Here is a 144,179-nt window from a genome sequence, read left to right as displayed (position 1 = left end):
AGAAATTCCACCTTTATCTTTCATTCCCAATAAAGTGGGTTATCCCAGGAACCGATTGATATCGGTTTTACTTACAGTCTTTCTTGAAGTTCAAGCATAAAAATATACTATAATTCCATAGCTCATTAAAGTACTTTTCTCAAAGTCGGTTTCATAAAACCATAGCTAGCCTGAGTTCTTTGGAAATACAAGATATTAGCTGTAATAGTTTTTTTTAATATTATAACTTTGATAACTCGTTATAGAACGCTTCCAGGTATCGTATTGAGATCAAGAGATAACTAGTATCGAATATAACGGATATAACAAGAGGTATTATAGGATTTAATACAAGATACATTGATAGTATTAATAGCTATAACATTAATGAGTTATATATTGCATCAACCTTATTAATCAACACATATACTCTACATTTAATAAGAATCAACTATGGTGAGAAATCCATGTATTGATACGTTATAGAGGTTTGTTTTATTTTAATCTTCATTACTATAATGAATCCTATAATATTGGTTAAGGTCTTATAAACGTACAATCTTGACGTTTAGCTTCGTAACAAAGGTGTAAAAAATATGAAAGTTCTATATGTTGACTTCTATAACTCTATCGGAACGTTTATTCGATAGCTCATATGAAGAATTCAAATCCGATCACCTCTTTTCAGCTACCGGGTACAGTTGATGTTTGTTGAACGTCATGTCTTTCTTAGTATTCGATATGCATGGTGGATATCTTTTGGGTGTTGATAACTCGGTTGGTTTTTATGACTATATTCGTACCATATAAACAGAATAAAAGAACAACTCAGTTATAGAGCTTTTTTAGAAAGTGATAAAGACATTCTTCTTGATTGATATGATACATAACATAGAGAACTCAATATAGACAAAAAAAAGGCAACAGTTTATGAACCATTAAACTTTCCATCTTAGCCGTAATACAAGAATATACCGGGATAGGTATTAATGCTATGATGATTAGAAAACCATAAACTATATGAGTTTTTTTTGCCTTCCAGCTTTATAAGACGTGTTGCCTATAAACATCATTATAGATTCATAGAGTCATCCGAAGGATAAAGGATAGTAGATCTTGGAATGCATCATTCTTCTCCATAGTTCTTGCCATAGAAAACAACTAGATCGATCTTTAAAATACCAGCTTTATAAGACGTGTTGCCTATAAACAAGAACATGATGAAGCCTGCGGTTAGAATCTTCATGTAAATGCTTGCACCGTTCTATAGGCTTAGTTCCATGAGAGTTTGTTTTCGGTCAATAATGCTCTTTTTTATAGTTCTCTAAAGCTTTATAAAACTATAGAACTCTTTTTATGAGCCAGCTTTTCTATAAGACGGGTTTATAAGACGTGTATTCCGGGCGAAGCTTATCAAGAACTTATATCCATTCATCTACCTTCGGATTTATGTTTAATGCTGTTTTCTTGTTGATGCCGTTCTATAGGTATTCTTCGTGCGATTTAATTCCTCTATCTTCTATTCCTGCATCTCAATAACTAAATTAGATGAAAGAACTTATATCCGTTCGAAGCAAGCCTTCATGTATTTTCTATGGCTTTCTTGTATATGATCTACAGGTTCATTATTTACTTGTCTATGTATAGATTCTTGTTGTTTTCAGAAGATTTGGAGTTATATGAGTTACTCTCTTTTATTTGTGAAGAAGCTGCCACCAGTTTATCTTTTAATGAAGCTATTTCAGAAGTTTATTTTGATAGGAGAGTCTTTTTTATCATGACCTGCTAAGTCTGTAACATCCAATGGTACAGTGTCTACCCAAATATCATCATTGTTTGGAATTGAGTCATATATGGGATCTCTTTTATTTCCAATTTGAATAAAAAGATTCACAAGTGTATCCTTTTTTGTGATGGTCAGTTTCGACCATTCGATTTTAAAGTTAGATGTATAAGGGGTTTTAATTGTTCTATTAATATCTTACAGAGGTGGTATCAACAAGAATACAGCCAGTAAACATCATACCCAACAGAATAACCCTATTATCGATCTTGAAAGAACATACAATGATACTAACTCATATGAAAACACGGAGAACGATACTTCCCGAAAAGAAAGACAAGAACTCAATTGTTTATGAACACCCCTTAAAGATACCTAAACCAAAGCATTCAACTCGAAGAAATGGCACTATCGAAGACCTAAACACAACAAGAAAAGAAGAAAAAACCTGGTTAATTATTTGACTCAGTTAAATAGCAGAGAAGGAATTAAAACAGTATAGCTTGTGTAAAGAAGACTAATATAATAAAGAATCCGGATTCATAGAACCCCATATAACAATATAGAACTCATAACATTGTAGAACTATAACTGCAGGACATCTCTTGGACATCAAAAACCAAAGCATTCCATAAACCCAAGAATACATCATTCCATAGAACTCATAACATCCGACCAAGAACTGTGTTAAACCCATGATAGGAAACAGCAGCATCAATATCCATAACAACTCATCGAATATAAGTTCGCGACATGCTTCATGATTTTTGAAACGGGAATCCTACAATCCGTTGATGCGGCTCATCCTAAGGTTACTTTATAAGGGCCATTACTGCAATCAGCGTAGGAAAAGTGCGGTTAGTTGAAGCATGATGCTTCTATGTATAGTTCTTGAATTCGTTTATCTTGCATCAATTCAGGGAATGCTTACGAAGAATCTGATATCGGGAAAACTTTCAAATAACAGGTGAGACCCTTTGTTCATAACTGCAAGAAGACCTATAACTGCAACAGGTGAGACCCATACAAGAACAGGTATTCATATACTCTTCGAGTCTTGATCTTCGATACCTAGAGGCTCTATAATGCATTGGAGTTCTTGCTCCGTTCTATCATATACCTTCTAATAGACTTCCTTAGTATGACTAGTATCCCGGATAGAAGGCTCTTTTTTTTTCAGGATACAAGAACTCTTTAAATAAAACAACTAGAACTCCCTGAAAGCTATAAGACGCTTTTCATAACAGGCAACAAGAACTATACCTTACCTATCTTCAATACGAGGATCGATCTTCGGATAGCTCTATAATGAATGGGTTGTATGTCTTGCACTTTATAACCCTTAGGATCATCCGTACAATGCAATGGGTAGTGCCTTAGTACGGCTCATAGGTTATCATAGTTCATGATGGTTCTTGCTGTCAGGATCCGTTGAAAGCAGCTCTCAATTGGTCCGTTTATTTAGCTTCTATTGATAACCACTTGTCATGAATAGCCTTAGTCCTAAATCAATAGGTGCTGGTACCTCGCTCTCTCTTATCAATTGGTTATAGGGTTCGTATATAAGATATAATAGTTCAGCCATCATTGGATCACTTATTCATCTATTGGGTATACCAAGACTCCGGATTCGATTCCTAGCTTTAGGAAAGCTCTATAATGATGTCTTAGGTTATAAATAGTTCTTCATAGGAGTTTTTTATCCTGTCATTCACGTGAGTTATAGATGTTGGAATCTTATAGATTCAATCCAGCCGCCTATTCTTGTTGAGATTATTCAAATGAAATGAAAAAAGGTAGCCGAAATAGGCTGGATTGATAGGATCTATACCCTGAACTCTTTCCAGAGCTGCTTAGTCCCATACATTAGGAGGATATCATACCAGAAACTGACATATGAACTCAAACAACAACTATAACTGCAACACCTAGCAAGAGGATAAATCCTAAGAACTCAAACAACAAGAATACCATTAGATTGAGGAACATCCGAAGGAACAGCCGAACTCATCCATAGAGCCTCAATCCGGAGGTATATGAGCTCCGAAGACTCCATGGTATCGAAGTTCTTGGTATCGAACGAAGAATCCAAGTGAGATGCTCGTATCAAAGCGAGGTATCGAAGCTAAAGGAATACGGAGTAGTGAGATAAGAGGTAATCCTCGTATTGAACTCTTAGGTATCGAAGATCCTGGTAATCCTCACAAAGTATACCGACTTATGAATAAGTGAATGCCAGTTATTATATCTTGATGGGAGTTCTACGATATAACCCTATAATTGATATAACCAATTGAAAGAGTTATATGAATGCCAGTTCTTGTTGTTATAGGTGGTTTGTTGTTAAAGAGCATTCCTTAGGTATCTATACTAGTCATACCATTAAAAGGCGTACTATTAGAAGTACTAAAGTGGTATAGAAAACGGAGCTAAACGGTGCAAAACGGACTTAGGGACCAATTGAGAGCTGCTTTCAATCAACAAGAACTATACATCGGACCACGGAAGGATATAAGAGCTGCAAGCCCTTAAACCCGATATCAGAGAACTATCATTCCATCATTGGTTTATATACCTAGCGTTATAGAGTTGGGACGGCTCGGTATTTAATGCTTCATCCTAAGGATGAAGCCGGTATTTGCAGTTCTTGATGCAGGTTATGGAGTTCTAGTATTCTTGTTGTTATATCTTGATGGGAGTTCTACGAACCCTTGATATAACCAAGAGAATTGAGACGTACCATTGATATAACCACGGAAGGATATAAGAGCTGACCAAGAGCTGACCAAGAGGATTCCTGCTTTCAACGAATTGGTTTTAGCTCCATGACAAGAACCCATGAACCTATGAGCCGTACGGATGATCCTAAGGGTTATAAAGTGAACGGCAACCTCAAGAAAACCTAAGCATTATAGAGCCTCCGGTATATGAATGCATGTTCTTGTATAGAGTTATGCTTTAATAGGTGAAAAGCGTCTTAGAAACGGGGGAACTCAGGGATATAGCTCAGGGAGTTCTTGTATAGTTGTTTGAGTTCTTGTATAGCCTTTTCTAAATAGGATATAGCTCAGGTATAAAGATGCTTGTATAGTTGTTTGAGTTCTTGTATGGATGTTATACGTTTGAGTTGTTGTTGATATCCTGATTCTTGTCATAGGTGATATCGTTATAGTCCTGATAGCTGCATCTTGTTATATGATGTCCTGATCTTCTATCGTTATAGGTGTTGTTATGGTTTGAGAGAGCCTTAAAAGGTACTCGAAGATCCTCCACGGATCCTGACGGCAAGAAACATATACCCATTATAGCAACACCGAGCCGTACTCCCAGTAGGTATATGCTATAATGCCAGTTCTTGCTGTCTTGATGTTGCATGCACCCGGAACCTTCCTTAAAGTTCACGGGAAAAACGGAAGATGCCGGCAAGACATACAACAGCATGCACTTTCCGCCGTACGGATGAAGCATGCTTAGGTCATAGTTCTTGGATACAGTTGTTAAGAGTTAATGCTTGGGTTATAAAGAGTTATATAGTTCTAAAGATGTTTAATAGGTTCTTGGTATCGACTTGTTATGAGTTAACCATTCTGGTTGTTTAATATGAGTTAACCTGTTATTCTGGTTGTTTAATAGGAGTTCTTGTCCTTCTATCGTTATAGTTGAAAGAGAGAGCCCGATGCATTAAATAAAGCTTTCCGTAGGCAACGATGGGTCTATAATGAACTCCGGTCTTTAATTCAAGAACATAGCCAGTGAAAGTTAATGTTGTTTGAAATTGCTTAGGAGTTCTCGTGGGAAAAAACCTCATTGTTCATGGCTTTGGTTCTTTGCAGACATGCTGTTTCTTGTCAAGTATAGTTGTGAGTTAATATTGAGTTATTGTCATATCCCGCCATATACGATTGAATCCATTTCATCATGGTAAAATACCTATTCATGGGGTTAGAATACGACGTTTGATCTGGGTATGGGTATCGTTATCCCAAATGAACAAGAAACAGTACTGTATTAGTCCTTATGATCGAGCGTTATTAACAGGTATTAAATAGGTAAAGAGACTCCTATACTTGAACTAAAGCAAACCCCAAAGAACCCCCAACATGAAACTATAGATATAGCAACAATAGATATAATAACATGAAAAATACAATGAAACAAAGGGACTATAGATATAATAGCAATAATAGCAACAATAATAGATAACAACAATAACTCATAACCATGATAACGAAGGAACTGTTAGTTTATGAAATATATGATCTGAAATAGAGAAATCATGCCCGTTTTTAAGGAAACAACTTATCTCAAACGAACCAGCCTGTACTTCTGTATGGGGCTTTCACGCTGGTTGGAACAAAGACACATTTTTGGTTGGGAATTCAAATGTGGCAGATAAAAATATATATTCTGCACAGCCCGATCAATAGTTCAAGTCACACACTCCCATAATCCATTTAATCTTACAAAAATTCACTTCAACTATGAGTGTCGAATAAAAAAAATAAATTTTCTTCACTCAATTCACTCAAAAAGGAATACCGTTGGATATATTATCTAAAATGTTAATTCCGGCTATAAGTCTTTTACATCAAAATAAAAAACTATTACTAAGTTGGGTATGCCATGATGCTCATGGGCAGCTTATCTCTAATTGGATTTCCTTTTCTAACAGGATTTTATTCCAAAGATGTGATCTTAGAGCTCGCTTACACTAAGTATACCATCAGTGGGAACTTTGCTTTCTGGTTGGGAAGTGTCTCTGTCCTTTTCACTTCTTATTACTCTTTTCGTTCACTTTTTCTAACATTTCTAGTACCAACTAATTCATTCGGGCGAGACATCTTACGATGTCATGATGCGCCCATTCCTATGGCCATTCCTTCAATACTTCTGGCTCTCGGGAGTCTCTTTGTAGGATACTTGGCCAAAGTGTGACCCGTTAGCCCATAATAGCTACAGAAATAGTAAGTAGCGGCTGTTGCTCAGTGTTAAAAAACAACCAACGTACGAGATCATGTATAGGTTCTTATCTATAGTTGAACCAGCATGAACAATAAAGACATATAAGACATATCATATGACTTTTATGAATCACTACAAAGAATACAATTATCTCACATTCTCTTTTATCTCACTGCGTTCGATACGTCATTATCTCACTAAAATCGAGCGTTCGATACCTCAATACCTTCGGTATAGAGTATCTTCGCATTTATCTCACTCCGTTATCTCACTGCGTTATCTTCGATACCTTGTCCGATTGAAAGATGAACTCATTAAAGAAACAGCTCTCTTTCATGTCAGCATAACTCACTGGTTTGTCTGGTTTCATGACCTTCGGGTTATGCATTAAATACCATAACCATACATAATCTAGATAAGAACAATATAGAAGAACTAATACCAATAGAGACAGAAAACAATAACAACATTGATATTTTTTCATTCCTGGCATCAACAAACACATGGCTAACATTAAATAAAGAATTATCTCTAGAACCAACCTTGACAAACTGGCATTCAAGAATAAAGGTTTGTTTTTCCATCCAATCCAACATTGAATTCATGACATGTAGTGATCCTACGGCTCTGTTGCTGGTTCATGTATCTGTCTAATGGTATCATGTATTGTATAGGGCAAGAATTGGGGATCGGATGCGGGCGAAACCAATTCCCGCTTGTGCTCAGAATTGCGAAATGAGATGTTGACTCCCAAAGACTCCCCCACAAATCTAGACCTCATCGTACTGTGCTCTCACTATGCAGGGTGTAGCTACGGAAAGCTTACATTTCTAGTTACGGTATTCGGAACCAACTGCTTTCACTCACACCTCCGGTGTGGAAAGAGCGGAACTCAGTTCATCTTTCAATCGGACAAGGTATCGAAGATAACGCAGTGAGATAACGGAGTGAGATAAATGCGAAGATACTCTATACCGAAGGTATTGAGGTATCGAACGCTCGATTTTAGTGAGATAATGACGTATCGAACGCAGTGAGATAAAAGAGAATGTGAGATAATTGTATTCTTTGTAGTGATTCATAAAAGTCATATGATATGTCTTATATGTCTTTATTGTATTCATTGAGTTATACTCTTTCTAGTTGTCGCCTTGTTAAGATGTCTCATATTATTGTATCATAATGGTCTTGTTGTTAGATCTGACTTTGTCTTATTGTATCATGGTCGGTCTTTCTTATTTTTAAGTTCTTGTATTATATTAGTTCTTTAATAAGAGAGCTGTCCCTTTATTCGTTGAATTCGGGATCATTATAGAGATCATCAGCATTGAAGGAAATACAATAAATACCTAAACCTTTAAAGCATGAAACCCTTAAATATAACTCGATGTGTATCGAAGACCGTATTTCTTGAATAATCTCTATATTTAAGAATTCGGAGGAATGGCCTATTGTTCTAAGACAAGACTCTATAGAAAATGGGAACTGAATTATCATGAATTGAATTCTTGAAATGAAAGAAATATTGGTCTATTGCTTTAATTCAAGGTTAATAGAAATATACATGAGCCAGGTGAGTTAATGAAATGCTGTTAATCTCACCTATCAGCTGCATTTGAATCGATAGTGTGGAATCCTCTAACTATTGCTAGAGAGCCTTTCAGTGAAGTTAACGCTAGATTTAATTGATACAATTCTTCTTTTTTCCGGTCCTCTCAATTTTGTTGTATTAACTCTTTCAATCAAGGTATAGCTCTATAAGATGGTATTTAATGCTATCGTATTCTTGTTGGTATTGAAATATTAATGCCGTTATAAGAGTAAAAAAAAAGAAAGAATAAGGCTATATATCTAGGTAGTCCTGTTAGGATGCTCTTTCCAGGAAGTTAATGCTATTAATGGTAATTCAAAGAGTCCAATCCGGTCTCTCACTGTGCATTAATGCTATATATCGAGTTAATCTTGTCAGGGTTAGTTAGAATATCAAGATATCGAGTTCTGGAATCAAGAAAGAAATGAAACAGGTAAGAAAAGATAAGGCAATGATATCCGGAGGGGAGGAATGGCCTATTGTTCTAAGACTCTAACTCTATATTGCTATGCATTTAATTATCTCCGTTACCTATACATTGCTATAGCTACGGATCGCTTATGATTGTTTGTTGTGAATGTACGTCTGGTTCTTTTCTTTATCTTTATTTAGAATGCCTGAAATAGGAATGGGTCTGTCGGTCTTTGAATGAAGATAGGCTTTGTTCTGATTTGTATTAGTTCTATAATGCTGCTATTAAATCAATGCAGTTAGTTATATTCATGTCATTTAAATGCAGCTGTCAATGGAATTCATGATGCCAGTCTATTAAAGAATGAACAACACGTCACAACAATGCAAAGAGTTAATAGAACAGTAATATACCAGTATTCCCAAAAAAGCGAACTTTTTTGTTATACAAAGGATTTCCTTCTTACTAATAGAATTTGGTTGCACATTTCCATTATGTACTGTCTATGGGAGCCGTTTTTGCTTTATTTGCAGGATTTTACTATTGGGTTGGTAAAATCTTTGGTCGGACATACCCTGAAACTTTAGGTCAAATCCATTTTTGGATCACTTTTTTCGGGGTTAATCTTACCTTCTTTCCCATGCATTTATTAGGGCTTTCGGGTATGCCACGTCGCATTCCAGATTATCCAGATGCTTACGCTGGATGGAACGCCCTTAGCAGTTTTGGCTCTTATATATCCGTAGTTGGGATTTGTTCTTTCTTCGTGGTCGTAACAATCACTTTAAGCAGTGGAAATAACTTCAAGGAAAGGTGCTCTGCAACATGTTCAACCACACTGGAATGGATGGTACAAAGTCCTCCAGCTTTTCATACTTTTGGAGAACTTCCAGCTATCAAGGAGACATCTCTGAAACTTGATTTTTATTCAGATGGAGGGGGGGGCCAGAAGTTCATTTCCATCATGAAAGGGGTTTTTTTTCCTAATGGTCCTTTTCCTTCTTTTATCCAATCCCTCCTTTGTGGAGTGTTCTGAAGGAGAGCCCAATTGGGATGAACTCTCTCCTCTGAACGAGGAGGGCCCGAGTGACGTAGTGGGCGGAAATGCTCGTGATCCACACTTGGATCGCGTGCATGATGCGGATGCGATACATCAACTACTGATGCGTCAAGAACGCCAAAATAGCGCGTTCCAAGCGCGCTTAGACCGTCTTCAATGCATTGAAGAGAGAACTTGGCCTCAGCGGCAAAATGAGTGGCACGCTCTACGAGATCGAGTCCTCCAGGTTTTCAATTCAAATGAATTTAGGGTGAATCCTTCAATAGCTTCTGAGGAACTAAAGGATTACTTTAATTCAGAGGAAAAGGATCTGGAGTCCATGCCAAATAAAAGGGCGGCCGCTCTTTTTCAAGAGTTCAGGGAACAATTGTCTCGACCGGAGAGTGAATTTTATAAGGAGCTCCGTAGGAGGCTCAAACGATCCTGACCTGAAGTTTACATACAAAGAGAATGTCTTAGGTGATGACAACTTAATCTCACTCCAGACATTCTTAAAAGAAAGTGCTGCCGCTGCCATGGTTGTTATTAATAATCTCAAGAAGGACAACCAAAGCCGCTAGACCATCATATTGATCATACAAGAGCTAGTACCAATCTCTATTCGACGTTGTCAACAAGAGCTTTCCGTAGCTCATAAACCATGAAGTATAAGCTTTTCATTGAGATAAAAAGACCCATGAACAACAGTTCTATAGACAAGGAGCAACAGAAGGTTATAGAATAACAGTATCGAAGTTGTATCAGGCATTGACTAAGAACTTGGAATATCTTCGAAGTTGTATCAAGGTATACTCGAATATAGAGAATATAGAGGCACCTATGAATTCGTAGATACTCGAGGCTTATGAGATGCTCGTAGAGCTATGTACGAAGAGGAATCAAAGATACTATCAGAAACTATATGAACCTTGGTATCGAAATTAAATTGATGAAATAACAAGTACATACCCCAAGAACGATGTTGTATATAATCCTAAGCATCTATGGTAGCGAAGATAGATTTTTCATAAACGTATCGAAGAGGTACCAATGATTAGAATCGGGAAGTGATACCAAACCTCTCTGATAGTATGGTCCCTCTCTCTCCGATACCTCTCTGATAGTATGAGTCTAGGCTCCATCTCTCTGAATCAATCCGTTCGACTCTTCTCGTATCCTCGAGCATCTCACTTCGTTCGATTCAAGCCTCGGTGCGAGGATCTTCCATTGTTCAATTGATACCTGTCTTTTAATTCCTTAAATATGCCGAGAGATTATTCAAGAATTCCCAGTGTTGTTATCTCTTCGAGAAAACCATAAGTAGAGTTTATCCAAAGAGACATGGCCTGTAGCAGTTCATACGCCGCTGTTCATGTAAAGGTATATAGGCGCCGTATTCCCTTTTATCTGCATCATTCAAATCATTCAATGTATTATGAGAGTCAAGAATAAGAAGCATAACAGAATTGAATAGCGCCTTCCCTGGCATAATCATTAAAGAAATCTAGAACTAAAGATACAGCTCTCTTTTTCTATTCATTCCCTAGCATTTCATGACCGGAGGGAGGTATCGAAGATCGATCCTCATACGAGGTTTGTACGAGAGGCACCAATCGAAGATCGAGGATACGAGAGGTATCGAAGCGTAGATACTGCTTTCTTGTTGATGCCATTGAATTCATGCCAGTTAAGTTATATGTAGTTATATGAATGAGTATTTGAGAGCTATTAATGATATCGAGCAACTTGGTGGTCTTTTTTTCTGATCACAGTAGAAATTATGTATCTACTTATAGTTTTTTTGCCCCTTCTCGGTAGTTCCATTGCAGGTTTTTCTCCCATTGAGTGGAACAACATTAAGTCCCAGTCATGAACTCATCATTGAATGATTCCCCGTAGGCTAGTCAATGCTTGCTAATCTATAATGATCTCTAATGCAGTTTAATGGGAGTCTCTTGATTGAATTCATGAATTCCTTATTGTATAGGAAAGGGGTTGTCCACTTGTGTTTCTAAAGAAATTTAAGAAGAATTGTGAAATATCTATAGTTCTATAGTTCTATCATGCTGTCATTATCTCCATATCAAAACGTAAGATCTTTAATGCCAGTATAGAAATGTGTTGCCATCATTCAATTCCTAACAGCCGGAAAGTGCACTTTCTTTCATCTTCGATGCCTCTGACAAGACGAGTGATCTTCGAGTGATTCCTTTTCATTATATATCGAACCATCGACCTAAAACCTAACTTCCATGCATGATATCTCATTCTTAATCCGTAGGAAGATTAATGCAAGTTCATGTCAATTCTGGAGTGGAGTTATTTCTGTAATTAATACAAAAACCCGGGACCAAAGCATCTCCGACATTGATGTTGCAGTTCGGTCTTTACTTAACAACAAAGAACTTCATAACTACATTGGCAACATTCGGGTCTCAATCTATAACTCCAATTCATTCAATCTAACTACTAATTCTGTACTTCTCAATAACAATTCCAAAGCATTGACGACTTATTGATGCCACGTTGCTACTCTGGTATTCATTTAAGACTCATGAATTCGGACCACTGTATTGAAAACAAAGGTTTCGGTAATTATTTCTATCAATAAAACAGCAATTAATTCCAAATATCAATACTTAACTGCATAGGCAACAACCCAATCTCAATCTATAACTCATAACTCCACTGCAACAATGTGGTATCAAAGTCTCGAAACAGTGGTGCCAAACTCCAATCTATAACAATAACTCCGAACTGCATTACATAAATCAAATCTCAATTTCAAACTCATAACTACAGTGGCATTACTTCAATCGAAACATTTGTATCAAGACTCTGCAACAATACACCGGACCTTGCCTTCGGCTCTATCCGGCATCTGTTTCGTAGTGAAGTTGTGCACTGATTTCTTTATTAATTACTTACTAAAAGCAGCACAAAGACCCAATTTCCAACTACAATGCGGCACCACTTCCCAACAACTGTCAATTTGTTTATTTCTTAGTGAATTGGCACCGATTGATTGAATGATTACTAACAAATAGCGGGACTTCTATCGAAACATTGGTGCCAATCTGTCTTTTTAATACCCGAATTTGGCACCTTTCTATTACTGTTTCGACATCCGAAAAAACGGACTTCGATCTCAAAAAAACGTATTCGTAAAATTTTTTGGAAAAATAAAGGATATTGGGCAGCATTCAAAGCTTAAGAAAAAAAGGAATTGTTCTGGACTATTGATGATTCATAGACTTTCTAGAAATTGATGTGATTTCATTGAATGTACGTCTGGTATAGAACTCTTTATTTAGTACGAGAAAGGCGGTCGGCTGTTAACTGACTGGCCGTAGGTTCGAATCCTACTTGGGGAGATTTGATTCATTCCGAATTAAAGAATTCGGAATGAAAGGGGGGTTAACTTTGACCATTAAGAGTGGGTAACCCGTTCTCTGTGTCTTTGTTTCTATTGCATTCTATCTCATCGTATCACATTCTGTTCTGCGATATTTGAGAATCACCCCCATCTATCTGAATAATTGGTCTCAACTCGGGAGGAAGCACAGGTAATAGCCATAAAACCATCCACTCTGGTTCTATATTTGTTCGAATAAAATGTTTAGCTAATTCTATACGTCTAACCAAAAAATCTTGTCTTCTTCCAACTTTTCGATCCTCCCATTCATTACCTGTGGGGCCTTCTTCCCCCAATTCTTTCCATTCCCAATAATGTGCGACCATTAACAGGGTTAAAGCTAAACCGTTTGAAGTCCAGATATAAGCACGGTACTCTTTCTACTATATAGCTTAATACGGAAATGGTTTCAAAACAAAGGGTAGGAATTTCAATGTAAGGTAATGAACCATTTTCCTGAGTTATTCATTACCTTACGATATTCATGCATACAGATTGAAATGCATATATTCGTTAATCAATACTTCAATAAGAGTTGTTATTAATACCTTTGCATGATCAATCCGTAGGCAAGTTCATGGAAAGAATTCACAGACGATTTGAGTTGTTATTCAATACCGAAATCAAGACGAATAAGAACCCAATAAACACAAGAAGAAAGACAGATAGAAAGACTCAGAAGAAACCAGTCATTCAACCGGCACATACTCTTATTAAATTAAAGACTCGTATCTACAACTCCTATGTTCGAAGAAAACTGTTGTATAATTAAACCACTCTAGAAGTAAGAAAGACAACAACTCAATAAGTGCACTAGTCCGGTATGACATCAAATAGACAGACTCTCTTTCTCCTGTAGATAAGAGCAACGAGGGGAGTTTCCATGACTCCGTTTCTATGACTCCGTTGCTTTTTCCGTGTCCGTTACCGCAGGCCTTGTGATCTTAACCTAGTGCAAAACCCCTAAAAATGCAAAAAATCAGCATGCATTCCAAATATGTATGATTGATATCACTATCAACACAGAACTATCTATGATCGAAACTATATTAAATACAAATGTATTGTGATAAGCCGCGTGGCTTTCTTTTTATGCTTGTTTTTACTGTGCTACAGTTCGCCTTTCTGATCTATCTCCTGGGAGCCTTGTTGATCCATCGATCAGATCGCAAGGCACTCGAGAGGATTGCTATAGAAAAACGAGTAGATCTTGAGTTCAAATATTCATGGAAAGGAGTTTTTCTCAAGATCAGTCACCCACCGTTCTAATTTATCGATAAAAAAGGAAAACCAGCCCCCGTCCTAAGAATAGGAGATTAAGGCAGTTTCAGTTACTTTTTGTATTTTAAACTTCTCATGTCCGCAATTGGTATTCGAGTTGTTGGTCTGAGGGTGGAAAAGCGCGGTAAGGGGGAGGGCGGCGCCCCTTGCTTTAAAAGAAAAGGAAGGAGGAGAAGAAGACGAGATAACATAGAATCGTAAATCAAAAAAGAAAACGTATACTATAAAAATAATTTTTTTTATGAATAAAACAAATTAGAAGGAGCGAAATTAATTGGTGCAGGAGCCGCTACAATAGCCTTAGCCGGAGCTGCTGTGGGAATTGGAAATGTCTTTAGTTCTTTAATTCATTCTGTGGCGCGAAATCCATCATTGGCAAAACAGTTGTTTGGTTACGCAATCTTAGGCTTTGCCTTAACAGAGGCAATTGCTTTATTCGCCTTAATGATGGCTTTTCTAATCTTATTTGTATTTTGATCTTTCTCTATTTGAGAGAGACTTTCAAACTGAATCTAAAGGTTCTTTCAGAAGTGAAAGAATATAACCAGCAATTGGGAGTACCCATTTCCACCTCATTTGGGTGGGGTACGCCTAGAGGCGCACGAAAGGAAAGGGAGGTAAGGAAGGAAGAGAAGGAGTAAAGTTTTCCCGCGTGGGTGGAAAAATTCCATCGTCGTAAGGGTTAGGCCTTGGTCAATCAATGGCAGTGAGTTGATTTTCCAAGGGAGGCGGCCCCCTCACATCCGGTTCAGGTCAGGTACAAACAACCAAGCATAAGAGGTCTTGATCAGAGCCTAACACCTGTCTCCTTCAATCTCAACATCTGTTCGTTGTTCCCCCTGGCCTGGATTCGATTCTCAGAAAAAGAGTAACCTTCTCTTTTTTACCAGCTCTCTCTTGCATCTCCAGAGTTCCCTTTCGGAACTCATACAAAAACCCTCGTCTTCGTCGTCTTTGCTGCTTTTGACTTCCCTGCCCTTGCGAGTGGGTAAGCCCCTGCTTGCAGAAATGAATGGATCAGACGAGCGGGATAAGTAAGAAATAAGGGAAAACAGCATTTGAGGAATAAGACGGATCCCTACTCTACAGGCTTGTTACTAGAGCGTATAACTTTGATTACTTCAACAGCTAACAAGCTTACACTCGGCTCACCTGCGAGTCCCTTTTCTCCAACAAAACAACAAAAAGGTTTGGAAATAGGTGCAGACCCCGGGCTAAGAACCTTCCTTCTCAGCGAGCAACTAGTTCCATTTAGGTTAGGGGTTTCTCCTTAAGTTTGAAAGCGGGACATAAGACAGTTAGCAACAAGGGGGGAACTCACAACTAGCTACTAGGAAATAAAAGCTCCATCTCCAAGTTTCACTCAGGCGGATCGGGCGATCTAATTCAATTAGACCTTCTAGATAACCAAAATCATAATAGAAAGAAAAGTAGCTCACGTAGGTAGGAATTAATAGAGTAGTGATCCAGTCAAGATATCTAGCACTGGGGAGTTGATAAAACTATGGTTCACCTGGAAAGCGTAGTAGTGAGCCAGGCTAGGTATAGTAGCTCAAAGATAGTATTCGCGGATAAGCTTCATGAACAAGAGAGTCTCGACTCAAAGAAGTAGTCCATTCAGTCAGGATCAAGATTGTGTGAGAGAAAGGGCTTATCAATTGCACGGCTTGGGCAAAAGATTCAATCCTGCTACTCCCTTCACTTCTTCTATCACTTTCGGTTCACGACTTAAATCGTAGGTAGGGGAGGAGATGGATTCGTTTGCTTGTTGAGTGCGGTTTGCGCAGTTTAGTGTGGCCTCCCTTTCGTCATTGGTAGAGAGATTAAGTCATTACATTGGTAGATAGATTAGGTACTTACTGGAAGGCAGAAGAAGGGAAAAGATCTATCTCTTGGGCAAAGCCTTCTTCTTTCATACCATAGCGGTGCCACCCTGTCTGTGTTAGGAAAAGAAGATGGATGAACTTGTTTGTGCCCCTATGCTCTCTCTTGTCCGCCTTTTAGGTTGTTGCGCCTTATTCACCTCAAAGAGGTAATTTCCAGTCTTAGTTATAGCAGTAGGAATGTGATCTTTGCCTTATCCGGATCTATCTACACTGTCTCAGCTCGTGCAAAGCGGTAACTATCTGAAGGAAGGGTACAGAGTTGATCCTCGCACCGAACTCTAAGCGCGAACCTTCTTCGGTCTCTTCAGCGGCGGGGAGCTTTCTCTCTTAAAGATGGTATTCGTTGCGCTTTCCTCTGACAGTTCAAACGAGGGCGCCCTAGCTAGTTCAAGTTCTCCCAATTGAAACTCGTACCCGGGAAGGAAACATAACATCATCTTCTTCAGTGGTCAAAGACGGGTCAGCAGCAGAACCCGGTTCAGCGGCACAATGAAACTAAGCAAGCAATAGCGGACGGGCAACAAAAAGTGGTTCAGCTTAAGCATCTGACCTCTTGATATGATCTATGCTATGAATCTTTCACTTTCTTAAAGAAAGGCATTTTGAACACAGTTTGAAAGAGCAGGCTTGATACACTTTTTCACCCTAGCTAGGTAGAGTGAAGATGGAATTTATTTTGACTCCCACTCCTAGCGTGCTAAGCCGTAATCTGCTTTTGAAGAAGATCATTCGGTATACTAGACTGATCTTTTTGATATCAAGGAAGATTCATGCGAGAAGGAAAACGGATGCGCGTTAGCTAACAATCCGTTTCTTTTACGACATGGTTTGTGTGAAGCAACTTAGGAGTGAAAAGCATCGTTAGCTGCTTACTTGCCCTCCTAGATTGTTTAATGGATCAATAAACAATTGGGCGGAGTCTGAGTCTTGTGTTAAACATAGGAACAAACTCATTCTTCTCACAGAACAGCCAGAGGTGGATAGGATTCGTATTATGCTGTAGAATTACCGAGTTTCTTAAAAAAAAAGGAATGGGTATGTGACATCGCTACTATAGAGGAAGGACAACGATCGATAGCTTCCAGCCATAGAGAAAACAAGCCTTACAAGGAGCTCGATGTTCTTTTTCTAACAGTGAAGTGGAATTTTAGCTTTGCTGGATTTCCCACCAAAGAACCTTCACTTCATCCCTAGTCTTAGAGCTAAAGCTAAAAGGAAGTCCTCTAACTAATCAAAGGAGAAGGCGGAGTTGTCTTCATGATAAAATGATTGGTTAATTACTAAATGCTTGAACTCTTGATCTAATAATGAACTATTGGCATTTGGCCTTTGATACTTGGTATAGATGTGGAATGTGAGGTCTTGTCAGGAGAGGGAGCCGAGTTAGAGTTGATAAGAGCGCACCAACTCCCGGGAGGAAGAATGGGAAGCTACGAAGACAAAGTTGACCCTACCATTAGCCCAGACCTCTTTAGTAATGGAAGCCCTTTCGCTTAAGGCTTGGAGTTTTCCTGCTGGATAGCGCATTCCCTATTATACCCTTTAAGTCAGACACCAGAGCTAGAGTTCAGCGGAAGGAAAAGGAAGCGGCGCTTCGAAAAGAAAGCCCAGAACCTGGAACCAAAGTAAGGGCAGCTAGCCACAAAGAGTTGAAAACCACTTGACTGTTAAGGAGTTGACAAAAGTTCCAAGTCAGACATTGCAGCCAGTTCCGTGTGCTTAAGAAAGAAATGGCGATTCATAATCCAAGAGGTCCGCTCGTGTGGTTCCTTAAACATAAGTTTGACTGGGGAAGGGGAAGCCTAGCTAGGAAGGAGTTTTGTTTGCAGAGAATAGTTTTACTAGAATTGTAATCAGTCCTTAAGCCCAAAGAAGATTATAAAGCGCTTTCCCGGGCTTAGCTTCAAATGAATATTACGAGACAGCAGCATCAGAGTCGGCGACAGCAGTGGCACTTGGGACTTTCTTTCAAAATAAAAATGTGCTCCGGGTGGAAAGGGCACTAGGCAGTCACTGAAGAATTCTCCTAAGAAAAAAGCAACTTTAGCACTTTAAGGAATAAAAATTATTTGAAATAAATCTACGCTTGTTGAAGGTTTTTTTTGTAAATAAACCAAGCCCTTCTGTCGTGTATCCCCGATTAATGCAACCTCAAATGCTTCAATTGTTGATTATAGAGTATTGAGATTGAAGTTTGGAGCCACTGTTGTTGATATTTGGGTTAGAGTATTGAGACAGAGAGACCGAAATTGTTGCTAATTGGTCTGTAATTAACTAAGAATTGATGCATGAAAGAAATACGAGCTATACCTCTTTCCGGCCGTTCGGAACACAATGATGGCATTGAATTGGACCAAGCCTACGGAGATATCATGCCAAGTAAGTAATATCAATGTATCGGTCTGGTACCCAGATAAAGAGCCGTGTGATGGTTTGTTTTCTTGTTCTTTTCATTGTATTCTCATTTTAAAAATGGCAATTTCAAGACGCAGCAACCACAGTTATTCAAAAGATCAGATTCAGATCAGCAAACATCTGTCTGTTTCTGTTTATTCTTTCCTGGCAACACATTTAATTTCTTTCTATAATACATCTTAAATACTTGTTGATATAACTGGCTAACATTAAAGAACAATAAAGAAAAAGATTCCCGATGGAATGGCGAAGAATTTTTTATAATGAGAGGAGCTACCTATGTGAGTCTGGAAAGAAATGCTTTTCGAAGAAAGTCCCTGAACCCATTTAAAACGTAAGATCTTTAATGCCAGTATATCAATGCCATCAGTCTGTTTCGAACAGCCGGAAAGTCTTCTTTTTTTCTTTCCCGGTATCTAATAACCTTGACAAGAATCATCTCCTGATATTAGAACAAGATAAGATCATTAAAGAAATAGACCAAGATACAGCATTATTCATGAAGCCGTAGGATAGATATGTCTATTCATGTCATTGAATGTTAGTTATATCAATGAAATCAATACCATTATACGAGTTCCTTTTCATACCTGCACCCACCATCTATTCGAGAGCGATGCCGAATTCATAATGAGTGAGCCGAAGATCAGATTAACAGCATAACTTCAGATGGCGGAACAAAAGAATACAAGCCAGAATAGAATTCTGAATACCATGGTATCGAATCCGGTATCGAAGATAAAATAAATCGAAGCAAACAAATATAGATACTCGTACAGAGCCATAGAGGGACAACAAGTATGAGCCGAATTCACCGAATAAAGAAAGAACAGCTTTAATGCGTTATTTAAATCTTTAATTAAAGGGAACGAAGAAACGTAGGAAAGGTACAGAAGATACCAATAACAATAAGAGAGCCGGAGCTTGAAAGAGACGAAAGAGGAGTCTATTTACTATAATGCTTGTCGAGTTAATCAATGTTGTTATGAATACAAGCGAAATGATACCATCAATGAAATAAGACCCGTTATAGGTTGGAGCCGGGTAATATCAATGCAGTTTCTTAGAGATTCTTTCATAACCAAGGAATGTCTGAATATACGAGTGATCTTCCCATGCTTTTCTCTCCGCTTCTCGAAGCTTCTTCGTATCTACGCTTATCGAAGATAACCTCGTGACGACGAACGAGTCTCTTCGAGACCTTTTTTCTTGCAGATCCGTAGCTACATTAATTAAAGATGAATGTAAGTTAATGTCATGGCCAGTCTATCTAATGGTTCTACAATTGTTTGTTCTTATCTGGTTCATTCATATCAATGGTCTTCGGTACTCTATAATGGTGTCAGGGAGCAGATGATGGTTTGGCCTACGAGTAGTTCTTCTCAGCCTCCTTACGCGTTGGTTTGTTAGTTCATCGTTCGCTTATGCCGTAGATCAAGTTCTTGTTCTTCTTACTGAGAAACCAACGTTTCACGAAGAATATGGATCTCCACATGATGTCCAGAAAACGCTAAGCTCTATATGTTTAGATGAAACTAATTCTAATTGATTGTTCACTAATTTTAATTAAATATATCATATGCCACATATTATAGATGAAGCTCATTAATTTTTAATTGTTCATATGACTTAGTTATTCAACATTAAGCTAACTAATTCTAATAAATTTGTATATTTATGTTATAGATTAAAATAATTCTAATTAATTGCTCTCCAGTCTTAATTAAACATATCATATGACATATTATAGATGAAACTCATTAATTTTAATTGCTTACTAATTTAAATTTTTCTATATTTGACTCTAATGCTCAGTAGAACCACTAGTAATATTGACATACTGATTAGTAAATTAGCTCAAATGCTCAGTAGAATCACTAGTAATATTGATCTACTGACCAATAGATTAATTCTAATGCTCAATAGAACCACTAGTAATATTGATCTACTGACCAATAGATTAGCTCTCATTACCGCTCAGCAGAATCGTGCATTTCTATAGAAACGTTAATGCCTTCAAAATGCATTCTCAAGGACTTGTTCATCACATTAGTTGCTAATAATAATAAGTATCAAGAAACACTCTCTTCATCCATGGACTTCACACTCTCTTCGTCCGTGGACTCTTCATCATTCTCTTCATTTTGTTATTGTTGTTGTTTTTCGCTTCTATAATGGATCGGCGAAAACTCAAACTCATTGGAGTACCTAAAAAACACAACCAAGACACAAATTCTGATTTATCTCCCTACATGAACTTTGATTTTTTTTTTTCCTAACCTTCTCTACAGCTAAAGCATTTTACATTGGGAAAATGACACAAATATACCCTGTGTTTTAGTGAAATGTCGAGTTTAACCTTTGGTTTTCAAAAATGTCGAGTTCATACCCTCTGTTTAACTGAAATGACGAAATTATACCCTCTGTTTAACTAAAATGACGCAATTATACCCTCAAATAGACAACAGCACCACGAATCTTCTTTTATTGAATTTTCATTGACGTTGACTATAATATTTATATATAAACACCAATTAACTTTATTCATTCACGCCATATATGTAATTTATTTAAGGATAATTTACAAGAATCCCCCCTGAACTATTACTCGATTAACGAAGTGCATCCTCAACTCGAATTTTCATCAAAAATTACTCTGAACTCCTATATGTGTTCACTTTTGCCCCTTCTGTCAAAGTTTATCAGTTATCATCCATGAGTTTCACACGTTTTAGGCACGTGAACTCACCATTTAAGCATGTTTTAGTCAGGTGACACATCAGTTGAGGTTATAATTGTAATTTCAATTAATTACTTTGTTTAAATTTTATTTTGTTTATTAAATGAGTTAACATTTTAATAAATATTAAATACAGATAGATATATGGATCTATTTCTTGTCCCTTCTCTTCCACTTCTCAGCCGCCATTACTGTCGCCAAGAAGAAAAGGGTTTGGAGATACCAGAGTTCTCAAACATTTGATCGGAACTCCCCGATGTCGGCTCTTCCTTCTCCGACATATTGAGATATTATCCGAACAAGAATATTTGATTTTTGGATCGTGGGCAATTGAGGGATCTGAGATTACAGGTGCTGTGGGTGACTGAACCATTGCCGGAGAAGCCGTCCATCTCGGTGAGGAGCTGGTTGATGGTCTGCTCGTGCTCGTCGTTGCCGCCGCCCATGCCGGCCCCGCGCTGGCGGCCGACGGCGTCGATCTCGTCGATGAAGACGATGCAGGGGGGGCTTCTCGAAGAGGTCCCGAACCCTGGAAGCACCGACGCCCACGAAGAGCTCGACGAACTCCGATGCCGCGCACGAGAAGAAGGGATATTCTGAATAATCAGCCACCGGATCAAACTCGAGACCAAGGGATCTGGAGCGGGGGCTGGGCAAGGACGGCGAGTCTCACAGGACTGGTTCGCGCAGAGGCCGGGGTTGCGTTGGATCTGGTGCGCGAGCAGAGGCGGAGAACCCGGATCTGGAGCGGGGGCTAGGCAAGCGAAAAACGAGGAGGGACCGGCGAGCTGAGAGATCGGTCGCGAGACCCGGGCGAAGGGCAAGGAGGCGCCGGCGAGCCTGGAGAGCAGTCGCGCGCGAAGAAAGGGGCGCCGCCGTCGCCGAGGTTGGAGAGAATCGGCGCGCACACCAGCCCGTGGAACTCAGATCCACTTTTTTTGTTTTTTTATTTTATTTCTTAAATAAAATAGAGATTTGATTTAGATTTGAATTAATAATAATAATAAAAAAATTGAAATAATAGAGGGTATTTTGATAATTTCATATAATTAAAGTCACATATGACATCCACGTCATAAAATTGTTAACGGAGTTAGTAAAAATTTGACGGAAGGGGCAAAAGTGAACACATATAGGAGTTCAGAGTAATTTTTTATGAAAATCCGAGTTGAGGGTGCACTTCGTTAATCGAGTAAGAGTTCAGGGGGTATTCTTGTAAATTATCCTTTATTTAAAAACTAAAAAATAAACAACAGTATCTTAGTCGTGAAAAACACAAAAAGATGCAAATGGGTAAAAATCGACAGTTGATAGTCATCAAAATCACAAATTCGAACATATAATCAAAGATTTATAGTTGCAATTCGAACACAGAATGAAATAATCTATTGAGATATATGAATTTTATTATTTAATTTCAATTTAAGGCTAATTTTATTTCAAAATTGGGAATTTGAAAATTAGGGTACTGGTTTCGATTTGATTCGGTTTTTCTTATATAAGAGTTAATATTAATGAAAGGGAGATTTGTGATACTGTTATCCATTTCAGGGTATAATTGCGTCATTTTAGTTAAACAGATGGTATAATTTCGTCATTTTAGTTAAACAGAATGTATGAACTCGACATTTTTGAAAACCAAAGGTTAAACTCGACATTTCACTAAAACACAGGGTATATATGTGTTATTTTCCCTTTTAAATTTCTGGTTATCAAAAACAAAATTGATTTGTCAAGAATTTGCAAACTAACTCGAACAAAGATACTATAAACGAAGCAGCCAAAGAGATTGTTTATTATGTTGTTTTAATATGTCATAATACATGAGAATGAGAACCACAGAGAACCACGAACTTGCCCAGCTAAGCTTGAGCATATGAAAAGTAGATTTGCTCTAATGACCGTTAGAGCTGAATATGCTTCTAATCATTAGAGTTTCTCTACTCATCAATAGAGTTACCGAGTAGTTTTTTTCACATTTTTTTTAAGTTTTATATGACTCTACTGTAGAGTAGATCTACTCTAATGACCTTTAGAGCTGAATACTCTACCGATCATTAGAGTTAATCTACTCGTCAGTAGATTTACCGAATAATTGTTTTCACATCAAGTTTTTACCTCAAACTCTACTGACGAGTAGAGAAACTCTAATGATCAGTTGAGTATTAAGTTCTAATGGTCATGGAGCAAATCTACACTGTAATAGAGTCATATAAAAAGTTGGTCATATCAAACTCGACGAAAGATTTAGCAGACATTCCAAAAAAGGTGAAAGTTTTCCAAAGATCGCTTGATGATTATTTTTAAAAAAAATAATAGTAATTCGTTCAAATCAAATATTAGCCTCTAATCCAAAATAGGTCTTCTTTACGTCATTAAATTCGAATAAAAAACCAAGTGGTTTCAATCGTGATCTATGACTCTGTATATGCATAAACAAGAGAAAGAAACAAAATTTGAATTGAATATCGAGAGAGTAATTCTGAGTTCAACAAAAAACAACATTGACATGGATACCCAATTTCTTCACCACCACTGTTATATATAAAAATAAAAGAAATAAAAAAACAGACCATTGGAGTGGAGAGAAAACCAGAGGTTGGAGACCACGGCGGAGAGAGAATCAGCATTTGGAGACGAGAAAACCAGGGCGAGAGAAGAGAGAGAACCGTTTAGAGGGAGAGAATGGTTTTTTTTTCTCGCGTTGGTCGTATGGGTTGGGGTTTGCTCGCATATCAGCGTGGGAGAATGAGAGGAGAAGAAGAACAAACGCTGGTTTGGGGGATATTTGTTTTCTAATTTTTATTTTATTTTTCTGATGTGGGATGGACCATGGTTTCAAATGTCGACGAAACTCGTCGATTTCCGGCAAAACAATTGCCGCCGGAAGGTCTCGGGCCGACGAAAGCTGTTTTTTTCGTTTCGTCGTCGTTTTTCGTTTTTTGTCGTTTTTCGTCGTATGTCGTTTTTCTTTTTTGTGTCTTTTTTTTTTGCTGTCGTTTTTTTTTTCTATCGTTTTTTACTGTCGTTTTAAAAAAAATTATAAAAAAATTTATATACATTAATACCATACATTTATAAAATATTATATATATATATATATACAATTTTCTATGAAAAAAGATTATATACATAATGTATTTTCTTTATATATGTTTAAAAATTGAAAAATATATGTATGTATTACATGTATATATTTTAAATATATTTTATCACATTTTTTCCGTTCGGTTTTCCATTGGTTTGTCGGTTTTCCATGGAAAACGGTATTTGAAAACGGCAAATCGAATGCTCTTTTCCACATTTTTTCCGTTCGATTTTTCATCGATTTGTCGATTCTCCGTAAATTAGGAGGCTCGAAACGGCAACGAAAACGGAATTTCGAATCTTGGACTGAACAAATAAATAAAAAAGAAAACGAAAATTAAAAGAGGTAGAGTTAAAAACAAACTTGTTATAAATACAGCTAAATTTTTCATTAAAAATTAGTTGTGTTTGAAATGTACGGTTTGACATTCCAAATATAAATAAAAATATGGAGGGTGACAAATAGTTTAGAAATAATAATAATAATAGAGATTTGCACCAAAGTCACTTATTATGAACAAAATTGCATCTATGTCACCACCAAAAAACGTGTTGCAAGTATGTCACTCTTATTTATTATTAGACCAAAATACCCTTAAAGTAGAACCAGAGTTAAATATTTACAAAACAAAAGTAGACTAGAAGAAGAAAGTAGAACCACAGTTAAATATTTACAAAACAAAAGTAGACTAGAAGAAGAAAGTAGAACCACAACTAAATATTTACAAAACAAAAGTAGACTAGAAGAAGAAAGTAGAACCGCAGTTAAATATTTACAAAACAAAAGTAGACTAGAAGAAGAAATCGATAATCTGAAGTGCCTCGACTTTGTTGGACTACTTCTCAGCACCGTTCTCCGTCGCGGCCGCCTTGCATGCTCGCTTCGCTGCCGTAAAACACACACCTACTTCTTCAATGTGTATTACTTGTTTGACGCGTATTACCTGTTCGACGAAATGTCAAAGCCAAAAACACGATATTTTTTTTCGCCCCAAGTTTAGGGATTGTTTTCCAATGGAGTGTTGTTGTGTTAGGGTTCCGATGATCGGAAAGAAGAGAGATCGGTCCGAATACGCTGGCGATTTCCCGAGCGGCTTAGCTCTGGTCGTTTTCAGCCCCGTTCCGGCCACCAAATCCACCGTCCTCTCGTCGCCATCGCTTCTGTCCCCCTCCGACCTCGATCCTGCCGGAAACCGCCTCTGCTGCCTCCGCTTCCCCGACGCCGACTTCGACTCCTTCGTCCTCTTCTTCCCTGTCGGAACGAACTCCCACCACCTCGGCTTCCTCACCGTCCCCGGCGCCGGCGGCGTCCGATCCCTCGTCTGCTCCGGCGAGCAACATCACCAGATCCAAAGAATCTCAGCGATCCCGAACTCCGGCGAAGGCGGCGATGGTGAGTTCGTCAGCTTCGTCATGGTCGAACCATGTACTCCGTGGACTGGTTCTCCGTCGAGCCCGGTCCGAATCTCCGCCGGCGAAGATGAACACCGGGAGAGATCGGAGCACGGCGGCTTCGAGGCCACCGCAGGAAGGCTAGTTCTGTGATTCCGGCGAGGGTTACGGCGACGGTGACCTCGTCGGAGTGGCGATCGGCGCGGTGGTCGGAGCTTGAGCTAGAGAGATTAGGATTTGAGAGATAATTTGATGAGAGATAATTTGGGTGTGGATATGGATTATTGTTATATATAAAATAGAAGGGTAATTAAGACATTGTATAGGTGATAAATATGCAAAAAAAAAAAAAAAAAAAAACACGAATGCAATTTAGACTCATTTGTGATACAAATGAAATAATGTACTGTTGTTGTGACTTCAACAGCAAATTTCTTCAACAGCAAATTTCAACTACTAATAATAATGATAATAATAATAATGACACACTATGGAGCTGAAAACTAAAACAAAATTAGGACCCAAATTGCAAGACCCAGAAAAGAAACACAAGAAACACATATGGCAAACACATACAGATGGCATCAAAATTTGTTCTATAAATTTCTCATTTGATGTTTTATTTCAGCATTTTAAAAAAATACTGCAAAAACCATACCAATGTCAATTATGTGATCCTGGCTTCATGCTACCCTAAATCTAATCAACCCAGATTTGAAAGAAAAAAATAAGAACAGCAAAAAAAAAAAAAAAAAAACTTACACCAACAAACAAGATCATCCTAATAATCAAACATTAGGATCAAAAATTAAAAATTATAGCACCCTTTCCAGGGTAAGGCTGATCTTTAAAGTCCCTTTCTTTGGTCTTCACATCGCCCACGACCTCTGTCTCCTTCTCCTTCGCTCCTCCTTCGATTTTCTTCGGCTTCTTTGGCAATAGTTTGCGAGCCTCGACTTTCATTTTCTTGAACTCGTCGGAGAGCTTGGCCTCGTCCTCCGGCGAGAAGAAGAGCGCCTCAGTGCTTCCGAGCTCTTCGTACAGCCTCTCGATTTTGGCCTTCCAAAGGAGACCCATCTCCGTGTCCATCTTCCGGTACGGAGTCCTCAAAAGGTACTCGTCGATTCCCCCAAATTTGTCGATCGTTCGCAGGGCGTGCGTGGTGACTTTGACCCTTATGTGTCTGTCGAGGACGTAGCTGAACAGCCTCTTTTGCTGTACGTTCGGCTTCCATGTCCTCTTCGATCTATAAATAGAGCACAAACAAAAAAAGAATGAGCTTGATGTCGGTGACACGAATCGATTTTCTCATACAGAAAACAGAGAAAGAAAACGTCAAGATAGTTTTGAGTCCGCGTGTAACTTATGTGAAATTCATATCCCATGCATTCAACTCAAACTGCGAATCATTGACGAGAAAGTTGCAGTGTGAAAAATAAGCTTCTCTGTTCTCTACTCTTAACCACTCGATACGCAAAAGGATTAACGGATATGACCTAGTGGTCTTCACATGGGAATTTGTATTCGTACAATATCATCCAAGTTCTAAACACGCAGTACAAGAAGATCTATTGAGTGAGAACTTGGAAATTTCAGACAGAAACACATTCACAAACAAGAAACTCTGTGCAAAACACTGCAATGGAGACACACTCTAAAAATCTAGACCCAGATCTAAAACAGGACACATCGATGTGGCCATTGATTCCGAGATCGCTGTGATCCCTAAAAAGGCAGACCATCAAGATTTGAAGGGAAGGCTAATTGATGAAATGAAACGGCTTGGGAAATGTGGCCATTTCTTTCTTTCTTTCTTTATCTAATTCAGGTCTGGGAAGCTCAAATATCGAATGCTTTTCATGGGCACTATTTCCACACACTAAATCAAAAGATGAATCTATAAAGCTCTATGTACAACTCTGCAATTCTGATATGCTTCTTAAATCAATATCAGTTCTAAACAGCCAATTTTCCAGTCAGAGAGCACAGTTCGGCAGAAGAGAAACAAAAAGCTCAGAGCTTTAAATAATCAAGAGCCAAAAGTACTATCATAAAAAATAAATTTCTCTTGGATCCTTAATCAAAGCAAATTGAACTGAAACCCTAAAAAGAGAAATGAGAGAGAGAGAGAGAGAGAGAGAGAACTTGTTGCCACCGTCTTCGCTGACGCGGTTGTTGAAGCGGATGTGCTTTCCGGCGAAAAGGCCTCGCTTGGCACGATTCATGACGATATTCGAATTTGGGATGTTTTTCAACAGAACCTCTTTCAATGCTGGTTTCATGTTCTGCTCTCCTCCCAACTTCTTCGCCATGGTCTTCAACATTTGTCTCCCTCGAGAAGACATCCTCTCTCTGTCTCTCTATCTGATATCGCTTATCGGAAAGTGAACTGTTCGCGCCTGAAAAAACCTAGCTAGGGCTTCAAAGTCAGAGGAGAATAGAGAATTGTGAGAATCTGAAGTAAAGAAGAAGACGAAGATACAAAGTCGAAAATGCCACAGATTTACTAGTAGTTTCTTTGGTTAATTTGTATCTATTCCTTAGTTTTTTTTTAATTTAAAAAAAAAATCCTTAATTTTAGACTGGAGAAAGAACAAAAAAAGTCTAAAATTAAAATTAAGGAATATATAGATATGATGTTTTAGTAATGTTTCCTCTATAGATTCTCAATAATGTCATATTTATCTCCTAAACATTGTTTATTACTCAATTATCATACAAGTCTTTTATAACACATATTCGTAACATATATATATATATATATATATATATACAATTTTCATCAAAAGAGTGTCAGGTGAGTCGTGACTCTCTCTAATAGTTTTTCTTTTCTCATTTTTCATGCTCTTTCTCTCTCTCAAGCGAGCGAATTACCACCACGAGAATATATATTGACAAATTTTTTTACTAGGCGTTTAGGTCCCGTGTTCTAAACTCTCTATCCAACCTTATTCTTATATGTTTTATTTCTTCATTTTTCAACAATTTTCTCACATTCTTATATCATTTGTTTTATAATTTTATGTACTTGCCTCTTTTAATTGTCTTTAAGAGTTTCTTTCTAACTTTTTTATATATATTAGTCCATTATTTTCATAACTTGTTTTTATATGCTTGTTGTGATTTTTACGCACATGTAAGCGCATATATCGCACAAGTAGTAAAGTGTATACGAATTAAGGGTATCGATCCCACGAGAAAAACGTTTAATTAATTGACAAGACTAACTAACACGAATTGAACTTGAGGTTTGCAGTGATTGCGACAAATTCAAACAATAAAATAAAAGTAATTAAAAGTAGAGTTGTTGACAATGATGAGAATGAAAGAACTCTAGTCTCACAAGTTATTTTTATGGTTTGGATTCTTGCTCCATCATAAATGATGGTAACAGTCCCGTGAAGGACATTGCTTTCATTATATTGTTCAATAATAGCGAGATTCTTATAAAGATGCTCCCATTAAATTCAATGAATAGTCGTGGCTAGAATCCTTTAAAGGATGCTCCCACTCAATAATATGATTCTAGTTAGGACTGTAACCCGAGACCGACAAACCGAAGAAACCGGCCAGCCAAACCACCCCGCTGACTCAATGAAGTCGACCCGTAAAGACCCGACCATTTTCGGTTCTCCCCAAACCGAACCGTGGGTGTTAGTCGGTCAGGTTCGGTTCTTGCCCCCTGACCAACGGGTCGCACCGACCCAAACCGCAGTTGAATCCCTAAATTTTCTTAACCTAATGTTTCCAACTTTCTAGTCCATTCACTCCATTGTACGACTACGACTTTTTGTGGTTAAATCACATCTTTGTTTCTCACTCAAAGATTTTGAAATCAAATCAGAGTCCACCGTACACCTCCGACCCCCGACGCCCAAATCGGATAAACGATTTTCAATCGAAACCGTAAACCAAATCAGGTTAGAACTTTGATAATTTTTCCCTGTTTTAGTGCATTTTTTTAACAAAGGTGTTTTTTTTTTATCGTTGTTCTGAAATATGATTACGAGAGAATTCAATGGATAAGTATTATGTTTTTTATCCCTAATTTTTTTCTTTTTTAGAAGCTTGCGACTATCACAGAGTTAGGTTTATTTTCGGTTTCAAAACCAGAAACTTGTGACTATAAATAGTATGCCTTGTAAGTGTTTGATGAATGTCCAAAATCAGAAAATTGTCCCATTTTGTCTCTGTTTTTTTCTTTCTTTTCCATGGAAAATTACAAATATTGTGTTGTGTGTGTTTGCCTTGTTCAGTCTCTGTGCAGTAATCTTGAGACGAATACCAACAACATTTATTGTTCTTATTAAGTTATTATTGTTCTGAAATCTGACGTGAGATGTATTTTTTTTATGTTCTGAATATTTTCAATAATACATTATATCAGAATAACTAAGAACATTTTAAGTACAAAATGTAAAAAATAACTTTCAACGTACAACTTAAAAAGAATTTTTTTTAATGTTTCGCGGATATTGGACTCTTGTCCTCTCACCGAGGTCATTTTATAATAAGAAAATAGTGCCATTTAAACTAATTCATTGAGAGCACTTACTGATAGAAGTTTAAACCAAGGATTAAAATGCTATTTTCGTTGCCATTTCGAGCTTCCTGATTTACGGAAAATCGTCATGCCGATGGAAAATCGAACGGAAAAATTGTGGTAAAGGGCAAATGAAATGCCGTTTTCAAATGCCGTTTTCGATGGAAAACCGAACGAAAATAATGTGGCGAAAAACACACACACACACACACACACACACACACATATATATATATATATATATATATATATATATATATATATATATATATATATATATATGTATATGTAAATGTAGTTCAAATTTAAAACACTTCAAATCATATATATCTAGAATAAATGTTCCTGAAACCAAATTGTTCATGAAATAAATATGTTTTGCAAACATATAATTTGAATAGAAAATTAAATGTATCAATAGAATCCCGAAGGACGTCCCAGTTGGATAAAACTCGGTTGGTTTTCTTGAAGCTCGCAATATTGAGACCAAGTGAAATTCCCCTGGTACGATTGTCGAAAGTTTTGAACATGCCTGTCGTAATAAGCTTGATCGTACCCCACCGCTTCACTTATTAGTGGACATCTTGGTGCACATGCTATAACTTGCTCGGCACCGAACCGATCTACGCGTACACTGAACGTGACGTCCACGTCCTTGCGGATTCACCTGTGGTTGTGGCACTCCTATTGGATTAGGATAACGGTAAGAAGGACAAGTATACGAAATGTCACTCTGTGTGTCTGACTTAGTGAATGACATTGTGTCGAATTGAGACATCAAATGGTCGACGCCGTATTCACTACCAGATGACATGTACACTCCATATCCTTGTTGGAAGTCACCGCCGTAATCACTACCAAAAGACATATAATGCGCGGGCGCTCTCTGTGTTCCACCACCGTAATACGATCCGGTCTCAAAGTCAAAGTACTCTCCAGGTCTGTTAAACATATAATATATTACTTTCCATATTTAGCATACGTACATTGTTTGAGAACTCCGACATGAATAAATGCGAATACACTAACCTGTCAGATCTTTGACGTCGTGACCTGTGATCAGAATCTTGCGTGACTTGATAACCTTGGTCCCTAGTCCACAGATTGTAAGGTTGGCCACCACCACTACCACCACCAATGTCTTGACTAGCTGGATAACCGCCAGTCACCACCGCCTCCGTCATCATCACCGTCGTTAGGACCAAGTCCATCGTCTGATGATCCATGCGAACTATGACCGACTTCTTTGCTCAATACGGTGTCCACATCAACACCTTTCACCCGGGCCTGTGAGGCGACGCGTGGGGCGAGGTTCCGGTCTTCATCGTCGAGGTGAACTGGGCGGATCCATTGTAGGAGTTCATCATCGTCAACGTTGTCAAATTAAAACTGCTACTTCAAAATTCAAATACACGAGTCTTACCAACTGCCACGGCTTCATTGATCATGTGTCGAAAGTGCGGCGACTTCACTTTGTTCGTTGGCATGTTCTCGTGGATGACGTAGCTGCTAACGGCTAGTCCTAGACGTTGCTTCAATTTAGGATTTGTGATTTCCGGAATAGTAGGTTGTCGTCCACTATCTGCCCGAAAATGAGGAGGTGGTGGTGAAATCCCGGAACCCCCACCAGGGGCCAGATGTCTAAGCATCCGGCTGTGTCTCTTGACGGCTTCTTTTAAGAGCTTGCATTATATCACGTTCGTATTGTTGGTCGGGGTCCAGCTCGTCTACAGTTTCATCAAGGATATCTTTGCTTTTCTTCTTTAGGAGAGTCGCCGCTTGTAATGCTAACATCTCTTGCGTACTTCTGCAGGACAACTCGGACATTTCTTCACATTTTTTTCGGATCGTTTCCACTTAAGCATAACTTTATCCGTGTGATCCCCCCCCCCCCCCCCCCCCCCCTCGTAACGTGCCCACAATAATTGCATGTGAAGTGGTTCGGGTTTGTTGCAGCTGGGGTGCAATGCTTACGAACTCCTTCCTCGCTCGTCTTTGATATACCTGCACATTGAATTCAAAATTTCAATCCATGTTCAACTTGTCAAAAAATTCTAATCAAATAATTTCATTTCAATTCAAAATGTAACAATTTCAAATCGTAATCAAACTAATTTCATTTCAATATCTCAACAAATTCATTTAAGCATGTCAATAAATTCTATTCAAACTAATTTCATTTCAAATCAAAATGTAACAATTTCAAATCGTAATCAAACTAATTTCATTTCAATATGTCAACAAGTTTATTTAAACATGTCAAAAAATTCTAATCAAACTAATTTCATTTCAATTCAAAATGTAACAATTTCAAATCCTAATCAAACTAATTTCATTTCAATATGTCAACAAATTTATTTAAACATGTCAAAAAATTCTAATCAAACTAATTTCGTTTCAATTCAAAATGTAACAATTTCAAATCCTAATCAAACTAATTTATTTCAATATGTCAACAAATTTATTTAAACATGTCAATAAATTTTATTCAAACTAATTTCATTTCAATTCAAAATGTAACAATTTCAAATCCTACTCTAACTAATTTCAATTCAATATATCAACTAATTAACACAACATATATGAACACCAATTCAAAACAAAATCAAACTACGTCAATTTAACACAACATATATGAACACCAATTCAAAACAAAATCAAACTACATCAATTTAATGAACACCAATTCAAAACAAAAGTATATGTAATTTAAAATTTAAAGACATAACCTTACTTAAATAACAGAAATAAAAAGTTGAAAATCTTTTTTTTTTTTTTTTGTCGCCGGAAAAAATGGTGGTTTCGCCAGAAAAATAGTGGTTCGCCGAAACGTCTCCAAAAAATCTGGAAAAAATATATATGATAGATCATCACATTACAAACAACATTCATGAAGAGGATTATATGAAAAAAAAAAAAATCAAACCACCAAGTAAAATGAAGATCTAAATTCTGGAAATTATGGTTTCAAAACGAAAAGGAAATTCCTTAAATACGATTGATTTTCGCCGAATAAGTGCTGAATTTGAATTGGGACGAAGTGAAAATGTGGAAAGTCGCCGATTACGCTGGGAATTTGTCGGCAAGTACTTCGTCTTCTTTGTTGTATTTGCAGTGGCCGAAACTTTTTTTTTTCTTTCGTATTTTCTCCCTATATTCTTTGACAATCGAGGAATAGATGCTGCTTTTATACTCAAACTACAGCGAAATCATTCGGTCGTTTGTCATGGAAACGGCATGTCGTTTCGCCGAATTTCCACCGACAAAAAATGACGAAACGACCCAAAAGCTTGTCGCCGGCCGCTGACTCACCGGCAACGAATTTCCCGGCGAAATTCTTAGAAATTCGTCGAATTTTTAATCCTTGGTTTAAACATAGTAAAAAAATCTTATTCAAGACAAATATGTACAAATAAATGTTACAATTAATTTGTTTGTACTTAACTTTTTCATATAAAATATAAATGCCGACAAATTGATCAACATTTAAAATCGCAAGTAAGTCAGTATAGGATCAAATTTTATAATCACACATATGTGGGGGGCGGCGATACGCTAGGTCTTGAAGTCTTGGCACCCGGACTTTAGCGCCGAGAGCAAAGAATGCTTGGCGTCTTAGTGCTGAGTGGAGGCATGGCGAGGAATAAAGGTATGGCGTCTCCACTTGATAGTTTTTGACTCGTGACCTTGTTCTTAGTTGGTTCCAGCTATGTGAGCCCGACTCGTGATTTTCTCCTTTGAGCTAAGACTAAGAATGTGTGCACCCAGCCTGGTGTTCCTAGACTTTTTGTGTCGTCTTTTTTTTTTTTTTTTACGACAACTTTTTGAGTTGTCTTTCCATGATGGAGCTCATAATTGGAGGGCATCCCAAAACTATTAGAACTCAAAGTGAGGTTTGAGTTCCAACTGCGTGAACCCGACTTGTGACTTTTTTCTTCGAGCTAAGACTAAGAATTTGTGCCCCCAGCCCGGTGCTCTTGGACTTTTGTATCGTTTTTTTTACCGTAACTTCGTGTCGTCTTTTTATGATGGAATTCATAACTTTTTGTGTCTCTTTCTATGATGAAATTCATGATTGGAGGGCATCACAAAATTATGGGAACTCAAATTGAGGTTACAAGGTCAGCAATATTTTTGTCGAATACAAGATATGTATCGTTCACAACTTATTAAAAAAGTGAACATTTTTTTTCTAGGACAACCAAAAAATTGTACTAAAAAGTGCGCATCCAGGGAATCGAACCCTGGTCAGTACCGTGGGAGGGTACTATGATACCACTACACCAGATGCGCTTTCTGTTAGCTGCATAGATAAAAGATTATAAAAAAAACAAATAGTCAAAGTAAAATGTGCTCCATAAAGTTAGCTAAACAAAACTATTAAATTCACCAATAATAGAAATATGAGGGGTTAATTTTTAATGTTAATTTAAGGATATGATAGAAGTTTTATAGGCGCTTTAGATATTTTTCTGATAAATATCAGTATAGAACCATCATTTTACAGTCCTTTTGTTTATAAATATTAATAAAGAAAAAGAAAACAAGAAGTTCTTCAAAAAAAAAAAAAAAAAAACAAGAAGTTATTATGTTAAAACTTAAAAATATAAACCAACTTCTTATAACGGCATTGAGCTAAAATTATTAACCCTACCCATCTAAGTTGCAGTTTCCAGATTCTGTCGAGGGATTTTATTGTCGTTTCACCATATGGGACTGTCTCTTAAAACTCTGTATTGCTGTCGTAGATCATAGTGTTGCCCTACTTGCTTTCAGGCCCAGCCCATCACGCTACCAAATCCTAGCCGCTGGAAAAAACAAAGAAGCTGAATCACAGCCGTTGGATTATCATAGCTCATTCCTATATATTTGCTGAAGATCCTGCAGAGCCATACATGTTCATTTCCGCTTGATTGCTCTTAGCTCTCTCTTCTCTGCTTTCTTTTAGATAATTAGCATATTTCTTTACGCGTTGTACGTTTCAATGCTTTATTAGCGTATGAGGTTTTTGGATGTTGATCAGATGATGAGTATGGATGTCAATTCTCACGACGGTCGTCTGAGATGTGTTCGTTGATGCTAAAATATCCTTAGTCTGATGATTCATCTTCTTTGACTTTGTTTTATATAGCTGAGAGATTTTAGATATATGTAGTGTTCGTCTTTTATCCTTTAGATCGAAGGTATATATTCGTTAACTTATTGTGTTATTTAGAAATTTGATTAGGCACCATGAGGAATATTACCCGAATGTGAGATCGAAAGATCTCTGATTTTCTCAAGCTTTTTAAACAAAGTCCTTTTCATTCTGAGTGCCCTAATTCACACAAACACATTCCAACGAAAGCTAAAATCTTATTTATCTGGCGATGTTTATCTGTGTGAAGAAATCAAAATTAGAATTACGCCCAATGTAAGACTTGGAATAGTAGACGTCCGATGCAACAGGAAAGTGAGGGCTTTATTGAGTTTCAGAAGGACTAAATTTCGGATTGAGCGAGATGAAATAGCGCGTATATCCTAAAGGAATTTACAATATGAAATAAATGGGATTAGGACATGTTTATTTGACTAAAAAAAATTAAACCATAACTGGCACAAAACTTCCACGAATGGGTAGATCTGAATCATCCGATGCTGTAGGAGCAATAATAGGGTTGAATAATCCTTGTATACAAGTTTATGTATCGACAGAAAGAAGAAGATAACATAAGATAACCTGTTTTCTCGTTTATGAATTAATCGTTACTTAACAGTGAGGATTCAGCTGTGTGACAACATGCCTCTTTCGACTGTTCAGTCTGAATGGGAAGCCCTGACCCGAATGAGTATCAACTAATAATTATTGTATGCACTTTGCTTTTTTGTATAGTTTCCATTGGTTTCGAAAGTCGTTTACAACAAATAAACTAGTAGATCGTTGGAGTTGATCTAATCTAATAGCGGCAGTTAGCCAGTCTGAATCATTGTTAGATACCCACGTGATCATATCAGAGCGGTATCTTAGTTAACAAGTCAACAATTTAATTTGATTTCTCTATGAACTTTATACAGAGAATCACGGGTAGGGTAAGATAGTGCACGAGACAAGTTATTTTCTGTCCGAGAGAAATCTAAGAAACTCCTAGTGCGAATCGAGAAAGGATTTTGAGCTTGAGTGCTGTAAACTCTTTGTGGTCTTCAATTTTTTGCTTAAATCGTTTCACATATTTTTAGATTAGTTTTGCTTGCGTTACAAGTCACAGATTTTTGGTTTGACATGCTAAAACACAAGTACACAACAGAATTCCGGAAAATATTACCAAAATAAAACTGAGTCCAAAAAGCACGCCCATATCAAAATTGAAAAAGCCGTATAAGTTGATTAAGCAATGAAAAACAAACATATGAAGGGTGGTCATAAATTGCTGAAAACATTACCCGGATTAAGCCATTTAATATATAATATATATAAATGAAATAATATCAATGGTATTGATAACATTAATTTTAGATGTATGTTAATTACTTTATAATAATTTTATATTATCTGTTTAATATACAGTTGAATGATTTTTCAGAGGCAATTGTTTTTAGTATTATTATTTTTCAGTCGAATTGATTTTATGCAATGATCGAAATATCGTTATCATTCCGGGACTCAGATTTTACTGGTATCCGAAGGTTAGTCAAAGAAATACCACGGACTTCTGAAAAGGAAAAAGAAAACTCTACCGTTGAAAATACTGTTACCATTGAGAAACACCGTCAAATAGCGTATTTACCGGACTATAGTAGATAAATATTTTTAAAAAAAATTCATGTATAACATAGGATAAAAATGAAAAAGTCTACAATAATAGTTCAACAAAAATCTAAGACAAACTTAATGACATAGTTCAATACAAAGTACAAAATCAAAATAATGATAATATTCATGTTAAAAATCAACTAGTTATACATAAAATTTCGTATTCTACCACTAATTTAACAAAAAAACCCAAAAACACATTCAAATCTAAACCCTATTTTCGGATGTAATAAAAAAAATTGGATACAAACTCTAATTAAACACAATAATGAAGTTAGAAACTAAGAATTTGAACTAAATCATAAAAAACTAACGACAAATTTCGTGAAAACGCTAAATATCATAAGATTTTAATAATTGCCGGTATTTAACTACTTACCGGTAAGTTTCCGATGGAATGCGTGAGAATTTGCCTAAAGACAACCGGAAAGTGGAAGGATTCCTCGAAAATGCCAGAAATCGGAATGGTTTCCTCGGAATCCAAGGAAAATTCCGATTTTGTACATATCGGTATCGAGACTCTAAAAAAACGGATTCCAGTCCGATTTTCGACCAGAATCCGCGGAATTTCAAATATGTGATTTTCAAATGCTCATTTAAAATAGCAATCAGAATGGTATACTAAACACATTATCTAAGTTCATTGAAGAATTTAAATTATCTTTACCAAACAAATTTATGATTTAAAAAAAAAAAAAAATTCACTCATTAGATAAACAATTGCAATAAATTTTTTTTAGGAGACTTGTTGATATGAGATTCTCATCAAACAATCAATGAACTCTCAGAACTCTTAGATGAAAGCTTAATTTAAATTTAATGGTTTATGTTTGTCGGTGAGATTTGAATAAACGATATAAGAAATAATATGCAAAACAACAATGATATGAATGCTTTAGTGTCATTAAAATTTAAATTGCTATTTATAATGCTAAGAATGATATGGTGAGTGTTAGGAATATTGCCCACTAGAAGATGATGATTACTAAATAAGATAAGAAGTTACATTATTAGCATCATATGATTAGTGGGTTGAGGTATGATAAAATTCAGAATCAATAACTATCATCCATAGTCTCCATATCAAACTGAATCGCATGTTGGGCATCCGAGATTTGGCGGTGAACTAAAACTTGGTCGATGACTGATATGCGCCTGGAAAGCCTTATCTAAAGTCATATATGTGGAACATGAGTGAGGGTTAATCACTCGTGGGAGCATTATACACTTGCAGAAGGTGTACAACCTGAACAGACTTTGGTTTGGATAGATGCGTCGTTTAAGGACCGTTACGATGCACTAGCCGAGACCGCTTATGATGGTCACAGTGACACTTGATCTAATATCTTGAAGTAATCATGGACTTCTAGATCATGTTACCGGCTTCTTTGAATCACCACGTTAAAGGCTAGTAAGACGCTGATCAAATAGGTGTCTTGAGAAGTCGGGACATGATTGTAGAAGAAAGTGTTTTACAGATACGGAATCCAGCCTTCCTGTGAAATCCCAAATTTTAAGCTTTATTAAAAAGCTAAAATTTTGGTGTTCGAGTGACGCTAGTATATATATATATATTGTTTTTTTTATAAAGTAGTAGTGAATGATTTTAGTTATGTGGTAGTTTTGATGCTTTAGTTTTTATGTGTGTTTTGGTGTGTTTTTGAATTTTAATATACTCTTTAAAATACAAATTATGGATATATATATTGTATATAAATTATATATTATAACTAAGTTATGTATATATATGTTATATATATAGTATATGATTATAGAGAAAATGGTGGCAAAAATACCCAAAGTTTGAACATATTTGCATTTTCTTACCTATTGTTTAAAACCTGCGGGCAAAATACCTAAGGTTATATTTCATCAACTCCGTTACTACCTGTGGCGTTAAATTGGATGGGTATTACAGATGTCATCATCTGTGATTTAGTTGACAATTAAGTAATGAAAAAGTAATGAAAAACCATTGATATAACGAATAAAAAAAAGAAAAACAAATTAAATACATTTTGCCCGCAGGTTTTAAAGCTCCTCCGCGTTGTTCCCCAGTTCAAACGACGACGACCTCCTCATCATCATCCCTCGCGGCTCCTCTCCTCCGTTCACACACCAATCCGAGGAACCCCATTTCGGGTTCGACCACGGACTCACAGGAGAGCCAACGATGTGGTGCTGGTTGTTGGTGTTGGATCCGCCGAGGTCTCTGGAGCTGAGGGTCCGCAGGTGCTTGTCACGCGCCGCCAGACGGGCGGCCATTGGGGAGATGGGCTCGAGGCTCCTCGGAGACATCCTCCCCGGGGACAGGGGCAGGCCGCCTGCGAAGAGGAGGGGATGATGGTCGGCCGTGTTGATGGGCTTCAGCATGCTCTGCTGCTACTGGAACTGGTTCATCAGAGCCGACTTGTGAGTGGGAGAGAACGTCGACGCCGCCGCCACCAGATAGGAGTCTGCCGCCGCCGCAAACAGGTCTTCGCGGCGCCGCGAGTAGCACCCCAGCTCGTTCATCAGCTGCTGCTGGGCGTCGAACTCCAGCAGCATGTTGAGGTCGTCGGGGCCCATGTCGCGAGCGCACAACGACGACCTCAGCCGGCTCGCCACCGGGGACATCGGCTGCCCGAACGGCGAGGGCGGCGGGGAATGCACCGCCGCGTTGTTGTTGGCGTAGAGAGGCCTGAGCTCGTCGGTGCGGTGGGCGAAGAAGCAGACCCGGCGGCTGCAGGCGGTGCCGTCCTTGCAGAGGCGGGCGCGGTACTGGGCGGGGTTCCTCGGATTGGTGTGTGAACGGAGGAGAGGAGCCGCGGGGGATGATGATGAGGAGGTCGTCGTCGTTTGAGCTGGGGAACAACGCGGAGGAGCTTTAAAACCTGCGGGCAAAATGTATTTAATTTGTTTTTCTTTTTTTTATTCGTTATATCAATGGTTTTTCATTACTTTTTCATTACTTAATTGTCAACTGTAATACTCATCCAATTTAACGCCACAGGTAGCAACGGAGTTGATGAAATATAACCTTAGGTATTTTGCCCGCAGGTTTTAAACAATAGGTAAGAAAATGCAAATATGTTCAAACTTTGGGTATTTTTGCCACCATTTTTCATGATTATATATATTAATTATTTTTTTTGTGTGTATATGTATATATATAATTATCATATATATAGTATATGTATATATATATGATTATATATATATATGATTATGTAATATAATATATTATATTATATAAGGTAATATTATAATATACATAGTAGCCACCTTAGGATTTATATATACGTATAGCAGTATAAGTAAAGCAGTATTAAAGTTATAGTAATAAAGTTATAGTAATAAAGTTATAATAATAATAATAATAATAATAATAATAATAATAATAATAATAATTATTAATATTTTAATATTAAAAGTAGGATTAGGGTTTGGGCTTTTAGGGTTTAATTAAACCATATATAAGCATCCTCTCATCTTCTTTTAACGCTTCTTCTCTGCTCTCCCTCCCCCGTCTCTCTTTTGGTTTGAGAATTCGTAACCCTAATTAGGTATGCTTAAAATGGTTTTGCGTTGATTCTTTTTTGGAAAAGTTAGGTTTAAGTGTCTTCTATCTAAATCTGTAATCGAAAAATATTTTTACGAAATACAGAATATTTTCTAATTATTTTCAAATCAGTGCACAGACCTGAAACCTATTCCCGATTTTCAGACTTTAAACGCTTATTGTGGATTCAACAAATTTGGTTTTGCGTTGATTCTTTTTGAAAAAGTTAGGTTTAAATGTCTTCTATCTAAACCTTTAATCGAAAAATATTTTTTATCAAATACAGAATATTTTCTGATTATTTTCAAAACGGTGTACAGACAGTTTTTGACAAAAATTTTAAAGTTAGATTTAAACACTTCTTTTATTTTTAATAATTAGTTTAAAAAATTATTTTGGCCGTGGTGCCTTTAAAAAAAGTGATCAAAATTATGTTTTATACGTACTGGAATTTTTACAGAAGTTTTCTCAGAGTTTTAGTTTTTCACCGAAATCCTAATAGCCAAGGGTATTTTGGTAATTTCACTTTGAAAGTCGTTTTTGAGAATTTTCAGAACCTGAGTTGTCTTTAGAACTTCTTTATCAGTAGCTTAATAATATTTTCTCATCGATTAGGTTCCGGGCCGCGTAGCTTTTCCGACCTGTTTAGTTTCCCGAGCCATCCTCGACCAACGGTCGTGAGTTCTGAAGCGAAGGTGAGAATAATCTCACTACAACACAGATTAGTTCAAAATTAAATATGATGTTTTGTGATTCATGTTATGGTTTGTTTTAAAGCTTTATATGTTGGAGTAGGTTTTTCTTTATTTGATTGTGTGATTTATTGTAGTAGTTGGATTTATGTTTGGTCAACTATGAAACGTTAAATTAAAGTAGATTTTTGAGAATGTACATGGTTAATATTTTTTTTAGTCATGTATTGTATGAGCATATGTTTGAAAGTTTTTATGTACATGTCATATCAGTATGTAATGTTATCTTAAAAGTGAAAAAATAGAGATAAGCAAGAGAGTCGTATCGCCTCGAGAGGTATTAAGGAGAAGTTTCCTGGGCCGAGGCTCTAATGGGGAAATTTCTCGGGCCGAGGCCCTAATAAGTTTAAAAGATAGAGCGAAGTGTGGGACTTTATAACCCCCATCACTTCGTATCTAAAGTGTACACTGAAATTGATACGACTACCCTAGGGGCACCCCGAACTAAAAGTTGATAGAATCAAGAAAAGAAAGATCAAGTCACCGTTTAGTTTTAAAATACTAATAACCGGTTCATGCATTGCATCTCTTTTTATTTTGTGAGCTTTATATTTTTCTCGCTGAGCGTAAGCTCATCTCTTCGAAAAAAATATATGTCTGTGTTGTAGGTAGGCCTGTGCACGGTCCGGTCCGGTCCAAAACCGGCCAAAAAACCGGACCGGACCGTTCAAAACGGTTCAAAAAAACCCAAACCGGACCGGACCAAAAATCTGTAAAAACCGGACCGGACCGGACCGTTTTAAATGATCTAGACTGTTTGGACCGTTTTGAACCGTTTAGACCGGACCGAACCGGACCGTTTTGGACCGTTGGACCGTTTTGAACCGTTTTACATAATTTTTTTTAAAAAAACCATTAATTTTCCACCAAAACACAAACATATAGTCATATATGGGAGTTAAATACATGCACAAATGGCTAATTTGGCTAATTGGACATTAATTAATTTTTTATTTTTTATTTTTTTTATAAATAAACCGGTCCGGTCCGGTTTAACGGTTTTTTTTTTTTAAAAACCGGACCGGGGAAAAAAAAAACCGTTTTAAACCGGACCGGCGGTTTAAAAATCACCGGTCCGGTCCGGTTTACGGTTTTTACGGTTTTTTTGCGCCGCCCTAGTTGTAGGTAAACAACTTGCAAGGAACTGAGCATGGTTGACTAGCGGCATCGATAGCGAGAGGGTTGGGTCATGGATTCCATTCACGAATTAAGTCTTCCGCTACGAGTTATTAAGAAATAAAGTTTAAAATTTTGTTTTCGTTCTTAAGAAATAAGTCTTCCGCTACGAGTTTTTAAGAAATAATTTTTAAAGCTTTTTATTTTCATTTGCGTCGAAGTTTCGAAGAGTTTTGGTTGAGATTTAGATGATGGATTATGTTTTAGTATTTTTGCCGTTATGTTTAGTTTTAAATTCGTATTTTCAATTTTGGTCAAGTACTTCTCATGAAGTGTTCAATATGAATCTTCATATTTTTCTTAAATGTTTTTGTTTCTTTTCAAGATCTTTAAAATTTTAGTTCGCCTTGATTCGATGTGTTTTTAAAAAAAAATTCCTCCAAGTTTTCTAAAGTATCAAAAGTAAGATAAGTAAGACATTCCGAAAATTCGGGTCGTCACACTTCCTGAAAGAAGGTAAATGTTCTCTCACCTAAGGGTTGATTCAAAAACCGATTGATTGTGCACACTTTTAAAGTTGGCTTACGTGCGGTTGAATCTTTCGCTGGGGAAGCAACAATGCTTAGGGCTTATATGTAACGAGAAATGTATAACTGAACAGATTGACCTATCTCGATTCGGGCAGAACTTGGAGGATCATGATCACCTACTGACTAAATCAGTGGACACTCGTTACGATGAGTAAATATAATTCTAGTATTAAAGAAGGGTTCAGTATTGGATTACACGGTGGAGTATTGAAAGAGACTAGACAATTCGATATGAAAAGAGAAATGAATATTTTGTCTTTTATCGAGATTGTTAAGCTTCTACTACTAGGTCCATCGTCCCCGATTCAGCTTTGATAAATGCGGATAACAACGTTAATATAATAATATGTTTTATTATTATAATCTCACTTGCAGTAATAGTGATTGACAACATTAATTCCAAAAATGGTATTTTGAGAATTAAATAAATATTTATGGCAATGCTATTTATTTGTTGCTAGATCAAATAAATAAACTTTATATTTATTGTTGGACAATTAAATATGTGTTAAATGAGTTTAAAGCTATTGAGCCTTGAAAAAGAAAAAATTTGGGCCTCCCTACCTTGGTATAGACGACTTTTGTACTGATTGTAGAACCAATATTTTTTATGTTCCTAAATCAAAGGATAAAATATAGGAAATATGATTGTCCTATATTCTCTCCTAATATTTAGGCTAAATATTAGGAGAATATTCAGGAGAATATATTTTCCTAAATTTTCTCAACGGCAAATATTTTATACCGTTGTATAAAATAAATTCCTAGATACTGATCTTACGGATGAGAGGAAAAATAGAATTCACTTGTTGAGATCCAAGGGCTGAGATTTAATCCACTAATGTAAACACAATAAAATATTCTCTAAGATACCTTTTGAACTGCTATAAATAGAAGACTGATGAGAAGTAAATTTTAACCTAATTTGATCACAAATTTCGTGGCTGGTGGCTGCTATAAATATTACATAACTAATATTAAAACTGTAAAAGTATTTACAAAATGACAACTTGGTCTGGTGGGAAGTGGTTTTGCGCCCATGGTGTAAGGACCTGAGTTCGAATTTCGGCCAAGTAAAATTTTCCCTTAATTTTGACGACGCAATTTGGAAAAACGACAACAATTCTAAAAACGACAATAAAAAAAGAAGCTTTTCGCCGCCGCTGAGGCTCCGACAACATCGCCACCGTCGAATTTCGACGAAAATTGCCGGCATTTACACCCACAAACCCACACCACATTAGGAAATGATTGGTGTGTAACGTCATGAACTACAAAGAAACCCATTATTATTCACCCAACAACATGTAGGCTTAATCTTAAAGCAAAACACGAAATAAATGCTTAAATAAAATGTCGCTCTAATAAACAAAATAGGGCAACAAAACTTAGAGAATGTAGGAAAAATTATATTGTCAGATAGCGAGCGCCTCACAATCAAATAGATCGTAAGCGCCTTGTCGAAGCCTAAACACCTAGGGTTGGGCTCCCGCCCGAGCCACACACATAGTGCTTTAGTCGTCATTCTGTCGTTTGAAATTCGGGCCGCCATACCAACGAATTCCTTCAACCAACATTACCTCTGGGGTCGTCGCTCCAGTAACGATGGATCTAACCGTGAATGTCACCAGCCCTTTAAAGAACTAACACAACTCATGTCCCCGCCTCAAAGACTTGTGACGATCCGATGAGGTGAACTCCCCCGTTTGGCTACACACAATCTTGCTAATCATAACCCTTTACGAGAGAGAGAGAGAGAGAGGAGAGAGAGAGAGAGAGACGATCAAATTGTAACAAATCTATCATTTGCTGTTTGCTAAAGATATTGTTGATGAATTTTAAGTTTCACGATTCACTAAATCTAGTAACTGTTTCTCTATTAAAATTGGAAGGCTATTTTTTTTTTTTTTTTTTTTTTTAATGCTGAAATCCGGATGTCAACACATTGCACCAATTTTCTTATCTTGTGCTTGCATAGGTCATTCTATGTTCCTTGAGTATCCTTTTGTTGACTTTTGGTCTCCTCCTTCATTATATTATTAGCTCTTTGTCCACGTATCCACCAGCCTAGTCAACTAAGTCAAACCTTTTTGCTTTTCTTCTCTCTCTATATTTCCAACTTCTTTCTTACATGTCCGGACTTGATATGGTTTGGCCGGATAAAAGATTCCGTGCATCACTTTTTTTTTAGTCCTATTTCGGAGCGACTATATTTGACTATATCAGAACCTGTTTCTATTTACAATTATAAACATAATATTCTTTTTTTTTTCTCCCTTTAATAATTCTAATTATAACTATCATGCTACATGTGAGTATAACCTGGCAAGCACTAAATGACGAAGGAAAAAAAAAGGAAAATCTTTCTCATCTGATATAAAATAAGAGAAAGAAAGCTAAAAAAGTACGATTCTAATTGATTAGCAAGATCATATTCTCTTAATCATTGCATGTTAATCTTCATTTTCCGTGGAAAGAAATAGTAAAAGAAAAAAGTAAACCCAACCGTGAATATGACAGTGATTGGTGATGATTTTAATTTATACGATCCTTCACGCCAGCTCTCCACTAAAGCGACGTTGCGTTTGGAAATCATGGGCTCAACTCAAAACCCCTTTAGTGGGTTTGAGTGCGAAAGCTTACCATTCCATTCACGTCGTTTTCATTTATATATACACCTCTCTCAATTTCCTTTTGGACTTGATGAAACTCTTGATTATTAGTTTTGTTTAAATATATCCCTGATCGATTGTATTTTTTGACATTTGACGCGTTATGAAGTCACGCATAAAAACTATTCACTTAATAGGATATAACTGTAAACTGATGCATAGTATATATGGTAACTAAATTCTTTTACAATTGGTATACTATTCATATATAAAAGTAATACAAAATATAGAATCCATAACTAAAATTGATAGATAAAGTGATTTATTTTTTAATGAAATATTAAAGTGAGTTAATAAATATATAAAAACGTTTTTGACATGCTCGTTCATGAACTTGTTGTACATATTTTATTATTATTATTATTATTTTTTTGTTTGTCAATTAGCCCTTGGAGTTGGTCATTTGAGCATTTTAGCGGCTCAAAAAATTTCTATTTATATTGCATGTTTCAAGCTTACACTAGTTTGAGTTTTGACGGTATCACTAATTATTTTCATATGTCAAAAGTAAATTGATATTCACAGATGTGAACATATAAAGAACATCGATGGATTAGAGTACAGCTACTCAATCTGTTCAGTTATCACATGTGTCAACAAGCCTTTTAAAAAAGACATTTCGAACATTATTCTTATTCTGTTATGTCCATATTGGTTGATGAACTCACATGATGAGTTGGTTTTTGTGATTTTCATATTATGTGAAAATGTATTTCTTTTTTAAACTACACTTTGTGGCTGGAGGCTAAAAGAGGCTTTGGTTACGTGGTCATATTGACATATTTGTTAAAGTAATAGAAACTATTCCATTAATTTATGGGGCCAAATAGTCCTTATTTATGAGCTGATTACAAGGACACGTTTGTTAGTCACGTTTTATACAAGATTTGGTGGATGTAGAATAGTCCCTTAAGATAATAACACCTAAGTCATACGTACGACTGGATCGTATTAGTTTAAATGCTCGTAACTTAATTATTAATTTTTTAAAGCGCTCATAAACTAATAGAATGTAAAAGTTAATGTTTTAAAATAATGTTTTATTATAGAAAAATTATACGGATTAAGCCATTGTTAGAATTGCAAACTAACCAACGTTTCTACATATTTAGAAATATAGCCGAAAATTATGATGCGATATTTTAGCTCATTTTTTCTAGTTTAGTCCCGGTTAATATTCTCAATTATTTAATTATTTAGTAATTTGAATTGAAAATTTATCTCTCTACTCTCTACATATTTAGTAACAAATTATATAATTAAATGATTCAAGATTTACTCTCTCTCTCTCTCTCTCGTAAGGTTGGTAAGTATCGTTTACAAGAAGCGCCTGGACAACATTAGCTGATCTGAGTACGGCTACGCAGCAAGAAAAAAGATTCTTTGAAGTGTCGAGTCATGATCATCGTATAGATCTTGATTTTCGTTCGAGGTCACCGAAAAATTTTAAATTCTTTTTTCATTCGTTCTTTTATTTATTTTTTTTACTTTTTTTTTTCTTAGTTTCTCTACAGTCCATTATGGCATATACAATTGGCTTAGGTATATGGAGGTATAATGATTCAATTCGATTCTTGAAAATATTTTTTTCCTCGGCGACATGCGATTGGTCTTATTTTCTTGTCCTTTGTGATGGTCGTATTGATCACTTTTACACTAGAATAATATTAAATTCAAAGCGTAACTTCAGTTGTTTTACTTGATCTAATTTGATCATGACAATTCAGTATGGACTTCGATTTTCAATCCTTAACTTCCTTCGGTTTCTAGAATTTGGTCTTTTAATATCTGTTCGTTGTCGCTTGATTTTTTTTTTTTTTAATTTTATTTGTCATTTGTTTATTTTGGTTAATTTGACATATACTATTATTGAATCTGAGATCCTTTTTTTTTTTCGTGACTTGTGATTTGTTTATTTTGTTAATTTGACACATAGGTTTATTGAATTTAATATCTTTTTTTTTCATAACATGTTTATTTTGATTAATTTGACACATAATATATGTTATTTATTGAAATTAAGTATTATTTACAGTACTACCAAATTTTTAGTCTGGCTCATCAATGGTGATCTTGGCGTCAATGATCTGTGTGGGGTATTCGTCATGTGGTTGTGCCAATGTGGTCTTATGAGAGAAAAAGAGGTAGAGAGAGATAAGAAGGGCCATTAATATGGTTATAGTAAACTCATTTAATGTCTCATTTTTTATTTTAATCATGAAATGTTTAATAAAGGGTATTTTGGATATATGATCCTCCACACACTAGGACAAAATACATTATCCGGTGCGACGAATGTCGCACCCAAAGCTTCAAATGTCGCACCTAAAAGTTTATTAGGTGCGACATTAGGTGCGACAACGTCTCACCGGATAACCCGTCGCAGAAGGTATTGGGTGCGACATGTCGCACCTAATAAGTCCCCCTTTAGGTGCGACACTTTCAGGTGCGACTTATCGCACCTAATGCCCAAGTTATTTTCCTGCCAAATTTTATAAAATTGGCGGGTAAATACATAACGGGTGCGACACTGTCGCACCGAATATGTTCGCGCCATGGTATTCGGTGCGACAATGTCGCACCGAATATGTTTGTTAAATTAAAAAAAAATACAAAATTAAAAAAGTAAATTAAAATTCATTTAAAATTAAATAAAAATTAATTAACAAAATTCTAAATGAATTAGAAATAATATTCTGAAAATAGAATTCTTAATTAAAATTACAAATTCTTTCCAAAAAAAGCGAAAAAAATGAATTCCTAATTTTTTTTCCTATAAAACTTATCGATAGTAGAATTTCCTCTACCGAATAAGTTGCCAGAACTTCGAGAACCGCTTCCGCGTCCTCGTCCACCGCTGCCTGACGCGCTGCCGCTCGTTCCGCCGCTTCCGTAAGGACGGTCTCGCAAGTAATCCATAGAACCAGGCGTAGAACCCGACGTGGAACCTGGCGTCTGCTGATTCGTCCCACTTGGTTGCGATGCAGGCGGAGGTTGAGGAGTCGTGGGAGGCTGGTTGTGCTGCTGGCTGAGGAAGGCGATCTGTTGCCGCATCACTTGCAGCTCGGCTTGTTGGACATCCATCTGAGCTCGCATCTCGGCAACCAATGGATCGGTCTGAGATGACGAACTTGACGAGCCTCCATATAGCGTTTGGGCAACACCCAACGATGACCTTGGGATCGAATGCCCTAAACCGACTTCCCAGTCTCTGCGCACTCCCAAAACATCGCGCATCGCGTACATCTCCGCATCTTCTTGGGAGATCACGATGTTTTGCTCCTCCGCTTGCCGCAAAATATCTATCGTCTGGGCGGTGACTTGATCCTTCAAAATAAAACCACAAAAAACTTATCAGATAAGAAGAAATAAAGTAATTAAATATAGTAAATAAAAAAAATTAACTTACGTATTGCGTCTTCGCGAAGTCCGTCGTCCACGATCCCTTAGCGTCTTTGTGTTTTTCTAACCATATCGCTAAAGCCGAGCCTATACTCCCATCTTCTCTTCGCTGTAATTTTTCAACATTAAAATATGAATCACATTTATATTGCATATTAATATTAGGAGACTTACGTTCCTCGAGCGATGACCAAAAAAACTAAGCGACCCTTGTCTCGCCTTCGTCTTCTTCATCTTCGAAACCGAGCCTCTGTGGCTCGGTCGCAATAAATTTTCAATAATTACATTAAATGTAACATGTTACTAATCATTTTAAAATATATTAGTAATTAATCTAACTACATATGATACTTATTAACTAATTAACAGACGAATATCCATTTCAATATTCCAATGCAACTTTCTAATTTTAACATATAACAATTTAACTCAACATTCAAATTTCAACATTTATTCATTTTAATTTCAACCATTTAACTCAATATTCTAATTTAAACATATATCCATTTCAAATTCAATTTCAATACTAATTAATTAATTAACTAAACATATTACTATTTTCATATATATTACTAATTAATTTCAATCCATTTCAAAATTACTAATTAACTAAACATTTATCCACTTCAAACACATAATTTCAATCCATTTCTAATCTAACATATTACTATTTTCATATATATTACTAATTAATTTTAATCCATTTCAAAATTACTAATTAACTAAACATTTATCCATTTCAAACACATAATTTCAATCCATTTCTAATCTAACCTTTTCCGAGGCGACGACGAGGCGACGAGCTAGACGCGAGGCCGGGGCTATTTGGGCGGCAGCGGGTGGGCCGAGGGCGGGCTAGGGCTGTTAGGGTGGCAGCGGGTACGGGGGGACGATCGGGCTGAGCCGAGGTGGTCACGGCGGCGGGGGACGATCTGCAGGGCTGAGCCGAGGTGGTCACGGCGGCGGGAGAAAGCCAGAAATAAGAGAGAGAGAGAGAGAGAGAGAGAGAGAGAGAGAGAGAGAGAGAGAGAGAGAGAGATAGACGTACGTCACGGTGCCAGGGAGGTCACGGCGGCAGAGAGGCGCACGGGCGGCGGGGAGGTCACGGGCGGCGCGGGGAGGTCACGGGCGGCGGGGGACGACCGGGCTGAGCCGAGGTGGTCACGGGCGACGTGGGGGACGACCTGCAAGTCGGAGAGAGTACAGAAAATAAGAGAGAGAGAGAGAGAGAGAGAGAGAGAGAGAGAGAGAGAGAGAGAGAGAGAGAGAGAGAGAGAGAGAGAGAGAGAGAGACGTACCTTGGAGGAGGACGACGAAGGGGTCACGGTGGCGGGGAGGTCACGGCGGCGGGGGAGGTCACGGCGGAGGAAGAAGAACGAGCGTCGGAGAGAGAGAGAGAGAGAGAGAGAGAGAGAGAGAGAGTGTGGCGGTTTGGGCGAAGAAGAAGACGCTCGGGTATTTAAAATACCCTAAAACTATTAGGTGTGACACTGTCGCACCTAATAGTCATGAATGTCGCATCTAATATGACTATTAGGTGCGACAATGTCGCACCTAATGTGAAACTCCAGAACCAAAAATATCCGGGGAGAATTTCTGACCGTTTTAAATTTTTGAACCCATTAGGTGCGACACATGTCGCACCTAAAGGTATTAGGTGCGACATCTGTCGCACCCAATAGTATCAGGTGGACATTATCATATTGGGTGCGACAATTTCGCACCGGATAACACTAATCATCAGCGAAAATTTTAGTCGCTTGGAGGATTATCTGGTGCGACATGTCGCACCTAATATGTGCTTAGGTGCGACATTTAAGTGCGACATGTCACACCTAATACCCTTCCGCACCTAATATGTTAATTTGTAGTAGTGACAATTTCTGTTAATGGGTGTTTTACAAAATTAACAAAATATTGGCTATTTAGCAAAACTCAAGTTTGTTATTGGCTAATTATAGAGCTCTTGATTATATTAGAATAAATCAAACATAACTTGCCACGTAAGCTTAAAAGAAGTGCTACTAAAAATACTTTTAGAGGGGCTTATTTTCTAAGTGACTCTAAATTGTTCAAACACGTATTGTCACACGAAAGGTTGACCTCACACGACAGAAGCCTTTTACGCTCAAGTAGTGAGTGCCACTAAAAAGGTTTTTAAATCCTAATTTTCGACTTTATTTAGAATATTTACTCTTCGCTCTCAGTGCTCTCTATCATGCGGTGATTTTCTTAATAGTGTTCGCCACTCACACATTTCAAAGCCTTGTTCCTCCACTTTTCCACCACAAGTTCTTCACATTTTCGAACGTCGCATGCAAGAGTTTTCTCCTTGTGGTCAACAACTCTGCGAATGAATTGTATCCGCCTTATAATCTTTCTGATCAACTCGTCAGTGGACTCCCTCGGGGCCTACACCAAGGAGCTTGGGGTGGGATCCCCGACAACGGCGCAAAAAATTTGATAGCAAAAAATTTCAAGCGCTTGTTTAATAACGTGTGCTTAAGCACAAATGTCGAATCTCACAAGGAACTGATCCTGATACTCAATATAAACTTACTATAAAAACTTGTTTGAGTTATGGAAATATTAAAGGAGCGCGACTTCGTTTGTTCATCCACTTGGTTAGTTTGGTAACGATTCTATGCTTAGGTTAGAATAAAAAAATCTTAGTCTAGATCGCTCTAAATTATACACTAATCTCTCTCAAGTAGTAATAGACCTAGATATTTGGCAAATTTACGCCTCTCAGTTTGAGTTATATTAAAACAAACAACCGCATTTAGTCCAGAATTTTTACCAAGTACATGCATCTAATATTCTTTCTATAGATCTAGGTAGAATAAAGTGGGGACGGGCTCTTTTTTTATTTTTTATTATTACCTCTCGATTTCTAAACAAGTCTATGGATTGACTAATTAGCAGAGATGGAACACAACCCAACTCCCTAGAGTTCCACATTCTAACCCACCATTAATTAAGTACAAATCATTTGATATGTTTATAATTGTTAATAGCAATTAATGGTGGTTAATATCAGCGAATAAAAAAAAAAGAAAATATACACATGAATATCAATGTATTATAGTTGTTTATTAGAATTTAAATTGAACGTAAAATAACATAGCATGGAGTTAAAAACGCTACATAATTTATGTTTATCCTTTTAACAGGGAATTAACTCGCTTATTAAAAAACAAGCCAAAACAAGAACGAAAGAGAAAACTCAATGATCCGTTCCTTGAGTTTTATTAAACCAACGGAAAATGAAATACGAATGAAAAAAAAAATTCAAAGTTTAATTCCAAAATTTGAATAAACGATAATAAGATATAACAAAATAACTACTTCTTAAAATCGTAATTAGAATTATACCTTAACTATTCATATATTGAAAATATAGTCATACTCAAGCCTATGTGTCTAATTGGTAGTGCATGCGTCTTGTTTTAGTTTTAGATTTTTTTAAAAATTATTAAATAATTAGACTAAATATTTGACGTAAGAGGTGTAAATGAGCTAAATGCCTTGTCTCTTATATCATATATGAATATAATTTTCTTTTAAAAAATGTTGTCGAACATGGGGTATATAGCAATTATACATGATTTCAGTAATAGGTAATATGACAATCAATGTTTTAGAATTTTTTTTTTTTTAGAATGCCTCGTTAAAACCTCTCGAAAATAAATTCAGTAGAAAAAAATCTCAAGAGAGGAAACACCCATCGATCATTATTTTCATAAGCGTAACAACGGTAACATCGTTGATCAATGACACTACATACATAGCCTTAGCGATGATGCCCTGATTACGCTGTTAAATAGCAGTCCTCAAAAAACAAAGCAACCGTGGAATTCGCCAAAATGAAAGTCTAGTTTTTTAGAAACATAAATATGATAGGATAAGAGTTAACGGTTGTTGGAGCTTATACGTCCTCTTGTGTACTATTTTCAAAACATCATTGCATATACATTAATTAGAGTATAAAATTATTCTATGGACTTTGCTTAGTATTTAAGGGAATGGATGACGATATTCAATTAAATTTTAGGACCATTTTACTATGTGGTTACAAACAAATGGGAATTAATGGTCCTCTTCACAAAATCAAGATTCGACATTGATTCACACTTCAATATGCATCGCACAATCTTCTTTGACGAATAAAAAAATACAGGGTATAAAGATCCCAAAGTCGTATATTTAATATCAATCAATTATTAATAACTTATTATATAGTGCTATAATTACAAAAATATTCTTGGGTTTATAATATAATATTCACATGATTCAAAAGAGTATTTGTATTTATTAAAAAAAAAAAGAAGAGTATTTGTATCATCAGGGATCGTGCTCTGTCATTATATACCTTAATCTCTTAAAACAATTCGAACTCGGTATATATCTGTAACAAGTAATAACACAAACCAAATCGTTTAAAAAAAAAACCGTAACACTTGGAATTTGGTATTTACAAAAATTATTATTATATTTTTATAATATTTCTAAAGATAATAATATTTAAAAAAAAAAAACAAAACTTGTGTACCATGATTTAAACGATAAAAATGTTCCTTTCTCTCACGAAAATATAATAAAATCAGTAGCTCAATATCCCATTTTTCTTTTAAAAAATAATCAAAATTTTATTTTATTAAAAAAAATAATCAATCAGGTCGAAGTAAATTAATTTATTTCGGAAAACCTGGTTAGATTTAATTAATTTATTTCGGTTTGATGAACTATTTTCTTAATAAAATTAAACTTGAGCTGCATTTAAAAGAAAGTAGGAAATTGACTAATTGCATCAAATACTTGATTTCTTATTTAGGTCAGAGTAAATCTCCGACGACAAAGTGAACAAAACTGCCATTTTAAGAGTGATACTATGAATCTATGAATTAATTGTTCTTTGAGATTTTAATTTTTTTTTGTTAGATGGAGTTTGGGGCTCAAATCCTAACAATAGTTTGATACAATCTAATATTGTAAGGTCAAGTAATGATTAGCTGTAATCGATTTTCAAAATTACATATTTATACTATGATATCTGCATTGAAAACGAAAATTTTAGTATTATATATGTATAAATGTTTGGTATTATATCGAAATATTATTATCATTAGGTTTAAGCAAAAAAAAAAAAAAAAAACTACCTATGTCTTCGTTATTGTTCAAATTGATAACAAATTTATGTTCAAGTTTTATCCGAAATTCTAATATATTTTATGTATACCGTTTAGGGACACAATATATATAATATTTGAAGATCTAACCTAAAAATTGAAGAGAAATTTCATACATTGAACATTCTGGATGTCTTAAATCATGAAGAAACTCACTAGTTGAACACAACTTTAAAATATCTAGATGTTTTGGACTATATTGCTCTTAAAAAAACGTTTGAAGCGCTTTATTTATTTTTATTTTTTTCGTAAAGGTATTTTTGTCTAAAGAATATATAAAGTCTAGTTTAGACGAAGTTAAAGTGGAAGGACTATTCATGAATTTTTTTTTATGATATTTCTGAAATTGAATTCGGCTATGACATTAAAGATCTAGTAAAGAGACTAGCAGATCCAATCAGATATATATTGATTTATGAGTAATTTATGTGATTGTAAATTGATATTGAAGTATGAAATGTTTGATTCAATGTTTGTAAGATGTCAATAATACATAATTAATGATCTCACGTCCTATATACGTTGCCATATATATATATAAAAAGAAGAAGAAAACATCGCAGTTCAAATCAAGCTTAAATTTATTATCATTGTTCAGTGTTTTTAAATAATTGATGTCGCAATAAAGCATATTTAATGTTGTTTTTTCGTGTCCAAAATTTTGAATGAGGTAAGAGCTGTCGACATCGGTGGCAAATTCATGGTGGGGTTTTCGGTTGGCCTACCCCATCAAAAAAACCTTAGATCACATCTGGCATAATTGCCTTTATATGATTCCTTATCAAATAATAATACACACAATATTATATTTATCGGAAACAAACATCGATTCTGCATATAAATAAGGGTAAATAAGATACAAAATAATGCATTTATAATAAGATATGAATAATCTGTCATTGATCAAATTCATCAATTTAATTTAAACTTTGATGACTGAAATTATTAATGTGATAAATACTGGAAAAACTACTTTTAGAGAAGGAAAAAAAACCTTTGATAAATAAATAAGATGACACTAAATAATAACATGATAAAAATACATTCAACATTCATTATTACTTAAAACCATGTAATCACTGTTATGAAATAAATAAAGTATTGATATATAGTCAACATCGGATCACTAAAATAGCTAAATTATTGATTTGTTAGCGCAGTCAAAATTTCGATCATTGGCTAAATTGTGCGGATTTGCAGCACCGTCTCACTTTCATGGCCTTAATTTAATCACACCCCTTTATTAACTTGGTTTATTTTATTTTATTATAAAGCTTCTAATCTTTGCTTTATTTAATATTTGCTATTATCCTATCTTATCCTATATTCATATATTCCGGCTTCTAGATTTCCCTTTCTCCCCCAAAGTCTTACAAAAACGGGGAAAATAATGAATCAGTCACTATAACTATAGTCATTTTTTTTTAATATTTTGTAAAATTAGTATATAACTATGAGTTTATTGATTTTTTTTTTAAGGGCACTATGAGTTTATTAGTTTACACGAATATGTTTTGGAAATTTATGGGTTGGAAAAATAGAATTAAAGAGCATTCAATTACCATATTAGTAGCTCACGGTTTGTGGGAAAAGAAAAAATATATCCATATGACAATCAAATATTTCGGTGCATATAGAAAAGAGAAATGTCTTGTGTATTTTACGAGTCAGTTCTTGAACTCTAATCGTCAAAATTGTACACTATTTATACTCCGTAACTAAATCCAATCGTTTTAAGCTTTTGATCAGTGATTACAAACGCTCCGAAAGTTTAATCTCAACCAATGAAACCAACCTCTCAAACACTTAGGACTAAATTTTCAAAATTTATTTAAACAAAATTTGGTGACATTGTATTTTATACTTAATAATTTGAAGAAGAAAAAAAAGCGAAATTGGGATACAAATTTACATATTCTAATAAACTCGTATTTGTTTTTATGTATATAATTTTAGAGAATTAGGGCCCATAAATATATTTTAACATAATTTAAGGAGGAGTTAGGTATATATTAAATCTACTAAGTTAAAATTACAGTCTTAACTATCTAAAAAATTAAGAAAATAATCCAAATTTAAACCTGACTTGTATATTATTCTGTAAAGATGTAGGCATGAATTGAAATATTTATTTAATTATTCCAATAATTTACTTATAATTTTAATTCAACATAGTTATTTGACTATTTTGTATAGTGTCTTCAAATTAAATTGATAAGTCCTTAGAAAACATTAACAACCCGATAATTCATTGTCACGCAAGTTTGACATCGCACTAGTTACTTTACTCTATATGGGGGCCCCTTCTCTTTATCTTCACCGCTATGACATTAAAAAACATACATCAATCATTCATTGTTTTTATTCGTCACTTTTTATAGATTTCATGTTAATTTATTCAGTGACCCATAATTGTTTCTAACTTGTAGTAATTGTACTTTGATTTGAACTCCTCGAACTCTTGTTACATTTTTATTTTGTGATTACTCTCTATCTAGTGATATTAAAATTATATAACCACACATATACTATTTAGATTTAAATATTTACCGGCGCAATTTTTGTGATCATCTAAAACTTGTCATATGAGCTACGCGTCAACATTTATTTATAGTCGTAGGTCACATTGAATATGTTATAACACATGACGGTAATAAAATGATTATAGTTCTTTAGTCATTTGATTATTAGAATTTGCAGAATGGCATATATATTATTTTTGTTCAGCATCATTTTTTTTTATGGTATTCAAGTTCTAATTATATAACTAACGGGAATTAGATATAGCTTATGTAAATTCCCTACATATATAATTATCTAATCATGATAAAATAGTATAAAATGAAAACAAGTTGCATGCATTAGACGACGATAAATTTATATATGATTTGAGCTATATTTTTATTACCTATTTCATAAAGTTTCTTCTATAATTATACAAAATATTTCATACTGGAGAGAGAGAGAGAGAGAGAGAGAGAGAGAGAGAGAGAGAGAGAGAGAGAGAGAGAGAGAGAGAGAGAGAGAGAGAGAGAGAGAGAGAGAGTTGTTACTGAATTATGTTATTATTTAATCAGATTGCTTAAATGATCTATTACAATATATTCAGTACTTATGGATGAGTCAAAACTTAATGTTGACTTAGCTATAATGCCACATCATATATACTACACATATGTTATCACATCCCCCTTTAAGTTCAAGGGTGAGGAAGCACGAAGAGCTTGGTTCTGAGCAAGGAAAAAAGTTGAGTGGCAAGTGGCTTTGTCAGGCCATCATCGAGTTCATTTTCTAAGGGAGTGAATTGTACACGGGTACTGAGGATGCTTGAAACTAGGTGGTTGTTGCATATAGACTGTTTCCACAAGATCATTGTAGCGTTGTTGACATCAATTTGCCTCACTTGCCAATTCTTTGTCATTGCAATAGTCAGCACCACTCGAATAGTGAATTATTTGACCACGAGACTATACGTGTCAAAGTAGTTTAGACCAAATACCTTATGAAATTCTTTGGCCAATAGATAGGCTTTGTATCTGTCTAAACTATCATCAAAGTTGAGTTTAGTCCGAAATACCCATTTGCAGCCAATGATATCAGACTTTCGTAGAGGTGAAACTAGTCCTGATGTTCCATTGGTGTGCAGGGATGTAAGCTCTGTTTTCATGGCATGTGTCCAGTGAAGATGCTTGAGAGCTTCAGTGTGAGTGTGTCAGGGTTACATTGTGGGACTTTAAGCTTGTGGTTGGAATGACCAGTCTTCAACCTGGTAGCCATATTATGTGTGGAATTGGTTCTAGGGATAGGTAATATGTTGTATGATTCAGAGTTTGTGGTTGTGTGAGTGGTTTCAACAGTGGGTTGGCTGAGTTGAGTTGAAGGAGTTAGGTTGATAACAATTTCTGGTTCTTGAGTTATGTGATCTTGAGATGGTGAAAGATGTTATGAGTTGGCAATTGGTGCGTGTATGGTTGAGTTTGGAGTTGGTTCTAAGTTTATTGTACGGGTTTTCATAACTGAAGATGTGGTTGGGAGAGTGATTGGGATTGTGGTGACATTATCTGTGGTTTGACTTTTGTGTGCGTATATGTTTAGTGACTTGAAAAAGGAAGGAATCTTCGTTGAATATCACATGCCTGAAGATATAGAACTATGAGCTGGGATATCAAGACATAGATATCCATTGTGCTTTGAACTGTAGCCCATGAAGAAAAAATGAACTGACCTTTCTTCAAGTTTATGGCGGTTGAATGGTCGAGTGGAAAATAGGACACACCAAAAAAGTTTAGATGATCAATACTTGGCTATTTATGATGGAGCTTTTCACATAGACACGTCTTATTCAGAACAACAGTAGAGAGCCTGTTTATAAGATATATAGCTGTTTGAAAGGCATAGAAACATAGCTCAAGAGGCACGTGAACTTCTGTGAGCATTGTGAGCCCTAATTCAATAACATGCATGTTCTTTCTCTCAAACGTCCATTCCGTCGTGGAATATATGGACATGAGACCCTGTGAGAGATTCCACATGTAGCAAGATACTATGATAAAGGCCTGAACTCTCATCCCCAGTTAGTTTATAGAGCCTAATTTGAGTGGCAAATCGTGTTTCAACTAGAGCTTTGAAGTTGAGAAATTGAGACATACATTCATCTTTTGACTTTAGTAAGTAAGTCCATGTAAATCTCCTAGTCATCTATGTATAGCAAGAAGTATATGATTCTATTGGTCGTGTTTATAGGACAATGACCCCATACATCATAGTGCACTAACTCAAATTGTGCTTGTGCTCTACTATTAGATCTAATAAAATGTAATATTTGTGAGTTTTCGCTAGCTAACAGAAATTGCAAAATTCTACAAAGCTACACGATTTCAAGTTGTGACTAGATAGCACCTTGGACATTGCAGTTGTGGGCGGATGACCCAGTCTTGAGTGCCAGTTTGGACTTTTATTTTCTTGAATTGAAGAAGATAAGCATTGCATTTGTGAGCTTGCAGAGATTGCTTGCTCTGAAGAAGGAAATCTATATAGACCATTGCTAGTTTGGTCCTCTAAGAAGAACCTGCCTTGTAACCTTGTCTTTTACAACAAACAATTATCATGAAACTCAAGCATTGCATTTTTGTCAATACAAAATTTCGGAACACTAATTAAATTATGTGTTAGATTAAGGGAGATGTAACACTTTGAAAGACTTATCATTTCCTAGCAGTTGAACTTACCAATAATTTTAATAGCAAGGCTGTTACCACTTCCAACAATGACTCGATCATTGATTTAAGTAAAATCACTGCTCGTAGTGATAGAAGTCACAAACGACTTGGAACGTAGAGCACTTGATCTTGAGCAGAGGTCGTTTCTCCAATTGTGATAAAATTATATGCAATTGATTTGATATTGACAAAGTACTATGGCATCGATGTACCTCGTTTCTTTGTTGTTTTCAGTTGCGGACGAAGCTGTAGAATCTTCACCTTTGAAGAAGATGAGAAGCTTCTTTCCAACGTGGTCAATATCTCGTACGCGGCCTTGAGGCCACTGATCTAAGACATGAAACTTTGAGTCAGCGGCATGTAGATCCACTCCATAAGAAGACGATTATGTCTTTGCTAGAGCATATACTCCTGATTGACGGTGACTCCAGGCCATCTTAATTTAACTACTAATCTAGTATTGAAAATCAAGTATTTTATTCTAAAAAAATTAGATTGGATTTAATGTGAAAAAGTTTTTTTTTTGGGCAAACTAGTAAAATATATAAGTACTAAAGTTTTAAATTATAACTCCAAGAAAATATAGTGGGAGAGAATAAACTCATAATTTTATTTAAGGAGATATAAAATAGAGATGAGTTGAAGATATAAAATATTTTTCACTGATGCAAATACGCATTTTGCATCTTGGTTGAAGATAATTTAACAAATATGACATGAAAAAAATGTATTTAATGACAATCATAACCATAAAAATGGAATAAAACATTTTTAATGGATCATGCTCCTTAAAAGACGGAGTTATTTACGTTTACATATTTTGAACTAATTTCTGTCCGTTTTAGAATTATTGAAAAAATATGAAGGTTTTTTCAAATAATTCACTAGAAATATTCTAGAAAAATTGTTGCAACTTGTCAATCATTTAACTTCTTTTAATATTATAACCAATTTTTTTTTTTTTTTATTATGAAAACAATCTATCGAGTCCAAATAAATTAAATTAATTAAAACATTTTTTATATAGCGTGTAGCCATCTTTCAAGTTCTTCAATTAGAGTTTCTGTCGTATAAGTTCTAGAATATCATTTCTCTCGATCGATCTATTAACTTTGAAATGTATTATATGAATTGAGTTATAAAGTAACTTAAATTTCATGTCTACTATCATATATAGTTTGTAGAAAGCTTACACACTATGTTTTACTATTTAATTATATTTGGAGTAATTTACACCGTGAATGCTTATCTTTCCGGTTTTTTTTTCCCTTTCTTTTGGTGATTGTATATGTGGTGTTTACTTGTGTCAAAATTCTTGTTTTTATAGAAAATCTCGTGGTACCAAAAAGAAAAAGAACACTAATATTCAAATATATATAATAAAATAAAAAATTACACATAGACCCCACCAAACTGTAAGTTGTAAAGTAATCAAAAGATGAAGAAAAGTAGTATATAAAGAAACACCAAACCGTCTCTCACCTCCAAGCAATCTCTCTGTGGCTTAAATCTTCAGAAGAAAAAGAAGCGGAGATATGAAGACGAAAATGGCAACAATGAGAAAAACATCGGCGGCGGAAGAAGGAGGAGATCAAGAACTGATCCCAGGCCTCCCAAACGACGTGGCAGAGCTGTGCCTGCTCCGAGTGCCGTACCCGTACACGTCGGTGGCGCGGAGAGTGTCGTCGTCGTGGAAGAGAGCGGTGTCGTCAGCGTCGTTCGCCGCCGTGGCGCCGCGTCTCCCTCACCTCTTCGTGCTCTCCTCCGACCACCGGTGCCGCGCCCTCGACCCCCGCCACCACCGCTGGTTCCTCCTCCCCCCGACCCCCGCCGCCCGCCACCTCGCCGCCGACGGCCTAGGAACCCTCTTCGCCCTCGGACCACTCTCCGCCGCCGCCTACTCCGCCGCCCTCAACCGCTGGGAGGATCGCAAGCCCATGCCCAACCCCATGCCCGCCCTCCGAGTCGCCGCCGCCGGAGGGAAGCTCGTCGCCATCGGCGGCGGCGGCGTCGAGATCTATGACCGGCGCTCCGGCGACTGGGTCTCCGGGGCCCAGATGCCGGCGGAGTACGACTCCTCCTTCACCGCCGCCGTCTTGGGAGGGGAGGTTTACGTCACGGAGGGCTGGCGGTGGCCGTTTCTCACCTCGCCACGTGGCGCCGTCTACGACGTGGAGGCGGACGCGTGGCGGCCGATGCGGCGGGGGATGCGGGAGGGCTGGACCGGGGTCGCCGCCTCGGTCGGCGGGAGGCTTGTTGTCGTGTCGGAGCACGGCGATTGTCCGGTGAAGGTTTACGATGCCGTCACCGACGATTGGCGGTACGCCGCCGGGGAGAGGTTTCCCTGCGCCGTTCTCCGGCGGCCTTTCGCGGTCACCGGGATGGGAGATTCTGAGATCTGCGTCGTTGCTTCTGGGCTTAATGTTGGGATTGGGAGGCTGGTTTATGACGTGGACGGCGAGGTTTCTGTGACGTGGCGGGTTATTCCGGCACCGGAGGGTTTTCGGGGACTCACACCGTCCACGTGTCAGCTGCTCTACGCTTGAAATAAATTAATCATAGATAAAGATAAATTGTTATTTTTATGTTGTTTTTTTTTTCTTTTCTTTTTTTATAATGTGTCCTAGTTGCGGTTGAAAAGAAACAGCTTTTTTCTAGTTTTGGGATGTGTATAATTTACATATGTATTATTTTATAATTCTATACATATGTAGGTTGAGATTGTGGTATATGTGTATATAGTCAGGTCAGGTCTAGGGGTAGTTTTTGTGTTTTGATTTGTGTGATAAGATGTACTTTTTTTGTTTATGGGAGTTGCCTAAAATGTCGTGAAAGTGATTAGTAAAGAGTGGCTTCGAGAGAGTGCTTACTTTACTCTAATGGAGGCTCAACTTCTTCGGTAGGTGTAACATTAATGAACGCATATCTATATCGAGTAGATGTATTATATGTATATAATAACATGCCCTAATAATAACCCAAACTGATATTTTTGTGCATTTCTATGCGGTTCAAAGCATCTCGAATGGGACCTATTCCAGAGATATCTAGCTGACTCTACTACACAAGTGTGGTTACTAGGAAGAATGAAAGAAATCGTTTGAAAACTCAAATTTACCTTTGTAACTGTGTCACACAGGCACATGGGCGGATCTATTTTTTTTAACTAAAGAATTTTGATTACATGTATACTTTAAACTGTTCAATTTAGTGATATCTTTGATCTGTAGTGAATTGCGATGGTGGATTGGTGACAATGCATGCAAAAATATATCGAGCGCAACATCGATTTTTTTTTTTCACAAATATTTTTATAATTGATGAGCGAACCAGATCAACCAAGATCAAGAGATAAAGATCACAAAATATTAAAGAAAACAAGGACAATGGATATGATAGAAAAAAGGTATCCCTTATGATAGATGCGCACCAGCATAAAGGGTCGCCAAGTGCTGAGATCCGTCGAAGGAGGAGAAAGAAGTAACAACAATGGATATGATAGAAAAAAAGTGTAAACTAGGGGTAAAAATTATATGGATTTTCTCTCATAGAAGAGAAGGCGGCTAAAGTTTTTCGTAAACAACGCATAGATATCCTCATAAATAGGTGTATTCTTTTGTCACCATGACTTTCATATGTATATGAAACAAGGAAAATCAGACGAATAGTATTTTTAAAGTATAGCGTTACCAAAATTGTGGCCGTTTAAAATCTTTTGAAACATCCTGTTTTTTCAAAATGTTTACAATTATTTGAGATTATTTTCCTTATAAATGAAATTATTAGCATTTAATAAAGTTAAACAAGTAAAAAATTATATATATATATATATATATATATATATATATATATTTAAAACATCAAAGAAAATGAATATTGTTTACTACTTAAAAAATACTATTTTCGTAATAAAAACTTTAGACATGCTATTCTTTCGATAAGTTTTAAAAACTTACTATCATATGTAATTAAAAAAAATGGTAAGAAATCGTTAAATGAGGTATAAATTAGTTGAATCAGTAATTTTTTTTTTTTTTTTGTTGAAATAAAACAAGAGTTTGCAAAACATTTTGGGTATACAAAAGGTTAAATTTTCCCATTTTAAAATTTTTTAATTTTTTTTATTCTTAATTATACATATATATATAGATATATTTGGCCCCTCATAAGTTTGATTTAAGGTTTTACTTACAATGAAACATGTAACTAATAGAATATATTTCGTATTTTTTTTTCTTTTTAGGTATTTTCATGTGATTTTGTGTGTATATTATACAAACCTCGCATTAATTTATTCGTGTAGAGTACTTTGAGCTCTCTCTCTCTCTCTCTCTCTCTCTCTCTCTCTCTCATGCACGCGCACAAAAAAAGAATCGGTTTGAATAATATGTACCCAACTATGTTAAGTACTAGCAGTGATAAGCAGGAAGACTTTTTTTTTCCCCCTAGTTTCTACGGATATATATTCTAATGATAAATATGTATATGTAAAAAGGTAGTGCCTCAAGTCTAAAATGACGGTTTTGAGCTAAATTAGTGTGCATAAATTATGTCACACACACCTAGGTCCCTTCTCTGCTTTGGTTTTTTGTTGCTATCGATCAGTTTCATTCACTTTTCGTTGTAAATTTACTAAGTGATTCGGCAAGTGGAGTGGACAATGTTTTCCTTAAAACCGTCTCGCAGCTGTTCATTCGGAGGCTCACAAAGGTTGAAAATCCAAGGAAAGTTTCGAGTCCTTTTTTCAAATCAATTATTGTGCAGAAACTTTCATTAATCAAATGATACAGACCATCAAGGTGTGGCTGTGAGCATGCCCATAAGCATGTCTTAAATTGCAAGCAATGAAACGAAATGGCTGCCAGTTGATGCGCCAAAAAAATTGTTCCGTCTTGGGATCCATCTGCAAGTCGCGTGGAGCTCCCGTAAAAACTCATTGATGTCTTGGATTACTAGTCTAACCAGGGGCGGAGTTAAGAATTGAAGTCAGGGGAAAAATTTGAAAAAAAAATTAGGGGCGAAAAATTAAAAAATAATATAAATTTGGGTTAAAAATATAAAACTTTAAAGTAAAATTTACAATTTCCAAAAGTTCAGGGAAAATTTGCCTATCCCTTGGGTTTGAGACTAGCTCGGAAAGCAAGGCATGCGGCCACCAACGAGGAGGGGCAACCTCAACCCCACTGGTTGAAATCACTCACTAAACAGCCCTCCGAGTTTCAAATGACCTCACATGGGGCAAGGCACCACTTTAATGTTGTTAAAAAAAATGCCATGAAAGGTAAATTCACAATTCAAAGATCATTTTTGTAGACATGAATAGAAAAAAAAATTAATTCATCAACATATTGACACGAGAATGCAACTATCAAAAGAGAGTATATTGTTACTAAGTCTATATCACTCGACCACGACAAACACACAAGGTAACTTTCAAAGGACAATTTAACAACATTCATAATGTATCACATATAACTACAACATCAAATACTAACTATAAAATAATCGTATCAAACAAAGATAGATATAATACATGCTCTTATATATTTTTATTTTGAACTAATTTGTGTTGCATGAGATTATTTTCACATTTGATTCGTGTTTAGATTAGAGAGAGAGAGAGAGAGAGAGATATATATATATATATATATAGAGAGAGAGAGAGAGAGAGAGAGAGAGAAAATCTGTTTGGCTTGAATTGAGAAAGTATTCGATCTTGGAAACGAATTACAGCAGCGGAAACCTTTTATAGGTTTGTCGTACAATACACGTAAACGACTACAAACAGTAAAACGACTAAGCTTACTATAAAACGACAGGTTGATCTTATTCGTAACAGCCCCCCTCAAGTTAAGCTAGGCAATGAAAATAAGAAGCTCATCTACATCGCTGAGATTAACTTGTCACGTAGCAACGAAACCTCGGTATTGATAGCGCCTTTGTGAAGACGTCAGCAATCTGATCTTCAGTGGGAACGTACCGAATTTCAAGCTCTTTAACCATCACCTTGTCTCTAACAAAATGCACATCAACTTCAATGTGCTTTGTACGCGCATGAAACACGGGATTCGTGGCCAAGTATGTAGCACCCACATTGTCACACTAAAGGATTGGTTGGCTTGATGGTTTCAACCCCAGTTCACCCAGCAAACTTTGAATTCACACAATTTCCGAGGTTGCTTCTGCAGCTGCTCTATACTCAGCTTCACAGCTGGATCTAGAGACCACTCTTTGCTTTCGTGAACACCAGTTTATCAGGCTACTTCCCAGATACACACAGTACCCAGTTGTGCTGCGTCTGTCATCGGTTTGAACCAGCCCAGTCAGCGTCAGAGAAACACGCTATGCTCAGTGCATTTGTGGGCTTGATTGAGAGAGCTGAAGTCCTTGATTAAGAGTTCCACTGAGGTAGCGTAGGAGTCTTTTACACGCAGACCAATGTTCTGTAGTTGGTGCTTTCAGGAACTGGCTTAACCTGTTCACTGAGTAGGCAATGTCAGGCCTCGTAAGAGTTAGGTACTGCAGAGCTCCTATTACACTGCGATAGAGCTGAGGTTGCTCTAGAACATCACCCCCCTCAACCGAGAGCTTTTTGCTTTGACACATTGGAGTTGGGGAAGGTGTAGAACCTAGCATAGCAGTCTTGACAAGCAAGTCAGAAGTGTATTTGCGTTGTGTCAAGTGATAACCAGAACCAGTCTTGACAACCTCAAAGCCTAAGAAAAAGTTAACAACACCAAGATCCTTCAAGGCAAATTGAGAGTTGAGAGTGGTCACGATACTTTTCAAAACAGATACATCACCACCTTAGAATATCGTCCACGTAGACCAGAATCAGGATGAGATCACCAGTTCCCTTGTAAAAGAGGGAGTGATCAGAGGTAGAACCACGAAACCCTAGACCAAGCAATGCCATTTTTAGCTGATCAAACCAGGCACGTGGCGTCTGCTTAAGACCATAAAGCGCTTTCCGTAGATGACACACATGATCTGGTTTGGTGGGATCTTCAAATCCTTGTGGCTGAGTCATGAACACAGTCTCGGAGAGCAAGCCATTCAGAAAATTATTATTTACATCAACTTTCTGAATTGACCAACCAAAGGTAGTAGCCAGAGAAAAGAGGATACGAATGGTTGAGTGTTTGGCTACCGGACTGAATGTATCAAAGTAGTCAATGCCAGCATTTGTTGAAAACCCCGAGCTACAAGCTGAGCTTTTAGCTTATCCAGAGAGCCATCTAACTTAAGCTTGGTACGAAAAACCCACTTGTTACTTATCACATTCATGTCAGATGTAGCAGGCACAAGATCCCAAGTTTTATTTCTCATTAAGGCATCAAATTCAATATTCATAGCACGCTACCACTCAGGATTGGAGAGAGCTTCAAGAACAGTTTGTGGTTCACTGGGTGTGACATCTAAACAATATTCTGTTGGAATTGATCTAGGGTTTAAGAAAAAGATTAAACGCTTCGGGAAGCGGCGGAATTTTAAAAAATTTCTTTTCAAGTAAAAACAGTTTTTACTAACCTAGACAAAGAGCAAGTACATGTAATTAAAAACCAATATGAGCTAAGAGTTTACTAACCTTTCTTGAAGCTTGAACTTTGAAGAAGCTTTTGGAAAGTTCGCAACGCTCGTCTCCCCTCGCAGCACGTCTCTCTTTCTTTCCTCGGCACCTCGAGCAACCACGAAAGTTTCTATCACTAAATCACTCGAAAAGAAGGAATCAGTGAGTGGGCACTTTTAAACACTACGACTTAAGAACGAGTCTCGAAGTCGCAGAGCTAAACACTAGGTCGAGTGAGGACCTAGGTGCCAAGACAAGAAAAAATCGAAAATAAACTAGAGAGAGAGAGGATTTTCGGCCACAAGTTCTAGAGAGAGAGTCTCTCAAATCTCTTAAACTTGGATGAATGAAATGTGAGGAAATGAGGCTCCTATTTATATGAGAGGTCTCACCTTCAATAAGGTAGTTTCCTCTTCTATAGAATATCACATATTCATGAGCAATTTCCTCTTTTTCCCTTTGAGACACTCGGCCAACACAAGGCTTCTAGAAGCCTTGATTTGTTTCCTATTTTGTTCAAGGCCTTGCCTTGTCTCTCACTTGGCCGATTCCCACTTTCCTCTTGGAGGAAATTTGTTTCCTCTTTTTCTTTTGGCAAGTATCTAAATACATTTATGCACAAAATAAACTCTCTTTCCTTGGGTATTATGGGCGCCTATTCTCATCTAGAAGGAGCTTCTAAAAGCTTATTCATTTGTTCATGACAACATGAGAAAAGCCCATTAAGAATTTTCAATAAAATTCTTATGAAATGAAATTAATTCACAAGGCCCAATAATCAAGTTATGGCCGAGTGACATTAAGTCATCAAATGAACTTGTCAAAAAATTTATTGACATTCATTTCATCATATGTCTCAAAAGACAAAAATACCCTTTTGACTATTTTCGTTCTTGTTTTGACTTAGCTTCCAGTTTAACTATTCCTATCGATGTGATTCGTGACAGTGACCTCATGGACCCAAATGAACAAAGCTTGAGCTAAACACTTGGACTCAAAAGTTCACAAACCTTTTCCAAGTTTAGCTTAATGCCAACTGACTCCACTAAAGAGCTGACACTGAAAATCTCTCGGTTCAAATGAATTTGTTTTCTACTCAAGAATTCGACCTAATTATGATGAGCGGATCCACTGAATATTATCTATGTTTACCCTTCATGAATGTCATCAGCTAGTCGGGATTTACTAAATTACCATTTTACCCTTCTAGCTGTTATTTCCTCAACTCCTTTGTCGCTTGTGAATAAGTTAGAAACAATGTATTGACGAGGAGCTAACAAGTCACATTGTTTCATCCAAAAGAGTCAGGACTCAATTTGGACACTGGCCAGTTCATTTGTTCACACTCCAAGGAACAAAGCATGAGGTGACATACATTGCATTTCAGCAATCTTGTACATGAATTCCATATCTATGAGAACTTCACAAAGTTACTCATGACAGACTCACAACTTAGTACTTCACCAATAGGCCTTGTTCGGAATCACATAGTGAGTCCGAACTTTGACTTTCTCAAATGAGAATACTAAGGTGTGAAATGGCATGTCTCATTTCAGGATTAAGGTAAGCATGATGCAATTCATACATAGTGACTTCGAGACATAAGAGGTTAAATGGTTTGTTCTTATATTGTCTCTAGAAGTGCACTGGTCAATTCAGTACCTTCGGAAGATACCTAGAAGAACTATAGAGTCCCCAACTCTCAATGCCTCATAACCAGACATCATAGATTCTTCTAACAATCATACTGAGGTCAATAGTCCTTTGACCCTAAGATTGCGAATATATCATTTTAAGCAAACTACGAAGAGTTTGTTCATGCAAATCTACATTTGTCTCTTCGTAAGTTGTTAAGTTTGTTTATGGACTAAAAGACTAAGGTTTTATCATAAAGTTTCAAACAAAGAAAGAATGAATGAATGTTTCAACTTTATTAATGAATAGATAGACAATTACAAGCAAGAGTCTTCATGAGACTTTATTACATCAAATGTACAAAATAAAGACTACAACTCTTCTTGTGGGCACCATTGACAACATATTCTACGGTCAGGGCTTTTGGTTTGAAAACACCAAGCTGAGAGCGAGTGATCATGCTGTGAGTTCTCATAGGAAAGTCAGGAAAAGGATCTACATGAGAGGGTTGGGAAGGTGAGACAGATGGAAGTGAATTTACAGGAGGGGGTTGTGAAGGTGAGACAGATGAAAGTGAATTTTGTGATACACCAGCTGAGGGAGGAGGTGACATGGACTGATGTGGTGAGACACGAATTGGTGATAGAATCAGATTAGAACATGTGAGAGAGGATGCATGAGAAGATGTGATACATTGGGCAGGATATGGAATGAGTCCTACATTTGGAAGGTGGTGAACTGGTTGAGGTTGTGAAATTGGAGAGGAATGTTGTTGTTGAAACAAGGATGTATAGGGAAAATCAGACTCATCAAACACAACATCACGGACAACATAAACACGACCAGATGAGGCTAGACACTTGTAGACTTTATGGTGACCACTAGGACCTAGATAAACACATTTAGACGACTTGAACTGTAACTTGTTTGAGTTGTAGGGACGTAGGAATGGAAAACAAGTACAGCAAAAAATTCTAATTTTAGACAGGTCAGGTGGTTTGGAATGAAGAATGTAGGATGGAGATTTTTTTTGTAGAACTGGAGTGGGAAGGACATTTATGAGTGATACTGAAGTAAAGAAAGCATCCCACCATAATTTAGTTGGGAGCTCAGACTGAGCCAAGAGTGCGAGACCTGTTTGTGTAATGTGTTGGCGTTTTCGTTTAGAAATACCATTTTGTTGATGAATGTGAGGACAAGAGTGAATGTGGTGAATGCCTGATTTTTCAAGAAAGTGGACAATTGATCTATACTCCCCACCCCAATCAGTGTGTAATGTTTTGATTTTGTGAGAAAAATGTCTGTCAACAAAGGCATTAAAATTCATGAAGATTTGACAAGTTTCAGACTTCAGTTTTTAAGGAAAAATCCATGTGAACCTGCTGAAGTCATCTACAAAAATGACATAATAACGATATCCATCTCGTGACTTAATGGGAGCTAGTCCCCACAATCAGAGTGGACAATTTGAAAAGGATGGGATGACTTTGACAATGAGCTCGAAAATGGTTTTTGATGCATTTTCCCAAGTATATACACGGTGGACAAAGCATAGATTGTTTTATTTCATGCACAGAATGAGGAATTACAAGAATGAGCACTGAAGAAAATGGATGTCCCAATCTTTTGTGCCAGAGAGAAATATCAACAGATTTCTTAGTACATGAGTCACTACATTTACTCTTATTGTGATTACAAACAACAGTACTACTACACACAATAGGTAACATTTGTGGAAAACTTGAGAGACAGATTTGAAGACGCTTGAGACTCTACATGATTGACTTTACTAGACTTGACATCAGACGAGAGGTTGAGTTGATATAAGCCATTCCTAAGCTCACCATAAACAAGAGTCTTTCTCGAGCATTTATCCTTAATCAAACAACAATCAGAATGGAATTCAATAAGCACGTTGTTATCACTGGTAAATTGAGAAATACTTACTAGGTTTTTGGTTATTTGTGGTACTCTCAGGATTTTTGAAAGCTTAAGGTGACTATGAGCAGCAGGTACATGAATTAATGAATCGCCTATATGAGAAATAGATAGGAGAGATCCGTTACCTACTGAAAGTTTACCCTTGCCTTTGTAGTCAGTCTGAAGTAACAGATTTTCAAACTCTGCAGTCACATGATTTGTCGCTCCACTGTCAAGAAGCCAAGCTGCATTTGTTGAGTGACTTGGTTGGTGGATAGAGATGGAGGCATAGTTGACTTGTGATTGAGGCAGCACATAGTGAGAAGAAGTTTGAACTGAGGATTGAGATTTTGGACTCTGAGGAATGCTCACAGCTGCTGGTGTGTGTGTTTGCTGATTGTAGCTTTGACTTTCAGACTGAGAGCATAATTCCTCTTCAAATTGCTGTTGAGCAGACTGACTATACCACTCCTGATCATCATATTAAACCTGATTTGCTTGAGGCTGAGACTGTTGTGAAGTCGGATCAACACCTGCATAGTGTACATCAAAGCGATGAAAGCACTTGCTAGCAATGTGTCCTGATCTTCCACACAGTTGGCATAACACTCTTCCACGGCCATGACCGCGTCCACGACCTCGGTTACCACCTCTATTTCCTCTGAAGTCACCTCGATTTCCTCTAGATCCGCCACGTCCAGGATAGGGAAAGTTTGTCGAGAAATTTGCTGTTGAACAGAATTTGTAGATTCAATGCGCAACTCTTCAGATTGCAGCATGAACTGAACTTCCTGCATATTCAAATCTCCTTGCCTAGAAGTGAGATGAATAACTACAGACTCGTATTCAGTTCCTAGTCCTCCAAGTATGTATAGGATGAGCTCATCATCAGAGATTATTTGCCCAGATGTATTAAAGTTGTCATCCAGATTCTTCATTTTCATAAAGTACTCTTCAATTGAGAGTGAGCCTTTCTTAGTCGTTTGAAGAAGAAACCTGATTTGAAGAGCTCTGGCTTTGCTTGAGGTCGCATTGAGTCGCTCGAGAGTAAACCACACCTCAGACGAGCTGCGACATCGATTTACATGGCCAAGTGTTGCTTCTGAAATTGACGAGAACAACCAGCTCATAAAAAACTGATCATAGCGAAGCCAATTCTAAAACTCTGGATTTGGTCCACGGATTGGAGGTTGAGTTGGATCGCCTCGCAAATCAACAAACGGAGCTGGAGTCGGAGCAGATCCATCGAGAATGCTCTCATATCCATGAGCTCGAACTGTAGGAAGTACTTGAGACCGCCATAGAACATAGTTGTTGCGATCTAACTTGATTGAAAGAGGATTCAGGTGAGGAGTGAAATTCAGAGCTTGATTGAACATTGAAGGTTCAATGCAAACTGGTGCTGCGCCTGGAACTGGTGTTGAAGACTGAAAATCCACCATTGGAGCGAATCTAGGTTATGCGGAGCAATTTTCAGCTTCTATGGCTCTGATACCATGTTTAGATTATAGAGAGGGAGAGAGAGAGAGAGAGAGAGAGAGAGAGAGAGAGAGAGAGAGAGAGAGAGAGAGAGAGAGAGATGGCGGTAGAGTTTTTATTATATTGCAATTAGGCTTGAATTGAGATAGTATTGGATCTTGGAAACGAAATACAGCAGCAGAAACTTTTATAGGTTTGCCGTACAATACGCGTAAACGACTACAAACAGTAAAACGACTAAACTTACTATAAAACGACAGACTGATCTTAGTCGTAACAATTCGAAGATTACAAACGTTGATCATGGATTGCTCGAGAATACTAGGCGGCCCAATACCACAAAAAAGTTTTGATGATTGAAGGGAGAAACTCGCTTTCTAAGTTCTTTATACTCTATAAGATTAAATCTCAAAGTATTGGGTGGCTAGGATTTTATGGAGAAGAGAAGAAGGAGATAAAGAGACTGGGAAGGAAAACGGTGAGCAAGAGTGATTAAAAATGCTCTTGCTAGGTCAAGCCTATTTATAGACCGTAAAGAAAAAAGAATCTGTGTGAATATATCGCATATTATTACGATATTTCTTTAACTAAATAATAATGCTATTGACTCATTCAGAAACAAACTAACAAATAATAGAGATTTGATTTCCCGTAAAAATATCCACTCATGCATTACGCATTGTTCTATAAGCCAGACTTTTTTTTTTCACTTGTTATATATATATATATGTAAAACTTATTTCTTTATTCTACATTCTACATATATACTTTAATCTTCTATATTTTTTTTTAATTTTTTTAGTCGGTGGAACATACAAGTTCCATAAACGTTTCGGTCTAATTACATGTATATATTGTTAATCCGATTTCTCGGATAATATTCATGGAACACGCATCGGATTGCGAGCTTGCGACTTATCTCGATCTTGTGTTGTCAGAGTCAAATTTTCTTGGGTCTCGAAAGAATGGTGAAGGCTTGCTTCCTTTTGAGAGTCATATAGATTGGTGATTATGTTCTTCTTGCCTTCTTCGTTGTTTTCTTCGGATTCATCGTATTCTCTTTGTCTCGACTCTTTCTTTTCTTTTCTCCGTCTTCGTCTTTGTCATTTTTTTTTTAATCTTTTTTCGTCTTTTTCTTGATCTTTTTCGGTCTATTGGGTGTATTAATGTTGAGGGCGTTTAGAACTTTGTGATTCTTTTTCTCTTGAATTTTTTGGGTGTTTGGAAATAAATCTTTTGTTTTTTTGTTGAGTTTTGAGAGAGAGAGAGAGAGGGAGAAAGAGAGAAGTTGTAGTATTTTGCTTCTCTTAGAATGTGTTGTCCATTTCTCCTGAACTATGTATGGTATTTATAGGAAGACTTGGACCTCAACTTGTCCAAAAGTGTGGTTTTACACATTCAAGTACTTTTCTTGGCTCAGCCTTAAGCCGTTTTGTAGCTCAGCCCTCAGAGCCGTTTCGTGGCTCAGCCCTCAGAGCTGTTTCGTGGCTCAGGTCTCAAAGTCGTTGTGTGGCTCTGCCCTCAAAGCCGTTTGGAGCTCAGCCTTCAGAGCCCTTTGGGGCTCAATCTTCAAAGACGTTTTGTTACTCAGCCTTCAGAGTTGTTTGGGGCTCAGCATTCAGCGATGTTTTGTGGTCCAGCTTTAAGAGTCAATTTGGGCTTAACTTATAGAGCCGTTTCAGGCTCAGCATTCAAAACCGTTAACTTGTTATTTTTTATTTATTTATTAGAAGTGTTATTTTTAACTTGTGAAAGATGACGGCATAATATATATATATATATATATATATATATATAATATATATATATGCATATACTTATGAATATGAAAAAATATAATATATATATATATATATAATATGTTTATATATATAATTTAAATCATGCACGTACATATATGTTGTATACACAAATATATAAATATATATAACATCTAAAGTTCATATAAATATACGTTTACACACCAATTAATAAGGCACACAACACTTTACCATAAATTAATAATTAACCCAAACAAAATTCACACATAGTACTATAGTAGCAAAAAAATTTGGACTTGAAATTATGATTATGAAATATCTAAATTTCTTAATAAACTAGCTTTTGGGGTTTCACAGAGAGCAAGAGCATACTAATTATGTAATCATCATTCATTTTTCTAAATTCATAAGATCAGATCGAGAGAAGGTAATAAAGGAATATAGAGTACAGTACCAAATGAAATAATTGTTAGTGAAATTAAGTTTTTCACACAATAACTTATGTTTGATCATGTAAAAGAATTATTCATTTCGTTAAAAGCAACACAAATACAGTTTTCTCATAATTACAAATAAAATAAAATGGTTTAAAGTTATATTTGAAAATAATAATACGTAAAATATTGTTAATATTCTTAGATTAAAAAGTAAAATAAATCTATGAACTGAGCTAGTATTAAATATAACTTGATAAATACTTTCATATGCTAATTATATTCTATACAGTTATCAATTATACATAGAATTAATTAAAATTATCAATAAAAAATTAAATAACAAATATATTCATTCTAGGAATAGACTAAAAAAAAGTAGACATTAGAATTATATAAAAGAACTGTAGTTTCATAATTGAATTGATTAAAATCGCTGTGTTTAGCTTAGCTTATTAAGCCTGATTTTAATTTTTTCTAAAAGTCCAACCGTTTTAAAGTGTTTGGTAAAAATAGTTTTTAGTAAAATTTGACAAATTCTCTAGCAAAATATAGAAAAAATTGAAAAGCAAGATTTTCGTAGCTTTTGAAAAAAAGAGCTTTTGCTTTTTTCAAAGCTGAATCTAAAAACATTTTCTTTTAAATCAAAACTATGTCAAACAGTGCCATCTATTCTAAAGTTAAATTATATATCAAGATATAAAGATATTAAGACTAGGTGAAAGCCTTGAAACTGTAACTAATAAGATTAAGGCTTCGGCTATCTTTCTCGAAAATGTAGATTCAGGTCTTGCTCTTTAGGTTCAAACGCTAACTTGAACCGGCTCCGATGTTATTTATTCTGGTTAGAACCCTCTGCTAACTGTAGTGCATAAGTTAGATCAGGGGTAACTGAAGAGCATAATCGACTCTTGAATTCGAATCAAGAGTAGAAGTACCGGGAGTCACGTCCCGAGTCTTCTTCCTAAAACACTTTACAAGCACACAAAGGAAATATTAATTCGTTCGGGTTTATCCCTAGATGCTCTCCTGTGTAGCATAGAAAGGTGTGTACTCTTCATGCTGAAAGATACCCACAAGTCACTGAGTTGTGTTAAGGGCCAAGGCGCCCCGGATGGCGCTGAGTACTCAAACGGGAAGCCGCCTAGAGCGCCCATTCAACAATGGGAGGTCGCCTAGGCGGACCATTTGTTGTGCCAAGGCGGCACATAACACCAGCGTCCAGATGAAGATGATACCACTAGTGGATCCCAAACATGCTTAAAACACCCAACCCACCGTAAGAGTGCTGCTCGAGGTCTGAGGCCGGCTTCTTGTCGTTCTGAGGGTTGTAGAAGGGGGTGTTGTATAACCCTGTAGAGCGACAAGTACGTAGGTAGAGTGTGTCGACATGCATTAATCATGTTCTAACATTAGATGCTAGCTTCATATAGCGCTCATTCTGCATCCTTATGTGCTTGTTTACACGTCACATGACATTTAGTTTCTTCTCTTTCTAGTTAGACTCCTACTTACTAAGTCGTTCGACTTATAGCTTTATGACTCTTTGTAATGTAGATAAGGGGAATGCTTGTATGCTGTAAGTGGAGTTGAAGACCGAGACTGAGCTCATATCGCCTTGACCTATGGGTTATGGGGTCTCACAAACCGGGGATTAGTCTATTTTGTAATGTTTTGCAAAAAAAATTCCAAAACGTATATGTATATGAGTCGCTATAAAACTCTAAGTTTGTAATTAAAAGTGATAAATTTCCTCGGATTTTGATAAACTACTTTTATTTATGATATACGTTATTAAACGTTTGTTTAATATAAATTTATGTTATGAGTTATGTATGATATTGAGTTTATCAGTCGCAGCTCGTGGGCAAGATGTTGCTCGTGGGTCGTTATACTGGGATAAGAACAAATTGAACTCATATACAGACTTGAACATGGACCATTTACCAACCACTACTACTTTAAGGTATATCTTTCGTTAACTTATGACATGGACAAGTGACTATAAATCTTTATGTACGTAAATATGTGTTTGTATATTTCTCACGTACATTCGTGACTATATAGGTACTTATGTAAATCTGTTTCTAATCCATAATTATTTAAGTCTTTATTTAAATTTGTGTATGTATGAACTTTTATATAAATTCGTGTCTTTATAGACTCTAATATAAATGAGCAGTGATTCACATCAGCCGGACCGTTGATGAAAAGCATTTTTCAATGTAAATATGTCAGTATGTAGATCGTTATGCAAATATGTGTTTTTATAGATATCAGTGTAAAAATGTCTCTATATAGACATTTACATAAATCCGTGCCTCTATAAACCTCGATGTAAATATGCTCTATTTACTTTAATAGACCTTAATTTAAATCGATTACATGCAGGCTCCAAGTATATTGAACTTCATAGTGCTATATATATGTATATATATATATATATTTAAATTTTACTAAATTATATTAAAAATTTGCACAACCTATATTATGCCGAGTTTTAATAATAAATTATTCAAAACACTTGGATGACAATCAACGAAGGTGGAGTTCAGGTGATGTGCTGGCAATAGTTTTTATAGCATGTGCACTGTTTTCAGTTTTTATTCTTAATTGTTATTATTCTAAAATAAGCATGGGAGGAAAGACAGAGAGATAAATAATAGGTTTTGTAGAAAAAGTGTACTCAGTTCAGAACTACTTTTTCTTTTTTCCGCTTCTAAGAATATATTAGAACTACTTTATTCCTCTTGATAAGGTTCTTTATAAAAGAGAAGAATAATATATAAAAAAAGTAGTGTTAATATCACAAACATTAAAAATATATATGCAATTGTACATTTTTCAAGAAAAGAAATATTTGAAATTGTTTAATGGTTACTTTTTTTATATTAATTTTAGTTAAAATATTTAAATATTATAATCTAATTTATGTCTAACTCTCTGTATTAATATAATATATGTGAATATAAGCATAAGATTAGATATCGTGTGTAAAATGACACACCATATGTAATGTGTGTCTTAACTAAAGCGAGAGTATTTAATGTAATATCCACATAGTGGAGAAGTTAGTTGATTGAATAACAACCAAATCTTTCGCCTTAACAAACTCTTTCTCTTTCCATAACTGCTTTCTCTCTCAACCTCTCTCTTCTTCACTGGTTCTCACATGGTATCAGAGTTCCAGACCCGTCAATGGCCGCTCAAAACAACTCATCTCTTCATCTTTTTTCAAAAGCGATGTATAGTTCAATGGCACAAATATATCAGAATATACAAATGTCATCTCTCAACCAAACTGTCTAGGTAAATTCGATCGCAACAACTATCTAATGTGGAAAACTCAGCTGGAAAATGTCATCATTGCCAATGGCCTCGAGTATCTGATCGAAGGCTATTCGTGTCCTCTGAAGAACTTCGAGGATGGAATCACACCGAATTCAGAGTATATCATTTGCAACGTCAATAAGATGATATCCGAGTATCATATTATAGTCGATTTACCTGGATTTATCTCATGAAAACTAAAGATGAATGTCTCAACTACTTTCTTAAGTTAAAAAAGCTAGTTAAAACTCAGTTTAGAACATCAATTAAAGCACTCCAAACCAACTGGGGAGAAGTACATGACAGTGTCACAATACTTGTTGCAGCTTGTATACATCACAAAGTATCATCTCCATATACACCACAACAAAATAGAAGAGTAGAGAGGAAAAACATGCACATAGTTGAAATGAGACTCACTCTAATGCACAAAGCAAATCTGTCTACTCAGTATTGGTTCTATGCATTTCAGACAGTTGTTTACTTGATTAACAGAGTTCCATATGTTGTCTTAGGCTTCAAGTCATCTTTTAAGTTTCTCTACGTACAGTCATCTCATAGTATTTGGATGCTCATGCCTTCCATACACTCGTCCATTCAACAAGCATATATTGGAGATGAGGTGTATTCTGTTTATGGGACATTGAGAGTTGGAGACTCTATAGTTCTTCTAGGTATCTTCTGAAGATATTGAATTGCCAGTGCACTTCTAGAGACAAAATAAGAACAAACCATTTAACCTCTTATGTCTCGAAGTCACTACGTATGAATTGCATCATGCTTACCTTAATCCTGAAATGAGACATGTCATTTCACAACGTATTCTCATTTGAGAAAGTCAGAGTTCGGACTCACTATGTGATTCTGAACAGGAACTGTTGGTGAAGTACTAAGTTGTGAAGATGTCATGAGTAACTTTGTGAAGTTCTCATAGATATGGAATTCATGTACGAGATTGCTGAAATGCAATGTATATCACATCATGCTTTGTTCCTTGAAACGTGAATAAATGAACGGGCCAGTGTCCAAATTGAGTCTTGACTCTTTTGGATGAAACAATGTGACTTATTAGCTCCTCGTCAATACATTGTTTCTAACTTATTCACAAGCGACAAAGGAGTTGAGAAAATAACAGCTAGAAGGGTAAAATGATAATTTTGTAAATCCCAACTAGCTGATGATATTCATGAAGGGTAAACATAGATAATATTCAGTGGATCCACTCATTACAATTAGGTTGAATTCTTGAGTAGAAAATAAATTCATTTGAATCGAGAGATTTTCAGTGTCAACTCTTTAGTGGAGTCAATTGACATTAAGCTAAACTTGGAAAAAGTTTGTGAACTTTTGAGTCCAAGTATTTTAGCTAAAGCTTTGTTCATTTGGATCCATGAGGTCACTGTCACAAATCATATCGAGTAGGAATAGTTAAATTAGAAGCTAAGTCAAAACAAGAACGAGACAAGTTTTACGAAAATTGTCTAAAGGGTATTTTTGTCTTTTAGGACATAGGACAAAATGAATGTCAATAAATTTTTTGACATTGTCATATGATGAAAAATGATTTAAAAACCACTCGGCCATATTAAAGAATTTGGGCCTTGAGGATTAATTTCATTTCATAGAATTTTACTTGAAAATTCTTAATGGACTTTTCTTATGTTGTCATGAACAAATGAAGAAAAATATAGAAGCCCCTTCTAGAAGGTGTGCACGTCAAACCCAAGAAAAAGAGAGCCAATTTTGTGCATTAATGTATGAAGATACTTGCCAAAAAGAAAAGAGGAAACAAATTTCCTCTAGGAGAGAATCAAATGGGCGGCCAACCAAGAGAAGGAACAAAAGACGAAACAAATCCAAGGCCTTCTAGAAGGCATTATGGACGTGTAAGGCAATGGGAAAAGAGGAAATAAGATTTGCGCATGAATGCTTGGAAAATAAGAGGAAACTACTTCTTTCCGAGGCCAACCATTCTCCTATAAATAGGACTCTTATTCCTCTCATTTCATTCATCCCACATAAGTTAGAGATTGAGAGTTTCTCTCTCTAGAACTTGTGGTTTCCTCCCATTCCCTCTCTCTCTCTAGTTTTCTTTTCGTTTTTGTTTTGGCACCTAGGTCCACAATTGACCTAGTGTTTTAGCTCTTCGATTCTAAGACTTGTTCTTAAGTCGTCATGTTTAAAAGTGCCCACACACTAATTCCTTTCTTTCTCAAGTGATTCTTGTGATAGAAACCTTCGTGGTAGCTCGAGTTCCCGAGGAAAGAAGAGAGACGTGCTGCGAGGGAGACTAACGTTTCAACCTTCCGAAGGCTTTTCAACGTTCAAGCTTCTAAAAGGTTAGTAAATTTATAATGCTCATTGATGTTTTAAATTATATGTACTTGCTCTTTGTCTAGGTTAGTAAAAACGTTTTACTTGTTTTTTAAGAAAATTTTTAAATTCCGCCGCTTGCTCGAAGCATTAAACTTTTTCTTAACCCTAGATCAATTCAAACATATTCGTTGTGCCCTACTAGGATACATCAACCAACACAATGGCTACATTTTCCTAGACATCCCAGCCTCAAGATTGTATATCCCAAGACATGTTATCTTCAATGAGAACTCATTTTCATTTTAGTCGATTCAGCCTTTCACATGTCATTCACCAAACAGCTCTGAGATGACACTTGTGCAACTTCCAATTTCAAACACAACCATTGTAGGTATATTGAATCCAACTATTCAGTTACACACCACACAAGACATTAAACCCAATCCACAATCTAGCCCTCTAAGACACTCTACTAGCTAAATTGACGCATTTGTTTCCCCACAACCCATACAACGTGATCCTACCACTTATAACCCTACCTAATCTCAAACAACAAAAGAACATCCTCAATCACATGAACACAATCACATCTAAAACACATCAAAATTCTGCAACTTAGGTCATAATACCAACCATACGTCAAGAACACCACATGAAAACCAGACCTAAAACTGGAAACTCCAAGCCAAAACCTCTCATTGTACAAACCTTACCTCTTCACCTGATCCAACTACACTCAAAGAGGCAACCAAGATTGATTACTAGCAATGACGTTAGAACATCTTGCTTTGTTAAAAACAGCACATGGGAAATAGTAGCTCCACATGCAAAAGTTAATGTGATAGGTAGCAAATAGGTCTATCGTACAAATCTGAATCCAAATGGTACATTGGATAGGTACAAAGCACGTTTAGTTTCTAAATTGTTTCATCAAAACTTTGGACTAAACTACTTTGCTACCTTTAGTCCAGTTGTGAAACCAGTCAGAGTCAGAGCTGTTTTATCACTATTTGTTTCATACAACTAACAACTTTTACAAACTGCTCTACGCTTTGAGAATTAACAGATACAGTCTACATGATACAACCTCAAGTCTTTGACAGCTCTTACAAACCAAATCATGTTCATTTACTACGCAAGGAAATGTATTGCCTCTAGCAAGCGCCAATATTATGGTTTCAGAAGTTGGGTAGTGATCTCATACACTGGGGCTTTGATCAGTCTCGTGCAGACACATCAATATTCATATACAGATCCAAGTATACACTACTCATTATACTAGCTTATGTAGGTGATATCATCATTACTGAAAATGACAGAAAATGATTGACACTCTAGTTCATGATCTTCATCATCAATTTGCACTGAAAGACCTGGGCTAGCTCAAATACTTTCTTGGAATTGAAGTTACCAAAACAAAGTGTCAACTTCATTTGTCTCAGTCAAAACACATTTCCGATCCTATACATAAAGCTTAACTTCATGAGCCCAAGCCTTGCACAATGTCAATGGTCTCGCGTCCCATCCTTTCAGCCAACGAAGGAACTCCATTTTCAAATTCATCTACGTATAGCAGCATTGGCAGTCTGCAATACTGCACATTGCCCAGACTCATTGCCTTCGTAGTCAACAAATTATGTCACTCCATGCATCAACCAACAGACATGCACTTGTAGGCAATGAAACGCCTTCTATGCTACCTAAAAGGCACTGCCACGCTTGACATAACACTTCAGAATTAGTCTGGAACTGATATGTCAACATACTCAAATGTTGACTGGGCCAACTATCTAGATGATCGCAAAAGTACAAGCGGTCATTGCATCTTTCTTGACTCCAATCTAGTCTCATAATCATCAACCAAGCAACGAGTAGTGTCACGCTCAAGCAGAGCCGTTGCCACTGCAACGTGTGATCTGACGTGGATATAATCTCTTCTTCGAGAAATTGGTGTCACATGCCGTACAACCCCAATCGTTTATTGTGACAAGCTCAACACCACGTATCTTGCTGCAAATCTTGTCCTACACTCAAGAACAAAGCATGTTGAAATTGACTTCCACTTTTTTCGAGATGAAGTGATCTACAAGTCTCTCAAACTTCATATCACACCTTCCAACAGACAGTTGACAGATGGATTGACTAACCAAGCTTTTCGTCCTAAATCGGCCTTGTGCTTCAGGGGGGATGTGAATATAAGCATAGGATTAGATATCGTGTGTAAATGGCACACCTTATGTAATATGTGTCCTAGCTAGAGCGAGAGTATTTAATATTTTAACCACATGGTGGAAAAGTTAGTTGATTGAATAACAATAGGATCTTCCAGCTCAACAAACTCTTTCTCTCTCCATAACCACTTTCTCTTCTTCATTGAATTCTCACAGTATATACGTGTTATCTTAATTTATATTATTTTTTATTATTAAAAAACTTAAATTAAATTTAAACATTAAGGATCTTAAACCATTTATCATTCTTTTTCAATCCATATTCAACGAGTCAATAAAATATTAACTTTAGCCTTACCACTATAATCATCCTCAAACGCGTTCTTACTTCTTATCAACACCTTCATGGTCAGCGTGAACCCCTTTAGCTTTTTGATCGCTATTATCACCCTAAAAATTCATCATCTTTATCTTTTATCGCTATCATAACTTCAGTATTAATATAATGATCACAAAATATATCAGTTTGTCTAAATCTTTGTGGGATTGCTTCTATGCTGTATAACAGTGAAACTAAGATATTCTATCTACCTAAATGAAAAAAAAAATTGATAGATTTTCTCAACTTAGACTGACCACAAGTTAGACATCTTCTCATATGGTTAATAATTCAGTAGCTAATTTCTTCTTAATTAAATATTCTTGAAAAATACACCTATGAATATAAAATGTGTTAGAAGTCCAACAACAAATGTGTGAGTAGTAACTAATCAAAGTATCTCAATTTATTTTATGAGAGGCGTGGGAGACTATAAGCCTAATTAATATCTCTATCTTCAATAATACGATGAAAAAATAGTCGATTTTTTTTCACTATTAAAACCCGAAACTGAAATCTTGAAGTTCATAGAATATAATATTGGTGAATAAGTTTCCATTGTTATAATCATTACATGATCATCGATCATATCATAAAGGTGTGTAAATTCATTTGATTCGAGAATCAACCCTCGGGTGAGCAAATATTAACTCTCTTTCATATGACCATTCTATATATTAATTTGTTGGATCCACATTTGTAAGTTTCATAACTTCCATTCCTTAGATCCTACTTAAAGCACTAAAATATAAACATTAAATCTCGATTAGATATTAGCGAATAAATCAAAGAACCCTAAAAAACAACCTGAAAGTTAAGGACTACATCATGGCTAAGATTAATTTTTATGACCATTACAATGACTTCGATTGTGGATCTAACGCTATTATTTGTATAGGTGTTAAACTTGTCAATCACATCACAAAATAAATAAAAGTAGAAAACATTTCATAGCTCTAACTTTTTTTTGTGTGTTCCAAACTCCACAATGTTATTGTTTATTACCTTTGAGTTTGAAATGACCATCGAAGGAAAGGATAAGAATGGTGACAATGAATTTGTTATAACTGTTACTATTTAGTTTAGCTTTCTTCATCGTAGTGTTGATTAGCTAGCTTATTGTAATTGCTTCATTGATGTGCCGTTACATTAGTTCTAGCTAAACAGAGCTAGTTTAGTTACCAGCCCCTCACAACTTGAAGATATTTTAATATTTTTTTGTACATAATTTTTTATACAATTCCGTATTTTTGATCTTCTTGTAACTCTTCGGAATATTTTATTTTATTATACAAACTAAATAGAACGATGACTTTGGGTTGCACCAAGTCGCAACACTAGTGAATTTATTTTTTGTACCCTAACCCCTATTAATATCACTATACATATCACGACATCTTAGTATAGTTATTAGTAAAGGACTTATCTTTTTTTTTTCATACAGGTTTTTTCTTGAGAAATTGCTTAATTTGTCACCAATTTTATAACATTTTCCCACTTTCCACCAAAATGCTAATTTTTCCCAAATTGCCACTATCTATGTCAACAATGTTGACATAGAGGTGACATTTTGGAAAAAATTAGCCTTTTGGTAGAAAATAGGAAAATATTATGAAATTTATGATAAATTAGGCAATTTCTCGTTTTTCTTCGTGTGCAGTCTCATCTTCAAAAGATGGTAGAAAAATTCAAAGATGTGACAGAAATAAATTATACGGCAGCAGTACCAAGGCTAAAGCTATAACTAATACTTGTTACCACTCTTCCTATCCTTTCCCTTGTCAATGATAACATATACTTCCAATAAAATAAAATAAAATAAAAAATTCAACATGCTAATCTAGTAATACATTAAAGGGAAATGGCCCTAAGTACTACCACTTTTCATGATTTGAACCAAAATATGGAAATCCATGTTTTGGACAAAAATAGTAGTTAGTCAGCTGAGGAAGTACAATTTTGCCCTTTTGTAAACATACCCAGTCCGAGCCAATCTTCGCGTGAACTCCGACCGGAAAGAGGAGAATCGCGAGCTCCGAGCCTCTCTTTTCTTCGCCGCGTGACTCGGCTGAGACAAAGGAGACGCGAGCTCCACCGACTCCAGACCAAAGAAAAGCCATCAGAGAAGCTTTGACGAAGCTCCGACGAGCCTGAGAACATCCGCCGAGCCAGAGGAGACCGCCGAACCGAGAGATCGACCGATAAATGATTGGAGGAACTCTGAAATTGTTTTTTTTGGTATTGTCGGAGCTGACATACAAGTCTTCAATTACATTTATTGTAGACATACAAGTCTACAATTTCATTTATTGTATACATTAAAGTATACAATAAATGAAGTTCTAGACTTGTATGTCTACAATTTCAGACGTTGTAAACTTGTATGTCAGCTCCGACAATACAAAAAATAAATTACCAAAACACACGAACGAACCCATGAATATGAAACCCAGAAATAAACACGAACGAAACACGAAACCCGTACGTCAACAACGAAACTCATACAAAAAAACAAACACGAACGAAACCCACCCAGAAATTCCCAGATTTCGTTCGCCAACATGAAGTCTACAACTTCATTTATTGTAGACATAGAAGTCTACAATAAATGAAATTGTAGACTTATATGTCTACAATAAATGAAATTGTAGACTTGAATGTCAGCTCCGACAAAAAAAAAACCATTTTTTACCCAAACACACGAACGAACCCATAAATATGAAACCCACAAACACGAATGAAACCCATAAACATGAAACCCATAAATAAACACGAACGAAACACGAAACCCGTACGTCAACAACGAAACTCATACCAAAAAACAAACACGAACGAAACTCACCCAGAAATTCCCAGATTTCATTCGCCGACATGAAGAGATAAAGTTTACCTCTTCGGCGACGACGACGACGGACAAACCACTGGCGACGACAAACAGAAAAAGGCAAGCTTTTTTTTTAACCTTAAATGAACGAGAGAAGAAAATAGAGGAGAAAGAGATCGAGAGCTCTGAAACAATGAACAAGGAAAGAGAGAGAGAGAGAGCTGAGAGCAAGTTTAATGGAAATGAACAAAATAAAAAACCAAAGGGCACTTAAGACTTTTCTCATATGATTAGGTAGTATTTTTGTCCAAAAACAATGACCACAACATTTTGGTCAAAAGTATCAAAAAGACTACTATCTAAGACCATTTCCCTACATTAAATTGCATATTGACACATGACGAAATATAACATGACAATGCAGGCCCGGCCCAGCCTTTAGGCAGGTTATGCAATGGCTTAAGGCCCCACCATATTGAAGGGAAAAAGAGGCCAATTTTAGTCAGAAAAGAGGTCCATTTTATTCAGCAATAAATATAGTATATTAATTGTTTGTGGGCCTGTTAAGTATATTCAGTGTCATAAGGCCCGAATTCAAGCAAAAAAAAAAAAAATTGATGAGGCCCGAGTGTGGTTATGACACCAGTGCAAGTGTGAATTTACTCGGTTTAGACACTTCAATACCCACTTAAGGTCTACGAAGTTGACAGGTTGTCATATTTATTTATTTTTTTGCTTTTTCCTTTTTTTGAAATATCATGCTTAGAAAATGTGATATAATTCCATAATTTATCATACCTTGAATACATCAGTTTTTAAGGCCTCAAAGCTACAATTATTTTAAATAAACTTTAATTTTTTAGGCCTCAAAATTCAGAAAATCTTTCATTTTAATTATATTTAAGTCCAATTTTGTTAATTTTTTTAAAGTTTTAAATTTTCTGAAAAATCCCTCGTTAATTAAAAAAAAATTACAAAGACTAATTATCACATTTTGCCTAAGGCATCCATGTAATAAACGAAAAGAATTTCTCACGAAGCAAATAAATGACACCTAACACCTAGGAGCGTGTTGGATGATTAAGGTGTTTGACTGAAACAAATATCTTTGACACGTCGTAAGCTTCAATGCAGACACGTATAAGTCACGTGTCAAAGCACGTGAGCTCGGTATGAACGGATAATGAATTTGGAGAATATAGCAAGCAAATGATCACGACAGAGTTGTGTAATATTCGCGGGTATAATGAAATTGTACTTTACAAAAAAGATAAGAATAAATAACAATATCTAAATATTGAGGATTGGATGAAACATTCCGGTCAAATTGGGCTATATTATGAGTCACTTTTTGTTTAAGACGATTTCATCGGGGAAAATAAATAGATATATTGATATATTCTTCTAGTAGCACAACAGAATTTTCTAGAGACGCGCTTTGCTGATTTTCTCCGAAAATTCCAGAGAGAATTCCCAAACTGTCTCTATAAATAAAACCAATTGTTTACCTTCTTAAACCGAACCATCAAAAAAGCAAAAGCGCGATCAAAGAAGTTGACAGAGAAGAAGAGATCAAAACCAGTGAAAAACCCTAAAGAAGAGAAGAGATGTGTCTCGTGTTCGTGTGCGACGAGGAGGAGAGAGTGGTGGCGAGGCAATCGGCGCCGGGAACGTGTCCGTACTGCGGAGGAGCGATTCAGGCGATGGACGTTGAGAGCCAATGGAGGTTCTGCTTTCTTCCTCTTTACTGGAAGACAAAGCGCAAGTTTCATTGCTCCTTCTGTAACAGACCCTTGGTTATCAAGTACTAGCTAGGCTAATTATATGTGTACATACACACACAGATGTAAAGTCTTGTTCCGGATTATTTAGTTTTTGTTGTTTGAGATATACAGGATATATAATGATAATGATGTTTTTTTTGTGTATCATTCAGGATCATGTATGTATGTATGTATGTACTGTTGTTGGTTTGGATTTGATGATGGTGTTCAATATGTATCCGCAGCACAGGTATTCCCTCTTTAAATTAGAAAGAAAAAAGAATGTATTAAGGAGAGCGGAAATGAAAATCAAAACATCCCGGAAAATGAGAAACTCGTGAACTAATCCAATTAAAACTAATAAAATCAAAGCCTGTCTTGAGACTGTTCATCACACTTGGATTATCGCCTTCAACTATGACGGAATTTGGGCAGCAGAATAGCTAAATACACTCACATTTCTGCTTCAATAAAACCATAGCACCGTCAAATAACTCAGCCCTTTCTTTCTTTTCATCCTTCTTTTCAAGTTAAAATTACTACTTTTTATTGTTGTGGTATGTTTTGGATTGGGGATGGGATTACACAATAATAAGGGTCCGCTCGGGAAATTTTGTTAGAATACAGCAGAAGATATGTCTTTATCTTGATCAATGGACCAACCGTTGGTTCTTTTTTAAAAGAGTTTGATTTATACTCTATTCTTATTGTGTCTCTTGTGCACAAATTGGACTATTATTTGTACTTAACGTTAGTGTTAGCAGTAGATCTTTTCCGTTTTAGGTCTTTATTGTTCATTGTATCAAATGTCTAATGTTGTATTTGTGGATGTTATCCTCAGTTTCTAATTGATGGCTCCGAGCCTTTTTCCTAAAAAACAAAAAACAGTTATGCTTCAATACCTGACTCAAATTTACAAAATTTCTTCCGAAACCGCGAATGCCTCCACGAACTAAAACCAGATGAATCGCTGTCTCTGGTTCGTTACCGCAGACACGACACCATATCCCAGTCTTTGACGAGCGTAGATGAAGGGCCAAAGTTGCTGCACTAATCTGTCTGGGTGATTTATGCCTTATTTTCGCAATAGTAGATAAGAAACGACAGCAATGAGGATTTAAGTTTTCACTCTTGGGTTCGTTTGCGCTTTATATATTGAACTCCATTCTAGTTTCAATGTAACTCTTTATTGCCTTTCATTACTCAAGAAGAGAATGTAAAAACTAATTAAATGATATGATCATTCACTACCCATGCACATTCGGCTAAACAGTCCCTTCAATCCCAACAAAACAAGTAAAAAAAAATGCTTTGTAAAAGCCATTGCTTGACACGTTCCAAGTCTGTGCTTGATTGGTTGGTTTGTTGTCCATTTCAAGATATGATTACCAACATCAAACACGAGTTGTGTGAGTCTATTTTTGGCCATGGACAAATGGAAGGAGGTTGGTAATTTACTTGCAGAGCTTCAACTTCTTGAAGTAAGAAGCGACGGAGGACTTAGGGTAAGGCTTGGTGGCGAGACACGTCGGAATATTCTCCGGCTGTTCTATCCACACCTTGTGCTCTACTCCGCCGCCTTTCAGTTTCTCCGAAAGATTCAACATTTGGGTCTCTCCTTTCACCTCCAATGTCACCTGATTCCACAAAAATCAACACACCATTCCTTTCCCAATCAAACATCTGAAACAATTGGTTAAACTAAATAGAATGGTTTTCTTTGTGAATCGAATCTCAAGTCGACAAATGTCCCCGTAAAATGAAAAAATAAAAATAAAAACTGGTTGTGATTTAAATAACCTTGTGCATAGAGTCGATATTTTCGGGGCTGCAATACTGGAGCGTGACGGGGTCTTCTCTGTGGGCCCACACGGCGGCGACGGAGGCGTGACAGCCCTGCGTGACCACACTCCCCAGCGGCCATTCGTCGATCAGATCTCGCCGCAGCACCACGTACTGTACCACCGAATCCGAGCTCTCCTCCGGCCCGGTTTGACTCATCGTCACCGCCCCGAGTCGCCGAGTCGGGAGGACCGAGTTCGGAAGATGGAGCTTAGTGTGGTGACAGAGCAGTGAGCGGATGCCAAATGGGGCACTAACACACGCGGCCATTGATTTTATATGTGCTTTTTTTTTCCATCTTTATATTGTTACCAATGTTAAGGGTTTTTTTTAAAAAAAAAAATAAATTGCACAAAGCTCTCCTTTAGTATAAGGATAAATAAAATTTTATATATAGATAAAAGTGAATAATATTTTAAAGTTTTAACACAATACAAACTTAGGTTAAAATGAGTCATAACTTTTTTTCGATAAAGAGAATGGTATAAACAACATTAAAATTTGAGTGCTTATTTAGCTCTTTCGAAAAAAAATACACAATGATTGATGAAAAGATCCAAACAGTCGCAGCATGATGACTATGAAGAAGATGCTTTTTCGACAAAAATCTATTAAGAAAATTCAAACCAGGATAATGGAAGGTGACTACTCCGTCTCCAATCCAAAACAAAATGAGCACAAACAGAAAATGCAAATAAACAAAATCAACGTGTGAACATAAAAAGATAAACATAAATATTAATGAAAACATAGATAACTTACAACCGACAACGACTCTCACCACAATACCTCCCCCAACTACCTTCTCCATGTTTTCGCCTCTTGCAACTTTACTGCAAAATTGTAGACTCATATCATCCCACAATAGCTAACGATCGCTGCCACACCGTTCCATCCACGATGACAATGACCGAGATCCCATCGAGATAGGTGAACCCCCGAAGACACCAACATGTCGCTCCACCATTGCCTTCTCTAATATTAATGTTGCCTCAACACAGCCACTATCGGCCATAGATGTTGCATTTACTCTATGGAAAAACATAATACATTGCCTTTAGAATAGAACTGTTTCGATCATAAAGAATTACCATCTCATATCGAACACTGTGCGCATTTCTCACTTGAAATAAAAACCAATGCCATAACTTGTCATTCTCGGAATCAACAATGCCATAGCCAACGAAAATAACTGGTTATCACTGTCCTGACCTTTCAAGAAGGCGTCATCTACAGAGATAACTAGACGACAATATTTCCAACCACGAATAGACGCACCAAGGGTCAAAAAGAAATACTTAAACTGACCATTATTGTCTATCACTGTTACATTATACGATCCTGAAACCAAAATGAAAAAAGTATGATCATTAGCTTTTTTACAATGCTGAATTTTGGGCCCATTTTGTAGACAAAAATTAACAAAAATAATCAGAGAAAAACATAATAGCAAAAATAAAAACAAATTAATCGATAATATCACACATAAAAAACATAGATGAGTATAATACCATGATATTTTTCCTTGATCATATCACCGATAATGAGCAAGTGAGAATACAAGTCTTGAAAGCTACCATGGATCTCGACCTTATAACGGGTATGCATCATAATTGATTTCGACCTTATAATGGATACGGATCATATCCATAACCCTATTAGGTTTGATTGAATCTGATGGGGAATAAAAACCTTTTAACGAGTCATGTGCCTGTTGATTGGTTGCATGGTGGGCTTGGCGGGGGTTGTGGTCCGATCCTTGATTGATAGGTCTTGGAAAGAGATAAAAACCTTCCACGACTCTAGCGTGATTGCTTAAAATGTAATCTTCACCAATCATATCCACTAAATATTGCAAAAAGTGTCTACACCCATATATTTGCATTTGGGGATCTAAAATGCACCCAAAGCCGAATAGAATAGGAAATTTGTATGGACCCCAATATTTGTTATATTATGCTTTCATGGCTATAATACATGGATGAAAAAGGGGAAAATGGTTGACAGATGAAGATGTTATGCTATGAATGACTAAATGCAAAATAGGTGTATACACAGCAAATAGTGCATAAGCTTTATCATAGAAAATGTGAAGAAACTCGCAAAAAAACTTTAGCCATAACAATGTTGTTCTCATTTATGTTAACATTACCCAAACCATTGACAAATGATACTATGAGTCGTAATAACCTAGAGAAAAGAAGTTCCTCAACATTAAGTATGTTGAATTCCACCTAATTCTGTTGTCAAGATGGAATGTCCTTTCATTTAAGCCAGTTAGTAAAACAAAAAAAACGTATCTCCAGCTCGTCTACTAGGGTTGAAACTATTGACCCAGGCAATGGCGTCCGTAATTTTCATGATGAATCAGTCATAGGTTTCGTAACCGACTTTTACTATGAGATTTATAATATGAGTTGCACACCTTTGGTGTGTAAGGTTGTCCTCAAAAGGTATCACTCGGCCTCGTGACTTATATCATTGTCTAAGGTTATGGAAATTATTCTGTCAAGTATTCGCCATTCTTCCATCACTAGTAGTAGGATTTGTAGGATGCTATCGGCCGTGTGGCCTCCATTGGTTCTTCTAAAGGCTATGATTCTTTTGCATAAATTTCAAGAGTTGTCTATCTTGTGAACTACCACACTCATGAAATCTATCTTACTATTTTTCGACCATATGTCTGAAGTTAAAGCTAGACTAAATAAGCCCGACATAAATATGGCTTTCATTTTTTTAGTTTCTTCTAAAAAAAATTTCATTATGTCTCTTCATAATTGAGTCCTCTTAATCATCTGAATACCAGAGACTAAATAATATATGAATCCAAGAAATCTCTCGGATTATATATGAATAAATGATTGGTCTGTAGAAACAATGTAATGAAAAAGTTGTCTCCTAAACACGATGGGATCGTGAGAAGTTACTTGGTGAACTTCAGATGAAACACTTTTTGTAATGGTGTATTAACGATGAAGTCTCATGTTTGTTGTAGCCAGCTTTCACGATTTTTCCACATTTCCCAGCTTTTTCCTCCATTTCACTAATTTTTTCAAAGTATTGCCACATTTTTTTATCTCGCTCTGTTTTTTTGTAGGTGGCGGGCTCCTTCATGTGGTGGAGGTAGGCATTCTTTCTCCTCATCTTATGATGGTGGTGATGGAGGTGCTGGTGGTGGTGTTCCTCCTACTGCTCTTCGTCATTTTGATTTTCATAATTTTGTAGTTGCTTTTGATTGTCACACTTTGTATGGATTTTGATATGGTGGTTGGGGTTGGAGTTGCGAATAATAGGGTTGTGGTGAATATTGAAATTGTGTATAATAGGTATATGGATAGAATATTGGTGGATTATTCGGAACATATGGAGATATTGGGTCAAATTTGCTTTCGGTTTGATGGTAACTACGTATGGAGTTAATGGTACTTAAGTTGGGTTGTACTCAGTGTTTTCAAAATTATGAAATTCAGATTAACCGAGTCAATTTTGAGGGCATTGGTTCACGTGAGACTCGTGAGTTGGCCGTGGATTTTTGGGTGATTGTGTGTTTGAAGAACTTGCTTGTGAGGAATTTCGAAGAGTAGAGCTTCGATGAGATTAAGACATATTTTTTTAAAAAATTTAAACTATATACTAAAAATATATTTGAAACTATATAAGAATATTATATATGAAAACTATATAATAAAAATAAATATTTGAAATTTTTTTATGAGAATTTGAGTAGTGGAATAGAGTATGAGAAGATTGTTTTGTGGGTTGTGAAAAAATATTGTGAATGAATGTAATATTTATAGGAGAATGAAAAAATAATTAAAAATAAATAAATAAACTTTAAATGTCCAACAGTATATTTTGTACCGTTGGATTGATACATATTAAAACAAACTCTTTTTCTGTACGTTATATTGAGGTTGAATGAGTCGGCCAAATTCATTATTCAACCAAAAAAAAAAAAAGAGAAAGAAGTGGAAGAGACGGAAGGAAGTTGTTCCGCATGTTTCCACGCGCTTCCACTCATCCACTAGTAGCCTTCCTGCCATTCAGTCTCCTCGACCAGAAGGAATCCTTCCACGCGCCATTCACGGCCTAAGGAAGGAAGCGGAATCCCGGCGTCCTTCCGGGCCACAAGCCCATATTTACTTCCAATCACACCAAAGAATTCCGGCATTGGAAGTTCCATAGAAGTCAGTTGCTCTTCCGTTCCATATGAAAATTTGATGCAACACTCCATAATGTAACAGTTACACAAAATTAAAATTAACGTTAGAAGGGGGTTAAAATCACTCCAAAATGTAATATAATAGTGTTTTCATTTAAGATATTCCCAAAAATCACAAGTCGGCATTAGACCCTGAAGAATGCCACGGCAAAAAAAAAAAAAATAAGAATGCCACGGCCTTTTTTAAATAAATTATTTCATTTTATTTTATCGTTTCACCTTTTTTGTTTCACTTTACACAAAAATATTTGTAATAGATTTTATTTACTGACCGATAGACATATACGAGGATGAGTATTGTACTTTCTGTATTAAGTATTCAGAAGTCAAGAGCTAAAAAGATGAAACTTCTCTCGGTTCCTCCCCCCGAGATCTCACCTGCAAGGGCACATTGGTCATTTTATCTTGTAGTCCACATCATCAACCACTCATGCCTATCCATATACATTTCGCTCTCTACCCATCCAAATTCCAATAATTATAATAATAATAAACGATGATTGATTTATAGTAATTAATTATATATCCAATCCATTACCATTTCCCTTTGTTTTTTTTTTTTTTTCTTCTAGTGGGTGGTCTTACAATAGAAGTCACACACACCCACTGTTTTAAAAAAAGAAAAAAGAAATGAAAAAAAGAAAGACCTAAAATTCATGATCATGATCATCATCGTCGTCTAATTCACTGTGCTCTTCTTGCAGATCGGCGAGAGAGAAGCACCTCGTTTTGAAGCTCTTCATCCTCTTCTCGTGAAATTTTTCCAGTCGACGGTCGTGATCACGGCGATCCTCAGCTCCGTCGTCATCGTCATCGTCGTTTTCGCCGAGACTGTCGTCGTCGTTTTCCATGAGAGCCAAGAGCGGCATGGACTTGGGGTTCCCGAAGCTGTAAAATGACTTCTTTGCCCATTTCGACGCGATGAAGAGCCTCCTCCTCTTGTTCAGCGGATTCTCCGTCTTCTTCAGGTCATTGACCGTGCACACGTCAGCAAGGCTCGCGAACGACTTCGATTTCCCCGTGAAATGAGTCGACAATCCTCGCCTGTGATTCAATTTATTTTTTTTTCTTTTCAGTTTATTCAATCCAAGAAAACACCTAAAAGCTATGTGGAGACTCACTTGATTGGGAGAGAATCTTCCAGAGAGTCCATGGACGCCAGAGAGCCGCCGCGAAACTTGCTCTCGGCCTCGTCGCCGTTCGACGACGAGTTCTCCACCTCGTCGTCGCTCGGACTTCCGATCGACGACGAGACGTCCGACGCGGCGTCTTCCGGCGATCCGCTTCCAGATCTGTGCTCGGATCCTTCCCCGGCGGCGTCGGAGAAGAGCTGCGACGGCCGTTTCATGGCGCCGAACGCGGTGGATCCGCCGATCAGAACCTCCATGGGAGTCTCCGCCAAGGCTTTTCGCTTAGCCCTCGTCGATGTAACGCCGTTCGGGTCTCAGAGCCACGAGGCTCGGTCTCATCAATCTCCGGCGACGGGTCAAGGGTGCGCAGGATAAGGAGGGTTTGACGGTTCAGCGAGCGAGAGAGACTTACTTTTTTTTTTGGGGTGTTTTAGAGAGAGAAAATAAAATAAAAATGTTCGGAAGTGGCTTCGTTATTATTATATATAGAGACGAGAGAGAGTGAGAGAGATAATGGGTGTGTGTTTATGAGGACACGTGGACGTTTTTAGGGATTAGAAGGGGGTTGTTTGGATGCGGGTGTAAGAAGCAGGGGTGTTTCCGTAAATGCGTATGCCCGGCGGCTTGGGTTTGTGTGAGAAACTGAAAGAGAGAGGGAGAGAGAGGAGAAACCAGGTTTGACACGTTTGACATGACGTGGCAAAGACAGTGACCAGAAAAATCCACTCTTTTTTTTAACTTATCCTGTTTTGTGTTTCTTTTTTCTGATCAAATCGCTGCCCTTCATTTGGTCCCCCACATATCTTTTAAAGATTTTGCTTTTCCTCTTCTTTTTTTTCGTTTTGTTTTTTTGACGAAAACTTTGATTTCATAAATATTTTTTGTTTCCTATTATTTTCTCTTCATTTAACATCGTTTGAAGACTTTTCTTTTCTTACTATAATCTTTAGTTACAGCCTTACAGGACTAGTTTCCGAGTTCGTATGAGTTATTAACTTATTACAGTCAGTCCATGCACATTCCCGTATTGGACAAGTGTGTTACATTCAATAGATGGACTGGTAAGGCATTAAAAATAAATGACCAATCTTGATATTTATGATTAATTGATTATAATCGCTGTCTGTTAACCGCATATTTATGCGATTTACCGTGACCAACAAGTAAGAAGTTTATTTATATATTTCTAAACTTTACCGCGCTATAAAGCACACCCAATAATTTTTGTTTTCCAATAATAGACGGAGGTGTTCATAATTCATAGTATCTTAGTTATAATGGCAATTTACATTTTTATCACAAATTTTATTTTGCAATAAATGCATTCTTTCTAATCAAGAACCAACACGTGAAAAGTAAATAATCAGTGAATTATATTTATATAAAAATCCATTTTAAATCCCCCAATTATCTAAAAAAAGAGTTTAATTTATATCTTTATGAATAATTAGACTATAACTTGAATTAATGGTAATTGTTAATGCGATTTTTCGGATAACATTCACGGAACATGTGTTGGGTGCGAACTTGCGACGTGTCTCGTTTTTGGGTTGTTAGGGCCATGTTTCCGTGGGTCTCAAGAGAGTGGCGAAGACTTGCTTCCTATTGAGAGTCATTTGGATTGGTGATGTCTTTCCTTCGTCTTCCTCGTGGTGTTGTCCTCGTCGCACTCGTCTCCTCCTTTTCTTCTCTTTGTCTTCTTCGTTGTCCTCGTCGTACTCGTCTTCTCTTTGTCTTCTTCGATGTCCTCTTCGAATTTTATCTTCTCCTTAGCTCGTCGAACTCGTCTTCTCCTTATCTTCTCTTCGTGTTTGAACTGAGCTTGTAGAGAGAGAGTGATGGAAGAATTTGGTGTTGTTTTTTACTAGGTAGAGTAAAAATGAACTCCCCAAAAATGGTGAAAATGATGGGTATTTATAGGGTTTTGAGTGTGCAAGGTCATAGTCATGGCATGTGGGGCCCACTTAGTCGGAGGGATACTCCAATTTTTTGGGGATTCTGACAGAGGGGTACTCCGGTCTTTGGAGTCCTGGCAGAGAGATCCTCTAATTTTAGATGTTCTAGCGGAGGAATCATTTGGTTTCGGGACCTTTGGCTCTCTGGTTTTGGGAGTCCCGGCCGAGGGATCCCTTGGTTTTTGGATTTTTGACGGAGGGGTCCTTTGCTCTTGAGATCTTGGCAGAAGGACCTTCTGGTTCCTCGATCTTTCGCGGAAGGATCTTCCGGCTTTTGGACCCTTGGTGGAATGATCCTTTGGTCTTGGAATTTTGGAAAAATGATCTTATGGTTTTAGATCTTTTAGCAAGAGTGTCCTTTAGTCATTGCATTTTGGCGGAAAGATCTTCTAGTTTTAGGTCCTTTGGCAAGAGGACCATTTAGTATTGGCATCTTAGAAAAATGGTCTTCTGGTTTTATGTCGTTTTGTCTTTGGATTCTCATTTTTCCCAAACGAAAAAATGACACCATAACAGTTTAAAATAATTATTCTGAAAAAGGTGGATAAATAATTTATATTTATCAAAGAACAAAAAAATTAAATAATTCTATCTGAATTTTATAACTCTATGTATGTGTGTGTGTGTGTGTGTGTATATATATATATATATATGTATAAAATTGTTAATAACATAAATTATGACAAAAATTGTCTCAGTGAAAAACACATTTGAGTTTAGTAGGTAATGGTGAACACAACAAAAATTCTAGCCAGTAACCGATAATATTTATTATACTTGTTTTTGTGATAGATCCGCTTTTGAAGTTTATTATAAGCTTCTCATGTTAAAAGCCTTATGAATATATTTTTGTTGAGGAGATTATTTAATATACAACACGGATTGGCCACCAAACACGAATCTGCTACAACTCAGAGGAAAAATTCATCAATAGTACAATGAGCATGGTCCCCCAAGTATGCCTCGCCCGGTGAAGGAGGTAGTGGCAGATTCGGCTCTCTTCTAAGAAGACTAGGGGAAACACCATCGATGGACGCTAGCAATGAAGATCGCTGATGACAAATTTCACTTTAAAGAATACTCTGACGATGCAAGTGCACATGTCGTCAAGTAATAAAGCGTGCTTAAGCACGAGTATCGAATCCCATGAGGAACTCGTTCTATTTTTCGATATGAACTAACTTGAAAATCTTTAAGAACTATGCAAAATGTAAAAATATGGGTTTTTTATTTAAAACTATAAGAAATTAAGAAATGAACAACATCAATTAAACCAAGATTTTACAAATGATAAGGAACGAATGGGTGCGATTTCGTTGGGTTCTTTGATTCGATCAGTGCTATGGATTCTAGCAACGGGTATTGTTTGTGCAAATCTAATCTAATTCACTCTTGAATACCATTTAATCTCTCTCGAGTAGAAACGGGCCTACCTGTTTGACAAACTTACACATCTTGGATCCTATTCAAACAAACAATTACATTTGCAACGGTAACTCAAACAACTACACAAATCCCTACTCTTTCTATAGATCTAGGTAGGAGGGTGAAAGAACGGTTGAGCAGACTCGATTACCACATCTCGGTATCTAAACGAGTCTTGAGATTCACTACCTAGTTAGCTAAGCCAATCAATTATGTTAACCTCTCTAATTCTCTTGATTACCACAAACCAAACCACATTTAAGCATAATCCTAATCTACTAACCGAATCAAATCACCCGACTACATCGCACCTTTCCTAAGTGTTTAGCTACTCATGGTTATGATTAAGCAAAGTAGTATTGAAATAAGCACAAGCATAAACATAATGAGAAATATATTCATTAAACAATCAATATCCAATTCAATGAAATCCAAAGTCTAAATCAAGATCGACAAATATTATCACAAAAGACTAAATAAATTCAACTAAAAAATAGAAAAGATAAACAAAATAGAGTTCAACAAAGAGTAAGAAATAGGGATAGAGGAATAAAACTATGGAAAATATGGTGGTAAGGATTAGGCTAGGGAGAATAGTCACAAGCTCTCTTCTTCTTCTTCTTCTTCTTCTTCTTCTTCTTCTTCTTCTTCTTCTTCTTCTTCTTCTTCTTCTTCTTCTTCTTCTTCTTCTTCTTCTTCTTCTTCTTCTTCTTCTTCAATAAACTACAATGAGATCATCTCTCATCCACATCACCAAATTGATTCAACTTTTTCACTAAAATAGTACAATTTTTGCACCGAAATAATTTTCTATCTCCAATCCACAACACTATTTTCCACACTAAAAAAAATATTTTTTTTTTATACTTTTCAATATTACATCATATCATTTGAATATAAATCTCTACTAATATTTTATGTCAAATGTAATCCTATAAATATTATAGTAGTCTCTCTATAATAATATTAAATATTATATTTATAGAAACAAATCACATTTTTTGTAGGAAAAATGTCATATATATACCATGTGTTTAAGTGAAATATCGAGTTTAACCTTTAGTTTTAAAAAATGTCGAGTTAGTAGTCTGTGTTTAATTAAAAAGACGAAATTATACCTTAAAATATATAATTGTGCCACAAATATTCCTTGTGTTGATTTGTCATTAATGTTGGCTCTGACTTTTATATGTGAACCTCATTTTATCCTTATTCAGTTATTTATTATAGCCCTATTTATGTAATTTCTTGTACAAAATAAATAAATAAAAACAATGATATCTGAAATTGGAAATATCATAGAGAGCACAGACAGAGGAAATGATAAAAATCGACATTCAAAAATCATTAGAATCACTAATTCGAGCGTGAAATCTAGGAATCAAATTTGAGAGGTATGTAGGAATTTATTAGTCTATTTTGATTTAGTTCGATTTCAAAATTAGGGATTTGGGGTTGTTTTAAAAAAAAATTACAGATGAGACAATAAGGCGTGAATGAATAAGGGTAAAATGGGGTTTACATATCAATATAAGAGTCAACATTAATGAAAAGTCAATAAAATGATGATTTGTAACACAATTGTTTATTTTATGGTATAATTTTGTCATTGTAAATAAACGGAAGGTACAAACTCGATATTTTTTAAAACCAAAGGTTAAACTCGACATTTCACTTAAACGCAGGGTATCCATGTGTCATTTTCCCTTTTTTTATATATTAAACATTGCATTGCATAAGTAAATTTTAATATTACATTCGAGACACTTGTATTTTATTAAATATGTATTTTAGTTTAATTCATTTCGTACATTATATATTTTATTATTGTTATGTTATTTACTCTTCTTTTTAGTTAATAAAGTATAATATATTTTTATAAAATAATTAAATTAAGTCAAATTTATAAGGTATATTGTTTGGGGGGATTATTTTGCAAATAAAAAAAGTGTTGCATCAAAATTGTGCGTGAATAGTGTAACCTCAAATTCGATGATACATTATTCACCACACCATTTTTTTTTCACGATTTTGATGAAAAAGTAGCTTTGGTTGAAGCAAAATCCACACTAAAACTATCGCTTCCCACACCAAAATAGTGTGGATTGGAGATGATCTGATAATACAAGTCAAATGTAACCATGATGAATTACCAAAGCACCCTCATCGGATTCATCACCAACACATGACTGATTGGTAAGGAATAAGGATATGGAGGAAATATGATTCTACCATGTCGAGCACTACATGTGACAAAATAAAATTTGATCATCTCCATCTCGCTAATCTATTTTAATTTATTTATTATATCATACAAAGAGTGAACAGAAAAACTTCAAGAAGACTCAATGATAAAAAGTTAAGATTTAATACTAGTTTTTTTATATAAAAAAATATATGATAATATGTAATTTAAAGAGTATACATATAAAATACATGGTACCAATCATCTGGGAGATCAATAGTCGTGTACCAATTATATCACTAGACACTCCATAAATATATCGAGTAAATTTAATTTTAGTAATATTGAAAGTGCAGTCCTGACATTTTAGTGGAATATCTACAAATTTAATCAAATGAAGAAAATGAAAGTTGATCATTCGTGTTAATTTTAAGTCGAATTATTAGGTCCATATTCTATATTCTATGAATAAACTCTAATAAGATAGATTAGGCTATAATGTGGAATTACAAGGCTAAGTGTAGGGTTTGGACTTTTCTTATAATTAAAATTTAGGGATTTGAGATATTTTAGGAATAAAATAAATAATATAAAAACTTTAGTGGATAAGATATTTCATTCAAATAAAAGAATATATTAACTAAATATTTTGGATCTACGTAGTTATTATTTTTACAAAAAATTAGCTACGAAAGCCACCTAAACTATATAAATTGTAAATTAGCCAACATTTGATAAATACTTTGTAAATAGCCAACTTGCATACGTGGCAGCCTATTAACTACCTTTTTTACATGTTTGACTGAGTTAAATATGTCTTTTATTAATCTGTTAGTAAGTTAACTTGGTTATTTACAAGAAATTAACCAAAAGTGGGCTATATCCCAATTCACTATAACCGTGTGGCTATATAACTAAATAACCCTTATTTTTATTCTAAGGAGAAGAATCAAAATAAAACAAAACAAAAGAAAAGTTCTAGACTCTAGGATGTTGAAGACCTATAAATATGGAGGTAGTGGCATGATTCATGAGGAGTTTTGAATACCAGAATAGAATTCCACTGAAATTTTCAACCTAGCCATATGATATATCAAATCTCTCTCTCTCTCTCATAAACATGTTAATTTATTCAACGAACGTCTAGATGATTTAATTAAGCAATAGAGTTAGCACACACTTTTATCTCAGGTTATCCAGAGAACAGTTAAAAGATTTGGTGTCCATATCCAAAGATTCAAAAATTTAGAGCTATTAAATCTACAAGGAGTATTTTATCGAATTCATATAAGAATTGGGGAATAAAAACCTCAAGTAAGCTCCTGATTAAAGCTCAAAGTAGAAATCTTATTCTTGCTTCGATAAAATATTTATAGAAAATAGATCGTTGTTTGCATGCTCTATTAAAATAATATTGGAGACATACTAATGAATGATTTCTGCATTTAGAGTTCCAATATATCATTTTTGCATAAAGAGTTTAATTAGCGGCAAGGTTGTGAACTTATTTATCCCTGAAATAGTGTAGGACGATAGTCAGATTGGAAAGTTTTTTAAGCCTGAAGTTGCTAGTATTATTATGAAAATCACTACCTTTGTGAGTTGGAGGGAGATCTCCTCGTCTAGAGGGAATTGAGGTCATGACAACTCTTTGTCTAGAGTGCGTATTGGATATTCTTGTCTAGAGTGCGTATTGGATATTCTTGTCAAGGAGAGATTTGACAAGATTTACTATTGCAAAGCTGACCTGGAAGTCCAAACTCTATGATTGGCAAATACTTTCCTTTGGAAATGTTACTGAACTGTCTCTTTACGGTTGGATCTTTGAGCGGTTTGCCCATGCTAATAGCATCACGTATTGTATATGCTAGGAAGACGGCCAATATTTTATCAATGACATTTTTCACCCATGTTGTTTCTCGAAAGTTGTTTGGTTTGTGTCACGTCAAGGGATCAAACTGAACAAAGTACAAGAGAATAGAACTAGAGTGCTGATTTTATGGTGGTTTGATCTTCACCATGTGCTCACATACTATTACTATTGTAGATCTGATAAGAACTCCTTCAAGTTATATGTTTTTCTCTCAGGATTTCACTCTTTTCTTTCTATAATAATTAGATGAAATAACATTGTAAATACTTAATGTTCGATCACTTTCATGCCTATATAAAAAAAAAATTTGACAAAAGTATTTTGTGTTTTGTTTTAGTTGCACCATGATTACTTCCTTTATGATTATCAAATAAAATACCAAATTTAACACCCATTATAATCATTGTTTTTATTTATTTTCTCTATTTTTTTTTCTTAAACATAATAATCGATAATAATACATAAGAATTAAGCAAAGCAAATAAAAGCATCATATCATGATAGCACATAACCCAAACATGTTCATTATGTACACAAGAAAACGTAAATTTATTTTATTTTAACTAATACCTCTTGGCTGTAGACTTGAGTCGAGAAGCAAAACATGTCGGTTTCAAGAGAGATACTGGCTAGCTTACTACTGCACTCAGAGGAGGAGTCAACTTTGGGTCTCATGATAATCCAAGAGAAATGTCAACCCGGATAGAGAAATAGGAGAAGACCCTTATGTTGCTTACTACTAGCTTGCCTCATCAAATGGTCTCTCCAAGCAACTTAGTCCAAGATTCTCCCCCAGCCTATCGCTCAGACACCGTTCTCTCATCACATTGTGCAACTGCAAACTCCATCGAGGCTGCACAACACTCTCAGCGAGAATCTTTCGATAATGCACAGCGCCAGCAACTGAGGGGATGACATGTCATCAATCCCTTCCACTTCCAAGGAGGTGAGGCTTTTTTCTTCGGAGATATTTTGTTTAATGGGTTAGGATTAGAAGTGCTAAAGATGAGATTTTAGGGATTTCTAATTTGGGGCTTTTCTTCATTTGATTTTGAGTTTTTAATGCTTTAACATATCATTTCTTATTTGTTTTAACATTTAATATATTTATTACATGATTTTTTTTAGTTGCGAAAGTTGTAATCGTAATTCCTTACGAAATCTTAACGCTCCACGTATATTTCTATTTGAGATTAACAACCAGCTGCATCCAACTGTTTAATTCCCTGATGGAAACTCGGTGATTTTCCAAGCGTCGTTCTGCTCAAGAGCTCAAATTTAATCGTGATTGGAAGCTCGTCAACCAGGGATTTGAAAATCTTCTTGGATTGAGCTTGGAATCCTTTCTTTGTCTATTTTGAACACATAAGCTTGACAGCTTGCAGAGAGGATCTCATAGTACACATAATCGTCAATCGTGTATTGACCACATGAGCGGGCATGTTTCCTCAAAGCAATTGGTAAGTCCGAGGGTGAAGAACTATTATCTTGCGCAGTGATTTCGGTGTCTGGAATTGGGGAAGGATCAACAATGTGAGTCTGTGCTTGAACTGGTGGAGTGTTCATGCTAGAGGGAATGGTATTTCTAAGGGGTGAGTTTGGACTTTGATCAGGGATCGATGGATTTGAGTTCAAGGGCTGTAACGATGTCGAAGGTTAAGATGAGCTCGAAGATGTGTCTGAAGGAATGATTAAGATAGTCAACCAATTTTGATAGTCGTTTGATCTGTTTTCCCCCTGACTATCATAATTGGAAAGTAGAGGTTCAACACATGGAATGTTATATCCTTGGAGATGATGGTTTTTTTAAGGTTCAGATCATAACACTTATACCGCTATTGAGTTGAATACCCCGAGAAAGATGCATTTCGTGGATTTAGGATCATGTTTTCCCTGATTGTAGGAGTGAACAAAGACAACTACGAAAGTCCTTAGGAGGAATAGTAGAGATGAGTCGTGTTTTGGAAAATTTTGTGAGTAAGATTTGAATTGGAGTTTTGAAGCTTAAAACATGAGAGGGCATACGGTTAATAAGGTAGGTAGTTGTAAGAACGGTGTATCCCCATATGAGCTAGAATGTTCGAGGTGAACACATTAGCTTAAGAAACTTCAAGGAGGTGGCAGTTTTTCTGCTCGGCTATCCCACTCTGTTGCGAAGTGTTTACACAAGAGTTAGTATGAATGATTCCCTAAGTTTAGAAGAACGACTCAAGTTCCGATTTGAACTAATTCCAAGCATTATCGGTGTAGACCACTTGGATTGAGGTATTGAGCTGGGTTAGAATTATTTTGTTGAAGTTTTTGAAGAGATTGCTAGTTTGTGATTTGTGTTTATGATTTCTCGAGCTAACACTGGTCTCTTTTTTAGCAAGTTAGTGACCCAAATAACATAATCCGTTTTCAACTTAAAGAGTTCTCCACTTCGTCTCAACCTCCTCGATGGTTAGGGGTTTATTCCCCTCAGATGTTTATGAAATTGATGGCTAGGGGAGATTTAATTTCCTTCACAGATTTGGGATTTTCGAATTTCTAAGGTTCATAGTTATATATATTCATATTTTCATGAAATTGAATATTGAATTTTCTTGATGATTTATGTCGCTGATTGAGAGAATCTTCTTCTTGTCTGGATTAGGCTTTGAGAATTTATAGTTCATGGAATTTTGGCTTTGTGTGAATTTTAATTAGGGTTTTTCAAAATTTTAGGATTTTTCTAAATTTTTTATGACATTTATCTTCCTTGGATTGGGTTATTGTTTGCTGATGGGTTATTATTGTTAATGGATATCGTTGTTTGAATAAGTTCTCAATCTTGTTCTGAGCATGTTTAGTAACGTAATTTGAATTTGTATTTATTTAATTTTATCTTGTATATCTGATTGAATCTTTGCTCTAGGATTTTAGTAGATTTTTTTCAGTAACATTTTCCCGGAGCCGGCGTTGGCATCAACTTTGCCTAAGCATGATGGAATGAAGCACAAATACTAGATTTCTCTGGTGACAGTGCACACAAATTCGTGGCTGGTTTATGTGACTTTCTACTTCGGCACTCTGCTCAACCGTAATAAGTGTGATTCTTCTTTCCATTTACCACTTTGTAGCGTTAGTTTTTAATGATTATATATGCTTGAAAGGAAAAAAAATACATGCTCAACATATTTTCGTTATACTTTAAATCTCGTTCTTTTTCTTTGTTGATCTGAACTTTTTGAATTGCGTCTTGATTTCTGGTTGTGAATGAATTGAAAACAAAAAAAGATTGCATAACTGTTAAGTGATTAGACATTTAATAGGCCTTGTATTTTACAAGATTATTATTGGTGTGAATTATTAGTAACAGAAAATTAGACAAATAGCCAACTTAAACGTTTGACATTGCTAACTAGCCATTTTCAGACGTAAATTTTAGGTAAATAGCCAACGTTTGGCATATGAAATTGGTTATTTACGTAAATTTACGTCTGAAAGTGGTTATTAATTTAAGATTTACCACACGTTAGCTATTTATCAATGTCATACGTTTAAATTAACTATTTTCCTAATAGACCCTTATTAATAATTGTAGATCTTCACGCTGTATGTTCTACATCACTTTATCAAGATTTAATTACTTGCCTCTATTCTCATCGACTTGGTTAAAGTATCATTTGGGATAATTGTAACCATACTTGGTTACTTGTCAGAAAATGCTGCTTGAATTGATATATGAGAAGGATGTTGAGTTTCTCTTGTCCAAAATCTAAGTAGAAAGCCTTTGCCTTATGAACGTAGAACAGTAAAATTTGAGTTACCTTTGTCATCTTTCTGGTGAATTTTTTCCAAATACTGAATTGCCTATGGATCTAACTGGAAGAATAAAATGTGTTTAAAACCGTCAATTTTTGTAATTTTTTTTAAGCTTTCCAATCAATATTTTTATGTTATTTGAAAATTATTATCATATTATGTAAATGTCAAAGGACTGATGACTGATCAAAGATTTTTATGTATGTAGATTTAGTTTAGGGTTTAAATTCCATCGTTAATTACTATTCGATTGGTTGTGGGAGATAAAAGGGTTCACACAAATAGAGAATATCACTATTCTTTGGTTTGAATTTGGTTCTTTTGGTCTTTTCTTGTGAGACTAAAGTTTGGTGGTTCTTCTCGTCTATTCCTCTGATGTAGCCACGGCTGAAATTGAAATTCTGTTTGGTTTCAGTGTAGGGTAAATAGACAAGATCGCAGAGGTTGAACACCATTGTGGATCCGTTGAATGGAGAACAGTTTATCAATGTCGCAGAGATCGATGAACAGGGAATTAAGGTAGATCTAGTTTTTTTTTTTCCTTTATTGGGGATTTTTGGGCTGATAGTTTGAAGGGTTGGCGAATCTGCTTTTTAATTTTCGTAGTCTTTTGTAGAGAGTTTGTCCTAGTGCTCAGATTAATAAGTAAGTTGCAGAAAATGAAAAAAAAAATTATTTCATATTTTTTGAATTACTTTATTTCACGATGGAGTACAATACTTCCTCCGCTGCGGCGAATAAATTTCACGATGCGGCTGGAATTTTTTTAAAAAATAATGCAACTAGCATACACGACAGTTATAAACTGTCGTGCAATGACTCCCGCCGTAGCAGACATACTGTTTGCCGCGGCGAAATTCACAGTTTCAAAAATTGCCGTGCAACCTTGCATGACACGTGATTGCACGACAGGTTTAAACAGTCATGCAAGCCCAAATTTGTACTAGTGATTGCCAATCATTTTCTCCGAACCCTGGCCTTGAAACACACAAGAATGAGGATCAAATATAGTACAACAACGGGAATCCTCATTAATCTTGTGGATAGGTAAGAGGTTGCAGTGTAGTTGTGGGACAAAGAACACTCGCTTACGCTTTATGATTTCAGTTACATGAATTGTTCATATGCCTACAATTTCAACCCATCTATTATGGTGATTGATATATCTCTATCACACAATGTAAAATTGGTGAAGAGATGTCGATTTCCAGTCATATGATGAGAAGCTCCGAAGTCAACAATCCATGATGAATCAGAGTTCGTGTTGGCATGGAAAGCTTGGGATACAGTACCTCGTTGAGCAATGTTTTTTAGAGTTCTCACTCCCGAGCTGGATTTGTTTGATGATTTTCTGGAGGAGGGCAAGTTGGTTATTGTGGTCTCTGACGTAGGGATCGATGTCGATGTTGAGGCAGACTTCCCATTTGGAGTTCGGGAAGTCTTTTGGCTTTCCATGAATCTTTCAACTTGTTTCTCGGTTGTGGTCTAGCCGTTTGCAATGATCACAGTATGGTCGAACTTGGCGAGAATTATTGTGGAAGATGGCTAAAGCAGCAAGGCTCTCATCGTGACTTACGAGTGCGGATGGCTCAGAGCTAAAGGTCGAAGAGCTTCATCCCGGCATTTTATTCTTCGACTTTATTCATGTCTGACCGTAGAAAAAGCTTTGCGGAGAAAGGGTAAAGGCTTCAAACTAAGAATCCGACCTCAAACTTCGTTGAGTTTTTTTATTGAGTCTGGATAATAGTTTGAAGACTCGTTTGGTCTCCAGATTCTTGCAGTAGAGTGATGAGTATGTTTTATACGTACAAATCGCTCGTTCCCGGACTTGAATTGAAGTGAATCCTTAGGTCTTTTGATATCTTTTTGTTTTTTTCCTTTGTTATTATAGGTTTTTCATCAGCTAAAAGTGTTTTGAGGGCAATGGAGCAACTTTGGGATGATTTGAAGATTTTTCGGACAAATTAAAGCTAAACAAGAAACACGATGCGGTTTTCTGTAGCTTTCTGAGATTTTAAATTAATGAATTTGGATGTTCCAATTTCATAATTGGAAATATCTTTCTCTTACCTTTCCAACGCATGTTTATTTACGAAAATCAATTATCGGAGCGAGAAGTTACGGCTAATTCAAAATTACTGCGCAGCTATTCAGTTTCTACGCGGCCCAAAAACACTGTTTTTGTTAATTACCTGATTTTAAGCATTTTTTAGGCCCATTTTGCTCCGAAAATCAACCTTAAGCCTATATAAATACTACTCTTGTAACCTCAAAACACATCATTCATTCACTTGTGTTTCCTTTATTTTTCTTAGAGTGTTTGGTTATATTTTAGAGCTTTTGGAAGAGGAAAAAGTGTTCTTTGCCGGAATCGACAATCCGACGACTCTCCGACCGTCAACTTCATTCGTTCTTCTTTCTTCTCTTCTTTTATTTATTTTATTGCTTTAAATTATTGTTGAACATCAATTTTATTTAATATGAATTCTCTTTTACTTTCAATCTTTGTTTTATTGCTTTCAATTATTATGCTTTGTTTAATGTTGATTATGAATTCCATTAGAGGTTAGGTTTCTTATGGGGTTGCGATGTAGTCGGGGTTGATAATGGAAGGGGGTTTTGTTAGGGTTAGATAATTAGTGTTTGCTTCATTATTATGGATTACTTTATATGAATTGTTCTTAATGTTTTCCAATGCTTGATCACCATTAGAGTTGTTATTTAGGATTGTTTAGCTACTCGAGAGAGAGTAAATAATCGTGATTTTATTTACGTCTTCATAGTTGATCCTAGGTTAGTAGAAAATTTAGGCAATTTATGTAATCGCATGAACTCTTGTTGTATTGCGTGTGATTGTTTTAATAGGATTAGAAGTCGAGAGGATAGCAATTAGTCAATTATATAGGTTTGCTAGAACACCCGAGAGAGGCTAGTGAATAATTTTAATAGAGTGAGATTAGCATCCATATGAGTAGATTTTGTTGTTCAAACCCGAAAACCCGACCTAGTTAGTCCCAGTGTAATCGTTGCCCCTACTTTCTTTTATCTAAAAAAACTGGTTTAAATTCGTTGCTCTTTGTTTTATTTCTTTTAATTAATTTTTCATTAGTTGTTTAAATCCATCTCTCATTCACATTGAAATTAATTCGCGTCAAGCTAAAGAAGTCGCTAAAATAACTAGTCCTCATGGAATCGATACTCATACTTCGTGTACACTATATTACTTGGGAGACACGTACACTTGCGTGTGTGATTTATTCGCAACATAGAGCTTTGAGTCCTCTGGGCATGTTCACTGGTGGTGCTCGTAGAGGTCAATTTTTTTGCCAAAGATGCGTGAGTGAACTGAAATATTGTTTGCCCGACAACTCGCCTTGTCGTGGGTAGTGAAGGGTGCTTTCAATCTCGAATAGCTTTCGAGCTTGAGAAAATTTCTCGTGAGGCCTCCCATATTTATGCAACGGGAGTAGAGAAGAAAATGTTCCCTGTTTTCGGGGTTCAAGGGTTCATTGAGTTTATGAGTTAGGACATCACCATGTTGTTCTTGGTCTTCCATCATTTGTATGCCAAATATTCACTCTTTGGAGCCTTCATCACGCCGGTGAGGTAGTTAGTATTGCTTCGCCCGGAAATGTACATATAAAAGGTAGTTGTGGTCATTGAATTTGTGACTCATGACATGATAGGATAACTGATCGAAGTTTGATTGAATGGGTGTGGATTATGAGTTAGACGAGGTTGTAGTGAGGGCAAAGAAATTTTAGAAGGTGTCCATGGTGTGTTTTATTTTATGCTCTGATACTATGTAAAAAAATTACAGAGAAAATATGGAGAGAATGATTTTCTTCTTATTGTATTTGGTGAGAGGTTAGAGCCTCTATTTATACAATAGGAAAGTGAATAAACAATTATAAATTTACATCGAAAATAGTAAAGATAATCTAGGAACTATATAAAGCATGAAAAACAAAGATAATGCAACTTTAAAGGAGAAAGTTTTGGGACTAGTGAATTTACTTTTTATACAAAACGTAATATAAAATTCTTCAACTGTTGAAGAAAAAATAGATTAAATGTTTCCTCTGATAATTTAAATACTATACTGGCAATAAACTTTTTTTTTTTTTTTGCTTGTACTACTAAAACGTGTATTTTTTTTGCTTGCACTACTAAAACGTGTATAAGCTTTGTATTTATAGTATTCAACATTATGTCTACGCTTTCTTTTTTACATCACAATGTAAATGAGGTAAGTTCCCTCTAGATAATTACGTTAAATACAAAGAAAAAAAGAACTGTTGTAATGTCTATACTCTATAATAAACAAAATATCTTTTGGCTCGAAGCTCGAAATATATTCGCCGGATAACGAATTTTATCATATCTCCTTTTTCTTTCCTAGGTCATTTAATTGGAGGCTTGCAAATGGCAACCATGTTCAATGCGCTACCTTATCTTTTCTTTACATGAGAAGATTGATAGATACATCCCCACAATGACAAAAACCAATTCCAAGCAACTATGCTAGAAAAGACAAAAAAAAAAAAAAAAAAAAAAGGTAGACTGTTTCTTATTTTAATTCTTATCCAAATAGAGAGATGCCCAATGTTTTGTAAGCTATGATTAACTTAGAGGGATTTGCAATGGTAAGTTAGATCAGTTCGTTTTATGATATTATCTAAATGATATATGTTATTATATCTCACAAAAAATAAAAGAAAAAACAAACACCTTTATCTGAGCAACTCTAAATATTATTCGCTCAGGTTAACGTTAAACCAAATAATTGGTTAGATAAATTTTGATTCAGTAGCCTCATTAATATACGTTGTTTAATTATTATTCAAAAGTTTCAAAATTAAATTTTTAACCCGAATTTAGATTCAAACACTACAATTTTGTAAACTTCATTTTTTCATTTTTAAATTTACTTTTACCCTCAATGTATGTTTTAAATTTTACGAGTTTACTTCGAAAAGGTATCGAAATTGCGCGTTTGGTTACATCATACAACAAATTAGGCTCGCGTCAATTTTGTGTTGAGTTGTTCTTGGAAAAAATAAATAAATAAAAAATGGAAAACAAAGAACGGGAGGAGAGCGGAAAAATATAGGCGATAAATCTCTAATATATAAGGATATTAATTTTACAAATAAATTGATATACTCATAGGATATCATTACTTAAAAAAGAAAAGAGATTTAATTTGCACATATTTGCAACAGCAACAAAAAAAAAAGTCAACAATAATAGAAAGTTAGGTAAATCTTACATAAATATATAAAAAAAAAATACAAAAGAATGAACGATAAGTAAAAAAAATACTTTTTGTGGTATATTTTTCACTAAATGGCCGGGTTAGATGCGAGTTACCCTACTAATACTTATGAGGCCCTAGCATTCTTGATCGAGAGATTATAGTGGTATTTGCATCTTATATCACAAATTGACAAGCCAATTGCAAATAAGTCACATGCAAAAATTTTAGAAAGTTTTAGAGGAAGATGAAGTGATTTTTAATGAGGTATTGTAAAAATTCAGAAGACATTGAGTAACTGATAAAAAGATTAAATGATGAGAGAGAGTAATTTGAAATTTGCACATGTGATATGAATGTAAATACGTGACACAAATGCAATTTTGACAACTTTGTGACACAAATGCAAAAACTCGACGAATTTGTGACATTGACGCAAATTTCCCGAGATTATATGCCCCAATGACCCCAATTGTTGGGTCTAGGGAAAATCGAACCAGAGACTAGTAAAGTCAAAATTTTCACTTTACTACTAGATCAACCTTTTGGGATTTTGAATGTGATAACATTAAATAGAAACAAAAAAGAAATAGATAAAAGAGATTAAGAGTAAACTTAGAGTTGAACATAAAATAATAATAATAATAATAATAATAATGTTCAACTAAGAGTGTATATTAGTGAGACTACTTAATCAAATTTCTCTTTGATTAACAGTTCAATTAACCGAAGTTAACCATATTTTTATCATTTAATATTTAATCAAATTATGTATATTTACATGCATATTTAATCAAAATTAATTTCTAGTATTTTAACATTAAAATTTGGATTAGCTTCGGAAACTTAAAAACATGCGAACTTAAAAAAAAGTGAAAATGACATATACTACATTCTTTTCAAACTTAATCGTTGCTTTGTTTACTTATAAATTACTTTTTGATCGTGTTTTCTTATTGTTTACAGTTTTATATTACAAGAATTTGTTGCAACTAGCTATTTTCTTAGCTCATTTTAATATTTTAGTTAAAGTTTCATTTTATTAAAAAAAAAAAAAAAAAAAACTATCCACCAGGTCCGCAGTAAATTAATTAATTTAAGAGTAAATTTAGTTTACTCTAAAGTTAATAAATTTATTGCGGATCTAGTGGGTTATTTTTTTTAATAAAATAAAATTTTGACTATTTTTTAAAAAGATGGTGAGCTATTAAGCTACTGGCCTAATTGAACATTTATATTATTTTTTTATACTATCTATAGATTTATTTAACTTTTTTATAATTTAATTTAAAATGAAATAAAATGGTCTGAAAATAGAGTTATTTATGAAAAGTTTGAAATCTAAATTATTCGGATAATATTTTCAAATGAGATATTTGTATGGCTCTAAAAAAAATAAAGGATTTCGTCACACCAACTAAAAATTGCATAACGGGCTTGACTTTCTTTCCAGGACGGAAACAGAGACACACAAATATATACATACATACATATATGTATATTTTCTCAAAAAAAAAAAAAAAAAAAAACACACACACACATACCTATATTAAGGCCAAAAGCAACATTAAGGTCATGCAGTAAAATCAACAAGGTTTATGACGCTATGAAACTACCGTAGATTGCCTCCCAAAGCATAAGCAAAAGCTCAAAGTCAAAATGGCGTTAATGGGTGGGAAAATAGCCGTTGCAAAGGAAGTGACCGTTGATTTGTTGAATGTTTGATGGCTTTTGCTTGTCGATAACATTACAGCATGTAACGATGACACACAGGTCTTTTTCTGTGTGGAAAATTTAAGCATGTAAACCCAATTGTTTTCTACACATATACACGTTTGCATTTGACTGTCCTTGAGATTGAAAAATAAAAAATAAAAAATAAAAATAAAAACCAAAATGTTCGTAGAATTTTCCGATGTTGACATAAGTTTCCGAAGTTGTAATATATATATATATAAAATAAAAAAGGACAGTTTGTGATATTTTATTTTATTTTGGCCTTGATAAAATCTATTTTTTTAACTTATGTTCATTTTAATTACTCTTATTTTTTAGCATTTCTTATGAATTATTGACATGTCAGCGGTTTACCCATTTTTTAGACAAAATTTCTTATATAAATTTTATCGACTAATATAAAAGAAATCACTACGTCGTTCAATAGTACTTCTTTGGTAAGAATTAACCCATGACTTGTAAGAACTAAGAATTAATCGTGTTTAGGACGTAAGAATTCTGGTTTGTTTAAGTGTAAATTTAATTGGTGCTAAGTTAACAAAAGTAAAAATAAAAAATAAAATAAAATAAAATAAATCTAACAAGTCATCGATAGCTTTAACATAATGCTGCAAGTCTATAAACAGATCTCAACAGTTGACTTTCATATTCTTACGTGAGTGAAAGTCTGTGAGGCAGAGAACACAAACACGTTTCTTTTTCTTCATTTATTTAGGTTTAATATTCTCCAACCGACAGCGAGCGATAACTTCCAAGTCATAACAATCTATTGATCTAACAGTAACGTATCGGACGTTTAAGTAAACCAAGTTCCTAAAGATGTATTAGTCAAATTTTGAAAAAAGAAATTAAGAGCCACTCTATAGGATTCCAGCCAAAATTGAATACAGGACGTGAAGCTTCTGTATTTTCTTTTTAGGAACTTGGCTAGTTAAACTTAATTTTACGACCAAAGTGTGAAAACAAATAACAAAACATGCAGCAAATAAATTTATAATAAATTTATAATACAATTAACATAAAAATTGATATAATCCATGAATTTGGACTAAATTTAAAAGAAATTAAATTGTGGAGGCCGTATTGCCAATATAAAAGTTTCAAGAAAATTAATAAAATGAAATTTAGAAGGCCAAGTGCAAAAATATGAAAGTTATAGTTCAAGTTAAAGTACAAATACCTAAAATAAATTACAAAAAAAAAAAAAAAAAAAACACCTTTTTTTCTGGAACAAATTAAAAGATACAAAGAGATAACCTTAAAAGGGTCATTTATACGGCAAGGAAACACTCGTCCACCATGAATTGTACAAAAGAGGCACTTCACTGGCCAAATGGAAGAATAATATTGCAATGAAGAAATAAAGATCACTAAAAGAGAAACCAGCAAGGAATAAATAAAGTAAATGATCAACAGAGAAAAGAGAAGCCAGGTCACAAAGTGGATGAATCGAGTTAAAAAGCGCTGTTGAACAAACAAACGAAAAATAGAGCAATCATCGATGCATAGTCAAAAGTCGATCAAGAGACAATAAACGAAAGCACCCTTTTCCAAAAAAGCAATGGGAAATAATGAGTATACGTAACTACTAATTAAAACTTAAAAGACATAATCCCAGATCACAACATCAAATCGGCTTTGGTAAATACAGTTTGCAAATATCTCACCAATACAAGCCAGTCCTTTTTGTTCACATCTTAAACGCACTTTCTAGCTCAAAGAATAATGGTACATTGAAACCTACCAGACTACTATTCAAGTTCTAGCAATTGAATTAATGAGTAGATATGAAAAAGAAATACAACTATACTTGACTATGAAATATATCTATAAATTTCCCCTCAACCAACGCCGAAGATTCCGATAACGATGAACGAGCAGAAAAAATTTGCATCTTCAGAACCCAACAGAATATATAACTTATACCTGATCCGAGGATGTAATTATATATACATACACATTGCGGGTTATTTCGGCAGCGATCACACGGCTGCGGAGGTGGTGCGACGATGATCATCGGGGACTCCGTTGTTGAACTTGGCACTGGGCGAGCGTCCTTTGAAACTGCTCAACCTCGCGGGCTTGGGCTGGAAGAGCGACATGATCTTCTTCTCCAAGGCCTGCACGGAGTACTTGGCGTACTTGCTCGCGCTGGAGTCCTGCTCGACCAGCGGGCCGTAGTTCTGCATATAGCTACGGTACACGGGCACGACAGCCTGGACGATGAGGTGGCATGTCTTGTCTCTGAGCTCTCTGTCGGTGACCGCCCAGTAGGACTGAGCGCGGTGCATTTCGTCGAAGGCGTCGTTGAAGGTCTTGAGCCTCTTCTTGACGAGGTCGCGGGCGGTGGCTCTGCCGCCGGAGAACAAGATCAGCCCTTCCCGGCTGAGGTGGCCCGGGAGCTTCCCCCAAGTGTCCCTGAGGAGCACGACGGAGTAGTAGTCCTTGTACTGCTCGTGCTCCCTGAGCCACGAGTCCCCGAGGAGGTCCCCGAGCTTGGTCCCCTTGAGCTGCTTGAACAAGTGCCAGTGGTTGTTCATGGCGAAGAGGTTCGCCACCGGCGCGTTCTGGTACGCCTTGATCCACGTCTCGAGGTTCAGCTCGATGGCCTTGGTTATGTCCAGGAGCTCCGTCACGAGGAGCCTCTCCTGGAACTTCTCGCTCTTCCAGCTCCGGTGGATCACGAGGACCTGGGTCAGGATCGGCTTGTAGCCGTCTCCGAGCAGCTTGTTGCAGTAGTCGGTGATGAAGCTCACGAGCTTCGGGACGCTCCCGTCCGCCGGCGGCGGGTTCTGCCGCTGAAGCTCGACCTGGACTCGCAGCTCCCAGAAGATGTCGGCGGCGCCGTCGATCACGCTCTTGATGAGGTCCCTCGTGAGGTTCTGGATCTCGAGGCACGCGGCCCCGCCGAAGAGCCGGTTGAAGTCCTGCCTCAGCTTGCTGAGAGACGAGAAGATGTCGAGAAGCTTCAGCAGCTTTATCGGGTCCTTCTTGCTCTCGGTGACGGTCTTCCCGAACTGGAGGAACGCGAGAATGCCCGCCTGGGCAGCGATCTTCGCGAAGCAGCCCATCCAGACTTCCACCCCGACCCTCTCGATCCTCTCGAACACGTCGTTGCACAGCTTGTACTCCGCCTCGAACAAGTGCTTCACCGCAAACTCCAAGTGCCTCCCCCACTGCCCTATGTACCCCTCGATGCTCTGCACGTCGTTGAACTCCGCTATGGAGATCTCGAGGTAGTCGAGGTCCAGCGCCTTCAAGCTCGCCCTCACGTTCAGGCTCCGAACCTCGACGTAGACCGCGACGCAGCTCTCGAGCCGCCCGTTCGCGCCCAGCCTCCACAGGATCGCCTGGAGCTTCTGGATGACCGGGAACGGGAGGAGCGACGGAGCGAGGCAGGCCCGGTCGCCGGAATCCGACGACGAGGCCGCCGGCATCGGGAGCGGAACGCTGTTTTCCGTGAGAAGCCGCCGGAACTCGGCCTCGAGCTTGTCGAGGGCAGCCTCGAGAAGCCCTCCGTCGAGCCGTTCCTTCCCTTCGGCGGTCTCGAACTCCCTGAGAGTCCTTAGAGAAGCTTTCAAGCTGGACAGATACGGAGCGTCGGCCACGGAGTTGTCTTCCATGTACTCAACGATGTCGTCGAGCCACTGGATCGCGAGGCCACAGTTGTCTCCGAGGAACTTGAGGGCCTCCTCGAGCCGCTTCAGGACGGAGAGGTATCCGGGGAGGTCGTTCCTGGGGTCGGAGAGGAGGGACTTTTCGAGGCCGTGGACAGCGTCAAACACCTTGAGGACCGCCGCCGCGGGACCCACGGCGCGGTTGATGTGCCCGCCCACCGCTCCCAGAGCCTCCCTGTCGGCGCGGATCGGCCGGACCGCCGCCTGGAGGCACGGCAGCCTCTGGCCGATGTCGTCGAGCCTCGGACCGGCCTTTTCCAGAGCCGACCCGATCGCCTTCGACTTCTCTAAGCTAACCCTAAGAGACCTACTCGCCGCCAACAGTTTCTCAACACCACCACCACCGCCAACACAATCACTGTTCTTCTTCACTTCCGAAGAAGCCATTGAAGAATCTCCTAATCCGATTACTGTTATCTCTTCGCGAAATTGATATCTTTTTAAACTCTCAAGGCTTGTCAATTTTTCTAGGAATCATCGAAATGGAAGAAAAACGCTCAATACGGAAACCTCGTTCATACCAAACACGCAAGCCACCAAATGAACAACCGTAAATTCAGTCGAAGCATATAAGAAACCAACCTAGATTTCTTCGCGGACAAGGAAACAGGGAGAGCGATACTCACTGAGATAATCGGGGCTAGAGCGAATCGAGCGACAGATTCTGGATCAGACTTTTATTTTCCTTTCTTTTTTTTTTTTTTTTGCAGATTCCGTAAAACCCTAATAACAGAGAAAGAGAAGAGAGGGAGAGGGAGAGGGAGAGGGAGAGAAAGACAGAGAGACTGAGCGAGTGAGAGAGAGAGAGAGAGTAAAAATACAATGTTGAAGAGAAGTTAGAGAGAGAGAGTTTCAAAAGTGCTTTTAGGAAAATCAGTGGCTTTTATTTTTATTTTTAGCAATTTCCGACGAGTCGTGCCAAACCTTCCCAAAGTGGTTGACAGTAAGGCACATAAAAGCTCAGCTCTTCTTCTTTCTCTCAGATATTAATAAAATGAGAATAAACTATATACTAAATAATTATATATTAATAAACTTTCGGTTTTACGTTTGAATAAACATTGGAGTAAATAAGTGTTTAAGTTTATGGCTTGCATTAATTAAATCCTTCCATGTGGTTGTATGGCCTGTGGGCACATAAAAATTTACTCTCTCAATTTTCACTTCTCGAAATAATTACTTGCGGACAGAAAAAATCTGAAAATTAAAGTGAGTGACTAGACAAAATTATTAAAAAAAAAATTTGATTAGAAAAAATAGAGTTTACAGATGTTTTAAATCTTTTTATTTGTATATTGAAAAATATTGCGTGGAAGGCATTGTAATTTATATATTATATATTTTTTGCAAGATTATTCTATAATAAACATTACTTTCCACATAGCTTTGAGCTTTTAAGAGCTCCTATGCAGAAAGTTTATTTCCTTCCCATCCAACGAGTTTAACAAAGAGTTAAATGAGTGTTGGAAATGTAATGTGCTACGTTCTTTTTGTTAGAAATATGCTCAAGATTAACAAATTTAAACTTAATGTTAGATTCATTCTAACTTAAATTCGTGTTGTGTATAAAATGTTATCCACTTATATCAATAATTATTTTACCCGTATTTTAATGAAAAACTCCGTGCAATTCTTACATAAATGTATTAAAAGACAAGAACTAATGTTTTAACAAAAAATTGGCTGCTTAAGCCACGGAATGTGTAGCAATTTAAAATTGGTCAACCTTTCGTTAATATGCTGTAAATAGCCATATTAATTACGTGGCAGCTTATTAATTAAATTAGGTTTACACTTTTGCCCTTATTTAATTCGCAGAAACCGAATAGGAAAGTTTTCAAATTTGAAATTTCCTGCAGATTTTGAAAATTAATAGCCCATTTATTGTTATGTTTTTGGAAGTTTTTAGCGTTGACTTTAGGTAATTAGTATCTATTTTCGTGGTTAAACTCTGTAAATATATTCTTCATTTATTGATATTATTTTGTCTTCCATATATTCATAATTTCCAGAATTTTCGTGCTCAAAATATTTCCAGAATTTTTTTTCAGTTCAAATATACTATAAATATACTGTAAATATGCTTTGTATTTACAGTGAATATACTGTAAATATGCTTTGTTTTTACAATGAATATACTGTAAATAAGCTTCGTATTTACAATGAATATACTGTAAATATGCTTCTTATTTACACGAATATACTGTAAATATGTTTTCTATAAACAACAACCAAAAAAAAAAAAAAAAAAAAAAAAACTGTTATTCGCGGTGTCGCAGATCGGGACCTTGGTCGCAGATCGCGGAGAGGAGGACGAAGTGACGCTTTAACGGTGGTGGTGACGTGGTGGTGGTCGTGATTATTAGTGGTGACTCTTTAACGGCGGTGGTGACGTGGTGGTGGTCGTGATTATTAGTGGTGGCGGCGGCCTGAAGGAGGTGCTGTCTCTCGCGGAGTTGGAGGCGGGGAGAACCATTTCACACGCACGCACGCCCAGAACCATTTATGGCTGTGAAATCAACTCTCCGGTGCTCTTTGCGTCGTTTCCCGGTGTCTCCTCTCGGTCCGGCATCCATGGCGGCTCGTGGCTGTCCTCGTTTTCTCGGCTGGAACACGCGCGGGTGGTGCTCGGTCTCGGCCATTGATGGCGCGCAAGGAATGAAAAAGAAGATAGGAGAAGGAGATGAAGGAGACGATGACGATGAGAGAGAGGAGGGGGGTGCTCGGGCTCGGCCATTGATGGCGGCCAAATCCTCTTTTTTTTTTTCCTGAAGAGCAGTAAATATCGTCCAAATTTGTGGTGTGTGATGTTTAAATTCGTTTGTTAATGCATTTATGGAGTTTTAAATGCTCCATTGATTTATGCAAGGTAGTTATGGTCGAATTTTTTCTTTCCATTTTAATTTCGACGATGAAAATAATGGGCGGAAATAACAAAGGGCAATCTCGTCCAAATTTGACTGTTAATAAATGACATTGGATATTTACAGCTTATTAACGAAAGGTGGGCTAAAAAAAATTGCTTATTTTAGGGAGGCCATTTAACTTAATTACCCATGTTTTAATGCGTTGAATCCATATTGTGAAACACAACAAAATAAATTTATAATGTGACTCTTTAATCATAAGGGATGAAAACAAACAACATAAACAAAATAAAGAAAGAAAAATACAACTACAAATCGATAAAATAAAATAAAGATATGACTTCGAGGTTGAAAAAGTCAGGTAGTGAACCACATAACGCAATTGAGTATGCTGTAGCCACCGATCAACAACACGTAACATTAACGAGATCGACCGTTTTATAGTAGCCTCGAGAAAACCGTGTAGAATTAGAATTCACTTATAAGCCTACAGCCATCAACCCAATCATTAGCGATTGTTAGATTATGAAAAAAAAAAAAAATATATATATATATATATATATATATGTTATATTAGCAACTGACAATGACACACTTCAGCGATTTCATCACGTCTACACGCCTCATCCAACACGGGATCACAAGTGGCGGAATTGAAGTCAGGGAAGGCAAATTTGAGAAAAAAAAAATTAATGAGGGACAAATTTAAAACAAATCATATAAATTTGGGCTAAATATATATATATATATATATATAATATATATAATTTATGATAAAATTTGTAATTTTAAAAATTAAAGAGGGTATTGGTACACCTTGGTCTCTATGTGGCTCCGCCATTGATTAAAGATTGGTCTATACGTCTCTTTGGCGGTATAGAGAATGATAGTTTCTGCTATGATATTTACTGATGCAGAGTATATTTATATGAAATATGGAAAATTGCTAGGATTTAAATTTTTATTTCTTTAAAAACTAAATTCAAAATAAAGGACACGAAATATTTATAAAACCTTAATACTCAAAATTACAACACAAAAGCGGAAACAAACAAGGAAATTTAAAGTACAAATAAAAAATAGGGTGCTCTAGCTTATTAACCTTTTTAAAACTAAGAATTGTGAAATAGCCAACGTTTTCTTAATATTTGATAATTAGCCAAACTTTGATGTAATAAGATATAATTACCCTTATTTTTTCCCCTAATTCTTTGCCAAAAATAATTTAAATGAAAATAATTTATCTATACCTAAATACTCTCTCTCTCTCTCTCTCTCTCTCTCTCTCTCTCTCTCTCTCTCTCTCTCTCTCTTCGTCACATTTTTAGCCATAACGAAAGTTAAAAAAAAACAGCATCACAGTTAATAGTCGGTAATAACTGTTAATAGGTTTCTAGTAGAAATCTATTAACAGTTATTACCGACTATTAGTTGAAGCAGAAACCTATTAACAGTTATTAACGATTATTAACTGCGTTTTTTTTTTACTTTTTATGTTTTTGACCTTTGTCCATGGCTAAAAAATGTGACGAGATAGAGAGAGAGAGAGAGAGAGAGAGAGAGAGAGAAAGAGTGAACGTGAAAATAGAGAGAGAGAGAGAGAGAGAGTGAGTGAGATATATGAGATCCTAATAATTAGGGATTTTGAAAAATAAATTATATTTTATTAATTTCGAAAATAAATTATATTAACTAATTAATAAGGGTAAAAATTGTATAAACAATGTGCCACATCAGCAGAATTGCTAGAGTTCAAAAAAATCTGAAACATATGACAAAATGAAATTCTTAAGTTTGAATAGGCTTACTCAGTTACAAATCTCTAAAAAAACAAGGAAAGTTCCAAAATATAGAAGACCAAAATTGTAAAATATCACAAAATAAAATATAAAAAAGGGTTATTAAGTTATATAGCCACACGGATATAGTGGATTGAGATATAGCACACCTTTGGTTAATTTCTTGTAAATAACCAAGTAAATTTATTTACAAATTAATAAAAGCCTTATTTAACACAACCAAACATATATTTTAGGTAGTTAATAGGTTGCCACGTATGCAAGTTGGCTATTTACAAATTATTTACCAAAGGTTGGCTAATTTACAATTCCTATAGTTTAGGTGGCTTACGTAGCCAATTTTTTGTATAAAAAATGCAACAATTATCAACTTTGGGGCCACAAACTTGATTCACTATGTGTAAGTGTATCTAATTAAAGAGCCTCATTTTAGAGAGATTATTTTACGTAGAATTTTTATTACATTCGTGTTCAAGATGGATTTTCTTTACCAATATTTGTATATAGTATGGTTAACAAAAAATCTCCATTGTGAACTTCACTTCACTTTACTTGTATTACGATCTCCTTGTTGCTCATCTATATTTAAACTCTTATCAAACGTATTGATTGCGATCGTCTATCCACAAGGTAGCTTTTTTGTCGAATAATTGTTTTTTTTAATACTTATTTTTTTACCATTCATGTAATCTCTTTGTTTTTTAGTTTTAAAAAAAAAATGTAATCTCTTTGTTTTAATTGGCTTGTTTATGTATTTTTTTTAAATATAAATATATTTTTATTCATTTTTCTATTGCTTTTATATGTTAGATTTGGTCTATGTAATCTTGTAGAAAGATTATATTTTAAACTTATTTAATGTTTTACTAATTCTGTAAAAGATTTAGTTTAACTGAAAATAAGTTAAAACTAACTTAAGTTTAAGATGAACTAATGGTAAACCAGTTTGACTGACCACCGAAATATTGATTGATTTGTCAATACATAGCCAACTATTTGTAGGAAAAACTAATTTTTTTAGATATATTTTTTTTAATAAAATCTCATCGACCGGATTGAAACTGGCCGTTAAATTCAACAAGAAATAACACATAATTTGAACTGCTCATTTGAATACTAACCTCTTAAAATTCGGTAATTTCTTGATCGATTTGGCATGCCAACAATGTGTAAAACATCTTCGTGTGATTTGTCGTTTTATTGTAGTTGACCAATTTCTTTCTTGTTAACAAAAGTTATCAGAATGTCTACTATCGATTTGGCATGCCAGCAATGTGTTTCGTACAAGTGTGTAACATTCTTCTACTCTTGAGCTAGTTTTTCAGTATGAATTAAGCTCATACTTCTAACACAGTATCAGGGCCATACTTATTTTTTATGGTGGATAATTTATAGCGTTTCATTCCTACGAATTCCATATTCCAGTTGTTCGATCTTAGACATGAAGAGTATATCAAATGTTCCATATTAATTAGGTATTTGAACAGTGTGGTCATCGTAAGTATGTAGCATATCTTTGTCACTGCCCACACTTCTATCATAATTTACTCTTGAGGGAGAATTTTTCATTTCCTTGAATTTTTCGGTGTATTTATTCCGCCTTTTAGTTTATGTTCAATATGAGTGTCTAGTTTATGGATAAATTACACTGTCGCCCCTTCAACTATGACTCTGATAACGTTTCACTCCTTAAATTATGAAATCGTACATATCAGACCTTGAAATTCTACATCGCAACAAACTTAGTCCCTCTGTTAAAATTTACTTGACGATGTGAAATATTAGACTAAAGAAGTATTTTTTTTCTTCACTACTTTTTTTTGTTTTTTATATTATTATGGTTATATATAAATAATAATAATCAAATGTTATTATTAGTATATCTTTCTCCATGTTTTCATGATATACACAAAAACATATGTATACATATGCATAAACACACACATACAACTTTTTTTTTATAAAAATCGGTAAATTCACACAAACACACACATACATATTCTTTCCAAGAAAGACCAGCGTTTAGCTTTTAGCATATGTGATTCACACATCTCTTTGTATCTCTCTCTCTCTAGTCATCAAATCTTTCCAATCTACAACTCACCCAAACAAAAAAGAAATTTTTTTTATGAATCCATTGTCAGCTTTTAGCGAATCCAATCCATCTCCGTCGTCGACCAAGAAAAACCAAAAATAAAGAAATTCAAAATTTGACAGCGACGTAAATAAGCATAAAGAATTTGGGGGCGATAACTAACCGCTAGAGCAACATCGATATTGGCGAGGCCTTCCGATTCAATTATGTCGGCGTTGGTGAAGAGAATGAAGAGATTTATAGTCGATTCTCGGCAGCAAAGGCGATGATGTTTTTCTTGTTTTGGAAGTGAAAACTTGGGGACAGCGAGTTCGAGTATGGAAAAGGCAAGAAGATTGAGTTCATCGTGGTCGTCACTATAGAGAAAGAGATAATTTAAAGCTCTGTTGAAGAACCTCGTTGGTGAGAATGGGGCTGAGGGATTGGGGACAGAACAAATGAAAAAATATGAGGGATTTGATGGGGAAAATTTTGGGGATTTTGATTCAGTCCAATAATAGAACTCTATTGGAGATTTCTCTATGATTTTAAGCATCCTGGGTAATAAAATCAACAATAAATGAAGGAATAAATAAATAACAACACCTAATTTTTGTTTTTAGCAAGTTTAAATTAATAAGGGTATTAATGTAATTTCACTCAAATACCAATTCACGTGCTTGAAACGTGATCATTCCGTTTATAAAACTTGACAGAAGAAGATGTTTGTTACAATATAGGATTTCAATGTCTGTCGTGCACGATTTCAAAATTCAGGGGTTAAACGTTATCAACCTCATAGTTGAAGGAGCAATAGTGTAATTTATCCTTAGTTTATATACGTTTATGATGAGTTTGATTTTATTTTCGTTCTTTATGGTGAATATTTTTTTTTTAATGTAAAGTTTCTAACTGGGTCAAGACCTTTTATTTATGTTGTTATTATAATTATTATTATTACGTATTGCATATAGTTGCACCCTGCTCAACGTTTTATTTTATTTGAGTACGTCAAAGCATGTTCTGTCTTTCACATGGTTGAGTATAGTAGCGTTCCTGGGATTTTATCCCAACCTTTTTCAGGATATAAACTGGATTTGTCTCCTTGACACTTAAAAAAGTCTTTTTTTTTTCTTTATGGGAAAGAGGGTTTGAAAGTAAATAATTATAAACAATGAAGTGTATCACATTCTAACACTTCTTACATTTCTATTATTTTATTGAAACAAATTAAAAGAACAATGAGTTGTTGGATTCTCTTAGTAAAAAATAAACATATAATTATTGGACATGGTGTAGTTATTCTGCGTTGTCTATTATAGTTTTTTATTTACCAAATAACACTGGGATGTTTGTAGTTAACTAAATTAATGTATCAAGTTAAAGACAAATCTAGAAAGAAAAAAAACATTAGAGCTTAGTACTGTTAAGTTGCTAAACATTGCACTATGCATGCAATGAAATCCAATGAGCAAAATTGATGTTCGGTTTGAACAAAATATCCAGTCAAATAGAGATGTTCATAGACTTTAGTATAAAGGTACAAAATCTTGTGAATGAAATTAGAATTGGAAGATAGTGGTCCCAATCTTAAATGAAAATATTCCAATTATCGAGTGATCATAGATGTTTTTGAGTTATTATATGTCAATCCTTTATTGAATGATTTCACTTGGCCTTTTATTTATTTTTTTTTTGCCTTTTCACTTTTGTGTCTCAAATTGTCGGCAGTCAACTTGTATTTATTTTAAATTTTTCCTGTTCCCTATTTTTTATGATGGGACTGTGACTTTCATTTAGAATTTGTATTAGCTTCGTTTGGACTCAGAAGTGGGCCTAGAATGGGTCAACAATCTGTGTATCATCGGCCCATTTCAATATCCGAAATGGTACAAACGGTCATGATAAGTGACCAATAATGCAAACAGACTCTAATGCAAATCACTTGGCTAATGAAAGAAGAAACACACAAAAAAAAAACAAAATCTATTGGCACTGGTATTTTTTGGGAAATTGCACGTCTACTAACATTTCATAATCCATTTCTGGATTTTCCACTAAAATCATAATTTGGACAAATCTATTAGTTGACCAAGTGTACAAATACTATTTTGCCCTCCCTTTTACTTTGTATTTCGTTCGCTCTTTTTTTCTTCTCATCTCCCACTTCAACTATGAAAGCAACGCATCCAAAATTTAGTGGGTGAGTCTTATCTAGAATTTTTCCTCCTCGACTCTTGGAACAAACAACTTCCGACGAGGATAGTCTTATGACTCTTATCTTCGGTCGAAACCGTGTCTTTCTCATTTTTCCTTCTCTGACCGCTCTTGTTCCTCAAGAACCAAGAAATCGAAATAAAAAATACTCAAGCAAGGATTCCAAAATTGCATTTCAAATTTTCGGATATAGATGAATAAGAACATATTTGTGGCTTTACCTTGAGCCGAGGAAATCCATCAATATCTTATCTCCGACCCTCTTTGTCTCGATCTCCGACTCCCACTTCTTTTTCCTCGTCTTTAAACCATGAAAAATCATAGTCACGAAGTCGGTGAGTTGTATGAAAAATTCCGGCCAAACCTCTTTTGTTTCTCATTGATTCATTATCTTCTTCATTAACTAAGCTCTCTCTCTCTCTCTCTCTCTCTCTCTCTCTCTCTCTCTCTATATATATATATATATATATATATCTATCTATATATCATTATTTCTCTTTCTCACGTCTCCTCTAGACTCAAGTCGTAACCTCGAAATAGAGACGAAGCTCTGGCGTCGTCCTCAATCTATGTCTCTCGCACTCCATCACTCCATTTCTCTCTCTTCCCCGTTCGTTTGGGTTTTCTCAAGAGCGTAACATTGCTCTGCATTTATTTTTCCTTGAATGAGTGAGTATGTCAAATGGAAAAGAGATAAGGATGGCTTATGTCGGTTTGGTACAAGAGTGGATTTTTTTAACGGAATAATCTCATTAACATACAGACTCAGCTAAAGCCATATAAAGATTCTGGGCAGAGGCCGATAACTCATACACACACATGATCAGTCTGATATGCTAATGACTAGTAGAAGACAAGCAAAATCGGTACAAATGGGGATGAGATGATATTTGCAATCTAAAACATGTAACTCATCAAGAGCACTCTCGGACCCCTTCAAAAGAGATCTTATGCGATTCCTCAAGCGAGCATAGAGCAATGCCTAAAAGAAGCCAACATTGAACGCTCGAGGCACTCTGGCCTGACAAGAGCCTAGACAGTAGGTACTCTAAACCCACACCTTTTTTTCGATAACCATCCCACTCTGTCTAACTCTAAATCCAAACCAACACCACTGGGCACTAACACAGCTAAACTAAACCAACCATAAATAGGAACTGGAATCAACAACATTCAGAAAAATGAAACAACTACGCTTAATACTAAATTGAAAAAATCAAAATCATAAATAAAATTGAAACAACTACGCTTAATACTAAACTGAAAAAAGCAAAACCATAACTAAAATTGAAACAACTTCACACCCACCACCCTTGCCACCTCCGACCTAAAACCCTCCCCCATACTTTTTGAGCCTCACCACTCCAAACACTCCCCGACCAAAGAAGAAAGCAGAGCCCACCGCTCCGGTCTTCCATTTTGGCAAGAACCACACCTCAACAACCGGAGACCGAGGCCGTCGGAACTCGAGGTACAGAACCGCAGCGCCGTAAGGGAATGGATACTCCTTGTCCGGACGAGCCACATCGGATACGAGACCACCGGTCTGACAAACTCCCGTCATCGGATCGAAAAAAATGAAGATCTCTCAGATCTCGGATTTGTGTGTTCGACGTTGAGCTTTGTCTTAAAGCTACGCACGCCAAGCCACCGGGTGAAACGTCGGTCATCGTGAAAGATGAAAAATCAAAACCTCATGTAACAAAATATTTTGCAATGTAAAAAGAGGTACCTCATGTAACCAAATGGATTATATTGCAGATTTGGATATTGTAGATGAAGATGACCGTCGCAAAAACAACGGTCTCTCATCGCCTTTCAGTATAGTGCATAATCCCATAGACTCAAATTTGGGTATGCACTTGTACGCTCATACCCGCAAAGGCAGTAGAACGGCTTCCAGACGAACCTTCTTGATCTTCGATGGGATACTTGGGGTCTTCGCTTTTTTCACAAAGTTCTTCACGGCAACCATGAAGTGATCCCATACAACATTTTCCCAGGGGAATCTGTTGAATGTGCACGGATCATCAACCATATTTATATATGATTTATTCTTCATGGCAACTGGCCATTGGCTCGAGAGAAGCACATTGTATAGAAAGTGAAGAAGAAGAAACTGGACTCGCTTCTCATCGTGCTTTCAGTCCTTGTTGTCCTTAATAAGTGCCGCAATGTTGCCCCGGGTGGCAAGTGCCCATTTCTTGAACGTGTCAACGAATAGGCCCTCAGGTACTATCTCGTCATATTCGTTGGCCGTCGCGTTGTATGAGTCATCTATTTGCAGGCCTGTGATCTCGCTGAAATGTTCCCTAATGAACTCCCTAGGGACGCCGCCGATCTCTATTAGTAATCTATCGTCGAATTTGGGAACTCCCTCGAAGTAACCCGTCCTCAGCATAAGGTTATTGATTATCTTTGAGGATGAGGTTATCAAAGGTATATCCAAAAAATGCCCAAACCACGACTCTATGAACATGTCTGCTTCTTCCTTAGACATCGCGACTTCTTCTTTAAACGACATGACGTTCCCATGGAAGTTAAAGTTGAGTCCTCTGAAACGTATTGAATCCAATCATATACATCCAACAATAAGATAACTAAATTAGTTATATTTTACATGATTTAGTTACATATTTGTTATATACTTTGCTCTAAACTTGGCACTAATAAATAAATATTAGTTACATATTGGTAACTAAATTATGTGTTTTAGTTACATGTTTGTAACTAAAATCTGTGTTTTTGTTACATGTTTGTAACTAATACACATAATTTAGTTACATATATGTAACTAAATTACTACGTAACAAATTCGAGCATGGATGTTCAGAATCAAAAGATTTTTTTCAAAGTTGTATTGACAAACAAATCAGTTAATGATAAAGATTTAGACTTTATTATGTCTACATTCCAATTTCAACACCAATGAGACCGATCCAAACATGTAACTAAACAAATTCGACTAAACTCACCGAAATTGGGTTTCTCTGCCTTCGACTCAACACAAAGTCATTCACGTCGCAAGGGGAATCAGAATCTTTATCGTGGTTGTTTCTTGGACGCTTTGCATTGGGCTAGGCGGTGGTTTCCTAGGACGTCTCAACGGTCGGTTTTAGGGGAGTACTGGGAAGATGGAGGGAAGCGGTAGAAATGATAGAAAGAAATGAAAAGTCATGGGTAATGAGTATTTATAAGGAAATGGTTGGAAAAAAATAAATGAAAAAGAGTGAAATAATGAAGAGGAGGGCATTTATGTAATTGTACACTACCGATTCAAATGAAGAGTATTAGATGTGCCATTTTTTTTTAAATAATATAGTTATCTGTTCAATGGCACTAATTTACTCCAACTCATAGCAATTTCTAAAAAATTGTACAGGCCTTCAGAGAAGAAGAGTTAAACTTTCGGAAACGTATTTGTGTCTGATTCATAAAGAATGAAAAATACGCACACGTTCACTATATAAGAAATTATATTATCACAGGTATCAAAAGGGTGAGAATAGTTTGGCTTGGTCCTTGTTTCCAGTAGTAATCCTGGCCTAAGCTAGACAAAAATGTTAAAAATAAAAATTACACGAGCCGAGTATAATGTCACAAATACAATATTAGGGGGTAAAAGTAATATTTGTAAAGGGATGAGTTGTAACATCTGTAAATGACATGGGTTAAAAAAAATATATGCAAAATAACTATTTGAAACTAATTAGCTAGCAAAATCATCAAAGTTACATCATCAAAATTGTTTTTACACTATGGTTAAAAACTTTGACGACTTATATAAGCAATTTCAAAAAGTAAATCATAGAGTAAAAAAAAAAAGTATTGAAACTCGATACTTACACATTTTTGTTATTTCTATAACTTTAGACAAACTTTAACTATTTTTTAAAATTATTAATTTCAATTGGTTATTTAATTATGGGAGTTAGATAACATTAATAAAATCCAAAACATATGCATATTTCTTGGTAAAACACATTACAAAAAGTAAACTCCTTGTTGAAACATTTTTAAGGACAATGCACACAATTGGGAGGGATAAACCCTTGGTGAAGGAAAACAAGTGTAGTTGAAAATTAAATAAGGAACTCTTACATGCTAGCGCTACTACGTGAAGAATGAAAAGCTCTGTTCTTTTATAACGTAGCAAAATGGTTCGCAATAAAATTGTCATTATTCGTCATTTTACCGATTGAGCTAAAGTGTGGGGCAACATTTTTTGGTCTCACTACTTTATTAGTTGAACTCTTTTTCTCATGTTTTAAGGAGTAAATTTGTTAAAATTTCATTGCGCAGAGAGAGAGAGAGAGAGCGAGAGAGAGTTATTAAACAACACTTGGATCAATTCTCATATGTATGATCATCATTGTGACTTCCATGCGTGCATAGTAACAAGTTATTAAACAACACATCCAATCGAAATATTTTCAGGTCGTGTATAGGTTATCTGCACATAATTCTTCCACTAAGCGAATCTATACTCTTCTTCACATATGTGATTATGAGTCTAGCTCATGCATAGACTAATTTATCGATCTAGGTAGAGAACGTCAGTGTTTTTCACATGTTAGATCTCGTCCCTATATCATGTAAAGATTTAATGTTCCTCAATTCATGTTATAATAATCACATCCAACTAGTGGTTAAGTGTGGAAAAGAATCACTACTATTGTACTCAAAATAATGACTAACCGAAGAGCTTGGGACAATGAGTCACACGATCTTGGTTCTTAACTCGTACAAGTTTTGGAGAGATTATAATTATATAACTCACGGCATACTGAAGTCTGTTCAATCATTAGGTGTTGTTTAGGAGACTAAAATGATAAATTTCAATTTATTAGTGTATTTTTGTGTACTTATAAATGCTATGATGATTAGAATATAACATAGTTATTCGACTTGAGAGAGAGGGGAAACATACAGAAACTACCATGAACGATTGTACTGCAAAGTTTGTCTTAGTTTTAGTAAATTTGATCTTCAAGGCTGGATGTTGGCCACATTGCCAAGCCAGATCATAAATATTATATTTACTATTTTATAATCATTGTTAGGTGATTATTCTTGGGTTTATTGTGAATCATTTCGGGGAGTTTGAATTTCTTGAGTAAAATACACATTAATAAATAAATAACTATATAAAATAAACAGATCATTTCATATTCGTCATCATTTTGAGAGCTATAGGTTTATTAGAAATGTGAAATTAGAGTTGTCTTTCATAACTACCACACCATTGCTAACAACATCATTCATCAATTTTTTTTCAATGATCATTTATCATTTCTCGAATTCTGCATCAACCAGTGGGTCCCCCCCCCCCCAGCCCAAAAATTTGGGCAAAAAATTTTAATTTTTTTTTCAACCTTAATTTTTTTTTTGCCCCCATATCTTTTTAATTCTGGGTCCGCCACTGCTTCTATCAACACGCGTGATCCAATAAAACTTCAGGTATTAGGTTGTGTTTGGTAGTTAACTCAAAAAGTTTTTGTTTTCTATTTTCTAATTTTTGTAGTTGTACTGAAAAATTATTTTGCAGTTGTTTTCAAAAGGCTGTTTGGTACAGTTTTCATTTTTGTTTTTGAGAAATTGAAAAAAGTGTTTGGTACAGTTTTCATTTTTGTTTTTGAAAAAAATGAAAAGAGAAAATGAGGAGAATGAGGAGAGAAGAGAAGAAATTTTTTTTCCAAAAACACATTTTATTTGTTTTCAGTTTTCTTTACTCTTTTACAAAACAACTTCAAAATTTTTTGAAATTTTTTTCCAAAAACTTAAACCAAACATAACTTTCACTTTTTGTTTTCAATTTTTTCCACTTAAAAACTCAAAAACTGTTTTTGAGATGAATACCAAACGTGACCTAAAGAATTTGGTTTCAAATACCACAAATTTCCCAGGCAACGGTAAGATTTCGAGTATTTTCAGCAAATATCTTCATTTTTTGCAAATGCCGCGAAAATTCAACAAATACTGCAAACAATTTTGCAAATACCGCAAATATTTTTATCAAAATTTGAAAATTCCGCAAATTTTTTTTTGCAAATTTCACAGATACTTCATATTTTTTATATGAATTAATTTATATAATAAATTGTGATAAACTTTCGACACTTACAACGATATATCACGTAAGTTAAGCGATAAACTAGTAAAATTATAGTCACAGTATGATAACGGTAACGGTAGGATGCACAAAGTTAAGGTTCCGCGAAGCCAAATATCTACAATACACTATTGATGCTTCATTTAGAAATCTTTCTATTCATGAGAAAATAACTTTTTTATAACGCAAAAGATTTTCCCACGTTTTGAAACCCAACATTAGTCATCAATACTGAACCCAGAAAGGTCAACGAGGAACCCCTCTAATAGGGTGTTGATATTTTTTTTTAATATATAATGAAATTCCCTAATTCAGGATTAAGACAACTATTGTATCAAAAAAGTCTTCAGATAATTTTGGCGTCGTGGGTGTCACAACTGGGAAATAGTTCCGTAAGATGACTTGAAAGCGATACATACTATTTTTTTCAATCAACGATTATCTTGACTTTCTGTTTAAATATATAAAATGATGCCTAAATATTGTCTATTGTCACATAACATATCGTTAGTCCAATTGAACTTAGAAAGTGGGACTTGGTCTAAAATGCAATGATATTCGAACAATGATCGTTAGTCCAATTGAACTTTGGAAAGTGGGACTTGGTCTAAAATGAAATGATATTTGAACAATGATTAGAGTTAGACAGGCAAATAAGAATGTGCATCACTGATAGAAAGACAAATCTTGATAATTAATTTTCTTCTTCCCCTTCCACCCTCTGCAACAAAAGAAAAATATGCATATAATTATTTGTGACTATTTACCTGATTTGTTTACTATGGCAATATAGACATTTGCGTTTCCACTTAAAATAATTCAATTATGAGTGTTTCCAAAGAGAACAATCTGTAAAATTTTAACTAATTAATCGTATCTATTTGGGGTTTTGGAAGAAGCAACGTGCGTTTGTCACGGCATTTGCACATACAATAATAGCAAAGTTGACTTTGAATTTACTCAATTAATGTTCATGCGTGTTCTTCAACTAAACAATATTTCTGTGTGTGAAATGAGATTTCTTCATTCATGTCGAACCTACTTGCCAGGTCGGTGTTAGGGCGGGCGGCCATTGACTTTTATACAACTTGTGAATCAAAAGTCATAAATGGGCAAATATTAAAATAAATAAATAAATCAATAAAGTCTTCCATATCTCTTGTGGACAGTTGACTGCTCATCTCCTCGCAAATTAATTTAATACCCATCTACCAATTAAATAGCAATTAATTCGGTCACAATCGCAATTATTGGCCAACCAGACCAAAAATAAAATTAGAAAAAAAGTCCCAACACCACAAACCTTTTATTTTGTTTTTTTTTTTTTTTATATTAAAACGACTTGAATTATTCCCACTTCTCCAAATTGAGTAAAATAAATGGGGTCGATTAGTGATATACTTTAAAAAAGTATTTCAATTGACAATACGAATATATCAAACAAAAAGACATATCTGAGCTAAAAATAGTCCAATGAATTCAGTCTCACGTAAAGTTAATGAACACCCAAAATATTGAATTAAGAAACTTTTCATCCGTTTTTTTTTTTTTTTTTCTTTTTTTGCATATTTATATCTCTAAACCAATTTACATCCAACACCTGTCCGTCCCCACAATTCTCGTCTCCCAACTACTCAAATATTTAATAATTAAATAAAAGAAAGAAAGAAAGAAAAAAGTCCACTATGTCATGTCATTATCCAACGCCCTCTACACGGCTACCCTCGGGTTGACTCGAAAACCAAGGAAACCCCACCACCGGCACTGACAGCTGGCAAGACCGGCGCGTGTTCTGACGCCATCGAGTGCTGCGCGTGGCGGTGCTCTCCCTCGTACGTTACGATGAGCATCGCCGGATCGTCCGGCGCTCTCTCCACGTGCTTCCTCGCCGGACAACCCCTCATCGAGCTACACTTGTAATATCCTCTGCAAATAAACGACGTGTCGTTTCTCATCAGCGACATGGAAAAAAAAGGACAAAACATTTTTTTTCTAAATTTAAATTAATTTATTAATTGTTTTGGTTGCGAACCTGGGATAAGGTGAGCCTTTGATGGGCTTCTGTCCGTATTTCCTCCAAGAGTACTCGTCTTGTGGAATATCAGCGATTTTTGAGCTGATCGCAGGGACTCTGATCGTCTTCTTCACGCGATTTTTCCTGAATAAATATTTAAAGAAAATTACAGTTATTAGCGAGCTATACGATTTTGTTTTTTTGTCCATTAGCTATAAGCGTGTTTTTCTATAAATAAATAAAAAAAAGTGAGACGGTCAAAGTCGCCGACTCAGAAACTTTTAGGAAATGACCAAACTGTCCAGAGGAGTAGGGTCGTTGTCGCGCATGCCTCGTCAATTAATGACCTAAAAATCTAACCAGAGTTGACTCGGTATTCGATGATAGCTCACTCGCTCCTACCGAGTTGAGCGACTCGGCGAGTTATGAATAAATAATGAAACAGACTGATTCGCCTAGTCAAAGATCAGAACAGTGCGCCTAAGAAGCTAAATTGCGCCGTGGAGGCGTAGATTTAGAAAACTGAAATTACCTTCTCTTCGAGCAGTGGCACTTTCCGGAGGCGGAAGCGGAGCCGGAGATCTTCCCGGAGGCTTCGCCTGAGGGATCGTGCTCGTGACACCTCTTCTTGTACGGCGCACCGGCAGAGAGCGGCGGTTTTCCTCCTCCGCCGCCGGTGAGGAAGATCGATCCCTGTTTCCCGTTTGAGACGCTTCCGTCGCCGGTGATCGCGGACGACATAAACGACGAGCTCGACGAGACGCTAAACTCGAGCTCAGACACCACGTTTCCTTTGAGAACGTTTTGGTGTTGGTGGTGGTGATGGTGAAGGGTGTTTGGCTTGGTGAAGTCAAGCGTTAGGGTCTGGCTCTGGCTCTGCGGCGGGGCGTAGCTCACCGGCGCGACGATAACCGTCGCCGGCGGAGGAGGAGGCGGAGGAGCTAGGGTAAACTGGGGGTTTAGAGCAGGGTGAGATCCGGAGGAAGAGGACGAGGAAGGAGGAGAGGCGTTAATGGCGGCGACGGAGATCGGAGCGCGGCGGAATCGGGCGTGGCCGGTACGGTTGAGGAGAGAGATGACCTTCCGGAACTTGGACACCGTGGCATCGGTGAGATCGGTGCAATCCGCCACGGACGGAGACGGTGCGTGGCTCTGATTGCTGTGGTGGTGGTGAGAGAGGACTCGGATCAGATGTTCCATGCTCTTCAGACCTTGGTTCGCTGCTTCTTGGATCGCCTTCTGGTCGTCCTTTATCTTCGGGAAGCCCGCCATGAGCTCCACCGCCATTGATGGACAACAGAGAGAAGTGGAGAGGGAGAGAGAGAGAGAGAGAGAGTCTCTGTAGTCTGTAAAGAAAATGAAGAAGAAGAAGAAGAAGAGGGAGTTTTTTTTAAGAGAGAGGGTTGGGAAATGATATATAAGAAGGAAAGGAAAGGAGAGGAGGGGATGACCGGTGACCGGCTGAGGAGGTCAGTTTTGGAAAAACGAGAGTTGTGTGAGCGAGAGTCAAAGTTGTTATCTTATATTTGAGTTTGAAGATTTCTTATTGGGAATCGTGAGGAGTAAATAGAGAGAATCCGAGGATTATTGTTTTTTCTCTTTTCTTTTTTCTTTTTTCTTTTTCTTTTCAATGCTTTTGAAAGTGCGTGGGTCCTACGCGTCTATGAAAAAATCAAAGCGGAGTACGTTTATTTATTTATTTTTTTAGTTTTTGAAGTAAGGAGTACGTTTATTTTGTTTTTATTTAGTTTAATTTTTTTTTTAACGAAAAGAAAGAGGGAAAAAAGAAATCAGAGTTTCATATATTATAAAATTTTAGTGCATTTTAAAAAACATGTTTGATTATAATATTTAGAAAACAAATTTAGAATCATGTTTCTTTTTATTTGAAATTGTTTAGAAAACATAAAAAATAATAATAATAAAATGTTTTCTATTTTATTTCTCTTATATTTTAAATTAAACTATAAAACAATTAAATGTAAAACATAACCAAATAACATTTTAAAATATTCTGAAAGGTAATTCTAAATCTATTTTTTAAATTAAAATTATAATCAGAAAACAAAATTTAAAACAAAAAACAAATATAGAATATTAAACCAAACCGCCCTTAGTTTTGTTTTTTATCCCAAATATCGATATTCAAAGTTGCTAATATGTTTGTTGCTTGACAAAAAGTTTCAAGTCCTCTTTACTTTATTTATGTGCCAAAGTGCCTACCTTTGTCTTAGTTTTCTATTCACTCAAATTTACAAGCAAGTTGGTGATTCATATATTCTCTGGCTATTCTGTTTGAATTATACTGGTCGAAAAGAAGTGCAAAATCCTTTTTTCTTTTAAGATTAATGCTAAATTTTAGGTTTAAAATAACAATTTCAACGAGTATCGAACTAAACTACGTAATATGAACAACATTACAAGTAAAAATGTCATAAAATTTTGAAATATCAATCTCTTAGAAAAATATTACGCTTGGTAAAAAAAATAGAAAAAACTTACGAACTAGACAACTTAAAAATTGGATTTGTAATATAACCAACGTTTTAAACATGTTTTAAATTTAGCCACATTTAATGAAGTACCCTCATTATTCAGATAACATTTTACATGATTGTTTATAGTATTTTATACATTAATTTTAATAAATTTTTGTAAATGTCTAATTTACTAAAATAAATGAATTGTTGGTTAGTTTTTTAAAATTGAGTTTGCAATTGGTTAGATTGCTATGGCGCCCTTAAAAATATTGGTGAAAATTTTATAAATTTGAAATAATGCTAACATTTGCAATGCCATCATCACCAATGGTGATCAAATTATTTAGATTCCTTTTGATTTGATTCTCAATTTTTGGGTTATTTTGTTGATTGTGTTTTTAACTCGTAAAATTCTAATTTTTATTTGAGTGTTTCACATCTAGGTTAAACTTTTTTTTTTTTTAATTAGATACCTCAATGCAAGTTTCCAAATTAAACAAGTAAATTGATCACTGCGATTTTAAGAACCAAATGAAACCGGCCTCTTGTTTTGTTCAATTGCATTTTCCATTTCATTGATATCGATTCCTTGCGCCGGAGTTGATCACGTAATTTCAAAATAAGTTGCGATGGCAACTGATCTCGTTGAGCACTTTCACGCAACGATCACATCTTAGCATTTTTTGAGGCACTCTTGATTTGTGAGTTTATCGCCAATATTATAAACAAGATTCAACACTACCACACAATTGATTATCTATCAAAACTCACATCAATTTGAGATATCGCGCTCTCTCAGATAAATTTTGCAGTAGCAAGTGGTTACTTATATATGTCAATTGGTCGAGAATACTATTGTTATTCTCGTCTAATTACTAGAATATCATATTCATTTCATCCTGGCTATTGGAAGGAAATGGAAATTCCATTTCCAATAAGCTACCTTCCATTGCTTATTGGAAATGGTATTTCCATTTCCAATTTTGGTGCCTTCCATTACTTATTGGAAATGGAATTTCCGTTAAACTTAATGGAAATCCATATTTCCATTAATTTCCAATAAGGAATTAAAAAAAATAAAAAATCAAATTTAAATGTAAATGAAAGGGACTAAACTGTTAAAATTTTAAAAGAATGTACTAATATGTAAATTGAATTTCATCTTTATTAATAACTTTTTAAAGATATAGTATATTAGAAATGTTTTTTTTTCTTCTCTAAAAGTGTTTTTTCTCCTAATGTATTAGAAATCTCACATCAAAAGTGAATAAAAACTAAAATATCAAAATAAATTATAAAATCTTACATTAATCACTGTATAAACTAATGTTTTTTCGTGTTTATTAATAACTTATTTGCTACAAACAAAATAAAAACATTACATATCAAATTTCATATCAAAATAAAAACATATTAAAGTAGTTTTTTTTAAAACGTGGACATTACCACGGAGGTTTTATTCATAGGCTTCACTTATGGCAAAAGAATACCGTGGTTTCACAATGAGAAAAAAAAAATTAAAGACGAGATGATATTTAATTTACATATTTGTACCTTCTTTTAAATTTTTAACAGTTTAGTCCCTTTTATATACCATTTAAATTTGATTATTTGTTTATTTTTAATTACTTAATGAAAGCAAATGGAAATATGGAATTCCATTAAGCTTAACGGAAATTCCACTTCCATTAAGCAATTTTCCGCCCCTGTCACTTCCGTCAGTCACGCGGAACACGGAATTCCGTGAGGCACAAACATGACATGGAATTCCATCCTTCCATTAAGTTCCATCCCGTGAAGCCACCACTATTCATGACGTGTCTTTGCAAAAGATGCAAATATATTCCACAAGTGTTACATGTACATCTAGAAAGAGCTCGGATAAGAACGACAACAAATGCAGATATAAACGGGTGCACTTCTAGCTATGGTTTATCTTCGTTCAAATTTTTTGCTTAGACCAAACCTCAACTATTTGCTAGTCAAAAAGAAAGTACAAGCTCTTTCCCAACTATAACACCCCTCCTAATGTTCTAGTAGCTTGATTGAACCTTGAACGCAATTGAGAGTTGAAACGGTAAAAGTAACACTAGCAATAGTAGCTAATAATATAATATAGTAGAGTTCAACCTTCAACACTATTTAATGAGACTCCCACTAGACTTGGTCGTTGAAATCAAATTGTAGTTTAAAATTTAAATGGGTACGCTACGTCCAAAAAGAACTCAATTAATCAATTATTTTAGCCTTTTTATTTTCCATCAAATTGTGCATGTGAAATGTCACAAAATTACCAATTATCCAATGGTCAAACACACCACTTTATGACTTACCTCGTTGCAAATTACTATCATACACCTAAAACTAATTGCGTGATTAATTTACTAATATTTTTATTATTGGAGAGAGAGAGAGAGAGCTTGGCTGACCAAAAGTGGGGATCACGTGGAGTCATTCTCTTTATTTTTCTTTTTTGCTTTAATTATTGTATCAAACTGTTGACCAACTTTATCATTTTTTTCAAAACCGGGCGTTCCCGGTAGATCTTATGCTGGCCGTTTGATCGTCTATGGGTAGATCCAACGGCTCATGAACTGCAAACAGAGTTGACTATGACTTTTTCTATATATAATTTTATTTTTCCGGGCTGCTCATACGAGTCGACTAGGACTAGGAGTTCCTTCGCCACATGGCAAACCGAACACACCATGAAAGATTTATGTTATTTAAAAAACAAATAAAGGGATTTTTGTTGTGTTACTAATTGACACAACTAGCCCCACACTATCACAAGAATTGCAATTTAATCTCTTAAATATATTAGCTGGTAAAAATATCCTTAAATTATTGTTTATAAAAACTGAAATTATTTGTAGCCAAAAATTCTTTTCATCACCAGCCTAATAAGAACATCTTTAAAGATCATTTACTTAACAATTGGAGAGACAGTTCTAAGCTACTTGCATAACCATTGTTTTACATATTAGCTATTGATTTAGCTTAGCAAAGTAGCTCTATAGAGCAAATTGCTTAATCATTAGCTTAGCAAATAATGAGCTCCATTTTTTTTTCAACTAATAAGAATTATGTGACATGATAAACTAATATGATATTTAGCTTATCATTAAAGATGCTCCCGCTAACGCTAATGTGAAATATAAGGTGGGATCCACTTATATGAGATATCATTGATCGTTGACCATTGGTATGCATTAGTGTTTTATTTGTAACAAGATTCTAATTTTTTTTATTACCTTGTTTAGATAAATTGTTAATAAATTTTTTTGTTTGACATTTTTTTGTTTGAAATTTTTTTAAGACGTTGTAGTAACTAGGCCAACGCAAAAAAACCATAAAAATCGTAAATCGGATCGGACCGGTGATTTTTAGACCGCCGGTCCAATTTAAAACGGTTTTGTTCGTCCAATCCGATCTGATCTACTCATTACAAACGGTTCGGTCCGGGTTTTTTTTAAACGGAACCGGACCGGACCGGTTTATGTATAAAAAAAAATTAAAGTCTAACTAGCCAAATTAGGCATTTGTGCATGTATTTCCCTCCCAACATGATTATATGTTTTTTTTTGGTGGAAAATTAATGATTCTTTTTAATTATGTAAAACGGTCTAGAACGGTCTGGTCTAAACGGTTCAAAACGGTTTAAACCGGACCGGACTGTTCAAAACGGTCCGGTCCGATCCGCTTTTTACAGTTTTTTTGTTCGGTCCGGTTTGGATTTGTTTGGACCGTTTTGAGCGGTCCAGTCTGGTTTTTTGGCCGGTTTTGAACAGGACCGGACCGTGCACAGCCCTAGTAGTAACGCAAGCTGATTCTATAATAATGTCAAGCGGCATCTTTTCAGTTACCAAATCATGAGTATGACACACCAAACTTCTTGTTTTGCATAACACACTTACAACACTTGTGAGCTAGCTCATTAAAGTGTCTAGAGATCCAACATAAATGAAAATCATAAAAAAAAACTTAAAATAAATTGCAACATTATTCAAAACTTCCTAGCCATCTCTTGGTAACTAGCTTGGTCTAGTGGTAATCTCACACACATCTCGACAGAGAGGTCATGAGTTCAAACCTCGTGGGTTGCATAAATGCATGTCCCTTTAGGAGTTATTCTAAATTATGTAATCTTGGCCAATAGTGTCATATGCGTTTTGCACTACTAATATATCATGTAATCTTAGTCAATAGTGTTGAAGTTTAGAGTGAGAGAGAGTCGAATCTGGAGAGAAGATAAAGAAAGAGAGAATCGGAGAAGAGAGAGAGTGTTCCGAGACTTTGAATATTTCTTATATTTGATATTAATTTGTATCACCTATTTATACATATGGTGGGTACAAGAGAGAGTGTAATAAATACATGTGTAATAACTACTTCTAGGAAAAAGAGAATAATAAATATACACAGAGAGCAAGACATAGGAAATAACATGAGAAATAAATGCGACAATTTCCCATGATGAATGAGTTCCAAGGAGAGGACTTCCGAGGCAAGCTCGACACGGAAGGGCGAGCTGGCGAGCTCGACGCGGAAGGGCGAGCTGACGAGCTCGAGGGAGCTCGACGCGGAAAGGCGAGTTGACGAGCTCGATTTCAACACTCTCCCTCAAGCTTGACTGTATATGTTGAGGAGATCAAGCTTGCTACATAGCTCGGAAAAGGTTGCTCGCGGAAGGGCTTTGGTGAGAATGTCGGCGAGCTGATGACCTGACGGAACGTATTCCATATCGATTATTTTTTCTTCAATCTTTTCACTGATGAAGTATCGGTCGATCTCGATATGTTTTGTTCTGTCATGATGGACTGGATTTTTGGCTATGCTGAGAGCAGCTTGATTATCGTAAAAGAGCTTGATTGGACCTTCGATGATGATCTTGAGGTCATCGAGAACTCTCTTCAGCCAGATGCCTTCACATACTCCACTTGCTAAGGACCTGAGCTCGGCTTCAGCACTACTTCTTGAGACAACGGACTGCTTCTTGCTTCTCCAGGTAACAAGATTTCCCCAGACGTATGTGCACATGCCTGATGTTGATCGTCTGTCTGGAACATATCCGGCCCAGTCTGCATCTGTGAATACTTCGACACCTCGACTTCGTCTTTTCTTGAAGGAGAGACCAGTCCCTGGGGCAGATTTGAGGTATTGGAGAATCCTCATGACTGCGTCCATGTGAGTTTCTGAGGGATTACTCATGAATCGACTTACCATACTCACTGCGAATCCAATATCTGGTCTCGTGTGAGTTAGGTAGATGAGTTTTCCTACGAGCTGCTGAAATCTTTCTTTGTCGGTGGCGGCCTCGTTGGTGCGAGCTAGAAGTTTCACATTGGCATCCATCGGAGTGTCAACTGGTTTGCAGCTAAGCATGCCAGTTTCTTTGAGGAGATCCAACGTGTACTTGCGCTGGGAAACAGAGATGCCCTTTTCTGATCGAGCTACCTCCATGCCGAGGAAGTATCGTAGGCTACCGAGGTCCTTGACTTCGAACTCAGATGACAAAGTTTGCTTCAGCCTCCTGATCTCTTCCAGGTCGTCTCCGGTGATGACTATATCGTTCACATACACACTAAGAATGGTGTGCTTGCCTTGTGTGGAGATTTTTGAGAAGAGTGTTGGATCTGCTTGACTCTGCTCGTAGTCACAACGTTTGAGCACGTTGGTGAATTTTCCGAACCATGCTCGAGGGGACTGTTTTAGTCCATATAGTGACTTCTTGAGTTTGCAAACTTTATTGGCTCATTGATCTTTGTCAAATCCTGGTGGGAGTTGCATGTAGACTTCCTCTTCCAGTTCGCCGTTTAGAAAAGCATTCTTTACATCGAGGTGGATGAGAGGCCAATCTAAGTTGGCTGCTAGTGAAATGAGGATTCTGATGGTATTGAACTTTGCAACTAGAGCGAATGTTTCTTGATAGTCAATGCCATACGCATGCGTGTACCCTTTTGCGACAAGTCGGGCTTTGTATCTCTCCACTGTCTCATCTGGATTGTGTTTGATGGTGAAGAGCCATCTACATCCAACAGTTCGCTTGCCTGGTGGTAGCTCGATGATATCCCACGTATCATTCTTTTCGAGGGCTTGGATCTCAGCATGACTTGCGTCTCGCCACTCGGAACTTTGAAGGGATTCCTCGATGGAGTTCGGCATTTTTCCTTCATCTAACTTCGCCACATAGGCTTGGTAGCTCGTATATAAATTCCCATAGTACACGTAATCCGCCATCCTGTATTGAGCACACGACCGATGAGGTTTTCTCAATGCAATGGGTAAGTCTGGAGATTCGATGTTACCTTGTTCAATAGTGTCGTGGTTCAAGTTCGGAGAGACATCTTGATCGCGAGCTTGTACCGGACTCTGGGTGATATTCAGTTCGCATGGAGAGGGTTCAGAGGCTTGCGAGCTGGAAATTTCTTGACCAGGTGAGGTCGGCGAGCTGGGAATTTCTGGAACAGGTGAGGTCGGATTTTGAGGCGAGCTGGGCGAGCTGGGAATTTCTGGAACAAGTGAGGTCGGATTTTGAGGCGAGCTGAATTCTGGGTTTATGATGAGCCAATTTGGGAAGTCATTTTCGTCATTCTCCCCCTGACGAGCTGAATTGGCGAAGTAAGGACTGAACTCATGAAAAGATGCATCCATTGAGACTATGAATTTTCGTGATCGGGGTTCATAGCATTTGTAGCCTTTCTGGGTTGTTGAATAGCCAAGGAAGATGCATTTGAGCGATTTTGGTTCAAGTTTACCTTGGCCATAAGAATGGGTGAAGACTGAACAGCCGAACACTTTCGCAGGTAGGGTTGAGATGAGTTGACAGTGAGGGTATGTCTCTAGAAGAACTTGAGATGGGATTTTATAGCCAAAGACACGAGATGGCATTCTGTTTATGAGGTAGGTGGCTGTGAGGACGGCTTCTCCCCAAAAATGAGATGGGACGTTTGAGGAGAACATGATGGCTCGGGCGACTTCGAGAATGTGTCGATTTTTCCGCTCGGCTACCCCATTTTGTTGCGGGGTATGAACGCACGAGCAGGAGTGAATTATGCCATGTGTTTTGAAGAAATCGCCGAGCTCAGAATTAAAGTAATCTCGAGCGTTGCCTATGTGGACAATTTGAATGGATGTGTCGAACTGTGTTTGGATCATTTTGTGAAAGGTTTTGAATAGATTGGATGTTTCAGATTTTTGTTTCATCATGTATATCCAACTGAGTCTAGTGTGGTCGTCAACAAAGAGAAGATACCATCGAACTCCAGTGATATTGGGAACTTTTGAGGGCCCCCATATATCACTGTGAATTGTGGCAAAATGACGAGATGGTTTGTACGAGGTGGGGTGATACGAGCTTCGAGAATGTTTGGCGAACTCACACATGTCACACTGAATGGAATTGATATTTTTATTGATAAACAAAGAAGGAAACATTCTTTTGAGATACATGAAATTTGGATGCCCTAGTCTAAGGTGATTGAGCATGATCTCTTTGTACTGGGGTGAATGTTGGGCGAGCTGACACATGGCGGGCTGATCTGGCTTGATGACATAGAGTCCGGTACTCAGCTCGGCATTACCAATCTGTCTCCCCGTGGCCTGTTCCTGAAACACACATGAACTTCCATCAAAAACAGTTCGACACTTAGAGTCTTGGTTGATCTTATGCACAGATAAGAGATTGCATTGTAGTTGAGGCACAAAGAACACCGAGTCTAGCCTCATGGACTTCGTCAAGACAACGGTGCCAATACCAGTGACTTGAGTTTTGGCTCCGTTGGCGATGGTGACTGATATGCTTTTATTACAAGCGGAGTAAGTTGTGAATAGATTTCGATTACCAGTCATGTGATCAGTGGCACCGGAGTCGACAATCCATGCTGTGGGATTCTCTGAGCTTACATTGAGGGTTCTAGGAGAGTTACCTAGAGGGCCAATGCCCGAGTGTTCTCCACTGAGTTGGACTTGTTGAAGAAGCTTCTGGAGAATAGCGAGCTGGTCGTTGCTGAAGGGAGAGGAGTCTGAGGTCGAGGTCGAGGCAGCGGACGAGGTGGATACTAAGTTTCCGACTGAGTTAGGATCCTTAGTATCTTGGGTAGACTTCGAGCTCGGTGGTTTCCCATGCAGTTTCCAGTAGGTTTCTCGGA

General features: G+C 36.2%; 8 protein-coding genes and 2 non-coding genes across 10 annotated transcripts; 3 read left to right on the top strand and 7 right to left on the bottom strand.

The window, feature by feature from the left end:
* Positions 1-26,567: 26,567 nt before the first annotated feature.
* LOC149390952 (Ribosomal L28 family) lies at positions 26,568-28,493 on the bottom strand. The gene is made up of 2 exons (XM_089618505.1): positions 28,128-28,493; positions 26,568-27,228 (listed from the first exon to the last, which is right to left on the bottom strand). Exons 1-2 carry the CDS (start codon positions 28,325-28,327, stop codon positions 26,784-26,786), a joined length of 645 nt encoding a protein of 214 aa, XP_089474631.1. The 5' UTR covers positions 28,328-28,493; the 3' UTR covers positions 26,568-26,783.
* Positions 28,494-34,747: 6,254 nt separating this feature from the next.
* TRNAG-CCC (transfer RNA glycine (anticodon CCC)) lies at positions 34,748-34,818 on the bottom strand. The gene has a single exon. It is a non-coding gene; the product is annotated as a tRNA-Gly (tRNA).
* Positions 34,819-35,541: 723 nt separating this feature from the next.
* LOC149390950 (small nucleolar RNA Z161/Z228) lies at positions 35,542-35,629 on the top strand. The gene has a single exon (XR_016300431.1). It is a non-coding gene; the product is annotated as a small nucleolar RNA Z161/Z228 (small nucleolar RNA).
* Positions 35,630-39,409: 3,780 nt separating this feature from the next.
* On the bottom strand, positions 39,410-42,776 carry LOC149390949 (zinc finger CCCH domain-containing protein 30-like). The gene is made up of 2 exons (XM_089619900.1): positions 42,743-42,776; positions 39,410-40,188 (listed from the first exon to the last, which is right to left on the bottom strand). The coding sequence occupies exons 1-2, from the start codon at positions 42,774-42,776 to the stop codon at positions 39,698-39,700; spliced, it is 525 nt and encodes a 174-aa protein (XP_089476026.1). The 3' UTR covers positions 39,410-39,697.
* An 18,412-nt stretch (positions 42,777-61,188) lies between these two features.
* Positions 61,189-62,642, top strand: AFR (Galactose oxidase/kelch repeat superfamily protein). Its single transcript, XM_089621031.1, has one exon. The coding sequence runs from the start codon at positions 61,332-61,334 to the stop codon at positions 62,340-62,342; it is 1,011 nt and encodes a 336-aa protein (XP_089477157.1). The 5' UTR covers positions 61,189-61,331; the 3' UTR covers positions 62,343-62,642.
* A 24,359-nt stretch (positions 62,643-87,001) lies between these two features.
* LOC149390947 (methionyl-tRNA synthetase) lies at positions 87,002-87,536 on the top strand. The gene has a single exon (XM_089620678.1). The coding sequence runs from the start codon at positions 87,222-87,224 to the stop codon at positions 87,423-87,425; it is 204 nt and encodes a 67-aa protein (XP_089476804.1). The 5' UTR covers positions 87,002-87,221; the 3' UTR covers positions 87,426-87,536.
* A 1,056-nt stretch (positions 87,537-88,592) lies between these two features.
* Positions 88,593-89,504, bottom strand: LOC149390946 (Peptidyl-tRNA hydrolase II (PTH2) family protein). The gene is made up of 2 exons (XM_089620677.1): positions 89,178-89,504; positions 88,593-89,014 (listed from the first exon to the last, which is right to left on the bottom strand). The coding sequence occupies exons 1-2, from the start codon at positions 89,487-89,489 to the stop codon at positions 88,832-88,834; spliced, it is 495 nt and encodes a 164-aa protein (XP_089476803.1). The 5' UTR covers positions 89,490-89,504; the 3' UTR covers positions 88,593-88,831.
* Positions 89,505-93,987: 4,483 nt separating this feature from the next.
* On the bottom strand, positions 93,988-95,027 carry LOC149390945 (protein OXIDATIVE STRESS 3 LIKE 4-like). The gene is made up of 2 exons (XM_089620706.1): positions 94,563-95,027; positions 93,988-94,485 (listed from the first exon to the last, which is right to left on the bottom strand). The coding sequence occupies exons 1-2, from the start codon at positions 94,826-94,828 to the stop codon at positions 94,089-94,091; spliced, it is 663 nt and encodes a 220-aa protein (XP_089476832.1). The 5' UTR covers positions 94,829-95,027; the 3' UTR covers positions 93,988-94,088.
* Positions 95,028-114,361: 19,334 nt separating this feature from the next.
* On the bottom strand, positions 114,362-117,502 carry EXO70G1 (exocyst subunit exo70 family protein G1). The gene has a single exon (XM_089620187.1). It carries the CDS (start codon positions 116,851-116,853, stop codon positions 114,772-114,774), a length of 2,082 nt encoding a protein of 693 aa, XP_089476313.1. The 5' UTR covers positions 116,854-117,502; the 3' UTR covers positions 114,362-114,771.
* A 15,488-nt stretch (positions 117,503-132,990) lies between these two features.
* On the bottom strand, positions 132,991-134,953 carry LOC149390943 (putative WRKY transcription factor 17). The gene is made up of 3 exons (XM_089619000.1): positions 134,082-134,953; positions 133,568-133,693; positions 132,991-133,461 (listed from the first exon to the last, which is right to left on the bottom strand). Exons 1-3 carry the CDS (start codon positions 134,834-134,836, stop codon positions 133,254-133,256), a joined length of 1,089 nt encoding a protein of 362 aa, XP_089475126.1. The 5' UTR covers positions 134,837-134,953; the 3' UTR covers positions 132,991-133,253.
* Between the last annotated feature and the right edge of the window lie 9,226 nt (positions 134,954-144,179).

The sequence above is a fragment of the Urtica dioica genome, chromosome 7, assembly GCF_054948205.1.
Source record: "Urtica dioica subsp. dioica isolate 48M chromosome 7, U.dioica_male_clone48M_v1_H2, whole genome shotgun sequence".
Taxonomy (NCBI): Eukaryota; Viridiplantae; Streptophyta; class Magnoliopsida; order Rosales; family Urticaceae; genus Urtica; species Urtica dioica.
This window is presented reverse-complemented; position numbering and strand designations above follow the sequence as displayed.

Excerpts from the sequence above, each read along its gene's own strand:
- LOC149390952 (XM_089618505.1), bottom strand. The coding sequence starts at position 28,327 with ATGTCTTCTCGAGGGAGACAAATGTTGAAGACCATGGCGAAGAAGTTG. Across the intron at positions 27,229-28,127 it reads AGCGAAGACGGTGGCAACAA|ATCGAAGAGGACATGGAAGC; the intron begins GTTCTCTCTCTC and ends CTCTATTTATAG.
- LOC149390949 (XM_089619900.1), bottom strand. The coding sequence starts at position 42,776 with ATGCCGCTAGTCAACCATGCTCAGTTCCTTGCAA. Across the intron at positions 40,189-42,742 it reads CCATGCTCAGTTCCTTGCAA|GTTTTAAAGCTCCTCCGCGT; the intron begins GTTGTTTACCTA and ends TTTTGCCCGCAG.
- AFR (XM_089621031.1), top strand. The coding sequence starts at position 61,332 with ATGAAGACGAAAATGGCAACAATGAGAAAAACATCGGCGGCGGAAGAA.
- LOC149390947 (XM_089620678.1), top strand. The coding sequence starts at position 87,222 with ATGTGTCTCGTGTTCGTGTGCGACGAGGAGGAGAGAGTGGTGGCGAGG.
- LOC149390946 (XM_089620677.1), bottom strand. The coding sequence starts at position 89,489 with ATGGCCGCGTGTGTTAGTGCCCCATTTGGCATCCGCTCACTGCTCTGT. Across the intron at positions 89,015-89,177 it reads ATATCGACTCTATGCACAAG|GTGACATTGGAGGTGAAAGG; the intron begins GTTATTTAAATC and ends TTGTGGAATCAG.
- LOC149390945 (XM_089620706.1), bottom strand. The coding sequence starts at position 94,828 with ATGGAGGTTCTGATCGGCGGATCCACCGCGTTCGGCGCCATGAAACGG. Across the intron at positions 94,486-94,562 it reads GAAGATTCTCTCCCAATCAA|GCGAGGATTGTCGACTCATT; the intron begins GTGAGTCTCCAC and ends ATTGAATCACAG.
- EXO70G1 (XM_089620187.1), bottom strand. The coding sequence starts at position 116,853 with ATGGCTTCTTCGGAAGTGAAGAAGAACAGTGATTGTGTTGGCGGTGGT.
- LOC149390943 (XM_089619000.1), bottom strand. The coding sequence starts at position 134,836 with ATGGCGGTGGAGCTCATGGCGGGCTTCCCGAAGATAAAGGACGACCAG. Across the intron at positions 133,694-134,081 it reads TGCCACTGCTCGAAGAGAAG|GAAAAATCGCGTGAAGAAGA; the intron begins GTAATTTCAGTT and ends ATATTTATTCAG. Across the intron at positions 133,462-133,567 it reads AAAGGCTCACCTTATCCCAG|AGGATATTACAAGTGTAGCT; the intron begins GTTCGCAACCAA and ends GTTTATTTGCAG.